General features: G+C 56.3%; 1 long non-coding RNA gene and 1 pseudogene across 1 annotated transcript; one reads left to right on the top strand and one right to left on the bottom strand.

The window, feature by feature from the left end:
- Positions 1-18,230: 18,230 nt before the first annotated feature.
- On the bottom strand, positions 18,231-18,754 carry LOC109460905 (ferritin light chain; annotated as a pseudogene).
- A 12,097-nt stretch (positions 18,755-30,851) lies between these two features.
- Positions 30,852-109,250, top strand: LOC141571211 (uncharacterized). Its single transcript, XR_012496003.1, has 3 exons — positions 30,852-31,048; positions 31,230-31,398; positions 106,470-109,250. It is a non-coding gene; the product is annotated as an uncharacterized LOC141571211 (long non-coding RNA).
- Positions 109,251-141,140: the final 31,890 nt, after the last annotated feature.

Raw genomic sequence — 141,140 nt, 5'->3', positions numbered from 1 at the left:
AGCACACCTCCAGTTATGACAACCAAAGTCCCCAGACATTGCCGAGTGTCCCCATTCTGCTCCCCACTGAGAACCGCTGTCTGCAGCAGTGAACACAGGAGAGTCCCTGCATCCATGGGGCTCACAGTTGGGGGGAGACAGAAGAACAGGGTCTCGTTGGGTCACAGGAGGGTGGGAGGGGCGGGGGGAGGCCCCCTGCAGTCTGGCTGACGATAGGCTGGATTGGGAACAATGGCGTGGACTGGGGTCCAGGACACCTGGGAAGTAACAAAGCCTCGCTGAGCTGGGAGGCCAGGAGAGGGGGCTTGTCAGGCACGGCGTCCTATGTATGGAAGAGACCCTCAATCCAGAGGGGTGGGCCTTGCCGGGTCACCCGGACCCCTGGCTCCTTTTCCTCTCTTCCAGCCTTGCCCTCTTTGACCAGCTCTGCTCTCAGATGTGCCAGGCCTGCCTCTTGCAGGATGAGAACTGAGCGACTTGGGGCTTGGAAGGAGGGCACTTGGAAGGAGGGCACTTGACCTGCCCATGGACAGTTGAAGGTGGTGACGATTGGCTCAGACCCAGAGCCTCATTGCAAAGAGAGGCCTGTCCTGGGGCTGTAAATCGTCACTGGTCTCACCGTCATGCTAGGGGTGGGCAGAGCTAAGCTCAGAGCTGGTCCTCATGTAGGGTGCTGCCACAGTGGGGGGACAGCAGGCGTCTGGCCTCACAGGCACCTTGACACTTCCCTTTTCTCTCTGGGGGAGCGTGGAGGCGTGGAGGGAGGTGGCACCCTCTTCCTTGTGGACAGATGTAGAGGGGAGGCCCCAGCCATCAGAGAAGGAGCCTCCTGGGGCCCTGGGCCAGGCTCCTCTTGTTCCTGGTGGTCCCAATGTCTCCTTTTGGAATCGTCCCCTTCCTCAGGGTGGTGTCGGAGCAGACAGGGCAGAGCCAGAGGACTTTGGGGGACAAACAGGAAATCAGTGATCTCTGATGCGAAGGAGAAAAGCTCTCCTAGTCTCACATCCAGTCTTGCCTCCCAAGAGGGCGAAGGGCTCTGCCCTGGGGAGGGCTGTGTGGGGCTTGGCGGCCTGGATCCTGGGTGGGGGAGAGAAATGGGTGGGAGACTGGGAAGAAGGGCAGCGAGGGCAGGTGCTGGCTTGGGGCACGTCCGCACGCCCTGTGTCCTGAGCATCTGGAGGGCGGGCAGCCTGGCAATCAGACCACAAGGAATGAAGAAGAGGGGTGAGGGGCCTCTGGACACCAGGAGGGGCATTATTGGGGGCTCAGCAGCACAGGGCTCTGGAGCACGTGTGGGTGTGGGAGAAAAATAAGAAAGTCAAGGGCTTGATGACTGGGTCAGTTCAATCTTTTTTAAACATTATAAGAAAAGGCACGATAACTTTTATTAATACATTCTGCCCGTTGGACTGTTGGCCTTCAAACGTGACCCTGGCCGAGACGGGGCTACCATGGGTTCCATGTGTTCAGGGCCCTGGAATGTGTTTGAGTTTCATGAAGAGGACACAGAAGAGAGACAGTTACTGGGAGCTGGCCCAGGGCCTCGTAGGGAGGGATTCCTGTTTCCAGAAGCTACTCTGAGAAGCTGCTGGGGGTGTGTGGGCCAGCACTCCAGTCCGCAGGGATTCTTTGTGGGGCAGGGGCGGCAGCCCCTGTGTGCTCTGCGCCAGGTCCTGACTGGCTGTGGGGAAGGAGAGGCCGCACTGGGAGGGCTGGCTTCCCAGGCCGCCCGCCCTGCAGCCTTAGCTCCCCTCATGCCCATTCTCCGTTCTCCGCATAAGCTCTTCCCTGGGCACAACCTCCCGCCCCTCACCACTCGCTGGTTATTTTTATTCTGTTGCTTTGATCTATAAAATGCCTGTCTGTACCCAGGAAATTCCTTTCTCAGAGGTGCTGGCTATACCTCACCCGTTAATAGTGAAATACGGTGTTTGAATGTTTCATGGACTGGTGGTAAATTTTTATTAGGGAGACCCGTTAGCTGGAGGTCAGCAGCTGGGCTTGTCTCTGCTGGGGCCCACGGAAGCCAGAGGCTGGGCCAGGCAGGGCCAGAGAGGCGTTCCTGGACCTTTGTCCAGAGATAGCCACTGTGGGGCCCCAACATTGCGGCCCAGCGGGGGTGGGGGCTGGGCAGGGAGTCACAGAGAAAGTCAGCTGGGGCCGTCACCTCCTGCAGTAGCGGGCTGTATATGATGATGGTGATAGAAGTAGTGTTTGTGGAAGCCCAGAGTTCTGGAAGCCCCTTATCCTCATTGCTGCCCGGGCAGACGTCCCCGTCCCTTCTGTCTGGGGATTCCAGACCCTCCTCCTGGCCCCTGATCTGGAGGGTCACTGAGCCCGGATGTCCATCTCCCCTGCAGGGCTCTGACCTCCTGATGGGCCCCCCCACTCCTGTGCTGTGGGCCTGCCTGGCCCTCGATCCTTCCTCTGTACTATGTCAGAGGAGAATGAGCAGCCTCCAGTTTACAAACAACCTTTGTAGACTGTGTGTCATTCACTGTCTCAACAACACAAGAGGCACGGACTGTCCTTTCATGGTGACCGGTAGAGACTGAGGCTGAAAGATGAGGCCCAGGGGGCGTGCGACCCTCCCTATTTCCTTGTCATCCTTTAAAAAATAAATGGCAGTGACAGTGAGGCCGCTGCTGCTGGCATAGCTTGTAGGTGGGCCTGGCTGGCTCTGTGTCATCAATGCCCCACATGTGGGTCTCAGCACCAACTTGTGGTCCCAGTAGGACTCTGACCAAAGCTTCAGCAAGTTCCCTCTCCTGCTCCCCAAATCCAGACACAGTCTGGGAAACCAGTGAAGGACAGGGGCGCAAACAAATGAGGTGAGCCCCACAATTTTGCCAGCGCATTGCTTTGAGGGAGTTCCCAGGCTGTGGCAGGGAGTGGGGCCCCGGGAGGAAACTGGTGGGGGCCCTGAGTAGAGGAGATGGACGCGAGGGTCTGGGGACACCAAGGCATCGAGCGTTCACAGGGTGGAATGCCAGAGGACAGAGGAACACACAGAAGAAGGAGTGTGTGGGAGACTTGGTGGGGCCCCTCGAGTATTCACCTGTGTGCCAGTCGCTGTATGTATGTGAACAAAGGTCCTAGGGCCAGGAGGGGACCAATCACCGAAAGGACCAGGAGAAACAGCCCTCGGGCTGACTCAGGGCTGGAAGTCTGTTCATTCCCACCAGGAAGACAGGAACCCTCATGATGTGGGAGTCACTGGGGACAGTACAGGAGGGTTCTGTCTCAGGTGGGAGGAATAATTAACCCAGATTAACTACCGTGGGTCCCAGTCTCATATAAGAAAGTGTAAAAGCAAGACCTGAAAGGTTCAAACTGTTTCAAAATAAACATTTCCCCAAGCAAAGTTCAAGATTATTTATATGAATAAAAAAGATTCAGCTCCAAACGAAGTGAACTTCACGATGTCAGGCATGCAATAAAAAATTACCAGGTGCAGAAAAAGCAGCAAAGTATGACACCCCTGCCCCCACCCCAACGAGGAGAGAAACCAATTAATGAAACCAACCCAGCACTAGCCTGGATGTTAGAACTGGCAGATGAGGACATTAAAACAGTTGCCGTAACTGTGTTCCATGTGCTCAAAAAGTCAGAGGAAACATTGAACATGTAATTAGAGGCTAGGATTGCTATAAAAGAGACCCAAATGAAACTTCTAGAGGATTAAAAACTCCAAACTACCAAGTCTGAGATGAAAGATACACCAGATGGGATTAAGCAAAAAGATTAGTGAGCTTGAAGACATAGCAATAGGAGCTATCCAAAATAAAACAGAGAGAAAACCCCTCACATCTATGAACGGCCACCAGGGAGCTGAGAGGAACTCCACGTAGCCCAGTGCACGTGCAGTGGAGGCCCCTGAAGGAGGGAGAAGAGAGAAGAGCAGAAAACTATTTGAAGACATAATGGCTCCTAAATGTCTGAATTTGAGAAAAACCATAAACCCATAGATTCAGGATGCTTGACGAACCCCAAGCGCGAGAAGCATGAAGAAAACTACAGCAGGCGCCTTGTAACTAAACTGCCCAACCCTGGTGATGAAGAGCAAAATCTTAAGAGCAGCTAATGGAAGCAGACACACTAACTCAGAGGAACCAACACGATGAAAACAGCAGGTTTCTCATTGGAAATAAGCGAGGCAAGAGGGGCAAGGTCTTCAAAATGCTGAAAAGAAAACAGAATTGTCAATCTAGAATTCTACACCCAGTGACCATGTTTCTCAGAAGTGAAGGTGAAAGAAAGACGTTTCAGACACAGAGCTGAACCAATCACCAACAACCTGCACGGCAAGGAGTGTTGAAAGGGTGTCTTCCAGGAAGGACAATGATGCCGATGGAATTATGGATTTGCACAAAGGACTACGACCCCCCAAAATAGAATGATGCGGCTAAATACCTATGTTTTTGTTTCCTTATAATTTGAATGTCTTCACCAATAGCAATAACATTAGATAACACTTACTGAACACTTACATGCACTCAATGCTTTGCATATTCTACTGCATCCCATTTTCACAAACCCCGATGGGGCAGGTACAGTTTTTACCTCCCTTTTACAGATGAGGAAACTGAGGCTTGGGGGGGGTCACATGACCTGGATGATCTAGCAAAGAGCAAGAGTCAGCCAGGGTTGAATTCATCTTCCTTTCACCCCCCCAAGCTATGCTGTTCTCCACTCTTATGGCCTCAGACCCATCCCTTGTGTCTTCTTTGAATCTCGACCATCTGAGCAGCAGCCACCCCGCACTCAGAGCCCGGGGTTCTGGCCAAGGCCACGGCTGGGGGAGGTTAGAACCCGTTTCCTTTCAGCCGGCTTTTTCAGCACTGCTAGAGTGTTCCTGAGTCTCTAGGAGATGAAATATGGGCTGGGGCTGTTGCCGTGGCAACCACTCATCATTTATTGATGGCCTGAGAACCCACTTGCTCAAACGGCCAGGCGTGATTTGCTGGTGTCGGTTCCCTCGGGTCGGCTCCTCTGGATGGCCATTTCTGCTTTGGCTCAGAGTGGGGAACGGGTGGGTGGAGGTCTGAGGGAAGATCCATGACCCCGCTCTTTGCCGCTTACCATCCTCTCTGACACCAGAAATGGCCTTTCCTGCTTCTTCTCCAAGTGCTTAGTCACATACCGGGTCCCTCAAGGCAGACAAACCCCTGCCTGTGGGCCTGGGTGGGTCAGTCCTCAGCCTCCATCTCTGAGACCCTCCAGCCTCCATCCTACCCGCTCCACTGAGCGGACTGGCCCACGTGCCTTTGTTTCCAACTCAAATAATGTGTATTCATGTCAAAAGTTAGGAACAAGCCATTGAGATGAAGCAGTCATAGCGGCCAGTCACGTGGCTCGGCCAGAAGTAGGCGTGTCCTCATTTGGTACCAGTGCTTCCAGAGAAGTTTTTATAAAAATAAATACATGTGTAATGAGTTTATTAAAATTTTTTTTTAATTGTGGTAAAATACACATAACAAAAAGTATACCATTTTAACCACCTTTCGGTGCCAACTCAGTGGCGTTAGGTGCAGTCACCCTGTCGTGTGGCCACCCCCTCCATCACCTCCAGACTTTCTCATCTCCCCAAATTGGAACTCTGACCCCATTAAACACTCACTCCCCCCCTCCCCCAGCCCTGGCCCCCCATCTACTTCCTGTCTTTATTGATCTGACTCCTCTGGGGACCTCCTGTGAGGGGGTCCTGCAGGGCTTGTCCTTCTGGGACTGGCTCGTTTCACTGAGCACAGTGTCCCCAGGGTCCACCCATATTGTACCAGAATTTCCTTCCTTTTTAAGGTGAATGATATTCCACTGTGTGGAGGGACCACATTTTGTTTACCATTCATCCGTCCATGGGTGCCTGCTGATGGGCCTCCTACCATTGTCCCCTCTCCTGGGGTCACCTGGCCATTTCCAGTGGTCCTCGTGGGAGGGGTCTCTTTCAGATGACTTGAGCCCAGCTCTCCTCTTGGAGAAGCCTCCTGAGTCCTTGCCCCAAACACAGAGATGTGGCCCTGACACACACAGCCCAGACTCCTCACTGTATGTCACACAGATGCTCCAGCCACAGCCCCTCACCTGGCATGGTCCAGGTGAAGGTGCCCAGCCTGGGGGCCCCTCATTTGACTTTCAGTGACAGGAGAAGCACCTGCCCCTGCTCATGGGGGCGGGGGCAGGACATAGCTCATTGCAACGTTCTCTCCAGGGAAGTGCCCAGCCTACGTTCCCAACTTCAGCGGGCTCTTCGTGTCTCACAGGGTCGGGAGGTGCAGGAGGGCCAGGTGTGGGTGGGGCCACCTCCCGGCCTTCCGGCCAGCCCCTGCACAGGTCATCGGCACCTGGCTCTACGACCTGCAGGTCCCTTGGAAACCGTTGTAGGCGGGTCTCAGATGGACACTAAAGCGGTGGTTCTCACCTCCAGGCACACGTTGGAGCCACCAACCCCAAAGAAGTCGCATCCACACAGGAAGGGGATGTGAGCTCTTGCTTGCCTCAGGAGCCTCCTCAAAGAGCAGGCAGGACTCCGGGGGCCCAAGGAGGAGGCCCAGAGAGCTGTCACCTGGAGGGGGACAGGCAAACTGTGGGGAGTGTTTCAAGGACAGCAGAAGTCCGGCCAGATGCCTCCAGGGTCAACAGATCAATGGGACACAGGCCATGGGGACATTGCCTGTGACTCTGCCTTTGGCGCCATCGCCTGATTTTTAGTCGTTGGAAAGTGGGGGAGACTCGGTGGCCAGGGGTCTGTGTACGTGGCCATGACGAGGCTCCTGCTGGCAGCCACGGTTATGCAAGCAGGGGCAGCGCCCGCTCCGTGCTGCGCTGACAAGCGGGGTGATGAATGGACCTGCAGAAGGGAAGTTAGGGGTCTTCAGGGAACCCAGCAGACTTTTTGCAAGGAAAGAGCCATAAATCAGGGGGTAGTTTAGCGCTCTTAGTGCCTGACTCAATGCACGAGTGGACATGCGCGTGGAGGCGAGGCCGGGTGGGAGGGCGGCTGGCTTGGTGCGGATGGTCCAGGAGAGCGGAAGCTGTGCGTGGTCTCTGCGGAGTGGGGGTGCAGGCCCTCCTGCCTCTGTGTGGAGCTGAAGGTGACAGCCAGGGGCTGCTGTCTCACTGTCTCAGGTGACTGGGGGATCTGACCCAGACACGTGCACAGAGCTGACCCCCCAGGCCCCCCCCCAGACCCAGGGAGGCATTGCACTCATGTGCAGACAGTAAGGGAAAGCATTGTGTCCTCTGCTGGGAAACCAGGACAGAGAGGGGCTCAGCCTGGAGGCCCAGGGGCCAGGTGGGCCCCCAGGTGGGGGTCCTGACTCATCCGTGACCCTGACCGGTGGGCTGGCCCTGGCCTGGCCAAGCTGCTTGCGGTCAAAGGGTGCGGCCAACCCTTTGGTATCTTCCCTCTGAGAGGTGGCGTCAAGCCCTCCACCCTCTTGAATCTGGGTCTGCCCTCATGACTTTGGCCAACACAGTGCGGTGGATGTGAGGCTGTGTGACTTCAGAGGCTGGGTCTTGGAAGCCTTGCAGCTCCGCCTGGGCCTCTGGGACCTAGCTCTGGTGGCCTGAGCTGGTGGCCATCGGGACGGCATGGAGAGTCCAGTGACTCATGGAGGAGAGCCCAGCAGAGCCCAGCCGTCCTCAAGGTCCAGGCCTGCGGTTCTCTCTGAAATGAAGCAGCAACAGACACTTACATCTTTTCCTGAGCTATGCCACGCTCCTGCCCTCTGTCACAATGTGTTATGGAGACAGCTGGGCCACCTGGACAACCCAGAGAGTCATATTGATCACGAAATGAATGACATGTGCATTGGGTCAGATGAGCGAGAGGTGGCACGCACAGTGGGGGCTTTGCCGAGACACACACTCTCTAAGGGACGCAGAAACCTGTGATATCTTTAGGGGTCCAGAGGGCAGAGGTGTGCTGGGAAGGCAGACTTCTGCGTTCCTGGTGCTGACCCGCCCGAGCCCCCTGGTGCCTCACTGTGAAGAGCACGGTAGGCTCAGGATGTCCGCTCGGCCCTGAGTCCTGTAACCCTCGTGGTCCCGCTGTAGTGATGGTGGGTTTACGGGCTCGTGGCGAGTCAGTTCTCTTTCCTGATGAGGGTGGAGTGAGCAGCAGCTGCTCTACCAGTGACTTGATACGAGTATTCAGATGCCAGGTGTCACCAAGAGCTTGCCTGGTGTCACCCGGGTGGCCGAGGCTTCCACGCTGGCAGGAGGGAGGGCCCCCTGCTGGGACCTGAGAGGACCTTTGCCTCTGTAGTTACTCACCGAGTCATCGCCAACCCTCAATCTGCACCCCCCAAGTCCCCTCTGAGGGAGAGACATCCAACTTTGGGGGCACCCCCACCAGCACGTATTTCAGTAACGACCCAAGCTATGAGCCATTAGAACCTTACAATTTCATAATTAAAAAGGAATCTCTGTAGACGTCTAAAAGGCATCAAACTACTCAATATTCCACATCTGATCATAATTAAAAGTAAAAAATATGGGCCAGGAGGGGGCCAGTTGTGACGGATTTGCTGCATGGGGCTAATGGAAGTATTATTAACGTGAGGAAATTGCCGGAGACAGGCTTGGCAGGGCGCCCGGTTTAAATACGCGTGTGGAGGACTATGCGGCCGGTGGTGATTAATGCCACTGACCCCCCAAATCAAGGCAGGGTAATGGCTCTGACCCCTGAGCTCTGCCCTGGTCCCCACTCTGGGGACCCGTGACCCTCTATGATGACCTGGAGACAGGGACTCCATTGGTGGGTGGCAGGCAGCTGCGGGGAGAGGGGCTGGCAGGGTGGGGGTGAGGGGATTGAGAGGAAGGTGTGGAGTTGGGTGGTGGCGTCCGTGTGGTGGGCCCCGGACTCGCCCTTGGCTGAAGAGAGCAGCCTGGCCTCCGTCTAGGCCTTCTTTGAGGGCAGCCAGCATCTGGACTGGTTGATATGTGGTGTGGAACGTCTGGGCCGGCTCTGAGCACCTGTGGGACAGGCTGAGGCCTCTGCCTGATCCTGCTTCCTCTTCCGCCCCGCCCCCCGCAGGGGCTCATCCTGAGAGGTCCCCCAGTGAGCCTCCTGCACCCCGTCTCCATCCCAGGGACGGCGTCCAGAGCACTGGCCTGCGATGGGGATCAAGCCACCCGGGCCTCGGTGGGGCCAGCATCTGGGCCGGGCCTCGGAGACAGCTGTGGGGGCAGGGACAGGGAGACTGAAGGATCACGTCCCTACTCAGACCACGTGTCCCCATCTCCTCGAACATGCTCAAGGCCGTGATGCCTCCCCTGCCATCCTCGGTGCCCACTACCCTGATTTTACCTATGACAACAGTGCCAAGAAGCACGGTGGTTCATTGACGCGCTGGCTCCGTTTGGTGCGTCTCGGGGCCGATGAATGTGAGTTTCTTCTAACAAATCCCGCCTGGCCGCCTGGTCTTAGCTTTCCCGTCCCACCTCCTATGCTCTGAAAGGAAATCGCCGATACTGACACTGGTGTCCTCACCACCCTCAGAGTTGTGTGGACAAGGGCACGAGTGCATCCATCTGAAAGCCAGAGGCCCAGGTGCAAACGTCAGCTCAGCCCCCTGCTAGTCGTGAGCTCCTGGCCCAGTTGCTTCCCTGTCTGAGTGCTGGGGTGGTATCTCTCCTGGGGTGTCACGGTGAGGAGGGAAAGGGGCAGGCACATCGTAAGTGCAACACCAAGGTGTCAGCTTATTAGTCTGGAGCCCAGACTTGAGCTCAGCAGGAGAGGACCCTTTCTTGTCTCTTCCAGTTGCTGGGCTTCTGGCTGCATCGCCTGTCTCTGCCTCTGTCCTCATGTGGCTTCAGTTTGGTGTCAAATCTCCCTGTGCCTCCCTCTTATAAGGACACCTGTGGTGGCATTTAGGGCCACCTGGGTTATCCAGGATGATCACCCCATTCCCAAATCCTTTTTATTCACACCTGAAAGACATTTCTTCCCCACATAAGGTCACATCACAGGTCCCAGGGGTTAGGACATGGGTATCTTAGGGGCCCCTACGCAGCCGACTCCCTGTGGTCTAGGGTGGAACCTGCCACTCCCCATTTCTAATAGGCTCCTAGGTAAGGCAGATTCTGCTGGTCTGCAGACCAGTGTGGGGTGGCTGTAGAGACCCCCCCACCACGTTCAGGCCCCAGAAGCTTCCTGGGGGGGCTATAGGCAAGGCCCCCACAGGTCTGAAAGGGGCCCACAGGGCCTGGGGGGGGCAGAGCCCACTCAGAGGGCGTTGAGTTTCAGCCTCTGCTCCAAAGGCTGTAAGGAAACAGGACAGCCGCCTGGGTGGGGACAGCTGCGCCCTGGCTGGATGGGGAATATTCTAGAACTTGCATAGCTCCTGTTCTTGTCAACTCCTCCAAAACAAGTGTCCAATGAATCCTTTCTCTCTTTGTCACTGCCTACTGCTCAGAATTGAAAACCAGCCCTGCTGTGGTTGGACCCGAGTCCCCAAGGTTTTCCAGAGCAGTGAGTGACCAGTGACTGCAGGTGGGGCTTTGTTGTCACACACCTGGGCTTCTTAGATGTTTCCCTGTGATATAATTCACATCACTCTTTCAAGTGCGCAATTGCACGGTTTCTAGTATATTCAGAGTTGTGTGACTACCGGTGTCACCCCAAAAGAAAGCTGGTCTATCATCTGTCACTCTACCCCAGCCCCTGCTCATCTGCTGCCTCAGACGGGTTTGTCTACACCTCTGCCTGGTAGCCACTGGGCAGCCGGGCAAGCGGCTGACCTCCCAGGTGCAGAGAGTGCTCACTGCAGGACTGGGTGATGTCCTTTCCTGCAGGGTGCTCAGTGTCCAGTGGCTGGGGTGGTCCTGGGGGGCTCTTTGACTGCCCTCCCACGACTGTCTGTACAAAAAGATTGTCCATCCCCTTTGATAACTAAGGAAACAGGACCTTGGGAGGTCATGTCCCTCCCTGGGGTCACAGGGCTAGGAGGTTGCTGTGCTCCTGATGCCTCCTCTCTGAGCAGCGGCCCACTGGGGCCCATGACTGAAGCGACAAAATCATTCCCTGTGTCAAGGGGACTGGACATGCAAGAGGCCCAAGTTTGGACAAGTGACTCTGGAGCCCGGGGTGGCACAGAGTTTTAATGGGAACGACCGCAGTGGCAAAGGTGTTGAAACGGAGGACAGATGCTGCAGGCAGGGCACCCACCTGGATCCCTGGTGCTCTTCTCTGCGCCCATCTCACCTGGAGCTGGCACACATCCTCCTTGCTCTGCTGGGCTGAATTTCAGCCAGTCAGAAGTCACTGGAGAAATGAGGCTGCAGGGTGGGGACCCGGCAGGGATGCAAATACACCAGTGGGACTGCACCCTCTGAAAATTACAGAAGATGATTTATCACAGCGGCCTTCCCGGAGGCCGGTGTCTTTGCCGAGGATCCTGTAAGTGGATAAACAGGAAGGGGATTTAATTAGGTGCCTGGAGCAGAGGAGCGGTGATTAGCAAACGGATCCTGTACTGCCCTGTGTTACAGGCAGCTAATTACACAGATTGCAGGGCCATTAATGTCGGGCGGCTAATGATCCTTTTTTGGGGGAAGAATAACTTTATTTACAAAACATGGGCTGCAAGAATTATTGAAACAAGAAAAACAGGAACAGAAGAGGACGGATTGTTCCCAGAGAAGGGGGTTCTGCAGGGTGCTGAGGGCCAAAGAGGCCAGGTGTCCTCTCAGCCCTGTCACACCAGGTGGAATGCCGTGACCCGGGCATTCACGCTTGGATGACCTGGTGAGGCCAACAGGTCAGGTCCTACGCCTGCAATGCCCGCCCACTGCCTCCTTTTCTCCAGGGGCTGCCCGCTCCCTTCCACCAGCAGCCCTCCTCCCTCCTTCCTTCTTTCTCCCCTCCCTCCCAACAGCTTATTAGTGTCTGAAGCATCAGGACCCTTGCAGGATGTCGGGGAGACCAGGTGAGAGGGGTACAGTTGCTGCTCTCGGGCTGTGCATACGTTTATAGGCAGACAGCTACACAAATCACTAAGCCACCTGGCACCCTGTGTCATGGAGGGGTGTAGGCAAACCAGGGCTGTGTGGAAGCACAACTCTCGGTGGGCGCAAAGGGCCTGGGTCTACAGTGCCTGGCGTGGGCCCCCCAACCAGTGGGAGCTCCGCCAGCCCTGCCCTTTCCCCAGGGAGTCAGTCGATGAAAAGGCACCTCGGTCCCCAGCTGTCCCCAGCCTTGGCTTGGGCCACAGAGGCACAAGAGGGTCTGTCTACTGTCTCCCCTATTTGGGGTGGGATGGGATCTGCAGCAGCAGGGTTTCCTAGCAACGGGATGAGCCCAGAAGCAGATGCCACCCAGACTTGATTAAACTGACACCAGAGTCAAATAAATCGCCATGATCACCCTTCATGTGGGTGAGGGGCACGCCCAGCTCCCTGTCAAGTGCTGTGGTGGCTGGAACCTGAAATGGGAGTTGCAGTTTAGAGAAGGATGGGCCGGGATTGTGGGGGTGGGGACACACACACACACACACACACACACACACACACACGGGCACACGGGGGAGTAAGGGGGGAGTGAGGCCCATGTCTGCTCACATCCTGAATCCGACACAGCCTTCCCAGTTCCCAGGGTCGCGGAGGGTCAGGCTAAGAAGCGGCCCCCTGTCCTTCTCTGGGCCACTCCTGTTGTGAGGCCTGAGCCTGTGCAGGTCCTCGAGTTGCCTGGCAGGGTCCCCAGGCAGGGTCCTTGGAGCCTGGCCAGGCGCAGGCCTGCACTCACCCTGAGTGTCGTGGGAGTGCTCCCTGGGGCTCCTGCCTGGGGGGCCTCCTCTTCCTTCCAGCCTCCCTGAGTCTGCCGTGTGGTGTCTCTTCCAGCTGCATTCTTCAAGCACCAGACGCAAAATACAAGTTGTGTAACTTCAGTGATTCCACGCACGAGTTAGATGTTGGGATAAAATGATCCGGTCATAAATAAGGATGAGGGGTAAATTCATGCTAATAATTTAAATTTGGAATTTTCCTTTACTTAGAATGACATTAAATAGCAAATAAAAAACATCACGACAAGTGGTGGGAGAGACTGTGGAACAAAGCACAAAGCTCAGGGTTCCAGTACCTTCCACGGCCCACTTCGCCTGCCTTTGGAACCCAGCCCTGCGCTTTCACCTTGTTCTGGGCCTGCATCTGGAGCCCTCCCTGACCTGTGTTTCCCACCAGCACCCCAACTTCCCCTCACTGTCCCCAGTGCCACCCCCTTCTCCATCCTCCCTGTCGTGCAGGCTGTCCTCACCATGCCACCACCCCTTTCCTTCCCTCCCTCCCTCCAGCGCACTGCCTTGGTAAAACCCCAGCCTCGACAAACCCAAGTCTCACCTGGTCCCCGCTGCACCCACACTGCAGGTTGTGGCTGGAGGAAACCTCACTGCAGCGCTGACTGGACATGAAATTCATGTCCATGGGCCTCGGTGGTCCTGGGCCAGACAGGGCCTGGGTCATACCAGATGTCCAGCAAGCAGGTGGAGCAGTGAACCGGTGACCTCTGATGACCTTTATCCTGTAGGCACCAAGCGTGCCTGGCCCCTCTCTCCCCAGCCCCGCCCAGCCTCACCTACAACCTTGTCCTAGCTCCGCCCAGCAGACCCAGCCCCGCCCAGCCTCACCTACAACCTTGTCCTAGCTCCGCCCAGCAGACCCAGCCCCGCCCAACCTCACCTACAACCTTGTCCTAGCTCCGCCCAGCAGACCCAGCCCCGCCCAGCCTCACCTACAACCTCGTCCTAGCCCCGCCCAGCCACACCTACAGCCCCACCTTAGCCTCGCCCACCCCACCCCTCCCCAGCCCCGCCCAGCCTCGCCTCTCCCTCACCGAAGGCAATCAGACAGCAGAAGGCCTCTGGAGTAGGAGGCCATGGGCCTCCAACCAAGCTGACTACCGGCCACTGACCGACCAAGGGGTCAGACGCCTCCTTTGGGCCTCCGTCAGCAGGAGTGGCTTTAAGACTGTGGGACACAGTGTGGAGACCCTGTGTGGCTAGGGGTTTGGTGCAGGCTGAAGGAGGAGAAAGGTCATGTAGGGTCTGGGAGGGTCTGCCTCCTGTGACTGCCACCATGCTGCCTCCACTGACATCTCCTTGGAGCCACAGCTGCCTGCAGGGAGGCGGGAGGGTGGGACAGAGGATTCTGCAACAGGACCACAGCAGTCCCCTCAGAGCAGTCCCCCCTGGGGCGGATGTGACTCTGACCAGGTTCCCTGTTATCCCCATCCCCCAGCATGGCCCCTTAGTCGTGTACTTGGGTGTGGACAGATCTACGCAGCCCCCATGGGTGCCTTGCCCCAGAGCGGGTGTGGGATTGTTCACGTAGGTGTCACATCTCCCAGCCACCTGGAACAGAAGGAGTGGGTGACAACCAGCAGTGTGGGCCCATGGTTTCCATGGTAAAACTTGGGGGAGCTGGAATTTTCAGGAAATGGCCCCAATATCCACCCCCTCCCTCCTGTTTGGCTCCCCTTCCTTCTCTTCCCGAGGGCGGTTCTCCTTTCCCTTCACTTCCCGTGTGTGCGGAGGCTGGGGCTCCTAGATAGATGCCCACAGCGGCTCCTGCTGGAACCTTCCATGGCTCCCCTTGCTGACCCTCACTATGTGCCTCTAGCAACATATCTCCAAGTCTTGCTCACACGGTGCCCCCTTACCTCGCCTCTCTGTGGACCCCAGGCCCTCACGATTTAGAGGAGAAGAGTCTCTTTGCCCTCGTCCTCCCAATTTCCAGATGGTGCAGAATTTGGCAGAGCTAGAGAAGGGGAGTCTGAACCCACTTACTGCCCGGGGTGGGGGGAGCAGGCGGGACCCTGAGGCAGTGGGGCCTGCTGGTCTCTGCAGAGTCCTCAGTGTGGGAGCTGCAGGAGCTCTCCCCTGGTAGGGCCTCAGTCTCCATGTCTGTGAAATGGGACGGGACTAATCCTTGTGCCGCCTTCCCAGGGCTGCTGTGGGGTCTCTCGAGGGGAACATGAATGAGCCTGCCCACGGGGTGGGACAGCAGTGTCCCGGCCACCCTTTTGTCCCAGGCCCTCCTGTACTGACAAAGGAAGAAAGACTTATAATTAGTGCCCTGATGGCTGCCAGCCTCTGGCCAGGAGCTGCTGCTGGCTTTTTAAAGGTCCCCACAATCTTGTCTGGTTGTTAATTTGCACTCTCTGTAGAGAAAGCAAATGTCACCTTGTGCTGGCTCCAGACAGGCTGATCACAAACCCCTAATTAGCGGTGTCTGAAATAATGAGCTTTCCCTGTGTTCTCATTACATGGAAATTACTTCTGAAAAGCAACCCAGAGGGCCATGCAGGCAGGAGGTGGCCCTTTCCAGAGGGACACTGGTCCTTGGGACGAGAGGACGAGAGCACATCCTGTGAGAACAGGCCCTGGCATGGCTTGGTGATGGGTGGGGGGCCTGTGCTCTGGGGAGGGCTTCCAGGGGAACGGAACTGGAGCAGGGCTGCGCTGGGGCTGCCCAGGAAGTCTGAGTCTGGGAGACGCCTGTGGGCGGCCACCTTGGAGGGCCGTGGCCTGGGGGTGCGCAGGCAGCCTTCTGGGGAGATGGAGGCAGCGGTGCGGGGTGTTTCCCGAGCTGGGGAAGCTGGTTAGGGGAGGAATGGGCGGCTCAGCCGGACTGGAGAATCTCCACGCTCTGCTTGACAGGACGCTCTTTGGCAAAACTGAGGATGTCGTTCAAATTTCATGGGCGCCCCTTAAGTGGAGGACCGTTGGCCATACCCCGGGCTGCGTGTGTGCCTTGCCCGGTGGTGCCTGTTGGCGAACCCGTCTTCTTGATGCCACAGAAATGAGAGATGGTCCTGTAGCTGGCGGGACCGGTTGGCTGGGCCCTGACACTTGCTGGCTGGGACGCTGTCAGAATGAATTCACTTCCAAATAAAGCATTGCTCACACAGCTATTAAATGCCTGCTCACTCTTTTTTTCTCCTCCAGACTATATTTCAGGGCTTGGCTTTGCCAGCAGTGATGAATGTTTCATTGTAAAGCCAGCTCTTGCCGCACTGGCCGCAGTGTGCATGTCACTGGGCATTGCGAGGCCAAGCCAGGCCGGTCACCATGGCCCACAGCCTGCACCATTTGGACGCCATGGGCAAGAGGCCGGCTGCGCGCCTGCCAGCTCCCTGGGTGGTGGCATGACCTCAGCCACTGGAAGGCTCACTGCGGTTGGTGCCTGGGGGTTACTACTGTGGCCGCTATCCACGCATCTTAGGGCAACTCCGTGCTGTGCCTGCCCTGCTCAGGAAGCATTTCCTGCTCTCCCAGTGGCCCCTGAACCTCCTGAAAGTCTGGCCCTGCAAGCACCAACAACCTATGGGGTTGAACACCTACATGAATGCCTGACATCTGTGCATGCGTCGATTCATAAATACATGTGCTTGGCACATAGTAGATGTTCATTAAACACTAAAAAAATGAGTGGTGTGCAAATATGAATTAGCTAATTAAAATGCACAGGTGAGCAACTGGATGTCGGTGTGTCTTTTGTAGACAGTAGCCACCAGGAAACAAGTGTGAACGGCCTGGACACATGCCAGCTGACCAGGGCGGTGACCCTTGCTGCTGCCTGGTCACCTCTGCTCCAGCTGGCAGACCTGCTTCCAATGGTGAGTTCCCAGCCCAAGTGCTCGGCTCAGTGGTGGTACCAGGAGCTTCCCAGTCCCCAGGCTCCTTCTGTCAGCTGCGTCTGGTAAGGAGCGCCTTCCTGGCATGAGGTGCCCCTGCACATAGTACTCTGGGGGGCTCTTCTGAAATGATAATCCTGGTAACGAGAGTCAGGAAACCTCCTCCACCCCAGCAGCCTCCTCAGGGCTCACGCTCACTGTGTCTGGGGCAGGCAGAAGTTCATATCTGCTTTCTTCCCAGAAAAAGAAAATGACAAAGTGAGGGCATGAAGGAGTCTATGAATGAACAAGTGGAGGTATGACGTGTCAGACACTCGGTAGGCATGCCATCAACTTTTTGAATGAATGAATAAATGAATGAATGAATGAATCAACATTTTGAATGAATGAATGAATGAATGGGTGCTGACTCAGAGAAAGTGAGCAAAGGTCCTTGGAAACCTGCGTGGTGAGTCTCAGGACCCCTGCCCTCCTGTGGTCTCCACTGGAGGTCTGCTTGATTGAAAACATTCCAGGCCAACCATCGCAGACCCAAGCTTAGTGGCACTGGCCTTGAGCGGAGGGCCAGGTCACTCACCTGCTGGAGGAGGAAGAAGGCCCTCCTGCTGGTTGAAATGGCTCCTTCTGGCTTCTTTCTTTTGGGCTCCTCTTTCAAATGTTAAATTAATAGACTTTCTGTTAAGCGGACTTGGTTTATAGGAAAGTTGAGTGGAGTTGAGTGCAGGGTTAGCTCTTCCTGTTGTGCATTCTATGGGTTTTCAGAATCATGTAATGATACCTATCTGTCATTACAGTATGACACAGAGCAGTTTCACTGCCCTAAATGCCCCCGTGCTCCCCTATTCATCCCCCGCCCCCTAGCCCCTGGCAACCACTGATCCTTTCACTGTCTCCATAGTTTTGCCTTTTCCAGACTGTCATACAGTTACGATCATAGTGTGTAGCCTTCCAGACTGGCTTCTTTCACTAATACGCATTTGAGGTTCCTCCATTTTTTTTTGACTTGATAGCTCCTTTGCGTAAACGTTGACTAATACTCCACTGTCTGTATAGACTACATGTTATGTATACATTCACCGACTGAAAGACATCTTGGTGGCTTCCAAGTGTTGGCAATTATGAATAAAGCTGCTGTAAACATCCACGTGCAGGTTTTTGGGGGACACAAATGTTCAGTTTATTTAGGTAAATACCACAGAGCACAATTGCTGGGTCACATGGTAAGAGTAGGTTTAGTTTTGTAGGAAACCATCAAACCGTCTCCCCCAGTGGCTGCACCGCCTACATCCCTCCAAGCCATGAATGGGGTTCCTGGGTCCCTGTCCTCCCAGCACTGGGTGTGGTCAGAGTTCCAGATTCTGGCCTTTCTGAGAGACTTGGAATGGTGTCTGGCTCCTTAATGACATGTGATGTGGGGCACTTTTCTTTTTTCTTTTTGCTGCAAAACGCTTTATTGTTTCAATTTGGTCCAGGGCATGGCAGAGGGCTCCAGGGTGGTCAGAAGGCTGCCTGGTGGTTGCAGGGAGAGGCTCAGGCAGAAGCCCAGCACCAGGGGGTGCAGGGGGGCCCCTCAAAGGCCTCTGGGCTCCAAAGGCTCCTAGTCGTGCTTGAGGGTGAGCCTTTCGAAGAGATAATCACCCAGCCCGGCCTGGGGATTGGCCGGGCCGCAGAGGGTGGTCATGTGGTCGCCATCTTCTTGATGAGTTTCACCTCCTCATCCAGGAAGTGGTTCTCCCGGAAGTCACGGAGATGGGGGTCCGTGCGGGTAGAGCCCAGGGCCTGCAGATCCAAAAGGACCTGGTTCAGGTTCTTCTCCATGACCATGGCAGCTCCCATGGCACCTGAGTTTTACCCACTCATCGTGGGAAGGCTGCTACAGGTCCTGGAAGAGGGAGCGACCGCCACGCTGGGTTTGCAACTTCAAGAGACGCTCAGCGCCCTCGCGTTTCTCCTCGGCCAACTCGCGGAAGAAGTGGCTCACGCCCTCCAGAGACACATCCTCGCAGTCAAAATAGAAGCCCCGAGAGAGGCAGGTGTAGGAGGCTCGCAGAGGCAGGTTGACAGGCCGTTCACAGCGGCCTCCACCTCGGTGGAGTAATTCTGACGAACTTGGGAACTCATGGTTGCCTGGCAATAAAGAGTTAAGCTCAGAAAACGGTGTTGGCTGGTCTCGGAGGCTGAGGATGGCTGAGTTGGTTCCGAACAAAGGTTGACACTGGAAAAGAAGTTGGAGGGTGGTTGGAGGCTGAAAGAAGGGGTGTCCCAGGGTCTGTTCCATCCAAACACTGCCGAAGCAAGAGACAGATCCGGGGGAGCGCTGAGGGCACTGGGGCATCTTCTCAAATGCGTACTCACCTGAGAAGATCCGTATGTCTTCTTTGGTGAGGGGTCTGTTCAGATGTTTTACCCATTTTTTAACTGTTTTTTTTTCTCTTATTGTTGAATTTTGAGAGTTCTTTGCATAGTTTGCATATCAGTCCTTTATCAGGAAAGTGTTTTGCAAATACTTTCTCCCAGTCTGTGGCTTTTCTCTCATTCTGTGAACAGTGTCTTTCGCAGAGCAGAAGTTGTTGATTTTAATGATTTTTCTTTTTCTTTCAGGAATTGTGCCTTTGGTGTTGTGTCAAAGAGGGCATCGTCATACCCAAGGTCATCTAGATTTATGTCATCTCCTAGGAGTTTTACAGTTCTGTGTTTCCCATTTCGGTCTAGGATCCATTCTGAGGTAATGTGTAGTTTAAAGTCTGTATCTACATTCATTGCTTTGCCTGTGGATGTCCAGGGCTCCTCTTTAAAACACAAACATTCCAGGCAAGAGTCGCTGTTGCCCTTGCTTGGGACCCTTTTCCCAAATAAGGTCACATCTAGACATTCCAGGGGTTAGGACCTGGCCATGTCTTTTGAGGGCCCCCATTCAATCCACTACAGCTGGGCACAGGTGGAACATGAGTGCATCCAGGGATATCCTGCCTGGGACCTCTTGGCCATGCTTAGCGGATCGGGGTCCCTGAACCCCGACGGATGGCCTCCCTCTTGCTGTGAGCACACTGCCCCAACTGGACTATTGTAACCCCTCTGAGAGTTGCTTCCCAAGGATGTGTGGCCTCCCCTCCTCCCTCTGCTCCTGGAGGGCAGGGCGCTCGTGCCTGTCGTCTCTGCAGTCCTGTCCCCAGTGCATCGCCCCAGCCAGTTGGGGGCCAGCTATGTGGGGTCCATGAAGGGGAGGGTAAGGTCAGTGCCAAGGTCTGGCCCCCACCCCCATTGTGTGGAGGCCCCACCAGGCCTGCTCTGGGGACCCGCGGACTCGTGCACGCTGTGGCAGCCCCGCTGTGGCTGGAGCTGAGCCGCCAGCATAGTCCATTAGCCCTTCCTCTGTCTTTTCGCTCTGCACTGGCATTGCCGAGACGGCTGAACAAACAGTGGACCAGAGAACCCTCCCGAGTCTGAAAATTCAACATCATTTCTTTAAAGTGTCATAGCTGATTGGCAGCAGGTGCCTCTGATGGCTTCAGGGGGAAAAGGAAGTAATTTGGAACAGAAATAGCTATTGATCGAGGTAAGAAGTTCCTGCAGCCGGGCTGTCTCTGGCTCCTGGGCTGCAACCTCCCGCCATCCAGCATTCCCGAGAGCTTTCCTGCTTACCCGACAAGGTCACAGCATAAGGTCAACAGACCCCCGCCCCGACCCTGCTTCCCGGAAGGCGGGATGGACCTGGCCTGGTGGGCTGGCTGGCTAGCTCAGGCTCCTGTCTGCTCGGCCGGACGCCACCTGTCCCTGTCCTCCCAACCTGCTGCACGGGCCTCGGCACCCAGGCAGGTCCCTGAGGCTGTGACAATTGTACTCAGAAAGGCGGAGTGTCCCTTGTTTCCACAGATAGCATATTGATAGTGAAACAAGCAGAATGAGGGCAGAGCGGAGAGCAAACTATTCCTGTGGAATCCTCTAGGTCTGCCCACCATAGGCGGCCTGGGGAGGGGGCACTGAGCCTTCAGCAGGTTTTCTCTGGGTGGAGGCCTGGGAGGCTTTTGCTTTCTGTTCAGCTGGATGGTTTGGATTCCCCAGAATGAGCCCTAATATCCTTACAAAGAGGAAAAGTACTGCTTGTATAGACGTGGTGCTCTGGCCCAGCACCAGCTGCCCCGGCTGAGGCGGGCACGGCCCCCAGGTGCCTGACCAGGCTGAGTGGGAGAGGCAAAGGGGTGCTGGGTTTAGGGCAGTGGGCCCCCGCTGGCCTGTATCAGCTTCCTCTAAAAGTTACCACAGCCCAGGAGACCTATCCCAGGGAGCCCTGGGGGCCTGGCCTTGGCCCTATCCCCTCTGGGCAGGATGGGGTGCCCTGGCCCTGGCTGGGTTCTGTGCCCTCACGGTCCCCAGGTTCCCTCTTCCAGCCCCAGCATCCATCATCCAGCAGCTGGCAAAACCTGCTCACAGCAGATACCCACTGCCCTTTGCCACTGGGATGTGTCTGGTCCAAGATGGCAGCCTGTGCCAATGACCAGAGGATGCAGGGGTTGCAAAGGCCTGCCTCTCTTGCCTCAATGTGGGGCAACTCTGTGGGGCCAGCCTAGCTCCAGCGACCACCCCACCCCATCTTGTGTGATCTGCTGAGGCCGCAGCTGCTGCACCCCCACTGCAGACTGGCGTGCCCTCTGCCCACCCTGCCTTCCTTAGCTCCTTACAAGCCAACCTCCAAGGTTCTTCCCAATAAACCTGCATGCTGACCTCTCTCCCAGAGGGAATCTGTTTCCTGGGAAGCCAAGCTGGGACAGGCCCTTCCTCTCCTCCTCCAAGGGCAGGCCGGGCCCAGGCTCCCAGCTGGCCTGCCCCACACCAGCCTCCACTCAGGAGCCGCCAGGTACCCCAGCTGCTGTCTAGGTCGGATTTCAGATGGAGCCTCCCCTGCCTCCCGTGGGGAAGGGGCTGCCCTGTTCCTGGCTGAGTCCGGAAGTCTGTGGGCTCCTGGTGACCTCCCGGAGTCGGGCGTCCAAGACCCTTTGCATGCCTGGGAGCACAGGCTCCCGACTCAGGCCACTTGGAGTCTGGGCCCAGCTGGACAACAACATTTCTGAGCCTCAGGTGCCTCATCTGTAAAGGGGGTGCCGGATGGCGTGAGGATTGAAAGAAACAGCCCATCAAAGCCCTCAGTGAGCGAGCGCTCAATTAACATTACAGCCATCGCTCTAGTTGGCACAGTTGTCACTGTCCCTCTGTACTGGTGCATGCCACCATCTGCAGGGAGTGTCCGGCCTCCCCCCGCCCCCAGGCTGCTGTGTGGGTGGTGGGTCCTGACTGTGTCTCCTGCAACTCAGGGGGAGGCGGGCCTGGGCCTCGGCTAGGAGGCCGCTGCCCAGCTTGGTGGGCCCTGGATGTTGGGTGGGGCTCTGTGCCTGGAGGAAGCAGATGGGGCTGTCAGCTCCGCTTATGCCCAGTCTTCCCAAACCCAGTCAAGCGTGCCCGGAACAGGGGAGCGGCTCCTCGAGCAGCTGGTGGGGCTCCGGGCTGGCATCTCTTGGGGCCCAGTGACGCTGATTAGCAGGAAATAATGTGCAGGGTGAGGCGGGGGGGGGGGGGCAGCGCAGGCCTGTGGCCCCTGGGGCAGAGTGCGTCATCCAGGCTGGGGACCCTGGGACACCGAGGACCCCAGGGAGCTGGCTGCCCACATCCTCAGTTGGCCTCTTGTGTCGGCCGTGGGAGCTGGGATTCCAGGTGGGATCTATCTCTTGCATTTTACACAGGACAGGGACCAGAGGGACAGGGCTCACCCAGGTCCTGGGCTCCAAGAGCAGTCTGTGCTGGGGGGGATCGGCTCAGCACCCCCTACTCTAAGTTTGCTCAAAGCAAAACCATCCTTCTCTGCACTCGAGCTCTTGACTTGTCCTCTGTCCCGCCATCTGCAAATGTAGCTCGTGTAGGTTTATACCGGTAATCCCAGTCACGAGAGCCAACCTAGATAATCCTGAGAACTGACAAGAGGAGGGAGAAAGGCTGCCAGCTCCTCACGTGGTGGTAGCCCCGCTTATAACTTAGGGACTTTCTCCTATAGGCATGGGGCACACGATGCCACAGTGTCCACCCTGGCTGTACCTGGTCCTGTCACTCGGCGATTTACCATGGACACATACTTACGTCAACAGATGCATTTGCACCATGTCGCTGTGAGTTACTTACTGTTTGGGCGGAATCCAGGTGAGCGCACACCCAGAACTCATTTAAAGCCCTCCCATCGGACATTTCAAGTGGAGTCTTTAAATATGACGGCATCTGTATGCACATCCTTCATTATTTCCTCGGGCAAAATTCCTAGAGCAGAACTGCTAGGTCAGAGGGTATATGTGTGTATATATACCGTGTTTCCCTGAAAATAAGACCGAGCCGGACAATCGGCTCTAATGTGTCTTTTGGAGCAAAAATTAATATAAGAGGGCCGGTCCGGTGGCTCAGGCAGTTAGAGCTCCGTGCTCCTAACTCCGAAGGCTGCCGGTTCCATTCCCACATGGGCCAGTGGGCTCTCAACCACAAGACTGCCAGTTCGACTCCTCAAGTCCCGCAAGGGATGGTGCAACTAAGATTGAACACAGCACCTTGAGCTGACTGCCTCCCGGATGGCTCAGTTGGTTGGAGCGTGTCCTCTCAACCACAAGGTTGCCGATTCGACTCCTGCAAGGGATGGTGGGCAGCGCCCCCTGCAACTAGCAACAGCAACTGGACCTGGAGCTGAGCTGCGCCCTCCACAACTAAGACTGAAAGGACAACAACTTGACTTGGAAAAAAGTCCTGGAAGTACACACTGTTCCCCAATAAAGTCCTGTTCCCCTTCCCCAGTAATAAAATCTTTAAAAACAAATTAATATAAGACCTAGTATTGTAGTGCATTATATTATATTTTGTTATAAACACCCAGTCTTATTTTACTATAAGACCGGGTCTTATATTAATTTTTGCTCCAAAAGACGTATGAGAGCTGATTGTCTGGCTAGGTCTTATTTTCAGGGAAACATGGTATATTTCAGAATGAATATATTATTATTGTGTAATGGTTTTAAAAAACGATTTTGTTGACATATAATTTACACACTGTACAATTCAGTGATTTTTAGTGTGGTCACAGAGTTGTGCAACCACCACCACAACCAACTGGACAATAGTTTCGTCACCCCAAAAGGACCCCCACCCCAGCCCTGTAAGCTCTCACCTCCATCCACCTCCTCCACTCCTGGCAACCGTGGAGCTGCCCCCTGTGTCCATAAATATGCCTCTTCTGGGCATTCAGGTAAATGGCGTCCTACGACATATCAGGGGCAGTGCCTGGCTTCCTCCACCTGGTGTACAGTGTTGAGCTCACTGTGCTGTATCCCTTGGCACTGCACGGCAATGTCCCCTGGGGATGGCATGTGTATCAGTCAGGCTTTTAGTAAGTGCTAGGCATGCTGCTCTCCAAAGGTGGCATCCGTGCCACCCCCAGCAGGAGATGGGGTGCCCACATGTCAGGGCGTCCTGTCCTGGGGTCCCGGCAGGAGGGTGAACCACAGCCTGCTTGGGGCAGGGGTCAGATGGTGCTCCAGAAGGGCGGTAATGATCTCCAGGCTGTCACAGCAGTTTTCAAAACATCTTCAAAACAGAGTAATTTTAATTCACCTTAATTAAAAAATGCCACGGTGCAGAGCAGCTTTTTGTTGTTGGCGGTGTTGGAAAATGTAAGGTCAATGTCACAACATCTAACACTCAACAGAGGGTTGGGCACTTTTTGAGAAGTGTGGTTGCTATGACAAATGGGAAGAGGCCAGGAACAGTCACCAAACTGGGAGGGGCATGAGGACCTCCCCCCCCCCCCGAGATTGTCCTGTGCCCAGCAGGACTGCCTCCCCTGGTCCCATAGGAACCCCCTCCTCTGCAGCCTGGATTGATGTTGGGGTCCCACTGTTGGCCTGCATCTTTGGTCAGCCATTCTGCTGGGCCAGCCTTCCTCTGGCAATAGGAGCTGTGTTCTGCCCACCAGCCCTGGCTGTCCCCTACCTTTTCTCAGCATGGGGGTTTGCAGCTACTAGATGCAGCACTCCAGGTGGACGCTGCTGAAGAAATCCGTAGTAACGCAAACCACAGCTCTGATCATCAGAATCGTCCTACCTGGGTTTGTTCTACCTGGAGGCATCCTACCTGGGTTCATTCTACCTGGTTATCATCCTACCTGGAGCCATCCTACCTGGGTTCATCCTACCTGGAGCCATCCTACCTGGGTTCGTTCTACCTGGTTATCATCTTACCTGGAGCTATCCTATGTGGAATCATCTTTTCCCTAGAGAGACAGGCTTGTGGCCTTTTGCAAGCTCGTAGCTTTCCTGAGACATAATCAGCACAGGGGCTGGTATCCCACCCCACATGCCCCTCATGCCTGGAACTGGCTGAAGGACCTGGGGCTGGAGGACGGGCCTCTCAGGTTGCCAGCTGAGGGATGGAGAGAAGGGTTAGGTGGCCGAAGGCTGCTTTTGGGGTCTGGAATGGCTGTGCTCCAGGCTGTGAGACACACAATTCACCTCAAGATTGGTTCAAAGTCCCTGGGGTAGGTACCCCACAGCTGAAATTCAACAGAAGAGGCAGCCCTGAATCCCACCTCCCAGGGACACAGGACCCTCCCCCAGCTGAGACCCCATAAGAATAGGGGCAGAGCTCCCCTACACTCACAAAGATTTCTTTCTTGTCTTGAAGTAGACCAAGAAATGGCCACATCTGTAACCAAACCCATGCCCCTCTGGAGAAGGCCACTGCTCCAGCTGGTGGGTGACCCCCACCAGTGGCCCTGACCTTGTCCCAGGAGAAGAAGACCCACCTGTGTCTCCAGTTGGGGCTTGGGTGCAATTAATATTTCATACCTCAAGAAGGCACTGACATTTTGCTGATGGCTTCAATTAGCTTCCAAGACTCATTCTAATGCTAATGGCCAGCTTGCTTGTCATAATGGTTTATTAATCTATTTCCCAGTGTGAAGTCATACAGCGTGTTTCACAGATACCTCCTGCTGCCTCCTTGATTGGATCGAAATGACTCAGGTCCTGCGTTTGCTCGTTAGGGCGTTCAGTACTTGGAGGACAGGGGTGGGGAGTGGGCTAGGGCAGGAGATTTGCAGTTCTGGGGCGTTTCTGTGTTTCTGGAAGTTGAGCGAGCCCTTCTGGAAGGACCATGGGGACAGAAGTTCACAGGCGGTGGTTTGTTTTTCTCTTTTCTGCCTCTGGCTGTTGATGTGTCCCCTGATTGAACTCCTCTGAGTGGGGGAGGGAATCACTAGGAAATTCTTTAGAAGAAATTTGTAAGTGGAAAATGTGAGATGAGGTTAAATAGAAGGGGAGATGGGAGATGGTGGAATCATTTGGGTGAGAATTTTTTTTGGTAGGCTGCCACAGTCACCTGACTGGCAATCCTGGCCAGGGAGGGGCTCCTGACTGCAAGGCAGCTACCAATAGATTTGCTAGTGGCTATGAGTTGGCCTCGGGCTACAGCACTCTCTGCCAGAGCTGTCCTGCCCACCACAGACGTCATCTTCATAGGGACACGACATACAAAGCCAGGACTTTCCTTGGTTCTTCTGGGGGCAGTGAGTGTGGGGTTTCCCCCAAAGGGCTGATGGCCGGTCACAGGGTTAGGAAGATTTCTTTACAGCTGGTGCCAGAGCTCCTCTTGGGGAAGGAACCATCTGCATTTGGAACCACATCTGAATGAGCCTCTTGAGGAAGGCAAGGTCAGAGAGCTCTGCTCAGGGAGAGGGGGTGGGGGAGGGAGGAGAGAGGCAGAGGGAGGGCCGAGCCACTAGAGCCAACCAGAGTTCAACATGCAGATGTGGCTGAAGAGATGCTTCCTTCACTCAAAATAATTTTAAAATAAAAAGTCGCACAACAGAACAGATTTTCTGTGTGCCCCCACCCAATGTTTCTGTCCTATGTGATCGGAGCACAATTAGAGAGAGTGGGGGATTGACCTGGGTATGATGCTATTAATCAACCACAGACCTCACTGGGTCTCACCTATTTCCCACTGATGTCCTTGCCCCGCCCAAGACCCCGCCCCAGGACCGCCCCCAGGACCGCCCCCAGGACCCCGCCCAGGACCGCCCCCAGGACCCCACCCAGGACCGCCCCCAGGACCGCCCCCAGGACCCCGCCCAGGACCGCCCCCAGGACCGCCCCCAGGACCCCGCCCAGGACCGCCCCCAGGACCCCCGCCCAGGACCGCCCCGAGGACCGCCCCCAGGACCGCCCCCAGGACCGCCCCCAGGACCGCCCCAAGAACCCTGCCCTAGATGCCACCTTGCATTTGTTGTCAAGTCTCCTAGTCGCTCCCGTCTGTACCTGTCTGTACCCGTTTCCTTATTCTGTCCTTGCCTCTGCCTTTGGGATTGTGTTAGCCAGTTATTTCATAGAATGTCCCCCAATTTGGGTTTGTCAAATATATTTTTCATGATTAGACGGAGAAAAGTGAGGTGTCCTTGTCATTGTGTCCTATCGGGAGTGCGTGATGTCGAGAGGCCTGAGGTGACGGTCACCTGGTCACTGCACTGTCTGCTGGGCTTCTCTACAGCAAAGCCACTATTTTTAAAAAGTGACTGTAAAGTTACTATTTTTCTCTTTGGAATTAATAAATATCTCTGGGGAGCTACTTTGAGACTCTGCAAATACATTGTTGCCTCTCCAAAGTTCATTCGTTATTTTGAGCATCTTGCCGGCTGCAACGATTCCTGTGGCATTCTAATGGCGACAGTCTATTCCCCTCATTACTTCTACATGTGTTAATTAGAAATCTTCTTCATTTCATTCTTTATTCACTTATTTGTTTATGCCAGTGTGGACTCGCGGACATTTATTTTGCTGCGGGTTAAAATGCAACACTCTTGTAATTTAGTGTCTTGCTCCAATTGTTCCAGTGTTGGCCATAGGAGCTCCTTGGCTTGGCTCCCGTGTGCTTTCAGCATGGCCCTCGGGTTCCCCGCGCTGCCCCATCACAGGATGTGCCAGGCGATACTCCTAGAGCCAGTCTGTTCTCCAAGAGGCCAAGGGGATTCTAGAAAAGGAAGCTGAGTGTTTAGCTTTGTGTCTCCTGCTGTCCGGCTTCCTGTGCCCCCTCGTCTGCCTAGTGTCACCCCAAGTCACCAGCAACAATGGCTACCCTCTGTCTCAGTCCCAGAGGGTGTTGTGTTGCTGGGTGACGGCAGGGCCCTCATTAGGGTTGGCAGAAGGTGGAGAGAAGGCAGCAGGTCAGGGCAGGTGGAAACGAAGAATGGATGTAGATAGAGGCTCATTTTGGCTCATGGATGGCTGGTGGGAACTAGTGAGGTCTGCTGGGGGCTGGTGGGAGGAAATAGAGAAGTCTGGCCCATGGCTGAGCCCCTCAGAGAGGGCGCTGGAGTGACCTGGGCAGGGAGGGGCCCGAGTGACCTTATCCAGACTGTAGGAAAGGGACCCTGGCTGAGGAAAAGGAGATGCATTCCAGCATGCTGCCTGTGGACCCCCTAGTCTCTGGCCACTTGCCTCAGCCACGTCCAGGCCGTCTACGTGAACACTCTGCGCTGAGTTCTCCAGGCTCCTCAGCGTCTGGCATCCATGGCACTGGCTCCACCTTCGCCTAAGCGCAACCTTGGACCCAAGCTACTAAGAACTTTGTGTGCAGCCTGGGGAACAACCTTGACCCTGAACCCAGACCAATAAGACCCCCTTGCTCACCACTGCTCCTTGATCCCCATGGAGCCCCTGACCCTGGCCCAGACATAGTCTCTGATCCTTGTCTCTGCTTGCAGCTGACTCCCTGGTCCTTCCCTCAATGACCAGCAAGTGCCTGCCACTTGCAAAGCCTTCCACAAATCCCTAAGGCTGTTCCTCATATACCTGTTAACACGCACCTGTAAGTACTGCCGACCCACTGCTCCTTGGGGAGCTCCGAGACATCGTACTCCTCGCTGGCCTATAGGTTCCCCAGTCGTGCCATCTTGATGCCATCCTGACAGAGCCTCTGACTACTTGGCTGCTATCCTCACATCCCCCCACCTCCCACCCTATAAGGGGTCTGGGGACACACAGGCCCCCGGGAGCTCATCACTGTAAGCAATTTCCTTCCTCACTGTTGAATTGCATCTGCCTTTTAGTGCCAGGCTGCGAATCTTGGCAAAGGCCACTCATAAAATCCGCCGGTGCTTCTGATAGCAGCCCAACAGGCTCCTCTGGGGCTGCAGTGTGGAGACAGGGAGGCCTGGCTGTGCAGAAGGGGGAGCTGCGGGGGGAAGGGAAAGGAACGCAGGGACACAGGTCCACGTGTGTCTGGGACTGGATTAAGGGCACTGTGGGTTTGGCACGTATTTCCAGGTACTGGGACTTGGGACCTGGCTGGAAACTGAGTCTGCATTTGAAGGTAGAGAGGTTTGGGAAGGAAGCTCAGGGTTTGGGTTCTGTGAGCTGCTGCCACTCCCTGGCCAAGAGGCCATCGTGGGCCCCCACCTTCCTGAGCTTTGGTTTGTCCACCTGTAAGTGGAGCTGTACATCCAGGCTGCTGCAGTGAGGAAGGTGTGAGTTGCTGTAGACAAACGCTGGCAGGAGCCCAAGGCCAGGCGGTGTTGACATGGGCGCCCCGCCCAGTGCTGTGAGCACAGGACGCCATGACTGAGTGGCTTCTGTTATGGGCAACGCTGAGACGGTCCCCAAGGGTTGGGCAGGGCCGAGGCATGGCAGCTCCTCCCCTCCCCCCTGCTCCACGCCGGCGGACCCCTCCAGCTTGTCTTCCTGCTTCCACCCCCACCACTGCTCCTGACACGTCCCCTCCCCCTGCCCTGCCCTGGGTGGGCTTTGTCCAGCACAGTGGGTCTCAAAGTGTGGTCCCCACAGCAGCACCTGCTCAGTTCCCACCCCAATCCCGCGGCATCAGAAACCCTGGGGACTCAGCGGCACAGGCGCTCGGGTTTGAGAGGCGCGGCTTTGGCACAAGTCAGAGCAGCTAAGGCCCCTGTCAGAGTGCCTGGGGCCGCGGTGGGAGCCACAGGGGAAGCAGGCAGGGCATTTATGAGCATGCACCCCTGTACAAAATAGACCTTGCATAGCTCCCCGTTTTCCCAGGGGTGGAAACCGAGCTGCAGCACTTTCCTAAGGTGACTGAGTGTGCTTCTCGGCCTTCTGGGGACCAGGACCAGCAGGGGGCTCAGAGGGGAAGCCTGTTCCCCGCATCCCTTCCATCTGCCAAGGGCTGGTCGCCCTCCCCCCTGCCCCAGCGCTGACCTTCACCCTGTGGCACAGGAGGATGGATTTAGGGCCGCATTCCGTCTCCCCACGCAGCCGGAGAGACAGCTCCATGCCGCCTCCTCAATGCCGTAGGCATTTAAATTGCCATTTTATTTAAATTTATGTCTGAGGATATAGGCGGAGAAAGGGCCATTGCAAAGTCAGTTTCTGCTTTATGGCTTTATGGGGGGGGGGTCACACTGGGCAGCTGTTGGAAATATCTTGCTGCTCCCAGCACAACAGAGGATCATGTGGATGGCATGGGCTCTGGCTGTTGTGGGGAAGAGATTCCACCTCCCAGCCCTGAGCTCTTGGCTTCTATCCTAGCTCCAGACTAAGCCCCTCCCCCAGGCTGAGCCCAGATCCCAGCCCCAGGCTGAGCCCTTCTCCCAGCCCCAGGCTGAGCCCTGATCCCAGCCCCAGGCTGAGCCCTCACTCTCTCTTGCTGCAGCTGAAGTTTTCCCCAGAAGCAGAGATAACCAGGAAGGCCTGCAAACCAGTGCTTCTCAAACCCAGTGCGCACAGGACTCAGTTGTCACAATGCATATCTGCCATGCTCCGGGGCACCCCACCCTCCCCGGCACCCTACCCTCCCCACCCTCCCCACTGGGCCAGGTCTGATTGAGGCTCTGGCTCATTGCAGCCTAGACCTGTTTGGCCAAAGTCAGGACTCAGAAGGGGGAGGCAGGGGGTGCATGTTTGGGTCAGAGGCTGTGTGCCTTGGGCATACTGCTCCCCCTCTCTGGGCCCCCGTCCTCTTACTGTTAATGAGGGCCCTGCACTATATGTTCACATCCCTGCCAGTCAGAGTATGGTCGGAGGCCAGAGTGTTGGCAGTGGACAATAAGTCTGGGAAGCTGTAAGAACTTGCTAGATTGAGCTCTGCCAGGGAGGTTGTGGGTGGGAGGTGGGAGGGTTTGGAGGTAGAAATCAGCAGAAATGCCACGTGGTGCCCAGGCCCTCCAGGGAGAAGCAAGGGGAGTATCCTGAGCCCTAAAAGACACAATGTCCAGGCACCAGGCCCCTGTGCCATGTCCTGGTGGGGGACCAGGCCTCCGTTTCCCCATTTCCTGTCTGTGGTTTCCAGCTCAGGGCTGGGTGGTAAGTGGCCGAGCGGCCCCGCCAGCCCTGCCTTTGTCCTGCCAGCAGCTCCTGGGTCAGCTTCCAGGTGAGCCTCCCCCTGTGAGCAGTCCGAGGCTCTGGGCGGGGCCTTCGAGGCCTGGCCAGGGTCAGGGAGGACCCCCGCGTCTGTCCTGTGTGTCTTGGTCAGCCGGCGCTGGCCACGCTTGGGGAAGGCACGGAGGTTCGAAGTGTTCCACAGTCTGAAGGCCATTCCATCTTTCCTGTAGTCATTCAGCAAACGCCCACCAAGTGCCTGTTGGGGCCCAGAATGCCTGCCGGCAGGGAGTAGAGAGCTGCAGTGCAGGGGGAAGAGGACAAAAAGTAAACAGATGAATAAAGGAGACCATCACTGGGGAGGTGATGGACAAGCCAGTGAGACCAGGTGATGCTGAGGAGGTGAGTTTGCTGCGGGGGAGGGATGGGGGGGACCTTAGTGCCCAGTGTGGGGTCCCCGGTGCCTTCACCAAGGGGTGATGTTGGAGCTGCGACCTGAATGGTAAGAAGGTGCCACTAGCAGAGGTCTGTGGGAATGTGGGAACGGTCCAGGCAGAGGGAGGCAGGTGGCCGAGGCAGCCCCCGCCCCCATCCCCGCCCCGCCCCACCCCTCCTGCCTTTTCCATAGGAGGAATCAGGTCCACAGGCCCAGGGGCTGGGGAACCGGTGGGAGGTATTGCCTGACAGCGAGGCATGTGGATGGATTATGAGTCAGAATCCCTCGGAGCTGAAATGGAAACGTCGACATGGCAGCGTCCAGCACATTCCTGGCGCTTCGCAGGTGCCCACTGTCCTCTTTCATGTTCCGAGTCACCTGTCCCCAAATTTCCCGTGGGACAGCCAGTTGAGAGCCCTGTGTGTGTCCAAGGGTCAAGCCCAGGTGTGTGCGTGTGTGTGATTCACTAGGTGAAGGGTGTCCGCAGAGCAGCAGGTGCACCAGCTACAGGCCAGGGCCAGGGATGCACCAGTGAGCACCCTGGGCACGGCCCCGCCTGTGGGGCGCTGCAGGCCACAGGGTACCGGTCTTGACCGCACCCCACATCAGGGAGCAGTCGCTGACTCAGAGCCAGGAGCACCTTCCCAGGAGGGACTGCAGGGATGTCTGAAGGATGAGACGCATTGATGGGGAGGGACAAGAATCCCCGGCAGAGGGGACTTTGTAAGCAGAGTCTGATGGTGGCAGTGAGTGTGGCCAACTCGGGGAATAAAGGACCATCAGGGCGCTGAGGCGCCAAGAGCAGGGGGGACGCTGGAGTGGGGTCCAGCAGGGGACGGGCTGTGTCCTAAGGAGAGTGCCAACCATGAGGGTTTCCAGCTGGAGAGTGGCAGGCAAGGTTTGTGCGGTGACAAGATCTCTGTGTGTGGGTACATCAGGGGGCAGAGGAGGGGACAGGAGTGGGACAGAAGGAGGCAGCTGGGACGGAGGGGGACTAGGGAGGAGGGTGATGGATGGTGGTGAGGGGGAGGGTGGCACCTGGACCAACTGGGTCTTAGGGAGGAAGAGCGGCCAGAAAAGTGCAAGGACCACCACCTGGGGACATCACCCAAGCCCAGGGAGGGGCATGCTCCTGGCAGGGAGTGGCCAGCGGTCATCCTGGGCTGTGGTGTGAGACGTGTCCCTGGCCAAAGTGGTCTTGGGGAGCCGGGGGCGCTGCCGGGGGTGGAAACTGGTTGGGTCTGGAAGCCAGATTGGAGTGGGCTGAGAAGAGAGTGGGAGGTGAGAAACGAGACAGTGGGGGCCGCCAAGTCTTCGGATTTTTTTGTCATCCTACCGTTTTATTTACACGGCAGTGAGCATGTTCTAGAATACCAGCTTTCATCCTCTTCAAACCTGTCCTAGAAGCCAAGCTGTGGGAACAAGCTGCTGAGGCCCCTGCCATGGATGCAGGTGGCAAAGTCGCCCTCTGGGGGGGGGGGGTGACACCAGGAAACCATCCAAACCCAGAGCTTCCAGAGCGGTTGGCCCCCATGAAAGCTGGACACAGCCATTGTTCAGGGGTCTCAGTGTCGTGTAATTGGGACCTCCTCATGCAGGTACTCAGCGAGAAACAAGGCTCTCCACGAAGCAGCTCCCAGGTTGTCACTTGCCCACAGATGGCAGTGGCTGAAGGGCACGGGGCACAGGACAGCATTTTCGTTCATGGCAGAAACCTGAAAATGTTTCAAAGCCGGTGGGAAGCGCCCTGTGCAGAGGGCGGGGAGGAGTCACAAGGGGATAGAAGAAAGCGAGTCCTGGAGAAGGCAGGCAAACTGCTTTCCTCCCAAACATTACCAGGTCTCCCCTGCCTCCCCACCTTGCATGGCCAGGGATCGTCTTGCTGCCACCTGAGAGGCAGGCGAGGCTGTGGGTGGCTCCTGGGCAGTGGCCCCTGCAGGCCATCAGTGGCCACATCTGTGGGTGGGAGACTCATCTGGGGCGCGTGACCCAGCTGCCAACCAGGCACAGCTGCTCATGTGAGGGGGGGCCTCCCACGTGTCCCAGGGCACAGGGGCCTCGAGGCATGGAAACACGCACCCAGCACTGGCTCTCAGGGGTGGATGTCCACAGAGATTTTTAAAAAGATCTTTTAAAATAAGGAGAAAACCCCAAACCATCCTTTGAAACACTCGGCTGCTGCCACGTGCGCGGACCTTCTGTGGCTCCACAGGACGGGCGCCTTCTGTTACTCTGTTTTTTTGAGGTTCACGTGCTGGGGAGAAGCAGACGTTCGGCTTTCTCGTGTCCTGGCAGGCAGCCCCTTCAGGGCCTTTCTGCAGAGGCCGGTCCCCTCCTGTTGCCAAGAGAGTGGACATCTGTCCAGTGGTCAGCTTGTCCTGGCTGGACTGTGGGGAGCCCATGCAGAGCCTCCCTTGGGGGGGGAGGTGACTGCTGGAGCCTGGGCTCAGCCAACACCCAGACTTTCCTGCACCCCTTCTCCCCCATGCGTGCCAGGGCTCCCTGAACCACTTCTTGGTGCAAATGCAGAGCCAAACTCAGGGAAGGCCGACAGGTGACTGGAGGGAGGTCAGAGTGGGTGGGAGTGGACAGAGTGCCCACTGTGGGGTCAGGCCTGTGGAGGCCCGATGGCGGGCGAGGGGGGTGGGGAGCAGATTCTCAGATTTCTGCGCAGATGAGCTGGATCCCCTGTCCCCCCACCCCGAGACCCAGTGGCCATGCGTCTGAGTGGCCAGACCCCAGGCTGTTTGGCCTCTGCCATCCTCAGAGTGGCAAGATGTAGATCACACTGCTTGACCTCCCAGTGCCGTGCTGGGCAGCTGTCGCTTTGGGGACGCAGAGTGGACAGATCCATCAGGCACAGGGGACAAGTGCCCAGGGCCTGCGGACGTTATGCTGTGGCCCCAGGGGGTGACACTGAGGGCCCAGCCCTCGATCCAGCCTCTGTCCTTGGCGGCCGGAACACTGGTGGGGGGAAGGGCCCCTTTCCTCATATGCTCAGAGGTGCTGTAGGGCTTGTGAGGGCCCCACCCCAGGGAGTGTGGCAAGGAGCTGGTGCCCCACACAGGGCACAGGGGACCTGGAGTCCCACGCTGTCCTCGGCTCCTCAGGGCACAGAGGCCTAAAGCTCCCTGAGAGACGCTGGGAAAATGCTGGGCCCTCACGCTGGGGCTTGCGGAGCTGTGGGGGGAAAGAGGAGAGTAATAGTAACAGGAAGCAGAGACGCCTGTCACTGCTGAGCTGGCGGACAGTGTGGAGAAGCCACAGGCAGGCCCTGTGGGGACCTGTGATAACCCCATTTTACAAATGATGAATGGCCCCTGGCCCCTCTTGGAGGCACTGGCTGCTGGGGTGAAGGGATCACGCCACCAGTGGGGGAGCAGCGGGTCTCTGTGGCAGCGGCGGCTGGACGCCCTGAGGCCTGCAGCCCTTGGTTATCTGGAACGTGTCTGGACAGAGTGGGGACTTCATGACGGACCCTCCCCAAGCCGGGCCGTCCGCTGGGCCCTGCACTTGTCCGTCCTCCCCACCTGCTGTCCGACTTGGTGCCCTTCTCGCTGGGCCCCCAGGTGTGTGCGCCTGGACCCATTCATGCCCATTGCTGCCTGGGTCTGGGCTTCTCACTGGTTCCCTGCCCCCCCCACACCTGCCAGCAGCCACCTTCTGGAGCCTTCCGCAGTGATGGAGCCCTTTAATCCCAAATTAGGTTTCATAGGAGGCACTCTGCCCGTGGCTTCCTGTGCACACAGGCCTCCATTAGAGACTGGGGAGTGACAACGTCTCCCCACGGAGAGCAGTCAGTGCGTTTCCCCACGGAGCCCATGTCTCCTGGGAACACACTGGCTTCAGAGCCCTTTGTCACGGTTTGCAGGGCGCCCCACGTAGGTCGGCTCTCAACCCTCCTCCCCTGGGTGGCTCCTGCAGTCGCTGCGGGGTCCTGCGTCGTTCCCTCGGTGCTTGCACTCCTGTACTCTTGGCAAAACAGGACTTTTCAGGATTGCGGCAACGCTCTATCCCCCTCAGACACTGTTTGGCCTCAGTGCAAAGTGCGCTGTCGCCTTCTCAGGGTGGCTACGCTGTACGGCTGCATCTCTGGGCACCGAGGCAGGTGGGCACCGTCACTCGCTTCCTGCTGGTGGCCCTCATGTCACAGAGGGAGAAACTGAGGCCCGGGTGTTTAAGGGGCCGCTGGGTGGCTCGACAGCACAGCTGGTGTCCAGAGATGGGTGTGTTTGCAGAGCTCCGTTAGCACAGGGACTCAGGGTCAGAGCTCCCATGGTGGATGCTGGCTGTCACCACTGTCCAGTTCTGAAGGGACTTTGGGGATCCCCTGCTCCAGGATCCCACGACACACACTGGGAAACCATTAAATGGGGTTTTTCGAAAATTCAGGCTGAAATGGCATCTCTTCAGGAAGTTACATGGGTCTTTTCTCTAGTTAAACTGAAATAAATTGCAAGGGAGTTTAATGTTTATGAATTTTTAAAACGACCCATCTGCATTCATCTGGCATTTATTATATTTTAATTTTGTCTTCCGGACTTCCTGTTCGGGCGGGCGCAGTGCAGCTGGGGGCTGGGGCCCTGGAACCTTCAGCTTATGCTATCTAAATATTTTATTTGCCACTTGCAAACAGGAACTGCAATCAGGGGCCCATTGCTAGCCACACCAGGAAGGGTTTTCTCTTTAATCTTTGGAATTTGCGGTGTTTACCTTACAGAGCCACAGGGAGCAGGCTTTTTCTTTTTCACTAGAAGTAAGCAAAGGTTTCTGGGGATATGAAATGCCCCATCACATGACATACATTAAAATTTTAATAGAATGTTGGAATCCCACCCGTGGGGTTTGCTGGAGTCACCAGGTTGGGAACCATAAAGAGACTGACTGGTCCAGGAGAAAACCAGGGCTGCCTGTGGAGTAGGTGGGGAAAGACGGGAGCACAGGGCCCGGGGGGTGGGGGGTGGGGTGGGGGGTGGGGAGCGTGAGGGTAGGGGGTTGGGGGGGAGGATCCATCACCAAAACCCCACAGAGGAACTGGGTTTTGCTGTTAAGAAGCACCAGAGTGAACTGGCCCTCCTGGGTCCTACATTTTCTGGGTGAAAGAGCTACTGTCTTGCTGGGTGTCTGCCTGGCACCCAGTCCCCCGGGGGAAGGCCCTGGGCCCCTGTGAGACCATCAAGGCCTGTGTCCACTTGGCCAGTTCTTGTGTGGGGTCTCACTCCTCCCCGCGACCCCTGCACCCAGCCTGTGGGTGTGAGAGCCCCTGTCAGGGACCCTGGCATCCCACACGGAACAGGGGCATTCAGATGAACCCCCTCCCGCAAGACCAAGGTTCGGCCAGCTTCGTTCTCACAGGCCCTGCACGATGGGATGTGAGGTCACTTAGGCGGGCAGGGTGAGGCGTGTGCCAGGGCCTCTCACCGTCTGTCTTTACTCCTTGTGCCTGGGGCTGGTCCCAGCGGCCAGAGCTTCCTGGGGACCCATGTGGCAGCCGGGGCCTGAGGGCTGAGGCTGGGCCCCCCACCGGCTGAGTCCAGCTCCTGCCTCTTGCTGGCCTATGGTCTTTGCTGGCACCGGCCTCCTGATGCTTCTGTTTTGCCGTCTGAGGGACAGATCTGACCGTCCCTGCCTAGGCGAGGTTCTGTGTAGAAGCACACGGGAAAGGCCCCCCATCTCTGGCCCCTGGCAAGCAAGCAAACCCTGGACCTTGGGCCCTGGTACCCCCACCTGCCTGCGCTCCTCAGGCATTCCCAGGCAGCCCCTTTCAAAATCAGTGATTACTTCTGGAATGTTAAAATGTCGCTCAAGCAACCCACACTGATCGCAGAAATTCTAGAACAGGCAGGTGAGTGTAAAGAAAAGGGAACGGAAGTCATCGGAAGGCCACTGCCCAGAAGTAACCTCAGGACAGGTTGGGCATAGACCTTCTGGCCTTTTTCTGGGTGCTTTACAAACGTAAATGTGTATTTTTACCAAAATTAGGCCACCGCACGTCCACAGCCTGTGCTGTCCCCTCTTAGCACCCAGTGGGACCGTCCGCATACACGTTAGGATGCTCGCCTTGTAAGTGGGGCCGGGTGACGCGTCGGGAGTTCATACCATCACTCACACAATCAATGAGTTCTGCCATCAAACGTTAGGTTGTTTCCAGTTTTTACTTTTGTAAACAACACTGTGTGTTCTTGGAGGTTTGTGAGCTGGCTGGTCACACACTGAGTCTTGGGAGGTTGGGGATGGTGCCCTGAGCTGCTCAGATTTGGGGTAGGGGAGGGGCTGGCGAGGGGCTTCGCAAAGCGGGGTTTGCTGCAGGGACTGGGGCTGGGACAGAGCCCCGCCCACCGTCTGCATGCAGCTGTGCAGGCTGCACACTGCACTTCTCCAGGGGCCAGCGTGACACCAGTGGGGTGGCCCAGAACTGTGACCGGGGTGCGTCGACGTAAGGAACATCCAAACCCGTAGAGAATTTGTAAGAGTTTATTTGAGTCAAATGGATGACAACTGCCAGGGAGCAAAGTCTCAGCAGATTCAGAAAATGCTACAGAGAACGGCAGTTTTGCAGTTTATTTTATTCATTAGAATATAAGGAGGAGATGGAAGGAGGGTTACAGGGAATCCATGGGCGGGAGGTTGAGGGCACAGGAGAAAGCAACGCAGGGAAATCTCTAAGATTTGATAAAAAGTAAAACCGAAAGACACATTTTACACTGGTGGGTGCAGGATAGTTAATAATTAGCATTTAAAGCGCACAGAGATGGTATTCGGGGAACAGACAACAATGAGGGGTTCTGTAGTCTCCTGCTCTGGTGGTGGGTGTGCCCTGAGGGATCCGGAAAAGGAGATTACTCTGACATGTTATCTTAGATGCAAAAAGACAACAGACAGGCTCACTTCAGGTACAGACTGACCTTTGTCAAGGAAGCGACAGGCCAAGGATGGGACTACCCTCCACGAGCCGCTTTTAGTTCGGAATTCTTGCGTTCAGACCATCTATGTGGGTACTTTTGGTCTCTGAGTTTGTGGGGCCGGCCATGCTGGCCTCCCTGAGCTCGTCAGGTTCAGTCTGTGGCCCCCTTTCGTCCACGTGGCCCAGCTGGGAAAGGCAGGCAGGGGAAGGACCTTGGGATTCCCGCGGCCCCTGCTGCCCAAATGCATCGTGAGCTCAGCGAGAGGTAAGACACCGGTGGGCCAACCGTGCTTCCGCCCCCTTGGATGGCTGTGTGTGTGATGTCCCTTTCCTTTCCTTTGCCTGTGCTGCCCTGGTGCTGTGGACATGGGTCTGGAAGTTATTGGCCTTGCAGGCGTAGAAGGTTCTGGATGAGAATTTGAGTCTCTGTTGCTGGTGACACGGTTCTCCAGGTGGCCTTTCCCCTCTTGTGGCTTTTGCTACAGCCTCTGTCCTGGACACTCCCCACTTTGCCTCTCGTCCAGCTCTGGCACATCCTCCAGACCCAGGCCATAGCCCCCCGGAAGCCTCTGTGACCGGGCCTCCCAGCTGGCCTGGGGCACCAGGGGGCTCTGACGGCTGGGACCTCGGGGTCCTGGAGCGTGAGCTCCCCCTGGAGCATGAGCTCCTCGAGGTCCTGGACCTCCTCCCCTCCCCTCAAGCCCTGGCCCCCACAGGGCCGGCCACGCACAAGGGGTCCTGGGACCAGCTGGTTGAGTGAGGCCAAGGTCACAAGCCCACACCCAAGGTCATCGTGTCTTATTCTTGCAAAAGGGAGGTTTGTGAAGCACGGAGCAGACGTGGCAGCCAGAGCACGGCAGCTGCTGCTGTTCGCTGACCACACGTGTGGTCAGACCCTGCTTGTCGGTCCTGGACGGCCACCCCCGGAGCCTCGGACCCTGATCCCTCATTTGGGCAACTGCTGTGGCTCTCCGCTTTCCGTCTGGGGGGGGGTGTCCCCCGAGGCTGGGCTGGGCTTTTCAGGGGCCCCAGACCTCAGTGCCCCCTGCTTCTGCACTGGGCGTGTCATGCAAAACATCAGTGGCAAACTCACAAGGTCAGAATCTAGAACAGGCCAGCCCCTGCTCTGTGTCTGGCAGCCTGGCCATGACCTTGGTCGGCATACTGGTTCATGCTACTGCCCAGGGCGGAGGTGGGGAGCCAGCTGCCCTGGGTCTGCTGTGGCCTCGGCCACTGCCCTTGCTCTGCCTCCCAGCCCGTTCCCAACACTCATGTTTGGCTCTGGCTTCGGCCATCGGCACCTGCTGAGGGTGGGCCCGATTGTGCCAGGAGCCAGTGTCACCATGGCGACAGGCCCTGTGCGGCTCTCCCAGTTGTGGGGTGAGGGGCCAGCAGGGGTGTGGGTGGAGGCCATCACCCTTGGGCCTGGCCTGACCTTTGGCTATGACGGTCCTATCTCTGACCTTGGTTTGGTGGATGAGGGGCTGGAGGACATTGTACCTGCCCCAGTGAGGGTGTGGTGGTGGGGGCGGGACGGCGGGATGCCCTCTGTCGGGCAGAAGTGCTGACCAGGGAAGATTTTCTGCCTTGCCCAGTATTTCTCTTACCCGCTCTCTGCTGAAGATGACCTTGAGGCCTGAGGGAGGGAACTGGTGTTGGGGTGCGATGGGGGCACGGAAGGGAGGACTTGCTGTGGGGGAGAAAGGTCGGGCCTGGGAGCGGAAGCTGCTGTCAGCCGTCCCGGTTGCCGCGGGTGGGGGTGAGGGGCGGCAAAGCTCCTGCACCTGCTCCCCTTGCCTCATGCACACCACCCCTTACACATCTGTCCGTTCTGCATTTGTCTGTGTGCGTGCATGCACCCCTCCCCCGGGCCAGCCCTCCCCTGCTACGGGGGGCACCAGCCAGCACTGTCTGTGTGACCTGGGTGCAAAGCTCAGTTCTGCCCGGGCTTTGGCCACACACATGTGCACACACAACAGCCCTGCACATCCATGCACACGTACTCCCCACGTGCACACACCTGCAGTGTGGAGCCGGAGAGCTCCCACAGGGGTACTGTTATGCAGTGTCCACCCTGCGAGGGCAGCTCTCCACCTACACAAGCTCCTCTCCTGTCACAACTCAGAAAACTGCCCGCTGGCAGCTCCCTCCAGTCTGAGGGTCCGTGGGGAACAGGGTCATTCTGATCATCTCCCAGTTCCGGCCGAGTTAGGGTTCCAGAGAGCCTGTCACTGAGTGTCCCCGTGTCTCGGAGCGAGGGGCCCGGGAGGCGCATCCGTCTGGAGAGGCACTGCTTCCCGTTCTCAATTAACATGAGGACGTGGAGGCAGATATGAATTATGAAAACCTCCCTGCCAGATGTCTCCTCTCAGCTGCATCCCCAAGGGCTCTCCGTTAGGGTAAAAAATGTTTTTTCTTAACTTGTTTTTAGTCATGAATACTATTTCCTCCCTTCCTTTAAGAGGCTGGTCAGTTAAATTTAAATGAAATTCAGAAGCTAAACATTGTTTACAGAGTGTCACATACGATATCAAACTTTGGTGATTTGAAGATGGGAAATACCCAGGTTTTGCCCTTGAGGGCAAAATTCTGGTGATAATTTTTACAAACTCCTCCAAACTTGCACAGTCTATTCATCGAGCAGCGTATGTTTATTAAGTCCAGGTTCTGTGCCAGCTGTTGGGGGAGGAGCATCAGAGAGGAGAGAGCAAAGGCTCTTTTGGCCTTTTCAGTCCAGCAGGGGAGACAAAGTAACTCACCCTCCCCCAAAACCCAGTGTAACTGAAACTCGTGTAAGCCCCACGGAGAAAGATCACAGGACACCACGGATATGACTCGAGTCCACTGATGTTTACCTCGCGCCCAGTCTCTGAGCAGGTTCACCTGGGAGATGGCGTGGGACGCGCTACGGCCGCAGTGAGCGGAGATTCGCACGCTTTCTAGAGAAACACAGCTTTGTGAAGGCTTCCATGCCCACCAGCTCCACGGTGGGCCCAGGCGTGGGTCACCCATCAGGGCTGCCAGCTGCCGCCAACGGGAGAGGCCAAGGGGCCACCCCCATCGGCGCTGAAGCAGTTGAATGAGCCCTAATAGCAATAGAAGTAGTAACAGCAAACGCTTGTGAGACGCACGCCACGCCAACTCTTCTAAGTGCCTTGCCTGGATATCGACTTGTTTTAATCCTCAGTACAACCCACGCACACAATACGACCACTTTGCCCATTTTATAAGTGAGGAAACTGAGGCACGGAGAGGTCAGGAGCCGTTGGTGGTGCTGGGATCACACCCACTGCTCCCGGCTGCTCTCGGGATGTGATGATGGGGTCTGAGGGCCTGGCTCTGTCTTCCTCATGAGTCTCAGGACTGTCCCTGCAAAGGCTGGCCAGGCAGTGCCTTGGGCCAGCGCGGGTCAGAGGCTCGGGCTCGGAGAGGCTGGCCGTGAGCTTCTCTGAGCAATGTCTCGTTTGGCCACCTGGTTTCCTGAATTCTTAGTGTGGGGGACGCCATTTGCTGTAGTTAATCTCCAGAATTCCCTCAAGACAAGAGTCAGCCCAGAACCCTCCTGCTGGCGTGGGCAGGGCACTGTGGCTGGCACTGGACATATAACTCTGGGCAAAGGCACACCTCGTCCCCCACGGGAGCTGTGCTGTGACTGGTTCCCAGCTGTGCTCGCTGGATACATGTTTGCTGAGCAGCTACTGTGTCCCTGCCTCTCTTCTAGGTCTGGGGACACATGACCTGCCTTGCTGTGGGAGGGTTGCCCGCTGGGGGGCATAGATAAACAGGCAGGGGTAGACGATAGTCATAGGGGTAGATGATCATCTGTGATGGACGCAGGGATGGGGAAGCACAGGGGAGGCACCTGCCCTTGCCCTGGGTGTGGTGGGTGAGGTTATCACGGAGAGCAGGAAATGGGGGCAGGAGACACATTACGGGACAGCGAGGGGTCTGCCCAGTGCTGCCTTTCCGGCCTTTGGACAATAACCCACGGTCTCAGTTAGCCTTTGCTGAGAACTCACCAGCCGAGACTCTGTGCCTTGAAGCACCCCGACTTTGCCTGTGATTCTGTGGCTCACTCACGTGGCTGTAGCAATGGCAGTGGCCAGGTCCCTTGTGGTCACTTCCTGTGTTCCAAAGAACGGGGCCAAAGAACCAGGGCCCTGTGGAAGGGCCCTAAGCCAGGAATAAGCTTGATTTTGCCTTTGAGAAAGTTCTCGCCAGAGGCAGCCTGGAGCTGGCACAGCGGCAGGAGACCTGGGGGGCCCCTGCCTGCCCAGGCCGGGGTGGGGAGACCTTGGAGGGCAGTGTGTGTGTGGCCAGCACAGGTCCTGGGGTCCTCACGCTCATGTCCAGCTGGTCTGGATGAAATCTGAGCTCCCCAGAACGCAGCCATGAGGGACAAACACATAGCTGGCTCGCATGCTGTGTGTTTTAGAAACGAATCTGGTTTTTTTTGCATTAAAAACATGAGGAACCTGCTAAAAATAATAATGGACGAGGGGTGCACGCCAACAGTCTTGCATTAGTGGAGATGGCAGGATTTGTGTTGTCTGCAAGCAAACCTACCACCTTCATTACGGGTAATTCATTCCGGATTAGATCAGAGGAAGAGTTTATGAGGTTTAGAGACACACACATGTGCTTGCCATGTCCCCGTGTATGGATATTAATATGCCCTCCCCCCACCCCTTGCTCACGAACAGATGATAAATTATTCACCACCAGTACACAGAAGCCCCACTGGCAGGTTTGCAAGCAGTTGGTGGGGAGGGCTGGGGGTTGGGGGGGCTGGGAGCTGGGGGGCTGGGGGAAGGGAAGCCGAGCCCAGGTGCTGGGTTCTTTTGTGTTGGTGTAGCCGGGATGTTGGCTGGGGGCTCCCCGCTGGGCTGGACCCACAATCACGCCCTTAGTCCTGGTTGCTCTGGGCACCTTCAGGAGATTTGGGCTTTTTCAGGCAGTTAGGTGGGAAGTGATGCCCAGAGGAGGTTTGGAGAAATCCTGCCTCAAGGGCTTCTGGGGCTCAGAGCTCTGGAGGGCTGGTGCCTTCACCTCTGGATGGCAGTGTAGTGCTTGCAAAGCCCATCTGGAATTTCATAGATTGCTGCTGGATCCAGTGGCCTGGGTTTCCACCCCGGCCCAGCACTTAGGCTGTGTGGTCTTGGGAAAGTGTCTACTCTCTGTGCCTCCGTTTTCTCATCTGCAAAATGAGGACAGTAGTAATGTTGGTCTCCCCGCTTAGGGTTGTTGTGAAGATTAAACAATAACATGTGTAAAGTGCTCGGCCAGCCCCAGCCAAGGAGTGGGCACTGGAGAGCCGAGAGCATCATCACGTCATTTTTTCATTTAAATGGTGTGTTCCGGATTTCTTGACAAGGAGGTGGGTCTGGGAGAGGATGAGTGACCTGCTGAAGCGGCCAGTACCTCTGTCCAGCCCGTATCCTGTTGGTTCTGCCCGGCCCACACTTGGGCACCACCAGTGCAGGCCCATCCCTTAGCCGGAGCCCCCAACCATTTCTGGCTCTGTTGTCTCAGGGCTCTGAGCCCGAAGGTCTCCTAAGTGTGGCCCCAAGTCCTGGGCTCACCAGCTAGAGGATGAGATCAGCTGGCATCCAGGAACTCAGCCTGTTGTGTGCGTGTGTGTATGAGTGTGTGTACACATGTGTGCACGTGTCTGCGTCAGTGTGCATGTGTGTCAGTGTGTGCACCTCTATGCACAGTGTGTGTGCACTGCCCCTATCCTGGCTGTCCATGCTTCGCCAGGCCTGATGAGGGCTGTGTGCGGCCATTATTTGCGACTTAGCTCTCACAGCAGACTGGCCGCGTCCCCGTGCTGAGAACAGGGCCTCCCTCCAGGCTGGTGAGAACCTGAGACTGCACTGGGGCACACTGACCACACCTGGTCCTCGCTCATGTATCTCGCTCACGTATCTCGTCCACTTCCGCCCTGTCCAGTCCAGATCCCACCTTATTTGGAGACCAGAAAGCCAGGAAGTGGGCAGATGGCGCTGCCCAGGGAGGGGTCTGGGCTCCCTGAATCAGGGTCACTGGGAAAGACCAGTTTCCTCCCTGGCCCCTGGTTCCCAAATCTTATCTCCTGCCTCTGCAGGCTCCCGGAAGAAAGGGCCTGAGGTGTCACCAGCACGTGTTCTCAGCCTTGCAGCGCTGTAGATATTTATTCAGTAATTATCACACCAGGATTGCACACTCTACAACAAAGCATTAAACCAGTCAAAATACAATCTTTTTATGGTTAGCAGATTGAAAAATCCATCAACATGTATCCGTCTATCACCAGTGCTGACAGAAACCACCAGAAAGAGAAAAACAAACATAAATAAGGTTTGCCCGACTAAGGTTGTTGGAAACTGCTGTGAGGTCCCTGGGGCTGTTGGCTGAGGGCCTCTGGTCCTCAGGCCGGATGGCTGGCTGGCAGAGGTGTCCTGGGCCGGGAGGAGAGCAAGTGCGGGAGTCCTGGTCCCCCCCTGCCTGCCAGTGCCTGGGCTTCACCTCCCCCACCACTCACTGGCAATGAGTGGACCCCTCTGAGGGCCCCCTCCCCCAAGGTGGGGAGTCGAGTTGTCACTGGGGCTGGGCCCGCTTGCCTTGGAAGAAGACCCTCCCCAGATGGACTGCATTTCAATCTGCGTTTTAGCAAGGTTCCAGGATAGTCTGAGAAGCACACTCGCTGCAGAACTCGCCAGTCTTTTTGCAGTGACCACTCGTGCAGTGCTGTGGCTCCCATGCAGCCAGGAGAGAGAAGAAAGCCTGACACTCCTCGGCCCTGGTGGGCTGGGACCCTTCCCCTGCCCTCCCGTCCCACTGCAGCGCCTGGAATTGCACATTCCCTTTGCGCTTGGTGTGCCCTGTCCCTCTGGCTAGATTACCCCTCCTGCCATTCGCCTCCCCGCCCCTCCCTTTCTCTACCCACTTAAGGCCTGTCCTCCTTCCGGGGCTGGGACTTGATGCCCAGAAGCCTCCCTGGTCCATGGGTCTCCCCCTTTGCCACCCGCCATCTGGTCCTTGGACTGTGGGATGCCTGGAGGGGCCCACTGCACTGGGACTTTGGTTAGGACCAGGCTGAGCAGAGCACATGTGTGCGCACACACACATGTACACACATGCACACACCACATGTAAACACACATGCACATATGTGCACACTGCACAAGTGAAGGCACGGGAAAGAGCCAGAGGTGGGCCTATCAAGAGAGGCTCCCCAGCGGGGGCGGACGTGGTGAGGGATACAGAGGACAAGGGGCCCAGAGGTGCTGGCATCAGAGCGGGTCCCATGCCATCCTTGTGGGGGCTGGTGTGGGCCAGGAAGTAGGTGAGTCAGGGACTGGGCGTCCTGCTGGGTGGAGACTGAGGCCAAGCACTTAGCTCCCGGTTGGCGCTCACCTGTTAAAATAGTCTATAATAATAATAATAGCCTATAATAATAATAGTCTCTTACTATTACTATTTTTGTTATTATTATTGCTCCTGCAGGCTGTCCCTAGTGTTGTGGTGTCACAGCCTTACTGCTCCTTTTCACCATTTTAGGCCTCTAAACAAAGACGGGAGAAGGCAGAGGGAACGCTCAGCCATCATCCATTCTCCTAGTACCAAGATTCTCCCAGCATCCTTTGTGTGTCCATCACCTGCTGGCCACATTCCCAAGTCGGGTAGGGGGGCCATGACTCCAGGTCCCTGGGAGATGGTGGAGGTGGGCAGGGGCCCCCAAAGTGCTCAGCCTGTTCAGGGAGGACCCCATTTCACCTCTACAGGTTAGCCTCTCACTAATTCACAGAGATGGGTGATGTAACCCCTTACTCCTGCCCTGCTCCCATTCCATCCATCCAGCTGAGAAGGTCAGGGCCACCAGGAAACCCGGCCAACGCCCAGTGTGGGTCCTGATGGGGCTGAGCTGTGTGTGTGGGGCTTCAGTGGGCATCTTGGTTTGAGGATCACATTGTATTGCCTTTCATTCCTGTGGCAGCTTGGGAAGGGTGGGGACCAGCCCCTGTCTCACAGGCAAGGATGGGGAGGCTTGGAGAGGGGCGGCAGCTTCCACCGAGCCCCTGCAGTCAGTGCCAGGGCTGGGACCAGACCCAGGAGTCTGGACCCCTGTCTACCAGACCCTGGAAAAGATGGAGATGACCTAATTACATTTGAAAATAAATTAGGAATTGATTTGAACATTCATTCACACGCACCTCAATGCATTTTTGTATGTTTAGTTGTTTATGAAATTCTACGACACCAAAATAACAGACAGACACAGGATGCGCTGTGAGGATTTTTTTTTGTAACAGCTTTTTCTTGAGATATAATTTACAATTCATACAATTCATCCATCGAGAGTGTATAATTCAATGGTTTTTAGTATATTCACAGGATTGTGCAACTATCACCATAATCACATTTTTATCACCTCAGAAAGAAACCTCCTACCCTGTCGCCATGCCCCTCATTCCCCTCCCCCCAGGCCACTGCTCTGCTTCCTGTCTCTATAGATCTACCTCGGCTGGATGTTTTGTATAAAGGGAGTCAATACAATACGTGACTTTTGTGTCTGGCTTCCTTCATTCAGCGTAATGCCCTCAAGGTTCATCCATGTCAGCGCGAGTGTCAGTGCTTCGTTCCTTTTTAAGGCTGAATGATATTCCCTTGTGTGGCTGGAGCACCTCTGGTTTATCACCCATCGGAGGACACGGGTTGTTTCCACATTTGGGCTGTTGTGAAAGTGCTGCGGTGCACACTCGTGTACAAGCTTTCGTGTGGATCTGTGTTCATTTTTCTTGGGTAGACACCTAGGAGTGCAATTGCTGGGGCAAATGGTAACTCTGTTTAGCTTTTGGAAGAACTGCCAGACTGTTCTGCAAAGCGGCTGCACCCTTTTACATTCCCGCCAGCTATGTACAGGATTCAAATTTCTCCATGTCCTCGCCACCACTTGCTGCTACCTGCCACTTTCGTTTTTTAAAAGATTTTTATTAAAACATAGCTAACACATAACATTGTATCAGTTTCAGGTGCACACATAGTTATTCAACATTTATATGCCTGAAGAAGTGGTCACCATAAGCCCAGCAGCCACCTGACACTGTCCCACGTTATCACAGTATTATTGACTATATTCCCCACGCTGTACATTACATTCCCGTGGCTTATTTGTTTTATACCTGGACATTTGGCCCTCTTACTCCCCTTCCCTTTCCCCCCTTTTTAACTGTATCAATTACAGTTGACATTCAATATTGTTTTATATTAATTTCAGGTGTACAGCGTATGGTTAGACATTTATATAATTTAAGAAGTGATCCCCCTGACTAGTCTAGTGCCCACCTGGCACTATACATAGTTATTACCATATTATTGGTAATATATATTTGTTGGTAAAAAATATATACATATTTATTGGTAATGACTATATTTCTTGTGCTTTAAACTCCATGACTATTTTGTAACTAACAATTTGTAGTTTTTAATACCTTCACCTTTTCACCTTGCCCACAAACCCCTCCCATCTATCACCCCAATAAATCAAGTACCATCTGACCCCATACATAGTTATTACAGTGTTATTGACTATTTTCCTTATGCTGTACTCTACATCCCCATGACTACTGTGTAACAGCCAATTTGTACTTTTTAATCCCTTCCCTTTTTTCTCCCATTGCCAACCTCCCTCCCATCTGGCAACCATCAAAATGTTCTCTGTATCTATGAGTTTGTTTGTGTTTTCTTTGTTCTTTAGATTCTACATATAAGTGAAATAACATTGTATCTGTCTTTCACTGTCTGACAGTCCACTCAACATAATACCCTCCAGGTCCATCCATGAAGCGGCAGATGGTGAGAATCCATTCCCTTTCATGGCCGGCAACATTCCTTTGTATATATGTACCACCTCCCCTTTACCCATCCTTCAATCGATGGACACCCAGGCTGCCTCCACACTGGCCATTGTAAACAATGCTGCAGTGAATATATGGATGCACAGGTCCCCTCGAAGTATCATTTTGGGTTTCTTCAGATAAACACCCTGAAGGGGGATTACTGGGTCCTTCACTGTCTCTTCTTATCGCCTTTGTTTTAAAGTCAATTTTGTCTGATATGAGTATTGCTACCCCAGCTTAAATTTTTTTTGGTTTCATTTCCATTTTCATGAAATATTAATATCTTTTTCCATCCTTCTCCACTCCGTCTGTGTGTCTTTCAATCTGAAATGAGTTTCTCATAGGCAGCATATGTCAAGGTCTTGTTTTCTTAGCTATTCAGCCCTCCTATGTATTTTGAGTGGAGCATTTAATCCATTTACATTGAAAGTAATTGTTGATAGATATGTAGCTATTGTTATTTTTCATCATTTTGTTTTTTTTATCTTAAAAAAGTGTCACTAACATTCCTTGTAAAACTGGTTTGGTGGTGATGAACTCCTTTAGCTTTTTCTTGTCTGGGAAGCTCTTTATCTGCCCTTCAATTATAAATGATAGCCTTGCTGGGTAGAGCAGTCTTAGTTTTAGGTCCTTGCTTTTCATCATGTTGAATATTTTGTGCCAATCCCTTCTGACCTGCAAAGTTTCTTTTGAGAAATCAGCTGACAATCTTATGGGAGCTCCCTTATAAGTTACTAGTTGCCTTTCTCTTGCTGCTTTTAGGATTCTCTCTTTGTCTTTAATCTTTGCCATTTTAATTACAATGTGTCTTGGTGTGGGCCTGTTTGGGTTCATCTTGTTTGGGACTCACTGTGCTTCCTGGGCTTGTATGTCTATTTCCTTTGCCAGGTTAGGAAAGTTTTCAGTCATTATCTCTTCAAATAGGTTCTCAATCCCTTACTCTCTCTCCTTACCTTCTCGTACCCCTATGATGTAAATGTTGTTATGCATGAAATTCTCCCAGAGGCCCCTTAAACTATCCTCATTTTTAAAATTCTTTTTTCCTTTTGCTGTTCTGGGTGTTTTCTGATACCTTGTCTTCCAAATCATTTATTCAGTCCTCTGCTTCATCTAGTCTGCTGGTGATTTCCTTCTAGTACATTTTCATTTCTGTTATTGTATTCTTCACTTCTGACTCTTCACTTTTTTATGGTTTCTATATCTTTTTTTATGCTTACAATCTCTTTGTTGTTCTCACTAAGTTCCTTGAGCTTCCTTATAACCATTGTTTTGAACACTGTATCTGGTGGGTTGCTTGCCTCCATTTTATTTAGTTCTTTTTCTGCAGTTTCCTCCTGTTCTTTCATTTGGGATGCATTTCTTTGTTTCCTTATTTTGACTGCCTCTCTGTTTGTTTCTATGTATTAGGTAGATCTACTATGTTCCCCAGTCTTGCCAGGTAACCTTATGTAGTAGGTGCCCTGTGGGTCCCAGTGGCACAGTCTCCCTGGTCCCCTATGCTGGGTGCTCCAGGAGTGTCCCTCGTGTGGGTTGTGTGTGCCCTCCTGTTATAATTGAGTCTTGGTTGCTGTTGGCACATCAGTTGGTGGCATTGACCCTCAGGCTGATTGGCTATGGGGTTTGGCCGCATCCACAGCTTACAGGCTGCTGCATGGGGGGTTTACCCCACTGATTGGGATTCACCCCAGCAGCCTCTGGTGCCTGTTGAGACCACGCTTTGTGTGTGCTGCTTGTTGGGCTAATTGGGTGGTGCTCTGCTGTGGTCTGAAGCCAACCTCCAAGTGTGTTGGTTCTGGGGCCTTTTAGGAGGGGCTCCAGTTCAGGCCCGGGTCACCCACTGCTTGTGACCGGCTGGGGGCTACCTGATAAGAGCTACAAAGTGATCTGTGGTTGTTTGCTGCCTGTGCTAAACCTGGAGGTGCATGAGAGAGGCCATGCTGTGAACCGAGGATGTCTGTCACAAATACTGGGCCTGGGGTAACTCTGCAAAAATCCAGGACACCTGGAGACCTGCTGCTACCTGCTGGCTCCCTTAAGGTTCAGCCCCTGATGAAGCCTCATGCAGTAAGTGAATTGGGTGAGGCAGAGTCTCAGGGAGTCACTAAGAGGGGGAAGAGTTGTGGTCACCAGGTTAATGTAGACTCTCGTTTGGTGCCAGTGCTGAGCCTGAAGCTACTCAGCAAGTCTCAGTTGAAGCTACTGGCAACCAAGGACAGTTGCCATCTGTCTGGGGACTTCCAAACTTGGGACTCTGATAGTTTTCCTAGAAAGAGTGCAATGAAGGTGGGGCTAGCTGCTCGAGAAGAAAGTGCCTCCAGCTGTGCACAAGTTGGGTGGGGCGGGGTCTCAGCTGAGTCATCAGAGCAGAGCTGTGGAGCTCACCCAGCCAATCAGATTCAGCTTTGGCTGTAAGCGTAGGGGGCGGGCTCAACACAGGAAAGATGGCGCCTGCCTGCAGGCTGCTCGGGAGGAGGACTCCTCACAGGGAAAATGCTGACTGTCCTCCAGCCTTTATCTCAAAGCCACATACCTCAGTCTACCCACGTATGTCTCTGACACTCTGGGAGTTACTGTCCCACCGCTGGAGCCCAAGGTGAGTGCTGCGCGTGAGAGAGTCCATGTGTGGGCTGTTTAAGAGGACACCTGGGTTTCCTGCCGCCTTCCGTCCCACCCAATGGTTGGAATCCCCACTGTTTTTCATAAACAGGTATTGTGGGAGCTCCTGTTCCCAGCACCAGTGCTCTGGGCTGGGGAGCCTGGTGTGAGTCTGGGGTTTCTCTTTCTTCTGGGGCGAAGCTTTGTGGCCGAGGTATCCCGCCTGGTTCTCAACCGCTACGTGGATGTTTGTGTCTCCGCCCCTCCTACCAGTCTCGATGTGGCTTTTTATGTCCTTAGTTATAAAACTTCTGTTCAGCCAGACTTCAGACGGTTCTCCAGGTTGATTGTTTTATAATTTAGTTGTAATTTTAATGTGTTCACGGGAGGAAGCAGGCCCAGTGTTTATCTGCTTTGCCATCTTGGACCTCCAAGTCCATAGGTCGACCTGCCACTTTGATTATCATCAGCCAGATGGCATCTCATTGGGTTTTGATTTGCATTTCCCTGCTAACTGATGACGTCACGTATCTTTTCATGTGCTTATTGGCTACTTGTAGATTGTCTTTGGAGAAACGTCTATTCAAGTCCTTTGTCCTTTTCAAAATGGGTTATTTCTCTTTTTATTATAGAGTTGTACAAGTTCTTCATATACTGTACACACAAGTCCCTGATCAGACATATGCCGAATTACCTCGTAAAATCACATGTAGGCGAGAAATGGTGTTGAGTGACCAGGCTTTGCCCCAACCCAGCTCCACGTCCTGTGGGAACGTTTTCTGACTTCCAGTGGACTTTCATGTGTGTTCAACCCCCAGAAGCCCTTCTCCATCCCCTGTGCCTTGGCCTCTGCTGTCTCCCGCCTGGACTGTCGCCTCTGCCTTGCACCTTCTAATACCTCCTTGCCCCGAGACACGGCCACCTGCTCGAAGGGCATTCAGACTCCCTCCCAGACAATACCCGCTTGCCTGGTGGTCCAGGCTTCCACAAGCTGCAGCCACACGCTCTGGCCTCACTGCCACCCCTCCCCCACTCCTCCCTCGCTTAATCCCTGGCACCCACCAGTGGGCAGAGTTCTTTCCCCACCCTGAGATGAGAAAGCCACAGCCTGAGCAGCAGCCCAAGGTCACACAGCCAGTGAGCAGGGGAGCGGGATTCAAATTGAGGCCCGACCCCCAGCCCACAGGTTGTCCTCACGGGGGCTGTGGTACGCCTGTTGCCTCAGGCAGGCCCCGGAGAGCACTTAGCTCTGTTGGTGGTAAAATGATGGGCTGCACGTGTACTTTTTTCTCAGCCAGAACAACGCTTGCCTGTCACACAGCCGAGCAAATTTATATTAGCAGCTCCACTGAGTGACCACACACTGCACATGCCTTCCACGGAACTGCCCTTCGCATGTCTTTCGGCTGATTAGTAAATTAAATTAAGCCCGTAAATTCACCAAGAGCATGCCAGCCTCCGTCCCCAGTCCTCACGGGTGCAGGGCCAGCTTGTCAGCACAGGTGTAGGAGGGCAGGCTGGGGGTGGGCACCCAGGGCTCGGGAGCTCTCAGGGCTTTAGGAGATGCCCCTGCCCTGTGCACCCCCAGCAGCTGAGGCCATGAGAGGATGGTGGCCCCCCGAGTGAGGCTGCAGCCTGGCACAGGCCTTCAGGGTCTTCATGCTTGGAGTTCTGCCCTGTTCCCACACAGCGACCCAGGTATTTCTCTTGGGTGGGCAGCAGGCATCTGGTGCAAGAGGAAGGACAGAGTGGGTGTGGGTCAGGGGAGGCCTGAGACTGGGGCGTAGAGCACAAGGTGACTCTCAGGGACCCATCCCTTCCCTGGGCCTGGCAAGACTTTGGGCCCCAGGTCTCCTCACCTGTGAGTGATGTGAGGCCAAAGAAGGACAGGAGAGGGTGGGCGGGACAGGGCAGGATGGGGCGTGGATGTGACAGAGGAGCCTGCATGAATGCCAGCTTGCTCAGCCAGAAGCATGTCTGGAGGTGAGTGGGGGGCAGGGTGAGGGGACGCCCCCGGCACGCCTGCCCTCCCTCCCTCTGCTGTTTCTCTTGGTCAGTCTCGGATTAACTGGCACTGTTTGATTCAGTAGCAGACATGAAAACTTGTCAAGGATCTGGATGAAATTAGGCCTGGTGTTTTCTTTGGGGGAAGATGTTAAATTATGAAACAGTTCCTTTGATGGTTCTAAGACTATTCAGGTTTTCTATTTATTGCGGTGTGTGTTTTAGATCATATTTTTTTAATCTAGGAATTTGTCAGTTTCATCTAAGCTTTTGATTATATTGGCATGAAGCTTGTGTCTACTGATATAATATCCTCTTACCTACTGAATTGTGGCTACCTGTGTGATTATGTTTTCATTCCAAATATTTTTATTTGCTCCGTAGCTCCTTTTAGTCTTGCTCAATATGTACAAAGATTTGTCTGTCTTATCTTTTTTCCCCCCTATGAACTGGTTTTGGCTTTTTCAGTGCTCTCTGGTGTACGTTTTTTTTACTTTATTCATTATATAACTCATGCTACTTTGTTTTAGTCTGTTGTTTTTTTGGCTCATTTTTTAGATGGATGCTTAGCTAACATATTTTCACCTTTTCTAGAATAGTCATTAATTTCCTTGTAACTATTGTTTTGCGGCCTTTCTCGAGTTTTGACATGCAGTCTTATTACCTTTTATTAGTACTAAGTGATACCTTCTTTGAACCATGAGGTATTTAGAAGTTTTTTTCCCTGCAGTTCCCAACAGCTGTCCTGGTCTTTCTTTTTTGGTTACCGATGGCTAACTAATTGCTTTGTGTTCAGAGAATGTGGTGTGGGTGCTCCTAAAGCTTTTGTGTTCATTGAGACTTGTTTTCATCCCAGTATGCCATCAATTTTTTAAAACATACCCGTTTGTGCTGGAAAAGAATGTGTATGCTGAGGTATTGGGGTGCCGGTTTTAACTGTCCATTAGACGGTGCGTGTTAATTGGGTTATTCAGATCTCTCGTGTCCCCACTGATTTTTCGGTGTGTTTGATCTGTCAATTACCCGAGGGGTGCGTTGGCACCTTCTACTTACTAGAGAAGGATTCTTCTCTCCTTGGAGAACTGTCAGCTTTGAATTCCTGGATTGTAGCCTCATACACGTCGAGAGCTGTCACAGCTCCTTGATGAAATTAACTTTTTGCTGTACGTATGGTCCTTCTGTTTCCAGAAATGCCATTGCTGTAAGGTCTGCTTTACATGGTGTTGCCTTCGCAGCTCTCTCTTGGCACGACGTGGCCCCTCCTGTCCCTGTCTGAATCTTTGTGTTTCAGATATTGTGTTTCATAAACGGCACTGGCCATCGTCATCTGGTCCGACAATAATTGTGTTTTTACTAGAACATTTAGTCCATTTACGTCTGCAGTGCTGCTGACATATTGGATTTAACTGTCCTTTAGATGCTTTTTACCTACCCTACCTTTCCTCTAGTTTTTTCCTCTCCTTGTTTCCTCTGGCTTCTTTCCCCTCCGTTGGTTTGGGTGTTGTGATCTGTGTCTTAGTCCCTTGGCACTCGGTTAGCTTAGGGACTTCCGCGTGTCTGACTTCTCAGGGACTGAGGGGACGGGGTGTCCCCTGGCCTGTGGAATGTCTCAGGGGCTTTGGAACAGGGACGCTCGGCCACATGCGCTCAGGCGCTGGGGCTGTGCGGTGGCTCTTGTTTCAGTCTGGTCTTAGGTCAGCCCTGGGTCATTCTTGTTGACGAGCTCCTTCAGCCTTTGCTGGCATCTAGCCCAGACTCCCCACCTGTGGGGCTCACGCTCCGTCTGGTCGTCCTGTGTCCGCCTGGGACCACTTTCCTGCTGTTAGGCTCCCTTTCAAGGAAGGAGAGGACTGGCAGTGGGCAGGCGGGAGGGGCCTCCAAGAATCAGCAAGACTGGGCAAAGGGCTGCGGACGACCTTTGCTGGAGCCCAGGGCTCTCAGAACAGGAAACCCTTTTTCTCCACCCTCACTGTTCTGGAAGCTTCTATGGGAAGGGAATGTCCATACACCAGCACCCCCCCCACCCCCCGCCCAGCCTTCATGTGCATCGAAATCACCCTCAGGAAGGGGTGCATGTCCCAGCAGCCTCCTTTCTGCCCCCTCCACCCCCGCTCACAGCCCACGGCCTGAGTTTCTGTCCAGGGCCCGGGCTGGACTGCCACCCACACTCGGAGCGCGTTCTGGTGTGTCCGGCTCCGTCGGAAGGCTTCACACGCCTCACCTCAGTGACTCCTCTGCCCCCACAGCCAGGCCGGAGGTCAGGTTGCTTTTCCCAGTTCAGAAAAGAGGAAACCAAGTCTCAGGACGTTTAAGCCCAAGGCTACAGCTTGTACGTGAGTCTGTCTCTGACCCCTCTGCTGAAGAGACCAGGGTAGGTGTGGGAGGGCCACTGTCCTGCTGGCCCCTCTCCATGGCCCCCCCCCCCGTGTCCTGGGGGTACTGGTCTGTAGGAAACACTCCTCTTGGCTCCCTGTGCCCTCTGCTTCGGGCTGAATTGTCCAGCGGGACCCTGCAGGCAATCACGTGGGTGACGAGAGCGGCTTGTCCCCTGTCAGGAGGATGCAGGTGGCTGTGCCCCTGTCTCAAGGCCACCCTCCTGCCCAGTTCAGGGGCCCCCCACCCCAAGCCCCCTGTAGTTTTGAGCCGGTGACGACCTGGGCTTCTGCACCCTTTCCTGGTGGCCTCCCAAGCCCTGCCCACCGCTCTGTAAATCGTCCTGAGTTACCCAGTTTGACTGAGTGTCTGCTTCCTGCTGGGACCCGACTGACGCACACAGGGCCAGAAAACGCACAGAGGAGTGACCCACGGGGATGCGTGAGGATGTGGAGCCAGAACCGTGCACACGTGCATCAAAGCACAAGGAGTGTGCAGGTGGCAAAACCGGGCCATCGACGATGACGAGGTGCGGGCACAGGCGCACTGTTGGCACAACCCCTCAGGGCGCGACTGGGGACAACCAGTAAAGCTGGAGCTGCGTCCACTCCCTGGCCCGGCCCTCCCTCGGCCTGGCCAGCTCTTGCTGGATGCACAGTGGGGACACGCCAGGAGGCTCACCGGCGCGCTGCCTGTAACTGAAATGGGAAGTGTTGGGAGCCGCCTGCGTGTCCTGGAAGGAGAAGGACGAAGCAGCGGAGCTCTGTGCAGCGGGGTGGCAGGCAGCAAACGGGGAGCCGCAGCCGCAGCGTCCACTCGGGCAGGCCGCCCTGCGTGGGCAGAGCATATCCAGTGAGATGCCGTTTGTGCACATGTCACGGGCCCGAGGCAGCACTGTGTATTGTTTATGGACACACACCTGTGCGGGGAAAACACGAAGCTGCTGTGGGATGCGGAGCAGCAACCCCAGGGGAGCTCGGGACAGTGAGGAGATGGGGGCAGGGGATGTGCCGAGGGCGGCGGGGACTGTGTCCGGTGCTTCTTTCGAAAGAGACAGACCGTTCTGGAACATGTGACGGGATGTTAGCATGTGTTTAATCTGGGTGGTGGGTACATGGGTGTTTTTCACGTCAGTTCTGAAGGACTTGAAATATTTCCTAATCAAAAGCATTTTCCAGAGGCTTTGTAAGAGAGCAGAGAGTTGGGCCTGTGGGGCAGGTGGCGTCTTTGATCAACTTGGGACAGAACTGTGATGAGGTAAAGCTGGGCTTGGCTCAGCTTTCTGGGCCTCTCAGGCTCGGCCGGAAGCCTTTCAGCCCAGGGTCTCCCACAGCACCCCAGGTCTGGGACAGGCCCGAGGGGAGCCCCGCTGCCTGGCGGGGCCGCCTGGGTACTGCCTTTGGGACGTTCATTCCTCTGCCGCCTTGTGATGTGAGGTTCCCACTGATAGCACTTGCCCGCCAGACACAGACACAAAAGGAGGCAATTAAATGAGAAAGCCTGTGTGGGGCTGGCGGTGCTGGGTATTTCTCTGCTCATGGCCGGTGGATTGACCAGGAGGCTCGTCAAGATTTCAGAGGAACCAGATCTGACAGGGAGGGGGTGGGGTGGGACGGGGTTGACTACTAATCACCAGTGATGAGAAGGGCTGTGCCTGGCTCTGAGCCACCGCAGAGGGGGGACCCGTGATTTTTATCCTGCTGTTGACCCGCTGGGTCTCAGCTGGGTGTTGATTTCTCTGGAGACCCCATCTGAGCCCCCAGGTGGTGGCGGCCGCTCTGTAGAGGTCAGGAACCCAGTTCTCTCCTTCCAGCCTATGACCAGCTCTTGGCCACTGATGAGCCATCTCACACCTAAGTCCCCTTTGTATCCCTTCCTTCACAAATGTAACCGAGCGCCCAGTATGTCTGGATGGTTCCTCACGTCCTCTCTCCGTGGGTGGAGAGAGGCTTGTTCAGGACCCTCCCCTTGAGGGAGAGCCCCCCACTTCTGATGATACAGAGTCTGGGACGCTGGGATTGGCCCTTTTCAATTCCTCTCCCCTCCTCCTTAGAAATGTAAGGCCCGCCCTTGCTCAGAGCCCTGACCTGGCTCCCACGGGAGGAGTGACAGTGCTGACCGCGCCCCCCAGGGGAGAGAGCCCAGGTGGGGGGTCTGCCCACACCCACGGGTGCTACAGACTCAGGGCCTCCAGCTTCCTGCTCACCAGGGAAAGCTCTCTCCATCTCCCTGCACCGCCAGAGGCCCAGCCTGGGGCCCTGCTGGTTCCTCTGGACCCTGCCCACATGTGTGCCATCAGGGGTGCGGGGTGGTCTGCTTGTGGAAGAGGAGGAAGGAGTTTTCCTGTGCCCTCTGGTTCTGTGGCTTGAGAGCTAGCGGACACAGTGGATCAACAGGGGGACATGCCTTATTCCATGTGACATCAGGCGAGCCAGACACGGAAGCCCAAACCAGGGCCTTGTGGAGGAGAGGGCTCAGGGTGGCCTCACTAGTCGGTCAAGGCGAGTGTCTTCCTCAGACCCTTGGGTGTTTCCTGTTTGAAAGCCCACGGTGGGGCTCCAGGTCGTAGTTGGAGGTCCCTGGGTCCCATAGGCCCTATTTGAGCTTCTGTCCCTTGTGGGGATGTGGCTCCCTCCTGCGGCTTCCAGGGAAGCTGCTGGGCAGGGAAGGTCACTCTTCTTGACCATCTGATTGGATATTGAAGGTGGGATGGGCTAAGAGGCCGTCAGGGGTCTCCTTAACCTTCTTGGCTCCCAGTCACTCTTTAGTGATGTCACATGTGCCCTACAGCTGTGTATTCTCCTGTCCGGGGCACTTTTTCTTCCCAGTGTTTGGCCTGAATGAATAAATCCATGGTGAGCTTTCACACACAGGCTGCTGTGTAGACATAAACTCACTTCTCTGGGCAAACACCTGGGAGCGGAATTGCTACGCTGTGTGTAACTGTTTAACTTGCCCAGACCAGCACTGCTCTGGATGTGTGATCAACACGGAAGCAGTTGGGGCTGGGGAGGGGCGTTCTGGGGCCCAGGAGGGGCCCCCAGCAGTGCCTCCAGCTCTGGACAGGGCTTCCACCAGGAGGCCCTCGCATCCATCCAAGCCCCAAGCCTGTGTGCTGCCCAGGCTGTTCTGGCCTGAAAGAGCCCTTTGGTGGGCAGAGACGGGGGCTCTGCACGGTTGCCAGGAAGTCTCATTAACTTGAGACTTGTCATCATTGCACAGGAGGGCGGATCCCTCCACTCTGCAAAATGGTGGCAGAGCGCCAGACAGGAAACCCAGGACCAGCGGGTCAAGGGTCCTGTGGCCTTGATTTGCAATTGTTTAAAATGGGAACACCACGCTCTTACCCACTTGCCTCATGGGATTAGAAATGCAAACAGAGCTGCTGCTCTCCTGTCTGGTTGCCCCAGGGATGGAGTCATTTCAGCTAATCCTACCCAAGGGCAGGTCCCTGAGCTGGCGGATAAGCCGTCACCACAAAAAAGCTACAAAAACAGAGACACTCTTAGAGCGATTTGACAGGATAATTTTTGCTGTTGAATCTAATCAATAAAACTTTGGGGCTCATAATTAGTGTTAATTTTTTTTTTTACTTCATTTCACGAGTATTGGTCTGTGTGGGATTGGGAAAAACTATAAGCACTAGCCTTTGCCACAGAAGGCTTGTCCACTGTGCAGCTGCTGAAATAGTGCCAAACCCAGAGAGCGACGACGGCACCCATGGGGGAGGGTCAAAGCGTGGTGGCTGGTTCGCACGGTGCAGCACAGCGGCCACCAAAACGCCGGCGAGAATGAGATCACGGAAGAGGAAGAGTGCGAGCGAGCAGGAGAAAAGGCGCCCTCCTGTCCACGCTTTCCCCGGTGCTTAATGTTTCCCTGCCAGGGGCCCAGGAGACGGATGGCAGACACCGAGGAGAGCTGTGCCACTAGGTCCCAGGTGGATGAAGAGAAAGCAGAGCTGTGCATTGGGCCACAGGGAAGGGGGTACACGCACTGCCTGTCACTCACGCTGGGGTGGGATCGTGGGCTTTCCAATGTGTCCCACGATGTTCTATGATGGATACAAAATTAGATTTGGAAATAAATGCAATTTAATACATCCCATTTGCATATAAACAAGGGTGTGCAGCCGGAAGCGTAAGTCATTCCGTTCTTTCGGGAAGTCTCCCCCAGGGACCTCCGTCTCAGCCTCCTACCAGCCCGGCCTGAACCTGGGATGGAAGCTCCCGCCTGCACAGCCCCCCAAAAGCTCTGGGATGTTCTCCAGGTTTCCAATTGTGGGTCAGCCCCTCAGTGCACCCCTGATCTTCCTCTGGCTCTCCCGGCTCCCCCACCACCCCAGCCCCTCAGCTCGCTGGCTTTCATTGGCCAGGGACAGTGCAGCCAAGAACCCCGCCTCCCCGGGAGGCCATCTGAGCGCCAGCCCTCCTCCCGTCTCAGCGGCAGCCTCTGCCTGGCATAAGCTCCAGTCCCAGCCCTGGGACACCAGGACCCCATCCTGGCAGCCAGGGATGGTTCTCATTGATGAACACCCCACCCCCATGGGGGGCAGTGCACTCTGGTTGGCATGGGCTTACCCCAAACTCCTTCCTGCTAAGGAGGCTCGAGGACAGGCCTGTCCCCTCAGCAGCGCTGTCCCTGTTGCCCTGCTTCGGCCAGGCTGCACATCACTCAGGTCCCAACTGTGGGGGACCTGTGGGGTCCTTGTGCTGCCTGCATCTCCTCCTGCTCCTTCACAGGGCTGAGCCATTCCGCAGAATTTCACTTGGATGCCACCTCCTCCAGGAAGCATCCCTGGCATCTTCCCGTGGAGAGGTGCTCTTCTGTGGTCGCTCAGCTTGCACCTCCCAGTTTCAGGGCTAGCCAGCTCCGAGGAGCCACCTGAGTGCTTCTCTGTCCCCCTCTGGGCACCTGGCACAGAGCCTGGCGCTAGGGGAGCTGTGAATACTGTTGAGTAAATATTAATGCTTCCTATATGAGTGTAAGCACACAGGTACACACACATGACTTGAATAGATAAATATTTCTACTGTGAATACGTCTTATGCACACATGTGGGGGGCACAAGGAAACTCAGGGTAAGCCCCCCAGCACTCTGCGGGGAGGCTGGGCATCCATCTGAGCCCCTTCTTCTCACCCAGGGCCCCAGTGCCCGGGTGCCAGGGCGTCCGCCTGTCGCTACCTGAGGCCACAGAGGAGCTGGTACCCAGCACGGCAGAGCGTGGGCCCCTCCTTGCTGTCTGCTTGTCCCAGTGCCAAACATCTGAGGTTGCCTCCGGCAACAAAACAGTCAAAGCCCGTCTTGGTGGCTGGATGTGAAAGGGCCACAAACAAATCCTAGGTGGCTTTTTAGAACATTTGCTCTGTCCCCTTCGAGCCCTCGCACATGCATGTGGGGAGAGCAAAGGAGGACTCACGTTGGGGTTTGCTGGCTCTTCCTTATCTGTCCCCTCAACTCGGAAACACAAGTGAATCAGCCAGATGCTGTTTCCATGACAACCTTTCTCCTCCAGCAGCTGATGCTGGAAAAATCTTCCTGGAAGTCTCCTGACTGCTTAGGAGGAGATGGGACCTGCAAGGAGCGGCCCTGCCCGAGCCTGCCCGAGGTACCTGCAATTCCAGGGCTGTGAAAAGTTATTAATGCCGTTGCTCTTTGCTTCCTGGAGGGAGCAGCCACCTTGCCTAGTGACGCCGGGCCTCCCTCCGCACAAGGAATCCATGTCCAGCCTCACAGCACGGTGGGGTGGGAGTGAGGTGCCCCTGTTACCTCCATGTTGCAGGTGGGCAGAGGGGCCTTGCCCCTGGATTCGTAAGGGGCAAGGTAGGCCTTAAGCCAACGTGTGATACTTGGAGCTCTAACTTGACCTTCATGCAGACTGTCCCCGCCTCACATTGTGGCCCTGCTCCCCAAAAGCTGACTCTAGTGGGGTACACCCTGTAGCCTCCTTGAGGCCCAGAGACGGGACAGAGGCCAGGGAGCCCCTCAGTGACACGGCCAGGGCTGGCTGCTGGCATGGCAGCCCTTCCTGGGCCCCACAGAGCTGCCCACGGATGGGAGATGGACCCTCACAGCTGGCCTTGGCACGTGTCCGCCCAGGCACCAGTGGACCCAGCTGCCAGCGAGCAAGCAGGTCCTCAGGGAGCCTCCCCTGCCAGTCTGGGTGGCTCAGTCAGCCGGTGAGGACACTCAGAGCCACACCGTCCAATGCGGCTGCCAGGGGCCACGAGTGTTTCCTGACATCTCAATGAACCCAAATTCTATGCAACTAGAAGCCTGGCTTCTCACAGACACGAGCAGCATTTCCAGGGCTCGACAGCCGCCCGTGGCTGCCATATCAAATGGCAGAGATCGAAACAGTTCCAGTGTGGCAGGACGTGGCTGTTGGGTAGCGCAGCTCTAGATGGTTAAGTCTAGAAAGTTCTGTTAGTGTTTACATCACACTTCCATAGACTCACTGAGGAGACCCAGCTCGGGGGCTGTAATTAGAGAGAGGTGACTCTTGAGCGGATCTGGCTCCGTCCTGCTTTCAAGCTGTGTGACCTTATGCGAGTCTTGCGACCTCTCTGAGTCCTGGCTTCTTCCTCTGTAACGTGGGGAGAATAACAACAGTTTTGATGATTCGTCCAGGTTACTCGTGTCCGACTCAGTTCTCAAGAGTCGTTAGTCACCACCATCAACACTGTCATCTTCCTTGTTGTCTTTCAGGACCGTGGGGATGGGCTGGGGGAGGAAACAGGGCTTCCGGGTCCTGGCGCCAGCCCAGAGACAGCTATTATTCCACCCCTTCTGCAGACGAGGAAACTGAAGCCCAGAGAGGTCAAGGTACTTGCTGAAGGGCGTTCAGCTCATCACTGGCCAGCGTTTGACCTCGAGCCTGTCTGAATTCAAGCTCACGTGGTCCGACCTTGCCGAGTGGAGCCAAGGGTTCGTCAGCTTGTGTCACTGCTGTCCACCCCTTTCCACTTTTCTCCTTGTTTCCTCTTTCTGTGACTAAAGGTGGCTGTTCCGTCCCTTTCATGTCTCTTGGGATGAATGAGGCCAGCACAGATACCTATCCTCATGGGTCAGATTCTCTCCTTTCTCATCTGAGGACACTGTCCACACCCAGAGACCTGCAGCCAGCAGGTTCCCTGCTCCCAGTGGCCTCAGGTGTCACAGGGCGCGGCCCCAGCTCCCCTAGCAACCGCCAGGCGGACCTGCACAGAGACTCCGTGGGGTCTCATCGGGCCCCCCAAACACCTTCTCAGTAGGACGGTGGTATTTGTGACTCTGAGGCAGCTGGGGACTTAGGTCATTGGGGGAGGTGATCCGGTGACAATGCCAAGTTCTTGGCTCTGGAAATATTAGTCCTCTCACATATGACAATGAATCTGCTGGGTGACAGAGCCCCCCAGATGTTCAGCTCAAGTGTGGCCCTGGAAGTGCCATTTCCAAGTTTCAGACAAGGGATGGGAAGTGATACTTGTCTCTCAAGGAGGCCACCACTGGGGACTGGCTGGGAGGCTTGGGCACGGCCCAGGGGCAGCAGCAGGGGAGCGACTCCCCGTCATCAGTTTGGCGCCACCGGGCAGCGTGGGCCCAGGGGAAGCCAGAGGCTCTGGTTTGTCACCTGGTTGTATTTGTCGTCGTCAGGACGCTCCCAGGCGGATACACCAGCTGCCTGGTGCTCGGAGCTGTGCTTTGCTCCCCTCGCCCCCTCCCTGAGCCTCAGTCTCCTCACTGGTGACAGAAATCCTGCAACGACGAAGGCCTGCATCTTCCCAGCTCTGATGGTGACTCCTGGTTTTCAGGAATTCGATGGAATTCGTCTCCCCACAGGATTTGCGTCTGGGGTTTCTCTGGCCCCTGTGCCTGCAGCTGTGATTTTAACAGAAGTGACATCTGTGTTGGCAGGAAGGTGGGGGACAGAGGACATGTGCTCACGGAAGCAGAGGCTCAGAGTCAGGCTTGAAGATGCTTCACTGCCGGCGAGGGGGCTGAGAGGGGCCCCCAAAGACAGGAGAAACAGCCAGCGAGTGGGGACAAGCGTCTTCCAGGCTCATAATACAGTTGTGACAAGTGTCTGTCCCCAGAGATCTGAGAGACTCTGGCAGGGCACCAGGTGTCACCTGCCAGGGCACGTCCTCAACTGCGTAGCACTCTGGGCCACGTAGGCCAGCGGTTGGTGGCTTTCCGAAAAGCTCTGGAAGTATGTGTTCTGGCCACAGGTGCCATGAGTATTTATTGAAAAGGAACATTTCCCCCCAGGCTGGGAGGCTGTGAGGTCCCCTCGTCTCTCGCCCAGAAAAGACTGTGGTTTGTACCCGTCACTGTCCTGGCCCAGGCCCTTCCTAGAGTGTACCTTAGGGTCCCTGCCGACCTGGTTTGCCTTCTGCCCTGGTTCTGAAAGCCTTTATTCTCCGGCCTGTTCGTCACCTTGGGTGCTGATGTGCAGACTGGCCTGCTCCCCAGTGAGGGGATGGTCTGTAAAGGTGAGACCGCGAGGGAGGCAGAGTGGGGTACAGTCCCAGGCAGAGCAAAACAGCAAGGAATGCCCGCATGTACGCATTCCAGGGCTTCAGAAGCCTGTTGCCTGGCCCCTAACAGATGTTCGCAAGTACGGGCTATTTTGCAGGCCTGGGGTATGCTCCCCGCTCCTGGCGTCACTGCTGGTTCTCGTGGTGGTTGTCAGGGGCGACCCTGGGGGTTGGGACAACTCCTTGCCAGATGTTCCTGTCATCGTCAGACAAACCTTCAGACGTCCTTCTCGGCACCCACACTTCCTGAGAGCTCTTTGCTCCCCAGCATCTCTTTAAATATTTATGCCGGCGAGATGCAATGTCGAGCTCTGATGGCCGGGTCTGGTCTGGCACTCAGACCATGGCGGCAGACTTTCAAAGCTTAATTTTAATATTTTGTTGGAAGAAAATGGACCCTGAGAGAAAGCTGAAGCTTTTAAGGCAGCAAAACGCGGAGAGGATCTTGGATAGACCCGGTGTGAATTTCACTTAAGGGGAAAGCTGCTCGCTCTCCGCTCCCCGAGCCTGCCCACTGAGCTGCCCCCCCCCCCTGCACGGCACCCCGTGGAGCGAGGAGGCAGGCGGTGGGCATGGCTCTTGCAGGCAAGTGTACTACAGGCTGTGATTTCAGGGCATGATAAACGAGGGCTGTCTCGGCCAAATGAATCCCTGGACTGGAGGGGGAGAGAATGGGCGGGAGTCTGCAGCAGCTCTTTACCGGACGCCACGGACTGTCCAGGCCCTTTGTGTGCTTTATCCCCGAGGCCTGGCTCGCGAGGTGAGGGGGGACGGTCCAGTTGGGACCCTGCTGCGCTGGCCCGGGGCCCGTCCTTGGGAGCAGGAGGTGCAGGAGAGAGCCTGGCTCTGAGGCAGGTCTCCCGCCCGCCCCGGCTTCCGCATGGTGAGATGAGAGTGGGTGCACCCTGGGCCCGTAGGCAGCTTGCTGGCTCTGGGTCAGGTACCTGCCCCATGCGCTAGTCTGGCCACTTACTAGGGACATGCCAAAGACAAAGGATACCATCCCCCTGCAGCCCAGTTTCCTTATTTACAGGTGGGGAATGTCTGTGCCCACCCTGTAGGGTGATGGCATCCGCAGAAAAGCTCAGACACGAAGGGTTGGGGCAGATGTGGTGGCTACTTGCTGTCACCGGCCCTGCGACCCTCAGCTTACTTGTTTCACCAGTAAAGAGGGGGTAATGACAATGGTTGCTTTGTAACCCCACCGAGATCCAATGAGATGACGCATGTAAAATGGCACAGGGGCTGGCACAAAGCCACCACCCGGAAATTACAACAATGACACGCGCCCAGGAACAGGTGCCCCATAAAATGCGACTCTGCTGCTGGTGACGCCAGTGAGAGAGACGCGACTCTCCCACCCCATTTTCCAGACCTTCCTTGAACCAGAGGAGGAGACCTCTGGCGTTCACCTTCTGTCACCAGCAAGGACGAGCCTGCTGACTGGGATTGTTGGAGGTGGCGCTGGCTCAAGGTGGACCTTGGCTTACAGATAATTTTTGCAGACACGGCAATGTCGTGCCCAGTGTACCAGGATAACAGCAGAAACAGCTTCGAGAGCAGAATGTCCACTGACCCTTCCATCCCTGAAGCGCTAATGTCAATAAAAGTCTTATCTGCTCACTGAGAAAGTTCTAGAGCTGCACAGAAGCCTGCACAACCCATTAAGGAGAATTCGTCAGAGGCCGCAGAAGACCACATGAGCCGGCAGTTCAACAGAGCAGCGTTTCTGTGAACGCCCTGCTCTTCCGAGGGTGGATGCTGCGAAGTCCCCACCGCCCCTTCGTTCCCCGGTCAGTGGGCTGGACTGAGCCTGCCTCACGAGCCGGTGCCCTGGAGGACGACGCTGAGGAGCATCTGGCCAATGACAGGATGGCCCTGAGAGCGGACGCCCGGCGGGAGCGCCATGCTATCTGTGCCCCTGCTTCTCCCCGTTATTAATAAGATGGCTGGTTTGGCCTGTAAGCAGACTGTACAGCTAACTAATGTGTTTGTAGCACAGAATTATTCATTGCCTGTGATCGCTCTGCTCGGGTTTGTCATACATAATTCATATTTTGGAGGTCTTTTTTTGAGCTCAGAGCCAGGAGGAAAACACAAGCCTGGAGTCACGACCAAGTGTGAATGTGAGCGTCCCAAGCAGGGCGGACGATGCATTGGCTGGGGCCGCGAGCTATCCACTGCCCAGGCTGGGCGGTGGTGCTGCTGGGGGAGGTGAGAAGGCCTGGCAGAGCCATCTGGGGCTTAGTGCCCGGGGCTGGGTCTCTCTGGGGGGGTGCGGTGCATCCCCGGGGGGAGCCTGCTCTTTCTCACCATCCTGAAGTGTCTGACCTGCTCTCTGGGCTGGCGCCTCCACGAGCAGGCAGGTGGGCCCGCTAAGGTGTGGTTCTCAGCAGAAAGGAGGAAGGGACAGTCCCAGAGCAGGAGAAACGGGTCAGAGGCAGGAGGCAGTGCCAGCCTTGGGGAGGAGCTCAGCACAGGACTTGTGCACACTGACTATTGGAGATGTCCCTTGCTTTGGCTTGGCTCTGCCTGAGGCCAGCTGTATGTGGAGGGGTGAGCCGTGGGAATCCGGGCAGGCCTGGAATCCCTTGATTATAACGTGATCACGGTGGGCAAACATGCCCCGAAGAGCACACGTAATAAGCAGGGAGGCTTTGAACAAAATTGCTACCAGGAGATCAAGCAGAGTCAGTTTGGGAGCTTTTCTAGAAGTGGGCGGCCTGCGGCTGACCCTGGATGATGAAAGTGGCTGGGCCCAGCTGGCTGCCTCGGGTCTGGGCTGTAAATACTGGCTTCTGTCATTTGCAATTCATTCTTGTAGCACCTCAGGCTCAGAAGGACAGCAATGGCCCAGTGGCTCAGCGAGCGTGTGAGCAATAATATTAGGGATGAAAGGAAGGGATTCAAGGCTGTGAGGCATCGGGCTGAGTGGGGGACAGAGCGCATGGAACACCAAGCATCGGCACCAAGCATCGGGGAAGCACAGGGGCCAGGCAGATGCTTCACGGGAGAGGCCACCTCAGATTCCAACGGGATATCTTCGTCGGAGCTCGTTTCTCTCCTGGAGGCTCGATGAGCCAGGTGGTGGCAGAACAGCAGGACATGGAAGTGGCCCTTTAAGCAAGGGTGTGTGTGTGCATGGCATATGTGCGGGTGGGTGTATTTGCATGTGTGCACATGTGGGCATGCCTGTGCGTGCAGGGGCACGCGTGTGGTGTGTGTGGGGCGGGTGTGGAGGTAAGGTAACGGAAGACATCCATGCATCTCAAGGATGCCATCCCAGGGCTCAGTCCCACGGGAACACCAAGGAGGTGCCCACTCACCAGCCACCTCAATGCTCAGCCCAGGTCGTCCAGTTGCCTTTAGTTACAGGAGGCTTGGTTTCCACACACGAAATGCACCCAGGAAGGGGAAATACCAGAGGATGGTAGAGACCTGTCTACACCCAGGTCCAAGGCCAGGGGCTGCTACTTGCGGGTGTCCAAGTCTTGATGGGGTTTGTTGTTGGATGCCACGAGGCCATTCCCTCCTCTTACTCCAGAGCAGGGCTTCTCAGCCTGTGCACAGCTGGTGCTTTGGGTTGGGTCATTCTCTGCTGTGGGACCGTCCTGTGTGTGCAGGATATTCGGGGCATCCCGGGTCCCCAAGCACGAGACGCTACTGGTGCCTTCTCCCCAGTTGTCACAACCAAAAGTGCCTCCAGACATGGCCAAGTGTCCTTTGGAGTAGAACTGGCACTGGTTCAAACCTGCTGGTCTGCATACCCGCCGGGTCCAGCCTCTGGCCATGGGCCCTAGGCTCTGTTGGAGTCTCTCTTTAATTGGGCAGGGACACACAGACGATTGAGGGCCCAGTTCGGTGCTGGGGGTCAGCTGTGAGGCATTGGGCAATCTGAGGCCCAGTGAGGCCAGGCCTTCCCCTTGGTGCTCAGAACAGTGGGAGGACAAGTTGCCCCCAAGTCATTGTCGGGACATGGTTCTGTCGTCCCCGTTCCCAGACGCTAGTGTTTGTCCCCATCTTCCTATCCTGGGGCCAGCCTTGCCCTCTGATTCAGCTCTGAGGCTGGCGTCCCTCCGTCCTTACTCTGAGCCCCGCCCAGGGCCTCCGTTCCTCTCTACTTGGGTCCTTGGTTCCCCTGGAGAGGCTGCCGCTTTTGGGGTTGGTGACCACAGGGCCACATGAATAGCTGTCATCAGGATTTCTCTGGTCTGGTCACCTACCTGCTCTTACAGAACCCCAAGTCCTCTTGACAGGCACCCCACACTGTTTCCTGGAGTCTTGGGGTCCCTCTCGGGCTCACGGTGAGCCCTCCTTTCACCACCCCTGGCCTGACCTCCTTCCGGCTGTCTTCCCAGGCACCGGAAGTTCCTTGTGCTGTCCACACCTGTGCCTCCTGTCTCGGGGGACGGAGCTGACTGCCTCTGGATAACGTGCAGAAGAAGCATGGATTCTCCCCAGGGTCTTGTCCCCGGTGCAAGGAACATCCTGTGGAACAGCCAGGGCTCCTAGCGGACAGCTAATCCTCGCCTAAGAAAATTGCCAGGGTGATTGGAGGAATGCCGGCTGCTGGCTCAGGGCTGGGCTCCAAGCAAACAGCAAGACGGTGCCTGGAGACAAGTCACCAGAGGCCCACACATGCGGAAGGATTCGGCACCAGAGTCTCCCGCCCTCCATCCGTGCTGGCCGTCACCTGGTGTTCGTGTGTCCCTGTGGTTGTGCGGTTAGCGAGCCCAGAGCCTGCTTCTGCTGGGCTGACGCGAGCCTGGCTCCCCCTGGACACCCTGAGAAATCTCCCTGACCCCGCAGGGCTCCGTGGGGCGGAGGCTCCTCGGGCAGCGGGTGCCGAGCCCCTGCGCTAAGCGCACAGTCCTGTGCCTGCTTCAGGGAAGGCTAGGTCACAGCGCCCGGTGAGACGTTCGCCCAGAGAAACGCAGGCTCCGAGTGCTAACAATTTGCTTTGGCACAAATTCCCCATGGAAAGTGGGGGATTTGAACAAAGATGTTGGTAGTTAATTCAATAATTAAAAACAAACACTGCTTGGTTTGAAAAGACTCGGTCCTTCCGGGCTGCCAAGCCTGGATGGAGGAGGGGCTGCCGTCAGGGCGCAGGGCTGGTGGAGCCCGTTGGTGCCAGCTGGAAAACTGCCTGCCGTGAAATATTTACTTTCGGGGCTCAGCATTTGGTCTCCTCACCTGGTGGGGTGGCGGGGCAGGGTGGAGAGGCAGAGCAAGACCCTTAGATTGTGTTCTTTCTAAGACACCCATGGATGCTGGACTCTCTGAGTCTGTGCTAATAAGATCCCAAAGGGATCTGAAACAAGAAGAGGGTCCCCAAAGCTGCAGCTTGGGGACTTCCCCCCCACAGCAGGTACATTTTACGGCATCGCTTGGGGGGAGCGGCCCACCCACTCATAACTCGGGGCACAAATCCCCTTGTGTGGCCATGCTGCTCTGACCCCTGCTACGAAAACCTCTAAGTGGTAATGGAGGAGTGTGGGCTGCGATCGGCCACATACAGAGAAACCACCAGCGGCACTTAACCCCCCTCAGAATTGGCATGCCATCACCCAGTCAAATCCATTTTTCTTGAATTAGACCTGAGCTGTGATTATGCCACGTCTCCTTGCACGGTTATCATTGCTGGGACTTGGGCGGGCGCCTCGCCAACTGTGTCTAATTAACCGTAGCGGGCGTCCCCGTGGCCCTGGTGGGCTGAGCTGGGAGGACACATCTGTGCCACGGCGTATCAGTGGGAAGGAAGGAGCCGGGTCAGTCCTGATGCCATGGAAATGGAGGCCTCCACCTGCAGGGAGGGCCTGAATAATTGACACGCTGGCTCCACAGGTGTCACCTCTGATGGGAGCCTTTGGGGGGGCGGTGTTGACAGTTTGGGGAGATCTGAAAGGGCCCCAGGCTTGGATCCCCAGCCGGGCTCAGCTGCTGCCTTTTTGTGCTGCCCAGGACAGCTGACCTCTCTATGATAAATGCCGTTTTGTAGAGACCACAACAGGCAGTAGATGGGACCATGCGTGGAGAGCTATAACGGTCAAGCAAAATGTCAGTGCCTGCATTTGCTGACGGCAAAACCCAGTGGGGTGTCGCAGAAAAGGCAGCAGAGCATTCTGGGACCTGGATACAGGGCACCCTCCCCCGTGAGGCTCGGAGCACATGCGCAAACTGTGGGACCTCAGCTGCTGTGCCCACAAAGTGAGCCCTGAGGGTCCTGTGGCTCCTGGGCAGGGTGGGCAGAAATGTGAGCAGCAGCCAGGAGGGGAGGTGGGAATCGAGGCTGCCCAAAGGCTTTGCTGCTTGGGTTGTGACTCTGCATCTGCCAAGGTCATTGTCACCTTGACACAGCGGAACCTCACTCAGACCGTGCCCCGCCCTGGCAGGGTGGAGTCAGGGTTTACAAGAAGGGTCAGTGAGTCCCTTGCCCTTTGGACTGTTACATTCTGGGCAAGAGAAGCCATTTCGATTGTGTGATGAGCAGCCTGGGGGAAAAACTCATAGTACGGTCACTCAGACAACCAGTGTTTATTAAGCTCCAACTGTGTACAGTGCTGTGCCAGGGGCCGGGGTGCAAACAGCACTGGCCAAGAGAAGGAAGCTGTGCTCCCCGTGCTAAAAGGCAGGCGGAGGCCCCGACCATTCTAGGTGCTCAGGGCACTGGGGGGCCCTGGGTGAAGTGCTGAGTGAGTTCTGGGGACAGAGAGGGGCTTCCAACCAGGTGAGGCTTCCAGGAGGAGGCGGCCCAAATGGAGGATGGGATTGGGAGATGCACTAAGGGGAAGCAAATCATCCTGGAAGAAGGGAAGAATTGAGACTCTCCACGTGGTGATGGGAATATGTGGGGTGTAGACAGTTCCTGCTCCTGAAGCCCACCCGCTAGACCTCTGCTCTGGCTGGACGGCTCGAGTCCTGTCTGACCAGTGCGAGGCTCTTCCCCATCTTGTGCTTAATGTGGAGGCCTCACCACGAAACGGCACCATGCTGCATGGCACCGCAGGACCTGCTTCCTTTCCAGGCAGGTCCCTGCTGTGGACCATGGGATTGAAGCATGGAGGCATGTGTGTGCACATGTGTGGATGTATGCATGCATATGTGCATGTGTGTACCTGCTGTGCATGCCTGTGCATGCCTGTGCATGTGTGTGCACGTGCACGCGGAGGGAAAGCCTCTAGCTCCTGTCATGCGTCTGCTTCACCTTCCCGCAGCCCCCTTGCCAGCAGCCTCCTGGACTTGGGGGACGGAAGGAGGTGACAAAGAGAAGCCATCTGATGTTTGATGAGTGTTCTCGAGCTGAGCCTCTTTCCTGCTGGTGAGGAGCTGAGAGGGAGGCGAGCTGGGGCCCCAGGAAAACCACCCGTCAGCCTGCATTAGTCAGGGTCAGGCTTCTCTGTTGGGTCTCACGTCATATCCGGCTTATAACTGATTGGAGAGATGTAGTCATTTAATAATTCAGCAGGTCTGTGAGTGTTTGAAAGCCAGAGAGGGCCCCACCCTCCAGGCCTTCTCCTCTGGTTCTCAGAGGACTTGAGGGGCCGGTTCATTTGTCACACAGCATGGAATTGAATGGGAGTGTCCCCAAGTGTGGAAGGCGGAGGGCAGGCCCAGGGAAGTTAGTGGTGCCTGCCTAAAGTTTCATCTTCTGCCAGTGTCTATGCCACTTACTACTATGACACGCTGGTGGATCTTATGTGTCCACGTCACGGGGCCACAGGGGGCCCAGATGCCTGGTTAAACATTATTCTGGGTGTGTCTGTGAGGGTGTTTCTGGATGGGGTTAACATTTAAATCAGCAGACTGAGTAAAGCACATGGCCCTGCCCCGTGTGGGTGGGCCTTATCCAAACAGCTCGGGGACAAGTTAGGTGGAAAGTTCTACACGGTTCCTTGGAGGCCCCTGCAGGATTCAGGCCTGTTGCCTACAGCCATGACTGGCGCCTCTCACTGTGCACACTGAGCCCCGTCTTCTCTGTGTAAAATATAATCAAATGAAAGATGCCCCTGCAGCTGGGGTGGAGGTGGGTGGCCCGGGTCCCACCTTCCCGATGTTCCTGCGTCAGTCCTGAGTGTAGAAGGGAGCAATCTGAGGCAGTGCGTCTGCACAGAGGGTGGACCTGCCCTCCTACGTGGTGGCAGGTGGAGGCTGCAGGTGCTAGAAGAGGCCTGCTGTTGGGGAGGGGGAGCATCTCCTGTCTGCATCGGATGTTTCTCGCTGTCAGACATCCCAACCTAGTTCTCTGGTCGTCCCAGAAGTGACTTGAGCCACTCAGTGTCCTCTGACAAATCCCGTCCTCTCACATTAGCTGGAATAGATTCAGCTGCTTTCAGTTATCAGTGCTGCCTAGTATAGGAATAGATGCCCAACACTGTGGCAGGCGACTCGCCCCGAGGAAATGGGAACAGGTCGCCTGACCTGGTAGGACTGAGGACAGAGAGAACATAGTTACAGTTGGAGGACTGGTGTTGGTGTTAATCCACCGAGCATGGTGGCTAAATAGAAACACAAGTCACCATCTGGGGCCTGGCATTTGGTGCCTGTTGAAAAGAAGGCAACTGTGAATGGGGCTGAGGTGGGCACCTGCTTTTTGCGGCTGCCCTATATCTTTTAATGAGCTGGTCACAGAGAGCCCTCCTTCCCCGGGTGAAGTCCCAGAACTACTTTTCCAGACTCCCTTGCAGCTCAGGTACAACCATGTGACCTGGCTCAGCCAATCAGAGGATGCACAGCAGCCAAGTGCAGCAGGGAGGTAAGAAGACCATGGTGGGCAAGGAAGCTCTTTCTGTTGGCCATTGTGCTGGTGTCAGGGCCTCAGTGTCTTCCGGGGGCAGCTTTGGTGGAGCTCTGACACCAGTTCCCGGATACATCAGTGAGAAGCTGTGGGAGACTGTGGCAGTGGGGTTTCTGTTAGCCTGTCACAGCACCGGTGGCTGGGGCTCCACTGTATGTTCCTGGTGGTGGCACCCACACCCAGCTCCCTGGGCTTGCAGGGCTGCCTGATCTCCTTGAATCAATCCCTCATGCCTACACCAGCCTTTGAGGACTGTTCCACCACTGAGAACAGGGCCCCATGTGTCTTTTCTCATAATTGTGTCCCAGGAACCCCTGGCCAACTGGCTGGACGCTGGCACACTGCTGGGGACTGTTGGTTCCTTTGGGAAGGTGGGCAGCTCACTTCCATCAGCGGCTCTGCCTCTGAGGCTGGGCAGGTCCGTCCCGTGGTGGCCTGAGTGTCGGAGCTTGTGGTGGGTGAGGTGCTGCTGGATGCACCCCAGGCTGGGTTCCCATGAGGTGGGCAGGTGTTTGTGGTTGGGGATGTGGCAGAGATGGGGCCAGAGGTAGTCCTGGTGAAGTCCCAGCGTGAGTGTAATTTATCTCCATCAGCAAAGCGGACAGGCCGGTCCCCTCCGCCTGGCAGTTAGGAATCAGGAGCCCTGTACTACCTGTGTACGTGGGCAAGGTGAATCCCCAGTGCTGCCTGTGGACCTGTGCTGCTGTTGCCCAGGGAAGAAAGGCCTTGCTGAGTGGCTGCCAGCCTGCAAAGTGCCCTGTCTTTGATCAGAGGGGTTTTGGGCGTGTGGGGCTCCCCTGGCCAGACCTCATTAAGACCCCACTAGGCCTGCCAAACACTGATCAAAGGTTGATCAAACAGCTCTTCCCTCACCCAGGCCAGACGGTTGGGCCCAGGACCAAACAGAGCCGGCTCTGCCAGGCACAAGCCCAGGGGCTGAAAGCACAGCTCCCGGTCCACAGGGGTCCAGTGAGTTTCCTGGACTTTGAGCAGCCCTGGCAGTGCCAGTCTTCTGGCACTTTCTATTTAAACCAGCACCGAGGGTGAAGCAGTCTTTGGTGTCACTAAGGCCAGAGCTGGCCCTGTGGCAGCTGAGGTTTCAGGAAGGAGTGTGTGGACGTGTGGGAGAAGGTGTGTATGTACATGAACGTGCCATGAGCACACAGTCTATATATGCATGTGTGTCACACGTGTGTGACTGCGCGCGTGAGAATATGCACATGCATGTAAGTGTACATGTGTCACACGTATGACTGTGTGTGCGAGAACATGCACGTGCATGTGAGTGTGCATGCATGTCACACACGTGTGACTGTGTGCGTGAGAACATGCACGTACATGTAAGTGTAGCTGTGCACGTGCAAGAAGTGCGCCCTTTGAAGTGCTGTCGCATGCACGTGTGTGCACACATGTCACGAGGACATGTGCATGTGCATAAGCACATGTGAGTTGTGTGTGCACGTCCACACTTCTTGTGTGTAATGTGTGCGTGTGTGTGTGTGTGTACACACTCTGGGGTGTAGCTGCGTGAGCAGCTATGACTACTTCATGAGAAGGTGGCACAAAGGCCACCTGCGTGGAGGTCGGTCCTGTACTTCTGGGAGCACCGTGCTGCTAACACGGCCCAGGGACGTGCCTCACAGGGGCTCGTGCAGCGGCAGGAACAGTGACCTGGATGCTTAGGGAAGTGTTTTGAGTCCACAGCGCCATTTTCTCGGCAGGAGAATTGGCCCATTTCCTGGACAAAAGGCCTATTTGAGGAGGAGTGTGGGACTTCCTTCCTGCGGCCTCAGCTGTGCACAGTGACCCCATAGGGATAAACCTGTCATCTGCGAGGGCCCCTCGCGTGCCGTGACAGCTGGCATGCTCCTGAGGCGACACACTTCATTTGCTCTGTCACAAGTCATCACCCAGAGAAAACTGGTCTCTGCAGAGCTGTGGCGCTGGCTGCGGCCGCATAGAAAAGCACCCCAGGTGAGACAGGTTTGTCCCTGGACCCATCCAGCTCCCAGGGCCTAGAGCCAGGCTCACTCCTCCCCTGCCCAGCAGACACTCGTCGCTGCCATCCGGACCCTGAGAGCTCGCTGTGCACCGAGGGGTCTTCCTGCTTCCGGCTGGCCCAGAGGCAGCAGTTAACTCCCCGCGCCTCCGTCTGCCCTTCTGAAGAGGGGGTGCTGTCAACATCTCCCTTTGACTCACGGGGTCGTGAGGATGAAATGAGAGTTTCTGCAGCACCTACCGTGTGCTAAGCACCCCCCAGCACTCCTGTCCCCTCCCTCCTGCAGGCGAGCTGAGTCCCATGGCACCTGCCAGGTTGCTAGTGGGCAGGGGGGCGAGGATTCGAGCCCAGCCCCTCTGTCTGCTTTCTGCTGCACACCACGGTCTGGTGGGGAGCTTGCCCACTCAGCTCAGGAGTTGGGAGAACCCACACGCTAACTGGGCACCACCAAAACCCGGACCCCTGGCCGAAGGCTTCCTGGTCCAGGCGAGATGGCAGGGTGTGGCCAGGATGCATCACGGCCTTCCCACAGACGGTTTCCCTCTCTCCTCTCCACCCAGCTTCTTGGGACAAGATTGTGGAGCTGAGGCTGGAGGTTGCCGGCCCCCCAGGGCTGCAGGGTGGGCCGTCTTGATGTGCCATGAGACCCCAAATCCTCATTGCTCCTCCCGATGCTAGATTTCATGGGCTTCTGTGTGCAGTTCGCTGGGGGCCGCCCTGCCATGCAGAGCTGTCATGCCCCTGCCCCAGCCCACCACTTCCTCGCCTGTAATCGGCAGAGAGGAGACACACAGCCCACCTGGTGTGCTCCAAATTCATATGCTGAAATCTAATCCCCAAGGTGGGGGTGTTCGGAGGTGGGGCCTTTGGGGGTGACTAGGTGGTGTGGCTGGAGCCCCACGGAAGGATGGACGGACGGGATGAGTGCCCTTATGCTGCGGCTCCAGAGAGCTGCCTGGCGCCCTCCGCCTGTGAGGACATAGTGAGAACCTGCAGCCTGACCTCGGACTTCCAGCCTCCAGAAATGTGGAGAATCAATTTCTGTTTCTTGATAAGCCACCCAGTTTATGGAGCTTTGTCATAGCAGTGCCAAGATGACACCCTCAGTGACCCACTCTGCGGGCTGGTTCGAGGCCTGTGGAGACCACTTGAACGTGACATGCCTCCCTCGGTGCCTGTCGGGCTGGGCTTGCGGCTCGGGTTCCTCAGGGCAGCGAGGGGCCAGAGGTGGAGGGAGCAGGTTTGGGGTCCTTGCAGCACCCCCTCTCCCCTCCCATGGCCTACACACTGCCCTACATGTGCCCTGGGCCTCCCTGGTGTTTCTGAGCTGCTGTCCCTTCTGGGAGCCGAGCCGTCCAGATCTCTGTGAGACTCCTCCAGTGACACCTATGGCTGAGAATGGGCCACTTTGGGGGGATACCGAGGCCAGGGCAAGGACTGGTCAGCGTGGAGGGGGAGGGATGGGCTTTCCTGAGGCTCGGGGAGCAAAGAGTGCCTGAACGTGACACTGACCAGCTTTGGTAAGGACATTGGTTGAAGGCAGCCACCAGGGCAGGTCAGAGGGGATGCCTTCTGCAAGGGCTGCCTTCCTCCTGAGCAGGAGTCCGTGTCTTTGGACTGGGCTCGGGAGCTGCTGTGGGGTCAACACTGGTTCTGGGCTCGTGGCCTTATGGCTTTGGGGAAGGACTTGCCCTTGTGCCTCAGTTTCTGCATCTGCCAAATGGGGGTAGTTACACCCCTCCTCGTGGGGCAGTGGTGGAGATGGGAGCGCAGATGCCTGTAGGACCTTCAGGGTCCCCCACGTGGGGGCATCTGGGAGTCTTGCCAAGGCTTTTTATCCCTTTTGCTCTAACGTTAGTGACTGCACTCCATAATGCCGCAGACTTTGTTCCTGGCAGGGTCCCCGGGTCTCAGGGCAGCGTGGCCTGTGTGCTGGATGCCTGGATGCAGCCTGCGGACTCTGAGGCTGGTCGTCATGTATCTCTCCGAAGCTTTGCTTCCCCAGTGTGGAATGGAGAGAGCAGGGTGTGTCCCTTCAGAAACCGCCAGGCAATGCGTAGGTGGGGTCAGGAGCGTGGGGGTGCTTCCTGGGTACTTTGTCAGGCTCCGCCTCCAAAAGCAAGGTCGTTTCTGTCGCACGTCGCCCCCACCCCCGTTCTCATGGAGCATCTGTGCTGGTGACCTGGGCCTGGGCCTGGCCACTTCGTCATCCCATCCCATAGCTGGAGGGACTAACAGAGGCGCTGGGGAGTGAGATGCACAGCAGAAAGGGACACCATTGTCCCCTGGCACTGGCCCCGCTCCTCTCCCCAAAGCCCCTCTTTCTGGGCTGGGACACGGTGGTGCCCTCCCCACTCCAGTCCCACCTTTCTGTGTCAGTGCTCACGGCACAAACTCCATCCTCAGATGTGCCTGGGGCTTTGCCTCCTGCCCGGCATCCCCACGGGCTCACTGCAGCCTCTGTGAGCGCCACTCATGGCCTGTGGTGCCCACGTGAGTCCTGTAGGACCGAAGGCAAACACGGTGGCTTCTGCAGAGGGACAGCTGGCAGGGCAGGGCCCCACGGGGACGTCTGTAGTGCCAATGAGCGGCTCTGCACACCAGCGCCTCGGGGTTAATTCCCAAACAGTTGGATCTGAAACGTGCCTAAAAGCCTGGTTTGATCAATTTCCAAGACGCCAGCCCCGAATGGAGCAAAGGCGGTTCAAAGGAAGCAGACCAACTGATCTATTTATGTTTATTCTCAGCATGGCCGGTGGTTTGGGGACAGTGTTTGAAGAGCTGTTACTGCTCCCTGCTTCATTCCTCTTTCCCGCTTCCGTCTTCTTCATCTGATTCCCTGGGAAGCTGATTCTTGGAATCCAGGAGGGCGAAGCCAGCAAGCTGTCCTTTGTGTCAGTATCTCCCTGAACCCGAGTCCCGAGGGCCCAGGAAGCTGCCCAGGGCAGCCCGGTTGGCTCTCCCCCAGGAGGCGTGGGGACAAGGCACTGCCCCCCCCACACCAGGAGTAAGGACTGTCCTTGGTGGTGCAGGGCCACCAGCCTGGTTGGCGGTCACTGACGGCACTCAGTGGGCCCTGGGCCAGATGCTGGGACAGCATAACAATGGCTGCCGGGTCCCCACACCCAGGGGCTCTCAGAACTGGCAGGAGGTGCTGATCAAGTCGGGCCGTGGGGTCCAGTGTCCGAGGCCCCCCAGAAACCTGGTCCAGCAGGCAGGACACATTTCAGCACACCTTGAGGTCTATGCCTCAACTTCCGCCCCCCCCACCCCCCGTCCCCTGGGAGTGGGGTGCACGGCACTGCAGTGCCCTGGACCCACTTGGCTCTGCTGTCCCGTCGCTTATAGACCAGGACTCTGTGAAATCAAACAAGGCGACCACTCCCCGGTCCCATCCTTCTTTACATTCCTTCTCTTCTGCTAAGTCTGTTTCGAGCAGGAGACGCGACACAAAGCAACACAAATAGGCCTGCCAGTAAAAGGCTCTTGGGAGGCAGGCAGAGGGGGCGGCGGGAAGCCTGGGCGTCCTCAGAGGACGGGCGGGAAGGGCAGAGGAGCACCTGTGGGCGGTCCCGGGGAGGCTGCGCTGCCATGAGTCTCCAGGCGCCAGCACTCAGGAGCGCTTTCTCCCGCCCCAGGGAGGACCCCGAGAGCTCCTCTCCGCCTCCTCTCCCTCTGTTTCTCTCCTCCTCTTGATTGTGGCTTCTCTCAGCACTCAGCCTCTCAGGTCCAGGCCGGCCCTCACCTGCCTCTCGGCCCCACTGTGGGTGGAGGGAACTGAGTTAGGTCAACTGGCTTCCAGGGATCCGTGGCCCAGCCTTGGCCCCACCAGCTGCTATGCAGGGAGCGGAGAGGGTGAGCAGAGAAGCCCCTCCAAGGTCTAAGCACCCCGTGTCCACACCCAGAACAGATGTGGGCCGCGCACGCGGGGCCTTGCCCTTGGTCACTCCGAGTCGGCCCACACGGAGGAGCCCAGCCCCCGAGTGTCTCCCGGCCCCACCCAGGCCCTGTCCTTCGTGGCTGGAGCTCCCACCTTGCAGCCGTGTTACTCTCTGAGCAGCAGTTGCCTGAGAAGGGGGGGTGGGTGACTCCAAATCAGTCTTGTGGACTCTCGGAGCCTCCCTCCTCCCGTGAGGAGCGCACCATCGGGGAAGTCGGGGACCGGACAGTTGGTTGTGACACTGCGTCCAGACCTAGAGCTTCACCCAGATGCCCAGCTCTCCAGCGCCCCTTGCCGGGGCTTCCCTAGGGTGCCCAGGAGAGGTGGCCACCTCAGGTCCCACAAGGCCCGTGACTCAGGGTGACTGCTCTGCGGAACAAGGGCTGAGCTCAAGACCCGGGGGGAGGTGGAGTCCGAGGTTCCCGCCTGCTGGTGGGTGAGACAGACGTCAGGCGCTGACCTTCAGCGTGAGCACTGGGTTGCACTGCGGGAAGAAGGCCGAGTCCTGTGTGCAGCCGCTTCTCAGGGCCCCACGTGGGCGCTCAGCCATCGCAGCGCCTGGGGACGGAGGGGGCATTCTGCAGACCAGGAGACGGCGGCCAAAGGCGGCCAAGCAACCGGCCTGTGCCAGCGATCGCTGTGCCCTAGAAAAGCTCCATAGGTAGCCCAGGGCAGTTTTCCTGTGCCAGGTCCTGGCCTAGAGGTCATTAATATGAATGTCACTCATTAATATCGGTCATGCCTGGGCTGTACCTCATGTCCTCACGTGCACCCCGAGGAGGGCCACCCCGTTCCTCACACTAGGAGCTGTGGGCAGAGCTGAGATCCAAACTCCAGCTTGGGTGGCCCCAATGCTGCCGCCGTCCCCTGGACACAGCCCTGCCCCAAGTGAGACATGCTTCTCGCTTCAGCTCCGCCAGAGGCCTGAGAGCCTTTGGTGGCAGCCTCCTGGTGGGCAGGGACCGCGGGCGCCTGGCCTGCTTGCTCTGGGTTGGGGCTCTCTGAAGCTCCTGGCGACTAGTTATCACCCGCCCCCCGGCCAGGAGACGTGCAGAGCCCAGCACGATGGCACTTGCCGGCTACGAGGCTCTGAGCCAGAGAGCAAAGCGGGTTCAGATCACCAACCTCAGTGCAAAGGGCCTGGAGTCAGGCACGGGAGACGGCTGCTTTCTAAAGCTGACAGCTCCTTGAAACCAGTACAATAGTTTCCCCTTAGTTCCAGCACTTGAGAAACGACGAGACACAGCGGCTGAATCCTAGTAACTTCCTAAACCACAGAGGGAGCAAAGCCCCACCACCTAAAAGAGCAGCATGTGCTGCTTGGAGCGAGGGCAGCGAGTGGTGGCTGCTGAGACGGCTGCACCCTCCCCACCCCACAGGCAGGGTGACTGCTCTGGCCCTCCTGAGCACAGAGCTGCCTGTGCAGTTCCCCATGTTTTGCCGTCCCAGCTCCCCCCCCGTTTCACGGGGAGAAAAGGAAACTCAGAGAGGCCGGGAGCCCAGGGTCATGCACTGCTGCTCAAGCCCTCAACACTGCCCACCGGGGATGCCTGTGGGAGAAATTCCCAGCAGGGGGTGGGAGGGATGACAGCAGGGGCTGCTGGGTCCTGGTGTGCCCTGACACCCACAGGGACTCGTGAGCAGTACATGCCAGCTGAAGGAAGGCGGGACCAAGGGACCGCATGAGTGTGACCCAGTGTAGGGAGCAGATGGAGGGACAGGGCTGTGGAGATGGAGGACTCCAGGTGTTTTGGGGACAAAGTGCGACATCACCATGGGGGGAGAAGCCACACTCGGCCCGAGTGTCATGGACATTCAGTGGGCTGGCTGGCCCCGGAGCAACAGCGGAAAGAGGCTGGTGAAGAAAGGCCACGAGGAAGCTGATTTGAGTGTCATGAGGACCTGAGCCAAGGTGTGGCAGGGAGACAGCGTGAACAGAGAACTGGGGGCTCCTTGACCTGTGGGATGGGGGGCCAAGGGCGTCCCAAGAAGGGGAACAGATTGGCCAGGATGTCGTCAATAGACCATCAGGGTTTCAGGACGCACACTCAGGAGAGAGGCAAAGGGCTCCCCTTCTTCACGGGGGTTTTATGCCCCCCTCATCCTCACCCCCAGTCTCCAAATCTCCAAACTTCTTCCTAAAGCAGAGCTGGGCTCCTTGCCCCCTCTGGGCCTCTCCCGCTTGCCCCTCCCCCTACCCTCCCACCCCCCCCCATCCTGGGCCACCCTGTCTCCCCAGCCCCCCCAGCCCCACGCGCTGCCCACAGGAGCCATCCAGACACACACCTCAAATGTGTGCAGCTTGGTGGTGGGACATGGGGGAGTTCCGTAGAATTCCTGGGCTGGCTCATCTCAGCACCACAAGACGCAAAGAGAGCAGCAGGCCGGGCCTGAGGACCCCCAGCACGTGTCACTCATCCTGGCGCGGGGACGCGGCTGACAGCAATCACGCTTTCCGCTGAGAGTGACTATTTGCTCTGCGGGAAACAGAAATAAATTAAATTTGTCCTTGAGACTCTTCCCACCCAGAGCTCCAGGGTTGCTCTGCCCTTGGCTGGCTCAGCCGTCAGGGACAGAGCAGCCACTGGCTGTGGCTGGCACCGGCACTGCCCGCTGGCACCCCGGCCAGGCAGACGGGCTTTCCTCACTGTCCAGCACACGGGTGTTGGTTCTGCAGGCCTGTTTGGTCGGGACTAATGTATCTGCCACATCTTCGGCTGCATGGGTCTCCTGACTTCCAAAAGAATTACAACTGTCATTTTTCTGTGCATGAAAAAACTCGCCCAGGACTGCGCTGTCTGCCCTTCTCCCTGCCACCTGCCACCGTCCCCAGCCTGCCACCCTTTCCTCCTGCCCAAGGTGTGGGCTGTGCTACCTGGTGGCAGGCATGGCTCACCCTCAATGGAGCAGCTGAGTATCATGACACAGAAAGTCTGCCCCAGAGACAGGGTGTCCCTTCTGGACGGCACTAAAAGGGAGATTCAAGCACCGATGTATCTGGCTTCAAAATAAACTGGCCTGGAATATCACTGGACATGCCACGAAGCTCGCTCTCTCCTGCGGGGGTTTATCGGGCGCCTCTCGCGGGCCAGGCCGGTTCCCGCAAGTGGCCTCCCCTCCGCTGGGGAATCGCTGCCCTGTGTTCACAGAGGGACACAGGCTGAACAGCTTGTCCGGGTCACACGTAAGGGAGAGAAGGGCTTCTCTGGAACCCAGACCCTTTAGATTCTGACGTCCGCGTCCGAGCTCTCTCCACTATGCTGACGGAGCTTTGGAAGAGGTGACCTTGAACATCCTTGGGGCCGGGAAATAAAGGGGAGGATCCAGTAAACCCCAGAGAAGGAGAAGCAAGCAGAGAACCCCAGGGCTTTAAAATGGATGTCACAGGCCTGGCCACAGGTTGTTTCTTCCACGTACTTTCTCATTTCTCCAAGTGGCCACATCCACACGATGATCAAATCTTGGACACAGTCGGGACAGGGTGGCCAGGGGGAGTGGCTTTCAGTAGAAGGCTGGTTTGGGAGGTTTTCAGGGGGGCGAGCCAGTGCTCCCCTCTGGAGCTCTGAGTTGCTAGGTGGAGGAGGGGTGGCTAGGAGCAGTCTGGCAGACTGAGACGCTTTATATTTAGGGAGGGTAGGTGGCTGCCTACTTGCTGAGATTTCACAGGCTCTGGGGGGCCCCTTCTGAGCCCCAAAATACCTCCTCCACCTGCTTCTTGGTGCTGGCAAGCTCTCTGATAGGAGAAGAGCTTTCTGTTCCTTTGAAAGAAAGCAACTGGCCCATTTGAGTCAGAGCCAACATTGATCTGGTTAAGCTCTCCATTGGGGAGCAGGTGCCAGAGATTTCCAGGCTGGAAGGGGCACGCGAGGCCTTGTCCAGGAAGGGGAACCATCAGGAGCTAAAGACAGTTGATTCTTAATGGATGCCGAGTCCTGCCCTGAGCCAGACTCTCTGCCCAACGTGAGAGATGCCACAGGCACATTCCACACATCCTTGCTGTCCAGAGGGAGAGATGGATGGAACTGACAGTCTCACACACAAACCACTGCACATGGTGACATGCCAAGAGAGAGAGAGAAAGAAATGTGCCACAAGGCACATGACCGGGCACCGCGAGTTTGTTGATCAATCAGAGAAGGGCATTTTATCTGAGGCTTTGTGGGTGAATAGGAGTTCTCTAGGCAAAGAGAGGGGAAGAGGTCTCCATGCAGGGGGAACAGCATGTGGGATGGCTCGAGGAAGGAAGAAGCTGGTGTGGTAAAGGACCCCACAGAATCTAAGGGGCCAGAGGATGAGGGGAAAGTTGGAGAGATGAAACTGCCTGAAGTTGTTCCACACACACCACATTGCATCTGATGTCTGGGCACCTTTGTGGGTGCAACTCTCAGGCCACCCTGGCATCGTGTCTCCAGGTGACCCCAGGTGAGTCCAGTGCATGGCAGAGATTGAAAAGTGTCACTCTAGGTTAGGTGGAGAATGGGGACATGAGCAGGGTGACAGAAGCAGTCGTGTACCTGAGCTTTTGTAAACGGTGTTTTACCCCCTCTGATAATAAAAAGCTTCAGCTCCTTAGGACAAAAATGCTCAAAGTGGAACAAAAATTCATTAATCCAGACCTAATTATTTGGGAATCTAGAATATGAAAGTTCTGAGCACTTGGTTTGATAAACAAATTTGTAATGTGAAAACATGGCAATTTTTAGTTTTCTTGAACACCAAAACCAGCTGGTTAACCCACCTGTTAACCCTTTCGTGTGAAATACCATGGTTACAGCAGCAGGAATGTTCTCATTGCAAAGGACTGGGACCCACTTTCTGGGGTATGTGGTCATCTATGGGGTGATGAGAGGTGGGATGGGACCTGGGACGGGGTCCTCAGACCCGGCAACCCTCCTTCGGTGGCCTCTGCATGACAGCTGGTGAAGAAAACGTGACCCTGACACTTGGTAGAGACAACAAGTGGGGCTTTCTGTAGAGCTGTTGCGACAGGTGTCAGGATGTTGCAGTAGGTCGGGCACTGAACTCGACTTGGGCGCGAGGGCCACGGGAACTTCCCGCCAACGGCAGTGAGGGGTTGGAGGACGGAAATCACTAAGGGGAGCTCCGAGGCCTCAGGGTTGGGGGCCTCTGCTAACCTGGCCTCAGGGCTTGCTGACGGCAGACCAGGATTAGATATCGAGGGGCGCAGTAGGACCGGGTCAGGTAGCACAGGTGGGAGACTCTTGCCAAACGGACTGGCTGTGCAGGACAGAGGGCCAAGGATGAGGCCTGGAGGAAAAGAGGGCTGAGAGGAGCAGGTCTAACGTCTGGTCAGCAGAGCGTTCGTCAGTGTGGCACGGAGAGCTGGGAGAAGGCAAGGTTTGGCGCTGGCGCGGGGAAACAGGCCATCTGTGCTGTGTTGCTATCACACAAGTGGTAAACAAACACGTTTTTATCTGGAAATACTCAGGTAGATACGTCTGTAGATTAAAATTTGGAAGTCTCTGCTCTGCTACTTGCTCCAAGTAAACCACCGTTAACCATTTACCCTTTGGTGTGAGTGTCCCCTTCCAGTCCATTGTTTCTATGCATTTATAAGTGATGTCTGCTGGATACCATCATCATCACCATCATCATCATCATCATCATCAACATCATCACCATCACCACCACCATCATCATCACCATCACCACCACCATCACCACCACCAGCATCACCATCACCACCACCATCACCACCACCAGCATCACCATCACCACCACCAACATCACCATCACCACCACCAGCATCACCATCACCATCATCACCATCACCACCATCACCATCACCATCACCACCATCACCACCACCATCACCACCATCATCATCATCACCATCACCATCACCACCACCAGCATCACCACCACCATTACCACCACCATCACCATCATCACCATCACCATCACCATCATCACCATCATCACCACCACCACCACCACCACCATCACCACCATCACTACCATCATCACCACCATCACCACCATCACCATCACCACCACCATCATCACCATCATCACCACCATTGTGATTATTTACACATGGGACCATGCTGTGCATATCCCATGGCTAATTGATATGTGTCAGGAGTCTTTCACGTCAGTGTGAATAGATAAGTGTAAGTTTTCTTAATGTTTGCATAGTATGTATATTATTGTATGGAGCAAAGCTTTTGTCTTTTTGTGGATTCCATCCCCATAGTGATGGACATTCGGGTCATTCAATTTTCTACTTTTGCAAATAATGCTGCAATTAGCATGTTTGAACAATCAGTGTGATAGACAGAGTAATGGCTCCCTCTCCCAAAGACGTCCACAGCCTAATCCCCAGAACCTATGAATATGTTACCTTATGTGGCAAAAGGCACTTTGCAGATGTGACAAAGTGAAGGATCTTGAGATGGAGAGATTATCCTGGATTATCTGGTGGGCCCAGTGTAATCCCAAGGGTCCTTATAAGAGCCCTGCCAGCACCTTGACTTTAGACTTCTGAACTTCATAGCCTATCAGAGAATAAATTTGTTCCTTCTTAAGCGACTAGGTTTATAGAGATGTGTATTCAAACATAGATAGAATACATCTATCTCGGTGGCCATGTATGACTTTCCACAGTCTAGATTCCTAGAAGTGAATTTGCTCAAAAGGTATGCTCATTTACAGTTTTTATTAACATTGCAAAATTGCCCAATAAATAGACGTTATGAATGTGCACACACCTGTAATCTGACTGTGCTTTCTTCTCCACACTGGAGCAGCACTCGGTATTGTCACTACTTGAATTTTTTGTCAGTTTAGAGACAAAATATCTCACTACTTTAATCTGAATTTCTTTGAATGATGTTAATTGCTTTTCCCCCCTCTGAGTTGCCTGCTTATGATTTTTGCTTGTTTTTCTGTTGGGTTTGTCATAATTTTCTTATTTACTTCTGAAGACTCTTCATGTGTTCTAAATAGTAATCCTTAGTTTATTTTAGGGGTTGCAAATATTTTCTTCCTGTCTGCGACTTATCTTTTGCATTTTTAAAATCGTGTCTTTGGTCAAAGAGAAGACGTAAAAAAGTTTTATGAGTAAAACATGCCTATCATTTTCTTATGACTTCCAGGTTTTGTGCTTTACTTCACAGGTTTTCCTTTTCCAAAAAAATATGAAAACGAACTTCTCTATTTTCTTCTAAAACTTTAACTCTTTAATTCTTCTGATTTTTGTGTGAATGGTATGAGGTAGGGACCTAATTTCTTTCTTCATATTGATAGCAATTGTGTCAATGCCATTCGTTGAAAAGATTTTTCTTTCCCCATTGTATTTACTGCATCTTTTAGTGAAATCTTATGTTTGGTCTATGTCTGGAATTTCTCGTCTATCCTATTAATCTGTCTATCTTTATATCAGTACCTCTCTGTCTTGATTACTATAACTAAAAGAAGTTTTGAAGCTGGGTCATGTAAGTCCACTATATTTGATTTTTCTTTTTTCCCCTGAAATTGTCTTGATTATTCCAGGTTCTTTGTTTTTCTATATACATTTTAGGACATGCTTGCCAATGTCTGTGAAAAAACCTATTGGGATTTTGATTAGGATTGAACTGAATCTGTAGATCAATTTGGGGAAAATTGATATCTGAACAATACTGAGTCTTCCAATTCATAACCGTGGTCTGTCTTTAATCTCTGTCAGCAATATTTTGTCATTTTCCGTATACAGGTCTTGAACGTGTTTTGTTAAATGTGTTCCCAAGTATTTTATTAATGTTCTTTTACATGATATTTAAAAGGAAATGTCAATTTTTGATTGTTTGCTGCTAGCATATAGAAATAAAATTGATTGTGTTCCCTTGTGTCCTGTGAAACTGATAAACTGACTTGTCAGATGTGGTAGGTTTTTGTATATTCCTTAGGATTTTCTACCTAGACAATCCTGTCTGTGAATAGAACCACTTACTGTTTCCTTCCCATTCTGTATGCATTTTATGGCTGGCTCCTGCCTCGTTGCACTGAGGTTGAGTGTGAGGACAGCAGACCACCCTCCCGGTTGCAGGGGAGTTGTCCTCATGAGGGAGGCCTGCAGAGCCGGGCAGGCTGGAGGCACAGCGGCAGCCTGGGGGTGGGGACAGAGTGGGGAGCCCACCCAGCTCCAGCGGCCTTCCTTTAAATGCACAAAAAACACGCGCACGGCCTGGCCGGTTTTTTCAGGGACCCCGTTTCTAAATGCAAAAGGGAACTTGAGGCCCATTATGGCCCTGCTTATGCAGGAATAACGAGGGGAAAGAGGCTGTAATGGGCAAGCCTGTGTCTAATAAAGGGAAATTTATTCAGTGCCTTCCAGAGAAGCTGCAGCGCTGACTGGTCTTAAAACAAAAGTACTGCGTGCCAGCCTGTGCCGTGATGCAGGAGGCTGGAGAGACTGCCCCGGGGCGGCAGCAGCAGCCCAGGTCTGGATGCAGCTTCCGGGATCTTCAATTAAGCAGCTTCCCAAGACTGGGGCAAATGCAGGGCAGCAGCTGGCTGTGGGCTGTGGACAGAGAGCCGGCCCAGGAAAAGGCAGGGAGTCAAGGGCAGTCAAGGTCGCTCTTCCTCATGATGGGGGCTTCACAGGGAGGTGGCAGGACCAGAGTTGGCTCAGAGGGTGACATTCTGTCACAGAGTGTGGGTCCTGGGAATGCACCCTGAGTGCGGACCCTACTAGATTAGTTTGCAGCTGTCTCACCAGCCAACAGGGCAGATAAGTATTACTCCCCTGCCCACCCCGCCCTCCAGGATTGTCAGGTACAGAGCAGGGCCACCTCATTGCCCGTGCCTCCTGGAGCTGTGCCATGCAGCAGCACCAAGCAGGGAGACTGGACCTGCAGCCTCTCCAGAATGCCCCTCTGCTCTTGCCGTGGACTCAGAAGGAGCAATGACATTGAATTCCGCACACGCTGAGCGTGAGCACTGGCTGCAGGGCTGACAAAGCAGGAGCATGTGGGAAGGCGTCTGCGGGAGGGTGGGGGCCTGGTCTACCCGGTGCCTGAGTTTCCAGCCTGGACCCACTCCCTGGGAAAGGGCCAGGGAATCCCAATCTGGACAGGCAGCAACCACAGCTGGCTTTGTCGGATTCTTAGAGCAGAGCTGGGGTAGAAACCTAAGGATGTTGACAGAGGGCAGCAGAAAGTCCCAAAGCCTGGAGCTCTGCCAGGGGCAAATCTCCCAGGAGGCCTCCCATGGGTGTGGGTGTGGCGGGGGGTGGGGGGTGAGGGGTAGGAGAAGGGCTGTCCGGTGCTGAAGACAGACCGGGTCACAGCTCGGGCAGAAACGGCCCTCAGGATGAGCTGGCCCAACTGTCCCCGGTGAAGGGTCCTGTCCAGGCACTGAGTCTGGGAGGGTGGGGCTGGTCCCCCTGGCCTTGGGCAAGTGTCACCATGCCCTGGTGGCTCACTTTCCGTGAGAAGCCTGTTTCACCGTCGCTGAGTTACAAACGGTCTCCTGGGCTCCACCTCGCCCTGGAGAGGCCCAGAGGACCTGCGCTGTTCCTCACAATGGCTTTCCAGAGAAGCGGCCGCCCGCTTGGAGGCCCCCTGTCCAGGGCAAGTTCTCCCACCCCTTCATCCGTTTGTCCTTTGGTGGTTGGGTTGCCGCACTCACCCCATCATCAGTCTCCTGCCCCCAGCCCTGCCTGCCCACAGCGCCACAGGAATAATCTTTCTAAATGCGCATCTGAGCCGGTCACTGCTCTGCTCCAACAGCCTGCGTGGCTCCCCTTTATCCTCCAGGTGAAGTTCTGCAGCACGCCCTTCCCTGGCTCCGTCCTCGGACGTCCTGCTGCTTCTGGGCACCTGCTGCCTGGAGTGCCACGTGCTGGCCTCTGGCCGCTGGGCTCAGGCGCTTCCCCGCGGGGTGTTCCCCGCCGGCTCATGCAGTGGAGGCGTGTGGAGCAGATCTGCTGCATGGATGACAGTGCTCATGGAGACACCCTGCTCCCGGATGATGGGAAAGCGGGGCCTCAGCAGGCAGGATGAAGAGGGACTCTTTCCCTTCCTGAAATTTAGGCTCCGGAGTGGTGCCGCAGGGAGCCCAGCACCCTCTGGAAGCCAGACCCCTGGGTGGAGCTGTTGGCTGCTCCCATTATTGAGGGAACTGGCACAAGCCTAACTCTGGGACCCAGCTCATGGTGGGTGCGGCCTCGGGATCCAGCAGCTGCCCAGCCTCCCCACCCAGGGCAGTGGCAGGGCTCTGGGCTTTGCCACAGAGTGGCTTATACTGTTACCCCAATGTGACTTCATGGAAAGGAACCTGTGTCAGGGAAGGTTCTGGACCTCATGTTCTGCAGCTCCTGGGACAGGGGTGCCCTTCTTGACTCCAATAAAAGGAGGGTCCATGCTGCCTCTGGACAATAGACAGACGCAGCACGGCTGTTGTGGAGGGTGTGTGTGGGCATATGGGTGTGATATGTGCATGCACGGGAATGCATGTGTGCATGCATGCACAGGTGTGCATGCACAAGTATGCATGCATGGGTGTATGTGCGTGCATGCATGGGTGTGCACACGTGTGTGCATGCGCGGGTGTGTTTACATGTATGGGCACATGTGTGTGCCTGTGTGCGTGCATGCATGGGTCTCTGTGTTTGCATGCATGGGTGCACGTGCGTGCATGCATTGGTGTGCGCATGTGTGTACATAGTCTAATTTATTTCTAATACATGACCCCAGTGATCTCACAGAGAGCATAAATGAATATTTACCACCTTGTTTCTTTTCCCCCCCCCAAAATGTGATTTCACTGTCTGGTTTATTAAATCTATCTTTATTGCTACAGAAATGCCTCCCATCCATTAAAATGAGGGCGCCTGGTGCTTCTGAAAATTGTTTTGGCCTCTGGTGTGCCTCCTTGTTCTGGAGGAGGGGAAGTGGGTCACAGGGCTCCTGGAAGTATTTTGGGGGCGCTGACATTCTCTGGCCTTCCCCTGGCATCTGCAGGTAGATGGGGGTGCTCATGTGGGCCACCCTGAAACCCTGAAGGCCCCACTGGGCTGGGCTTCCCAGCAGCACAGAAGTTAAATGGTGTCCTGCTTACCTTGGCAAGCCTTGCCTGGGAAGGCACCTCAGACCAGGTTCCAGGACCCAGTGACCTCAGGGGTGCATTCTGCATCTGGGAAGCCCACCCCAGCACTGTTCCCCTGGGCCAGGAGCCCTTTGCAGGAGGCCTGGCCAGGGGGCTTATGACACTCAGATGGACCCACTGCAGTAGCCTAGATGGCAGCCTTCTCTGCCACCTCTGCTCTTGAGCCAGGTGGTCCCCACATCTTCCTGTGAGCCATTAGCGTGTCATGGCCGTCAGTATCTCCCTGGGTCACCCAGGGACCAGGCTGTCGGGGGCAGGGCTCTGGGTCTGACCCTGGGGCAGCATGTAAGGCCCAGGACCCAGAGCTCCTCAAGGAGAGGGAGAGCCCAGCCCAGGACGCTGGGCGCACAGCCTGACGCCCACACCCTCTTTTGCTCTGGCTCCCGGGCCCTCCTCAGGGGGTGGGACCCCCATCCTAGGAGCTGTGAGTGGCCTTGGTGTCCAGGTCCCGGGCTGGGCAGTGTGTTTGGACAGAACAGTGTTCCTCTTCCGAAGTCCTTCCTGTTTCCATGGGTGGAATAGCTCATCGCACAAGTCGGCCTCACCTAATTCTTGCAAGTAAAGCAGTATTTATGGAGCAGCCGACCCTGTTTGCATGTATCATGTAATCCTCATAGCAGCCATAGAGGGGGAACTATTATTATTTGTATTTGTAGATGACCAAGCGGAGGTTCAGAGAGGTTAGTGTCCTGGTCCAAGGTCACACAGCCAGCGAGAGGCAGGGCTGGGATATGAACCCAGGCCATCTGTCTCCAGTCTCTACACTGTCCCTCTGGATATGAACCAATCTCGTACTGACTGGGCCCCTCCCAGGGGGACCTTCAGACTCAGGGTCATGATCTCCAGTTAGCGATGGGGACACATGGAGGGTCCACACGTGGCCAAGGCTGCCCGAGGCGCTGTCTTTGGGCACCCACCAGATGTCCTTCCTCCAGGGACTTCTGGTCGTCTTAGCAGCATAGAGGCCAGACCCCTCAGCTGGCCTCGAGGCCTCGCGGTCTATGACCCTCTGCCCCTCCTGGTTTGGGCCCCCAGGAGGCGGCTTTCACCATCTGGATCTGAGTTTCCCCAGATCATTTGGGAGGAAGGGCTGGACGTACAGGCCAGACTCTGAGCGGACAGGTCTACTCACAGCCTCCCTGCAGGGCTGGATTTGACAGCAGGGCCCAGTGCCCCAAGTCCAAGTGGTAGCTCCACACACCCCACCCCACCCTGAATGGGGTTTACAAGGCCAAAGAAGGAGGCTAGAGGAAGCTGAGCTAGAGGAGTGAGGACAAACCAGAAAGCCCGATCTCATTTTTGAGTTTGTCTGAAATAGAGTCAGAAAAAAAATCAAAACGTGAAAACCTCCTTCCAGATCCTTTTTTTTTGCCAAAGAGAAGGTATTTTCAGATCTCATCCGGCGTCCGCTTTTCATTACGGCTGTGGGGTAATTAGGGTCCATGGTGGGGTGGGATGGCTGAGGGCTATATATATAAGATGGTGATTGAAACTTCTGGGTTGCCTGCAAGGTTTCTGGATTTGGTTTTTAGACACTGCCAGTTTTACAAGGGCTCCATGTGCCGCGCGCACTGGCATTGCTGGGCTGTACAAGAAAGAAAGTCATTCCTGTGGATTGCTGACAACAGGTGACGGACGCTTCACAAGCCTGGGAACTGAGGGCCCAGCTGCGTTGTGGGAGAGCAGGCAGGAGCCGAGTGAGGTGCTTTTGCAAAAAGCCGAGGTTCTGCCAAGAGCATGCTCAGAACGCACACTTTGCCTTTTGAACCCAGGACATCTGGGGAGCTTTTGAGGTTACTGGAAAGGCGAGCCATGTGTGCCAACATTTTCTTACTTGTCATTTATGTGTAGATTTAAATGTGTCCAATTTTTCAGTGTTTTTTATCTTGGTTGAGAAATGTTACCGGAAAACCAGGCTTGGTGTTTATATAACATTAAAATGCACCTTGTCCCCCACTTCCACACTCTCTTCATACTGCGCCTTCCAGATTTAGCAAAAAACCCCAAAACAACACAAAATGGGGTGCCCAGTTAAATCTGAATTTCAGAGAAACAACCACAAATCATTTTTTAGTACAAGTATGTCCAGTGTAACATGTGGGACATACTTACACTAACAAAATTGTTCATTGCTTGTCTGATATTCAGATTTAACAGGGTGTCATGCAATTTATCTGGCAGCCAACCCACACCCACCCACATACACACTGTGATCATATCACACCAACTGCCTCCTTCTGGGGCAGCTGCCACCGACCAGGGCAGCCATGCCCCTCTACCCCCAAGTCTGTAAATGGGGCTTCCAGAGGGCCCAACCAATAAAGGTCTTGGAATCAGGATAGAACCTTGTGTGTAGCTCATGTTTTGGGGGTCCGGGGACCAGTTTCAACACCTTCTGAAAGGGCTCTCTAGCTCCTGAGAGGGGCAGCCACAGAGAGACATGGGGTGACAGGCGTGCACGCTCCCTGGGATGTCTGGACCTGCCTCCTGGGCTGCTTTGCGGGAGATGCTGGTGGGTGGCACATCCAGCCACCCAAAGTCCTGAAACCCAGCGATGTCCCTGAGGAGGGCCGTGGCATAGGCCAGCAGGTGGGGGGATAGGACGTGTAGATCTGCAGGCCCATGACTACCATTCTAGGTGGGGAAACTGAGGCCAGGGCAGGTGAGGGGCCTGACACATGTGTGGGACCAGGACGCTCGCTGCCCAGGTTGTGCGTCTCTTAAGTGGGAGCTCCAGCAGAAGAGGGGGGCCTGGCCTCGGGGCCTGTGCTGGTCTCTGCCGAGGGCTGCGCCATGCTGATGCCTTGGCTGCCCCTTCTCCTCTCTGACCCTCCTGCATCACAGGGCACTTTGAAAGATGTGGGCTTCGACCACGCTTGACCCTGGGCATGAGTGTCTTGTTGCCACTGTGACCAGTTACCACACAATTAGTAGCTTATTTATTCTCACAATGCAAATTTAGGCTATTACGGCTCTAGAAGTCAGAAATCCAAAATGGGTCTCAGTGAGCCCAAGACAAGGTGCGGCCGGCTGCGTCCTCTGCAGGTGCCCGGGACACTCCGCTTCCTCATCTTTCTGGCGGTGCCGTGGCCTCTGGCTGGTGGTCTCTGCCTCCGGCTTCAGCACCAGCCATGCTGTCAGGTCCCTCCCGCATCGCATCGCTCCGACTTTCTCCTGCCTCCCTTGTTCACATTCAAGGACCCTTGTGATTCCCTGGGGCCCCTCTGGATAATCCCAGGGCATCCTCCACCTTAAGGTCAGCGGACCAGCAGCCTTCATTCCATCTGCCACAGGCTCTGTTAGGACGTGTTGTCGTCGGGCTGTTTTCTGCCGACCACCTGCTACAGCAGGTCGGTGTGTAACCTCCTGGAGCTTGTTTCCACTTTTGTAAAGCGGGGAGAGACACGCACCTGATAGGATGCCAAGGGCGCTGGGAAGCAATAGATGGGAGTCACCGCCGGCTCCTGGCAGGTGAAAGGTGCTCAGTGCGGGGCAGTCACTGTGATACTCTAACAGGATGAGAGGGAGCTGTGGCCTGGCCCTGGTCATTGTCTGATGCCCAGACACAGGACAGCAGGTGCTGTGAGGGCAGAGGACACGAATGGTGACCTCATGGTGCTGTGCACGCAGCCTGGTAAATAGTGAATGAATGAATGAATGAATGAATGAATGCCTTGTCGTTCAAGGGGCGGGTCCAGGGGAGACGAGCATTTGTGTTGGAGGATGAGTGAATGTTTTACGGAGGAAAAGAGGAATTTGAGGCTCCTGGGGCCCCAAAATCTGTCTGTAATCTCACACCAGGGGTGAGGATGGGAGTTGGGGGAACGGCCATGCCCAGAGGCCCAGTTCCTCCCCTCCTGGCCCCTCACGCCAGTCACTGAAAAGCCCGTTTCTTCCCCACAGAAGATACTTAGCTCTCCAGGGTGGCACCGTGCTCAGCAGCACAGGCTCCCCCACCCAGACTGCCAGGACCAGAGTGTACCCCAAGAAGGCAGCGTGCCACAATCAGCCCGCTGACCCCAGCCCCTCTCAGCAAGGCTGCCTCCTCTGTGCGGCTGCTCGTTCCCACCAGAAGGGACAGCTCCCTCCAGAAAGTGGGCCTGGGACCCCAAACCCTCCGTGTCTTCCGTGAGACCCGTGGGCCCGTCCCGTGCCCTTCCACTGCAGAGCCTGTGTCAGAAGGAGATGCCGTCTGTCATTCAACATGCACCGAAAGCTGTGTGATGGGGGCACGGAGCCAGCACCCCCCCCTTAAGGCCCCCCCCAGTCTTATTTGTCAGGATCAAACACCCCGAGCCGTGTTTCCCCAAGGACCCCGCGCCCAGAGGTCCTGGGGCAATATTAATAGATAGCTCACACGCCGGCATTCATGGCCACCCTGAAGAGCCCTAGTGACGGGATCGGGTTTTTCCTGGGCTCGTAGAGCTGGGACCTTGGAAGTGCGGTGTCCTGGTTAACAGCGCAAACGTGGGAACCAGTGAGCTTGGGGCAAATCCTAACAACTCACTCACTACCTGTGTCGCCTTGGTGAGTTTCCAAAGTGCTCTGTGCCTCAGTTTCCCCATCTGTAGAACGGGAACAAGCACATTAGCTGAGGATTTGATGAGGTGATGCTCAGCGCAGGGCTGGGCCCTAGGAATGCTCAGTGTGCAGCCGTGGTTATGATACTGCAGCATCTGAGTGGGGGCTGTCTGGTCTGCCAATCACCTCCAGGCCCTGGAACTTGACCTCTTATGAGATGACCAAGGTAAAACCCTTCTGTGCCCACCTGGTACTTGAGGATTCTGGGATAGGTGTCGGGAAAGCAAGGTGCCAGGCCTGGCTTTGACTCCCTGACATGTTGGGCAGGCCATAGTCCTTCCTTCTTCCTGGGCCTCAGTTTCCCCGTCTGTGAAATGAGAGGGCTGGTTCTAACTTCCCTTTCTGGTCTTGAGATTTCATGATCCTGTGAATTCTGGTCAGAGCTACACTCTTGATCTCACATGGAATTATTTTTTTTTTCTCAGGATTACACATTCTTGAATAAAAATGAAATAGGACCTTCAGAATAACTGATGAAATACTTTTTGGCCGAACATTAATATGCCACATCGAAGGCAGGAAAATGAATCAGTAAGATTAAAGATGGTGGGAGTCCAGGAGTGAAACCACCGGGCCTGCGTGAGCCGCGGGGAGGGGGTGTGGTTTCCGTGTATATTTATTTGCTCTGACATTAGTGTATTAAGCTGGTGCATATGCAATTTCACATAAAAACTAACACCAGGGGACGATTCTTCTGCTCGCGTATGCCACTTTCATCACTGGAGCCCTGTCACTGACGCTGAGGCGCCACGCTCCCCCAAACCCACCCCAACGGCTTAAACAACAGCACCTTGGAAAGCCTTGTTGGGAGGTGAAGGTGGGCTAAGGAGCAGCTGGGAGGGAGATTAATGAGGTGAAAGGAAGGAAACCAGGTGGGGACCGGAAGGGACAAGGCTCAGCTCTGCTCCTCCCCAACTCGACTCCGAAGGCCACCAAGCAGGCCCTGTGCTGCCAGGACGGGGTGGTGACCAGGACTCAGGTCATGGAGGGATGTGAGGGTGGGCGGGGCCTCTGCCTCCAGTGAATTGGCCACTGTCCATCCCATAACGCAGGACCCTCTTCTGACCTTGGCGATGGCATTGGGGAAGGGGTTAAGGGGCTGGTGGCGGCCCCTGCCATGCCCTGAGCTGCTCCAATTCTGTCCCCAAGGGGCTCAGAGAACTCCCCCCATCTGGCTGGTGCCCACGGCCTCAGGCGCCGGTGAACCGATCCTGCCTGCAGATGGACCCTCCTCTGCGGTGGGACCAGGGGCTCCACCATGCCCACTGGGGTTCCAGGACCGGGAGGGACAGTGGAGGGGATCCACCTGCCGTGCTGCCCTGCTGTCTTTAAAACGCAGCGCTGAGGGAGCGCAAGCCTACAAGGCCCTGTGTAAGACCTCACTTCCCTTGGGGAGCTCACAGTCCTGGCAGCAAAGGCAGAGGCAGGGCTTGGGAGCAACCAGGTGAGCTGGAATGTGCCCTGAGAGGCCCTGCAGGAGACCCGGGGTGACTGGCTTTGGAAGTTCATTAGGCTGCGCCTTACACGCCCAGCGGGGCAAGGGGGATAAGCCTGGATGGGCAGTTATAGGAAGTGTTTCCAGGGCCAGAGGAGGTGGAGACACGGGTGGAGGGGGCAGGACACGCTCTGAAGTGGGGGACTCAGAGACCATTGTCCCATGGCCGGGGGACGGCCCTGGCAGGCCCTTCCCTTGGCTGCGTTAGGGGATAGGACTGGACTAGAGTGGGCAGGGCAGTGCCAGGGTGTACACGGCCAGGGGGTGCTCACTCTCAGGGTTGGCCCAGAGGCCTCTCCTGCCTCACCCTGGTCCGGACCAGTTCTCAGCACAGGTTCTGAGTCAGAAGTTGGCTTCCATCCTGACCTCAGTGTGTGACCTTGAGGAAGTATAGAGCCCCATCTGTAAAGCAGGTTGGCAATGCCCACTGCTGGGGGTGGCAGGCTGCTGGCCCCGCCCGGAAGGACCTGGCACGGAGGCCTTAGCAAGCACTCATTACAGGCAGGGCCACGCCTGCTGTTGCTATGGTGACTAATGCCAGTGTCCCTGCAGGACTAGCTCTGTCCTGAGGACTGGCCTGCCTGCGGGGTGCGGGGGCTGTGGGAAGGGGCTCCCCGTGGGACGGCAGCATGCTTGGGAGCTGAGCTGATCACAGCGACACTAATGCTGGATAGCCAGGTGCTGCCGTGGCGACACGTGTGCGTGGTACTCTGCTCCAACGTGACTCCACGTTCTGTAAGAGCACTGCAGACATAAAAACACCACCCGCCTGCTTTTTATGTGGAAGATGCTGGGCTCGAAAGGCCAACGCAGGAGGCACCTTCTCTGATCAAAGCCAGCCTGTCCAGTCCCAGAGGCGTTACTCAGAGTGCGTGTGTGTGTGTGTGTGTGTGTGTGTACGTGCGCACGCAGACACACTCAAGCTTGGAACCCAAGGCCTCCCCTGCCTAGCTCCTGGGCTGGAATAGAAGGGTTTCTCCTCTCCCCACCTGTTTTTTTCATTAAGAATAACAATAGACGGCTAAGGTCCCTGCATTCATACACTGGAATAACACACAGCGGCACAAATGTACTCATCAACATGGAACAACCCCAATGCTATGATTAAGTGACAAAGTGACACTTCAGGAGCAGACACAGAACAGGGCAATTTCTGTAGTTTTTGAACAAATGGAACAAATCTCTACACAGCTTACTGACACACTCATTTACAGTTACATTGCGAAGGGACGTACAGCGGACCTCATGCCAAATTCAGGATCACAGTTACGTCTGTGGACCAGGGTCCCTTCCCACTTTGAAATTAAGCAGAAAACAAAACAAAACAGAGTAGTTAAGGGTCAAGGCTTACTAACTGAATTTGCAGTTTTCACAGGGCGCCTGTCAGTCCTGCCACAAGCGGTTGAGTCTGGCTGGTAGGGAGACAAAAGTCACCCAGGCTCTGAACGGCTCCTGTAATTGCCTTTTTTTCTCTCCTTTTAATTAATAGATCCTTTTTTTTTAAAGAGCAGTTTTAGGTTTATAGAAAAGTTGAGCAGATAATACAGTTCTGACTCACCCCTCTACCCACAGTTTCCCTATTAGCTTATTATTATTTGTTTTTAAAGTTTGCTTTGCTGGAACTTTTTTTCCCACTTTTTAAAAAATTAGGCCTTACTTTTTAGAGCAGTTTTAGTTCACAGCAAAATTGAGCAGACGGTACAGAGATCTCCCATATGTCTCCTGCCCCCACATGCATGGCTTCCCCCGGTATCAGCTCCCCCACCAGAGTGGGCGTCGTTACAGCTGACGGACCTACACTGACCGTGACTATCACCCCGAGTCCACAGCTGACAGGAGGGGGCACTTGGTGTTGCCCAGTCTGTGCGTTTGGACGGATGTCTAATGACCCGTAGCCGCCATTCTAGCGTCACAGAGAGTCTCTCCGCCCTGTTCCGTTATTGACAGCATGCGTTATGCGCTACATTTGTTACAATTGATGAACGATTGTACATTGTAAATACATGTTGCACAGGATGCTGTCTGTATACAAATCCAAGTCCCGTGTAGCTGGCAACTGCAGAGACTTGGTTTTGGAGGGTATACGGTGGAGGGGGCCATAGAGTTAAACTCAGTTTTTATCTTCCCTGTAACCATCTCCGTGGACGGAGTGTTTTAACCGCAAAGCACTCCCCCTGATTATAGGAAGAGGAGCGGGTCGCTGTAAATCACCAGAAATGGCGCAGGGCCAGCGCTGGGCTGCATTCTGCGAAAGTACAGGAGGAAAAGGACACGTTGCTCTTGGTCCCAAAGGTCTGCCGGGCCTCGTGGGGAAGCGTCGTGCCCACGCAGCAGGGCCAAAGCCCCTGACTGAACTGTCCGGACCACACGTACGGGGCTACCTCACGCAGTGTGGCGCCCACTCTACCAGGTGGGGCTTCGTATCACTTTCTCTGATCCCCCTACACCACAAGTGCACGGCTCCTTTCATTTCCGTTGTCAACAGCCTGAGCACTCGCCTAGGCCAGGAGGGCACATGCCGGGGGCCAGGCAGGGGTCACGTGGAGGGGCCAAGGGGGAGGCCGGCTGTCTCCATCTGCTCAGCCCCCACTCTCCTTCTGCTGGTGGCAGTATCCTTGAGCTGCTTCTTCCCTCGGGAATCCATCTTGGTGGGACTGCTGGTCAAGACGCTGCCTTTGGGGTGGGGTGAGCACACGGTCCAGGCTAGGCTGACCACATTCTCCTCCCCGGAGACTGAGGTTGGAGTGGACAGGTGCAAAGGCTGGCAGTGAATGGAGAGGGTGCCTCAGCAGGGCCCCCGCCCTGGAGAGTCATGGTGGCTGGTTCCTGCGCCTGAGGTCCCCAGGGCTGCCCCGGCTCCTGACCTCTCTGAGCCTGGCTCTCCAGCGTTCCTTGGATGCTGTGAGCTGCCTGTGTCCTGCCAGCAAATCCATTGTCAATTGTCATTTGAGATGGTGCAGCTTCTGCTGCTGGCAATTACAGGGCTGTGTGGAGGAGGATTCTGCCGTCCGTCAGCAGGAAGGGGTGGCAGATCACTTAGCGATGTCTGCCCTGCGCACGAGGAGCGCTGGCCTGTGTGTCAGGTATGGCAGTCTCGGCCACCTCCTCCATCTTTACGCAGGATGCTGCCAACTTTCCTGGGAAGCCAGCCAGGAAAGTCTAGCCTTTTAGGGAGGCCGATTACAAAATCTCTTTGTAGTTCAAGACTGGTCTGTTGGAAGCCGTAGATGACTCATGTATGCCCACACCCAAACAGCTCTCAACAATCAGCCTTCTTGGTCTTGCAAACAGAATCTGCTGGAAGATGATGGAGTTAAGAAGCTGAACTCTCCTGCAGGAACTCCCAGACATGCTAATGATCTCTCGGGGTAATTCTACTGACCCCCAGTTCCCTTCAGTACTGGGGGAAAAATCCATGGTTCTGGGCTGGGGTGCGGGAGGCAGCCCCTCCTGACGGCAGCTGTGCCCTCCCTGCAAAGCCAACCACCTGTACTAATTCCTACATCCCATGGCCCAGCTCAGCTTCCCGGAACAGCCGTGTTTGGCTCTGAGGACCATGGTGGCCACTCTGGGCTGCACCGAAAATCCATTCGTTGGGATGATGAATGCCTCTTTCTGTGGGGCGCTCTTGGTTTTCTGCACGGAAGCCAAGACACATGTAAAAGCCCTTTCAGGACACTGATTTACATGGCAAGTACACAGATTACGGAAGGTCGTGTTTTACCGGCTTTGACAGCGGGCTGGCAGTTGGAGACCGCCCCTCGCCGGAACTTCACATCATTAATCTGGGGCCGGACGCCGCCAGGAAGATTGCATCTGCTGTCCCCTGACGTGCCCCCCAGCCAGGCTGCAGAGCATCTTGTCTGGCTGTTTTCATTTTCCTCCTAACAGGTTTAATATTTTTGCAAATCCAAGGCTGGATAAACGTGAGGTGGTTTCCAGGAGACGGGCTGTGCTCTCTATACTTCTGCCGTGGTAATCAATTTAGTGGCCCATGAGTTATGGACCGCAGCGCCTGCCTCTAGCCCTGCTTTGCTCCCGCCTGGCATTGCCAAGCCTCCGAGTTCCTTTCATCAGGATGGAATGACTCCTTCAGTGGCATGTGGACCCGGGCATCTGGGAGTCCAGGGGTTTCTGTGCCAGGGGGTGTACCCTTGGTAGGGGTGTGGCTGCAGGGCCGCCTAGTGACCCAAGCCACACGTATGTGCTTACTGCCTCTGGCATACCAGGGGCGGGGGGTACTCAGAGGGACGCAGACATGAACCAGATGCTGGCTCCATCCTGGGGAGGTGGGGCAGAGCGGGTTACGGCCCTGGGCAGATGCTCTGAAGCAAGTGGATAGGGACCTAGCTCCAGAGGCTGGGGGACGGCTGGGTCTCAGAGGGCAGGTCTGAGCAGGCCTTGAGGTTGGTTCCTGCTTCGCCCCGTTTCTGCATGAAGAAACTGAGGCTCAGAGAGGTGAGGGAGCCTGCCTGGGGCACAGCTGCGAGGGGAGGGGTTGGGGCTCCAACCTATATCACCGTCCTTCCTGTCCACGCATTTGCCCTGGAAGTCACCCAGGTGGGCCGAGAATGTTTGTTGGGGCTCCCATGATGTTTACAAAGGAGGTAATGAAAGGAAGGAAGAGTGAAACCATGGCAGGAGGATGGGCATGGCAGCCTGAGGCCGGCGGACCCCAGGAACCTGCAAGGATTTGCTGAGCGAAGAAGTGAGGCGCAGTGTCTGTCGCTAGGAAGGACCAGAGGTGGGCCTGCCCTGCGCTTCCCCCATCTTACTGCTGCCAGGCGCCGCCACCCTCCACAGGGGGGTCTGTGACCCACACGCCCACCCAGGGAGGGGCGGCCATGCCTCTCAGCACACAGGCCCAGCTGGCCTCCGTGACGAGATGTCTGTAACCTGGCCCTGCCTCTCACGTCCCAGGATGGGACCCTGACCTGAGTCTAAAAGGACAACAAATGCTCCAGGCAGTGAGCACGTCTTCACAGGGTGCAGGCAGAGGATAAGATGGGTCTCAACAAGTGGAGAGAGAGGGAGGGGGCAAGAACAAGCAGCGCCATCCGCACGTCACAGCCGGGAACCCGAGGCAGCACGAGCTCGCCAGGTAGACCAGAGGAACCTCGGGGGTCTCCCTGCTGCACTCACGGGGTCCCAGAGGGACAGGGGCCTGGGAGATGGCCGGTGGCAGCCGCTGTGTGGGCCCAGTGCCCTGTCCTCACCTCCCCAGACTGCGCACTTGACCTGTCCCCCGGGAGACAGGACGCACCTGTGTTCTACTCGGTTCCATTTCATGTTAGTCATTAATTTAAAAATTGCCTCCAGGAAACATATACGCGAGACTTGTTGTCCACAATATTATTTTACTGCTTTCTGTCTTTTCTGGGACATTGGGATGAACTGAAACAATGACAGTACCCAAATGTCACACTTGGCTAGGAACAGTTTCCATATGAGTGAATATGTGAATCCAAAACGTGAAAATGAGTGGAAATCTGTGTGTGAGGAAAACCAGAAAAGCAACGCCGTGTATTTTCATGTTGGGTGATTGTGTTCCTCTGACATGCTGGGTTTACATCTTGGAGGAGGACATTTCTCCCCTTTGGAGTCATTAAGAAACAAATACAGCATTTCCCCAAGTTGCCTTGTGGGGCCATCTCCCTCTCTGGGCACCGGTAAGCCCCGCCCACTGCTTTTGGGTGGGCGTGGCCACACGTCTTGCTCTGGCCAATGAGATACCGGGGGCGGGAAGGTCCCATGAAGAGTGGGTGGCCAGGCCCATTTGCCTTGTTCCTGGCCCTCCTGTGGGACGACTGCGGAGTGAGAGCAGGGAGGGAGCCTTGTCTCTGTGGTCCCTGGGGTCTGTGCCACCCACGCTGCACGAGCACGTCCCACGGACAAGCTTTTGCTTGTAAAGCCACAGGGATTGGGGTCTGTTTGATACTGTGACATACCCTGGCCCAGCCCGACTCATACAAGGTCTTGCCTACAAGTGACTGGTCACGAGGACCTGGGAAACGTCGAGTTCCCCAAAGTCCAGCCGGAGTGCAGAGTTTCCTAGGGTCTGCAAACTAGCTGCGTGTCTGAGAGGAGGCGCTCCCACAGCCCTTCATTATCGAGTGAGCTACGGGAAGTCCCGAGCCCACAGACCCCCAGGGCTGCGTGGGCCCGGGTCAGCTCGCCAGACCTCCCCGCCGCCCTGGGGGATACTGCTTCCCATCAATTTACAGAGAAGCAAGTGAGGTCACAGCGGAGAAGGTACTTGTCTGGTGCCAGCATCCCGGCCTTCATCCCGATGTTCTTTCCTTAGGATATGTCACTGGGCTGCTCCTGATTCTGGGATAAACTTCCCTTCGGTGGCCCCGTCACACCATAGGCAGAGGAACCCGAGCGGGTCTGATTTTAGATTCCAGTCCTGGGCTGTCTGGGTGAAAACACACCAGTGAAGTCATCATCGAAAGCAAAATGAAGATGTCCTGATGTGACAGGCCACACTCAGCTGGGCTGAGCCAGGAGGCGGAGAGATCAGATGGATGGGGCAGGACTCCACCAGCTCAGCGCTTTGCCGTTGGGGAGGTGCTGGAGAAAGCAGTCCAGGACCTGCCCCACCAGGCCGGGCAGTGAGCCTCCCGCTGGAGACACTGATGACAGAGTGTGGTGAGGAGGGCAGGGCAGCAGCAGCTGGCACTGGCCGTGTCCCTCTGCCCTGCTTGCACCCCGCCCCCTCTGGGGAGGGCCCCATGTCCCCAGGTAGACACTCGTCCTTTTCCAGCACAGGACCCATCCTCATGGGGCCCCTGCAGGTCTGGGGGAAGCTCTGTGAGCAGCAGCTCACAGGACCCTGGCCTCCTCCACCTGTGCTGCCCTGAGAGGACCTTCCCACTGGAAGGGGCTGTGTGGCATAGGTCACTGGGTCCTCCAGCGTCCCGCAGGTGAGCAGTCCTGAGCAGAGCAGGAGTGGCTGCTGGGCACCCCTGGGCTGCAGTGTCTGTGTCACGGATCCAGGAAGATGCTGCCTCCACCTGGGGACTGCATTTGCGCAAATCCCAGAGTCCTTGAAGCAGGGGGACGATGCTTATTTGTCCCAGGTGACAGGGGACTGAAGGCCAAGTGTAAGCGGTGTGTCTAAGCGCAGCTCACTGTGGAGGTGCCATTTATGGGGCCAAGGAAGGGTGTTCTCTTCACACCCCATGTTTATGTCCAGCAGGACCAAGAGCTCCTGAGGGGCTGCTGTGAAAACGGTGGGGGTCTGGCCATCCTGACCCCCTTAGAGCTGGCTCTCAGGTCCCATGGGCCCAGCACAGCCTGCCTGCACCTCCTTCTCAGTTGCAAATATTGTCATTTGAATAAGATTGGTGACATGCTGAACTGCCTGGAGGACCAGAGAGCCACGTGACAGCCAGCCTGGTCATTCAGCAGAGTCTCTTGTTTAAGGAGGAAGGCTTGGGGGGTGAAGCCTCCTGCCCCTTGCTTCGGGAATGGGCTGTCAAGACGGAGCTGTTTAGGAGAGTTCCGGCAGCAAGCCAGTCCCCCAAGGACCTCGGCCAGGATTCGAGGACTGGGGCACTAGGTGTTCGTGCCTCTCTCAGGGGCGGGCGAGCCCTGAGAGCCGCTCAGCCTCTGGGCTGTGGAGTGGGTGGCAGAGGGCGAAACCGTTCGGCAGGGTGGGAAGAGTCCAGCCCCTCCACTGTGGTGCGGGGAGCCATCAGCCATGCTCCTGTGGTCAGTCCAGGTGGGATTCCCAGAGGCGGTGATGGGCAGAGTGCACTGTGTATGCATATACATGTTGACACTGTCAACAGGCACGCTGTCTGTGCCAGGTGCTGGGGAGCATGGTCACTAGGGCAGGCAAAGGCCCTCCCGCCGTGGAGTTCAGGCTCAAAGAGAGATGAGGCTAATGAAAAGCAGTAACTAACGTGCTAGTACATACAGAGCATGTGGTACTGGGTGCAAAGGGAGGTGGGAGTGCTGGGAGTGAGGGAGACCTAATGTGAAATAGGGGGTCAGGGCAGACCTCACGGCTGGGGCATTTGAGCTGCGACTTGTGGAAGTGAGGGAGGGGCTGTGCAGCGGATGGAACATTTTCAGAGAGAGCAGCACGTGCAAAGGGCCTGTGGTGAGGATGAGCCTGGTATGCTGGGGAGCAGCAGAGGTCAGGAACGGGGGAGGGTGGTGTAGGGGAGAGTGAGGAGTGGGCGAGAAGGTCAAGGAGCCAGAGGGGGCAGCTCTCGGGGCCTCAAGGGCAGGACTGTGGCCTGACTCTGAGTGAGACTGGAGCTGTTGGTGGGTTTAGAGTTAAGCTGGGAAGTGATCTGACTCGTGGTTTAAAAGCTCACCCTGGCTCCTTGTTGAGACTAGGCTGGAGAGCCTCAGTTTCCTCTTATAAAGTGGGGGGAACAACATCGACCTCCCTGGTGTTGGGTCAGTCGAGCTTTCATGTGTAAACATCTGGGTGGAGAGCTTGGGGGAAAGCCGGCTACCATGGGCCAGGTGGTGTGAGCTGCCTCAGTTTCCCCAACATATTTGTGGTCAGTTCCACGACTGACCACAGTGTCAGTTTGGCATAGGAACCTGAGCCTGTCACTTGGAGAAACTCAACTCTCACCTGATTCGGCAAGTGCCTGCCATCTGTACCACAGTCCGACCTGAAGTCCGTCGAGCCAGTCCCGGCCCTGGCGCCACTGCTCACTGGAATGGGGACCCCGAGAGAGCCAGGGCTCAGTGGGGACTCGGGTAGGGACTCAAACACCTGGTGCTACCGGCTGCCGAGTCCTTCAAACTGTGCTTCATTTTCTTTCCGGACGCACAGCTGGACCACAGTTACTCCTTGCGGTCAGGAGGGGCCACGTGTCCATTTTTTGACCAATGGGATGAGGGCAGAAGTGTCTCAGTTCACAGTTCAGGCCTGCAGCTGGCTGGCCATCAGCTCTCCGTCCCATCGGGGCTGGGCTGAGGGAGCCCCAGGGGTCAGGGCAGGTCAGTCGCGGGAAGGGGACTCGTCTGAGCTGCCTCTCCGACCACCCACACTGGCTGGTGTGTGAGAATGAACTTTGTTTTGAGCCTCTGAGACGTGGGGACGTTTGTCGCAGCAGCTGCCTATCTGACTGATACGTGCTCCTTACGGACATCAGGGAGGTGGCTGCACCCTCTCAGTGGAGGCAGTGGGGGAGCTGCGGCTGAGAGGAGGGGGCGTGGGACAAGGTTCCCTCCAGCTCTCCTGCTTTGGGGACTCACTTGCCTTATTGTCCGCTGAACCCAGTGGGGTAATGACAATGACATCTGCCTTGGGTGGTGGCAGTGAGGGTGGAGGAGACAGAGCCCAGCTGACCCAGAACAGGCCTCACCAATGGCCCTTTTTATTCTTAGCATCAAAGCCCCCATCCATGAGGGTGGGTCCCGCAGTGAAGGCCGTGGGAACACGAGGTCCACATGGTCTGCCCTCCAGCCCCACCCTAACCAGTGGGCTGACTTCCTCCATCTCCCTGCCTGCTGTGCAGGCCTGTGGAGGGGTGGGTGCTGGCTCCCAGGCTGAGTCCTCCATCCCAGCCTGGCCTCTCGGCCTACTCAGATGCAGGGGACTTGTTCAGCTCTGTCCCCAAACTTCCTGTCCATTGACCATGTCACCTTCAGGACAGTGGGGACCTCATGGCACAGGGATTATTGTCTCTTTCAAAGAGATAGAGAAACCGAGGCCCAGGTCACTGAGTGACTCTCTCAAGGTCACACATCTTGACCTTGTGAGAAGCAGTTCCAGGGCTATGACCCACGCGAGTCCAAGGACCCCATACTGCCCTGCCCCACTGGCTGCATGAGCTCAGGCCACCAACCTACATGGCCTGAGCCTCAGTTTGCTCATCTGTAAAATGGGGAGACCATGTAGAAACCAGCCTCCAAGATGGCCCCAGTGACCCTGCCTCCGGTGTCACACCTCGGGTGGGTCCCCGCCCACACTGCACCAGGGCTGGTCTGAGTGACCGACAGCAGTCTGCAGTCACTTCACTCCTGAGTTTAGGTTGCAAAAGGCACTGCAGCTTCTGTCTTGAGTGCCCATCTGTCTCTCTCAGCTGTCACGTGCGGGGGCAGGCCGGCGCCATGTTGTCATAGCAGCCCTATAGAGAGGCCCAGGTGGTGAGGAACGGGGACCCCGCGACAGCCACGTGAGCAGCGTGGGAGCGGCTCCCCCAGCCCCACTCAGGCCTTCAGAGGAGGCAGCCCGGCTCCCAGTTTAACTGCTACCTCCCGAGAGACCCTGAGCCAGGACCCCCCAGCAGGCCACTCCCCTCTTCCTGACCCACAGAAACGGAGAGAGTTTTTAGTTGTCTCCTGTGGCTAAGATCTGGGGGTCATTTGTCTCCCTCATTGCAGCAATAGCTAACTAATAGGGTCAGTGTGCAGGTCAGTCGGAAGGGGTGTGGGGGCTTAGCTCCCAGCGGGCCCCAGGGTGGTGGCCGTGGCTCCAAGGTGTCTCCTTACCCAGCTAATGTTATCAACCCAGGAACCCGGGAGCGAGCGCTGTACTCGCTTGGCCGAGGTTTGCATTTCCCTCTTCTGCAGTGTAGCTCCTGGGTGATTGCTGAGCAGATGCTGAGACGCTGCTAGAAGCCACACTGGGGTGTGTGTTGGGTGCATTTGGGGACTTACCAGCAGCCGGCTGGTGGAGGCGGGCATCCTGCCCCCCGCACTCCAGATCCTGATGCCCTCACCGAGCAGCTCGGCTCTTGAATCTGCTCCCTTCGGAGCCGCCGGAGAAAATTGAATTAGTCTGCACGTTTGGGCCGCTGTTGCTTTTACTCAAAGCCATTTCGATCGCTCATTTTTTAATCTCTTCCTTCCATTTCTAAACAGCTGGCAGCTAAGTGGAGCTCAAATGCACATTGCAGGCATCACGTCCAGGCTCCTTCCAGCCCAATCCCCTCCCTCCAGCTTTCCCCGCGGCCAGTAGGAAGGAAGGCTTGGCCCCACAGAGGGCTGAGTGGAGCCAGCGGCAGAAACCGCAGCCTGAGGAAGACGCGCACACATGGGAAATCACGCGGGCGTCTGGGACCATCGTGCTCGGCTTCCCTTGTGTCCGCCCGTGACCCGCACAGCTTGAGCCCTGCTGCTCAGAGTGCTTGTGGTGCGAGCTCAGTGCTCTTCCAGCAAACGCACACCGGCCTCTCACAGCCGGCCAGGCCCTGTGGCCGCAGCACAAAGGAAGCCCTCGGCCCAGGCCCCTGAGGGTTCAAAAAACACTCACCACGATGATTCATAACGGCTGATACAGGTGAGACCAGCACCCGAAACCTGGGGTCCACCTCTGGCCACAGCGGTCAGAGAACCTGTAGAAAAAGTGGGGCTGGGCTTAGGTTTCTGCACCCCACCCCACCCCTGCCGTGGCCGCTGCTCAGACCTCTGGGCTGTCTGGTATTATCCCACGGCTTCTGCAGTTCGGGCCTGTGTGGGGCAGTCCCCTCCCCTGCTGGCACTGCAGGCCTTGGACTCACTTCAGGACGGCTTGGCTGGCGTTGACCTTGAGAGACGGCAGTTTCTCCACGAAGAGAATGGCCTCCCAGTGCTCAGATCCCAGGGTCAGGCCAAGTGTGTGGCACGTATTTGGAACTGGGGCCACTGGCTTTTGAAAGCCATAGACAGTACCTAACAAAAGCCGATTCATTTGGGAAGTCATATTCCTTGACTGAAAAACTGACACGTGTCAAGAGATTCTGATTAAAGAGCGAACTGGCACTGTGCCGGCCTGCATGGCTTCGAGGCAGGTTAGGGCATGCGGTGGGGCCACCTGAGTGTGGGGAGGGCTGGCTTTCCCAGAAAGCGGTGCTGGTGGGGGACAGAGGCAAGAGATGCATCCCCCCACTCCAGCCCCCCCCTGCATTGCTCACCACGTTTTCACCTTTTAATAGATGGGACTATTTTTAACAAGCCTGTCAACACCTCTGTCGTTTTTTATTCTTCACATTGAAAACTGACAAAGATGTTACATGTGAAGAGAGATAAAGCCTCCTTAGCAGCACGGAAGTCTGCGGTGGGGAGGCTCCTGCCAGAGGAAGAAGACGCATTTCAGAAGGGAACCCCCCAGCGATGGGTTCTGGGAGACACAGTGAGGCCCTGACTGAATCTGCTGTGTGGCTTTGATGTTTGGGGAGGATGTCTCATGATCAGGGTGGGGCCTGATGTCTCATGAGGGAAGCAGTGCCTTCCAGGGGCCATCGCAAGGTTCCTGGGGCTGGGGAGGGCTGATAGATTCCCAGCCCTGGACTCTGCATGGGGAGTGGGGGCGCTGAGCACCTGACACACGTTTCTTCAGGAAGAGAGGTGAGGAGTCATCCTGGCCCTCGGAAGGACGCACAGGGAGTGTCCTCAAGGCCAGGTTGCTTCCCCGCTTCCTGACTGTGGCCTGGACAGCCCCTGGTGGACCCTGCACCCCGTCAGGGCACCCACCGCCTCCTGAAGCCTGGGTTCCGATGCCCTTACAGGACGTACCACGGAGCGCTCCAGGTGGCCCAAAGTGGCCAGGCTGAGGCTGGAGGAGGTGAGCGACCTGTCTCCAGAGGTGCTCGGGAGCTGGCGTAGGCCCTGCTTCTGGAAATACTGTGCCGAGACCCTGAGCATCACAAGGGTGGGGGAGGGTCCGTGCCCTCCAAACCCTGCCAGCCCTGGGTGCACACGGGCCCAGGCTGTCGGAACCCTGAGAAGATGAGAAAACAGGAAGACTGGAGGCCTAAACTCAGACCCCCCCAAACAAACAAACAAACAAACAAAGCAAAAAACGGTCTGTTGCTCGTGTCTTTCAGCCTGGCTTCAGGGTTCAAGGGCACCGAGCCTTGTGCATACAGCAGGCTGTCCATCAAAGCTTGCAGAAAGACTTGTCACCCATGACAAACGCTGGTGAGTTTCCGAGTTAGAGAAACCTCACTGCCCCTCCCCGCCCACCACAGCGTCTACATAAGACGATGGACATGTCTGTAACATGGGCGTTTGTGCTGGTGATAAGGCTGCTCGTAAAAGTCCCGACCTCAGCTGGCGCCTTCCGGGGAGACGGTGCGGAAAATAACCAGATGGCCAGAAAGGGGAAGCCGGGAGGTACTTTTTGCTCCTGACCCCAGCTTGTCCCATGTCCCCAGTGGCTCCATCTGAGTCACCAAACCCGCTAAGAGCTCCCTGAGCCTGCCCTAAATGCTGGGGCTGTTGGGAGCCTGGGCTCCAGGATGAAGCAGGTGATAGTCGGGGTTCTGCTGGTTCCCTGGGGGTGACCTTCCTTCCTTGGAATCCTGTCCCCCATTTCCAAAGTGGAAAAGCTGGAAGGTTTGAGGTTTCTCCCCCACTATAGCCCGAGAAGGCAAGACACACATCTTCTTCTCTGTCCCCAAGCCCCAGCCCAACACACAGTAGGGACCCCTGGGGGAACTCAGCTGAGCTGTGTTACCCTGCGCTGACCTTGGTGTCATGTGCAGGCTCATTTCCCATACTCAGGCGGCTCTGGGGCCAGGCCCCTCTCCAGGGTGACTGTCTTCCCTCTGTAACCCAGCCAGTGGCCTTCTCACAGCCAGTAGGAGCGACCGCCACCTGGAAAGGCTGCTCCATCTCATTGGCCAGAACTGGTCACATGACCCCCTACCACCTGGGGCTGGTCTTCCACCCCAACCCCAGGCCCCAGAAGGGCTGCAAAACCAGATCTGGTGAGCACAGGATCTGTTTCTGCCTCTTACATTTATCAAACAAACAGATAATCGAAAAATTGTCAGAGCCTAGGTGGGTGCCCGTTGGTGGGGTGGGGCAATGCTGAGAAAGCAAGTGATTACTTAAATGGCGCTTCGTTCTAAGAGAGCTCTGTCTTTTAAGCGCATGTTAGATGCCTCTTACACTTCAATTAAATCCTCATTTAGGACAGCGTTTAAGGGCGTTTCTGAGTGAGTGAGTAGGCACGAGGCTTTGGGTATCTGCTTGATTCTGGTTTCCTGGAGAGAGATGCTGTTTTGTGAGGATGCCGCCCACCTGGGCTGATAGATTGCTGTGGGAGAGACGGCTGACCGGGGCAGGGGGCAGGGAACGAGGTTCTAATGATGGACGACCTAAGGAGGCTGGTTTAATTTCCAACCCTCACCTGCCAGTCTGGGGTGGTCGTCGGCGGTGCCCGTGTCATTTTCCATGCCCTGTCCATCCATCAGGTAAACGTGAGGTCAAAAGTGCTTCTCATGTCATTGTTAGGTGAGATGACACACTGAGGGACGGAGGGAGGGTAGGTGGGGGGATGTGTGCCCTTCTCAGAAACAGAGATGGGCATTTGCAAAACGGGAAGAAAGCTCTCATCAGACCCCAGCGTCTGATCTAGGCTGGTTAATTCAGGGTTTTGTTTGCTGGTGTCCAGAGGCTACACCCAGCCCTTGCTGGGCCTCGTCCCTAGGGTGCGTGGATGGCTTATGTAGACCCTCTCCATTGGTGGAACCCCAACGCTCAATGAGGATGCTGTCTGCAACTGCAGGACAGTTGCACAGTTGGGCAGAACCCCCTCCCCCCCGCCCCCAGGCCAGTCTGCATGCCTCCCCCAAATTGCTATTCCAAAAAGGGACACTGTGCTTTTACTCCCCACCCACCCCACCCCTCCCTGGTAGAGGTGTTGCATTTGTGAGTGTGGTTTAAAGAGTGGGCTGCTGATTTCTCTTTGTTGGCAGATAGCAGACAGGGAGAGCAGAAGGCTGTCCCATATGTTGGTGACAAAGCTGTCTCATCACCGTCAGGGACCAGCACCCTCCCCCACACATACCCCTCCATCCTGGGCCCCTCCTCTCAGGCCCCATGGTCCTTGCCCCTGGGAAGGGCTTGATCCGTCCTGGCAGGGGTGGTCCTTGGCCCTTCCGGTTACACTGAGTCCCTTGGGACCAGGAGCTAAGTTTAGTGATGCATGTCAGTCAGCCTGCCACACTCCCCTTCTCCGAGGTGCCAATTGCCAACTTTAAAATAGCTGTATTGTTTTCTTCTGGTTATAAAACTAATCCATAGTTATTGCAAAAAAAAGTTCAGAAAATCCAGAAAGTTTGAGAAAGAACCCCGCCCCCACTCCCCCAAGCTCCCATCCCGTTATGTGCAGAAAGGTGTGTAAATTTGCACAAGTCGGGTGGGTCTGTGCTTCTCCTCTTGTGAACAGCTGTTTTCCACTTGGAGTTCTATGGACACCCGTCCACATCCACAAATGTTGTACCTTGGGGTCACTTCCTTGGTTACAACGAGTCACTGCTGAGAATCTGGCTGGTCGTGACTGGGGTGAGGCAGGGGACCCTCTGAGCCCCGGTTTCCCATCCAGAAAGTACGGGTCCTGGGCTGCAGGGAGACAATCTCCGCCAAGCACAGGGATTGGCGCAGACCTTGTGCCCACAGCATCCTCTGCGTGCCCATGCCTGCTGGCCCCGCACTGAGTCCCCAGCATGGACCGACATTCGAGATCAGTGCCACCTGTGCTGGTGAAGTGTGATGAGCTGCTTTCGGTTTTCCTCTCGTGCTCAGCACAGCAGTGACCGTCCTTGCTGTGCAGTCTTTGCTTGTTTGGCTGGTTTAGTTCTAAGATAATTTCCTGAGAGATCTGCTGGGTGCCTGGGTCCCTCCGTGTGCAATTTTGGATGTTTGGAAAATAGATCACACATGTCTGATTTGGCTCTTAGAAAGCATAACTCAGTGCCCAGGGTTTGTACCCGGGCCATGCAGCCCTGGCTAGGAGGGGCTGGCCAGGAGGCACTGGGCAGACAGAGCCCTGGCTTCTGCCAGACCACGCAGCCCTTCAGAAGCTACAAGGCCAGGAGAGGCAGGCACTGCTCTGGTCGCCTCTGATGGTTTCTGGAAACTGGAGTCCAATGGAGCCCATCTTCCGGATGATGAACTGAGACCCGGGGAGGGGCTGCCCAGTGGAGGATCTGAGAGGGCACACGGCCCATCTGGGCCTGGGATTGGGACACCCGGAGCCCAGGCCTCTCCTCTCCTCTGGGCCCGGCCCACCTGTCCTCTCTGTCCCAGCAAGAACATGACCAATGGGGACCGAGCCTGTGGAAGGAGCGTCTGATTCTGAGAACACAGCAGCTATCACAGGGTCCTTGCTGCTCCCAAGGGTGTCACCTGCCGTGCTTTTCGCACCAGAGAACTAAGTAAAATAAAATAAAACCTGTCAGCTGCAGCCTTGGGAAACAGCATCAGCTCATCAGGGTGTTCCCTGTAATCCAGTCATTAACCTGCTAGGACCCCGCTCGGTGCCTCCCTAAACAGTGGACAGCGCTGACCTGTGCCACCAGGGTCGGCATCTTGAATGGAGTCCCGAAGCCCAGTTGGTGCCACCTGGGGCCCCGGGCCTGCTCACACCTGCCCCTGGCTGTCAGCGGGAGCGCCTGGTGCCGGTCCCGCCAGCCCTATGGGAATAGGCCTTGCCCACCCCGTTCCCTGTCGGGTCTGGTGTGGAGCTGATGGAGTTACGGGAGACCCACTATTGACTGTCAGCGTTCAGTGCCACTCGAACCTCCTGCATCGCGGCCGGTGTCCCCTAGAGCAAGGTCAGTGGGGTCACAGGTAGTCAGTTCTCAGGCGCTGGAGACCAACAGGCAGGTGCGTGTCCAGCCAGGGGGCAGCACTGCCCAGGGCCACCCCCCTGTCACCATCCTGTGTCCACTGCCCATTGCCAGGTCGGGGTGGGGGCATGTGGCTCTCAGACCCCTATTCAGATAGGAATCCTGGAATCGGGCCGACGCTTCTTCCTGACAGGTGGGTCCCTGAAGAGACCTTCCTTCTGATGGGATTCAAACAGGCCTGACCCCAGCTTTATTCTGGAATCTTCTCTCCCAGCAGAACTTAAGAACGATGCTCCGAGTCACCCATCTTCCCCATGTTGTGCTTGTGGGTCACATTGCCTGCAGCTCCTTGGGTTCGCGCCAACTCCAGAGTAATTAGCACCGTGTAGTCCCGGGAAGATGAGCCAGACCCCGAGCTGTCCTCTGTCCTGAGCCTCGGGCCAGCTGCTTCTTACCCCACTCAGCCCCGTCACCGCAGCCAACAAGAGCCAGATGGCCTGGAGCTGGGGCTCCCAAGGACATGGGCCCTTCCCGCCAAGGAATAAGGACATGGAATGGAGGGACAGGTGAGAACGTTTTACTAAGTCACCGTGACCCCAAAGCTCAGGGCTCCTTGCAGGCCAGGCCAGGTGTTGTGATGGGACAGGTGGTGAGAGCAGCAGGGTGGGGACAGTCACCTGCTGAAGGGGCTCATCCTTCCCTGCTCGCGTGTGATGGTGTCACCACTGGTGGCTGAGATCACAGATGTCCTGCCCCTGCCCACACATGACACTGTGGTCCTCGGCTTTGATTCCTACCACCCGTGGTGACTGTCTTTCATGGATGGGGAGAGGGAGGTTGCGACTTGCCCTCGGGCACAGCGGGTCAGCCCGAGGGATTTCAAGGGCCCCGGTGCCCCAGCCCAGGTGAGCTCTGCGGACTCAGGAAGGGCTGGACAGAGCCGAGCCCCCCACCCCCATCCCTGAAGCCCCTCCTGTCATGACTCAGCCGCAGAGCCCTTTCTGTGCTCCTCAGGTCCGGCTCCAAGTTGTCCCCAGGGCGGTGACAAGAGAAGGCACCAAGCCCTGCATACAAGGGACCCCGGCAATACTGCAGGGCACCTGGTGGCCTGCAGCAAAATCTCGGGGTGCTCAGGCCATCCTCCTCTCCAGTCAGGTACAAGCAAAGGGTGGGGTTGTGAGTGAAAACAAGCACCGCCCAGGAAGTCAGGGGCTGCCACTCTGGCTTCTTCCGGCACTGGTCACTCAGCCCCTGGTGGCCTGGAGTGTTTACTGAGCCCTGACACTCTTCTTGGGATGGAGGAGGCTGGGAGGGACATGGGTGGTGGGGTCTCTGCCCCTAGCAGGCTTCCAGCCCCCTGGAGACACCAGGCATGCAGGCCAGTCAGCAGCACGTGGCAATGATTTAACCCTTGGCCAGTACTGGGGACACTCTGGGGGCAGCTTAGACACGTCCCTGGGCAGTGACATCCTGGCTCAGCCCTGAGATCATCTGGTGTCCCGAGGACTAAAGCTGTCCTCACTCAGAGCTTTGGGTCCAGAAATCTGCTGACGGCTCACTTATGCTTTGATTGTCTTCCAAAAAGGTGCATGACAAATGCTGCTTGTTACTTGTCCCCTGCCCAAGAGGGCAGCATGTCTTCCAGAAAGAGAGACAGAGAGACAGGGAGAGACAGAGATGGAGAGACAGCCAGAGGGAGATGGAGACAGAGGAGCGGGGCAGGGGGCACAGTGAGAGCCCCAGGGTCTTTCGAACACTAGGCAGCTGAGCTGGAGCCAGGCCTCCAGGCTCCCAGCATCCACCTCGAATGTCAGGTGACTTCCTCAGCCCCGAGGTCATTCCTGCAACAAAGGCAGGCCCTGTGACAGACAGACAAACCACACTGGGCTGGGTCCCTGCTTCCTAGAGCTGACTCCCCAGTGGAGAATCACATTAAACAAAGACTTCATCATTAGCTTTGATCGAAATGATCACAATAAAAATCTTTTAAGTTTATAGTTAAAGAAATTGCGTGAACAGACAAGGTGCTCCCACACACTGTTGCACTTTCTTTCCCTCTCCCCGCCACCCCCGTGCACGCGCGCACACACACACACACACACACACACACACACACACACACAGATATGCCTATTGTTTGGAACTATATGAGAATAAGTTGGAACCACATGGCCGGCCCTTTGCCCTCAGTACGTCACTATGCATCTCTTAAGAACAAGGACAGGCTCTCGCAGTCACAGTGCAATGACCAAAATCAGGGACCGTCGTTGTCACTGGTGCATCATCCATACGCAAGCTGGTTCGCTGGGGCTGTGCATGCAGGCAGGTGCACCCAGAAGGGTGGTTGTATCTCAGTGCATCACCTCAGGAGGCAGATGGTGTATTTTCAGGAATTTAAGAAGAAAAATAACATATCTTTCATGGTCGCCTACGTATTTACTCTGCCCCGTGCTTCTTCTGCCTCGTTCAGATGGGAACTGGCCCCTAGAATCAATTCCCTCATCTCGGAGAACCTCCTGTCCTGTTTCCTGTGGTGCAGGTGATGGAGCCTCTCAGTCTGTAAATATCTTTCCTCAAGTTCATCTTTGAAGGGTATTGTCACTGGGTATAGAATTCTGGGTTGGCAGTGTCTTTAACTCCACACTTTGTGTCCCCATCGCTTCTGATGAGGAACCAGACCTCGTGTGTATTGCTCCCTGGTGGGCAGTGTGCTTGGAAGGAAGGGTTCCTCTTCATCTGTGGTTCTCAGCGGTTGGATCATATTTGTGCCGACAAGTCGTTTTCTTTGTGTTTCTTCTACTTGGAGTTTGCTGAACTTCTTGAATCTGTCAGTTTTTATGTTTTTCACAAAATCCGGGGAATTTCTGCTTCTGAGTCCTTCACCTCTTGTTTCTGGCCCATTCTCTCTCATAGAGAGACATGTGTTAGATCTCTTGGTATTTTCCCACTGGTCGTGCAGGCTCTGTTCATTTGATTTTCAAGACTTTCTGTCTGTTCTTCAGACAGCTGACTTCCTGTTGCTCCACATTCCTGTTCACTGGCTCTCTCTCCAGCCACATTCAATCTGCTGTTAAACTCTACCCAGTGAATGCTACATTGCAGAATTAAGCTCTTTAATCCTAGAAGTTCCATTTGATTCTCTCTTATAGGTTCCATTAGTTTGTTGACACTTCCAATCTATTCATTTTTCACAGCCATAACTCTCTCTGAGCACTCAAATATATTTATATGAGCTGCTTTAATGCCTTTGCTGCGAGTTCCAACCTCTGGGTCTTTTCAGGGTGAGTCCCTATTAACTGTTCCCCTCCCCCATGCATAGTTACATTTTCCTGATTATTCACATGTTGAGTCATTTTTGTTGTGTGCTGGACATTGTGGATACTCTGGTGCCAACAGTCTGGCTTTTGGTGTCTTTCCGAAGAGAGTGCTGGGTTTTGTTCTGATAAGCCCCTAATTCACTGGATCATTTCTAGGCCTGCTTCTAAGCTTTATCAGGGATGCTTACAGTGGTTCTTCTCTGGGCATAGTTTAGTCTCCTCCAAAGCCATAGCCTCTCTGGGCTGTTGGTGAATGCCTGGGAATTGCAGTGGGGTCCCTCCATCCTTGCTGGTCAGAGCTTCTAGGTGTCTGAGCACAGTGTCACCCAGAATGTTGGTTCTGCTCACATCTCTCCAACAACTCTCCAACCTTGCAGGCCACGTGGATTATCTCCCCATATGGGCAGCAAGGCTTCCCGAGAGCACTGTGTGGGTTTCTGAGGCTCCCTCTCTGTGCAGCTCCCTGTCTCCTGCACTCTGCCCCCAAACTCCAATCCCAGCCACCCCCACTCAGCAAAACCACCCTTCTCTGTGTCAGTAGTCACCCCAAATCATCTAGGAAAAGAACCCCATGAACAGAGTCCCGAGGGGACCACACGAGGCTCCAGAAAGTGCACCAGGTAGAAAGCCAGCGACCATGGGACTCCTGTTGCACACGTTTCCCCCCTCAGGAGTGCAGTTCCGCTGTGCTCAACCTGAAAACCCTCACCCTCACCATTTTGTTCAGTTTCATAGGTGTTCGTAGTGGGAGGCTCCTCTGGCATCCGTGACTTTACACGGCCAGAGGGGGACGTCCTCTCCTTGATGAGATTTAAGGTTCCACTGTGGTAAATCCTTGAAGGACAGGAAGCAGGTGATTTGGGAGAAGTTGGGGGGTCAGGAAAATGCTCTCTAAAGAGGGGGTGCTTGGGCTCAAATCTGAGGGGTGAAGAAGACCCGTCTAGCTGAAGGTGTGTGTGTGTGTGTGTTTCATGCATATGTGTACATATGCACATAAGATGACCAGAATCTCATCTTTAATAGAGGAAACACATCTATGAAATGTCTGGTGTCAGGAAATTTTCTTCATGTGTCCCTGGAACTGAAAGGCCAGTGTGAGTGACCGCCAGTGCTTCCCAAAGTGTAAGAGAGAACCAAGATTGTGATGCCCTCATCCCTCAGGGACAGGGGGAGGCAGGGGACAGAGCCCCAGCCGTCATGCCACTTTCCGCCGCCTCTTCCATTTATGCCAGTGTGACATACACCTTTTATCATTTTCTATGTGTGTGACAGGAAAAAGGTTGGGGACCTGGACAAGTGCATAGTGGGGAGAAGGAGGCTGGCTGTGTAGTAGATTCCAGGTTGCTGTAAGAGGGGGGTGCAAGTGGGAGCCACTGACGGCTGCAGAGCCGGGAGGAGCCCAGGGGGCTGTGTGCTTCTGGAGGCCACAGGTTGAAGTGTTCTTGTGGCCCTGCCCAGGCTCTGAGGGTCCCCTGGCCGACGGAGCGGGCCTCCCACTCATGCCTTCCCCCGGAGCTCTCGTGGCTCATTCCAGCCGTGTACCTGAGTGTCATAGCCCAGGGTGGATTCTTTCGTGGGAAACACCTTTTTTCAGACAAAAGGAACCCGAGTCCCTCGGATGTGAAAGATTTCTGTGCACCATCTCCAGGTGTAACAGCCACTTCATCATCGTGACCAAGGTGCCCCATCTCCACCGGTGCCCACGGCCCAGAGTGACAAGTTCGTCCCACGCCAGGGCTGCTCTGCTGTCAGGTGCGGTCAGGTCAGAAGGCCGACCTCTGCCGGTCTGTCCACACCGGGGCCCTGGCCTGGCCTGCTGGCTCCTGAGACAACTGCTGTGGGCTGGCTGGGGTCTGCTCCCGCTCTGTTGGTGTGGGGAATGAGCATGGCCATGTGTGTGATGGAGGCAAGGTTTGCAGGAGGTCGTGCTTACACCCGCAGCATCAGACCTCAACTGGAGGGTCCGACTCAGGCCCACTGCTGAGTCTCTTGTGTAACAGCCTGAAAACGGGCCGGAGGGGGGATGCTCCAAGCCAGGGAACACCGGAGTAGAGGTCACCCATGTGGCCAAGCTGGGAGGTTTCTGGAGACTTGGAGCTACTGTCGGCACTGGGCTCAGAAACTTCAGACTGACAGCTCCTGGGCACTGGCCTGTTTTTGTCAATAAAGTTTTATTGGCACCGGCCACACCCACTGGTTCACACATTCTGGCTTGCGGAGAGCTGAGGAGTTAGGCAGAGGCCCCAAGTGCTGCAGGCCTCAAACATTTGCTTTCTGGCCTTTCACAGAGTAAGGCTGCCCCCGATATCACAGCTAAGGGAGGGCTCCCCGCAGGCAGTGCCCCGTAAGCGAGAGTTGGTTTGCCTTTGGGTCCTGGTACTCACACTGTCCTCACAGAGGCCCGGGGTTCCCACTTCTAAGGGGGTCTCCCTGAGGCTCCATGTGGATTTCCAGGTCCAACCAGCCCAGTCCCTGGCACCTCCTCTGTGAGCTCCCCTGCCCCCTACTGGCAGGCTGGCACTCCCAGCGGACAAGCTGCCTGGCAGAGGTGTTAACTGCTAAAGAAGGTGTTAGCTGGTAATGAAGGTGATTGCGGATAATGGAAGTGTCAGCTGACAAGAAGAGCGCTAATGAGAGCGGAGGGAATGAGCCATCTCCGTGCACTAACCTTTCAAAGCGGGGGTGGAAAGTCAGGAACCCAGAGATGTGGAGGGACAGGCAGAGGGATATTTGCAGGATGAGGGCAGCTGCTCATGCTCATGGGTGGGACATGTCCTCAGTGCCGCGTGAGGCCGGCTCATACACCTGCTGTTTATTGCAGAAAGCAGCATTTTGCATTTGGAAAAGTCTGCACAGGAAAGCGTGCCTGCACTTCCCAGGAGGGTGGTCTGCCGCGAGCCAAGCCTGCTGGGTTTGACCTTGAGAGGTGGGGGAGAGTCAGGAGCAGACAGATGGAGCCCCCTCCTCTCCACGTTCCTTTCATTGGTAACTGTCCCCTCACTGTCCCTGAAATCCGGAGAAAACCGAGTTCTGAGCATTCCAGAATGTGGCAGGTGGGAGGGCACAGCGTCACCTGCCCAGGGAGCTCCCCCAGACCTTGCCGCCTCCATTGTCAGGTTCCTTTCATCAAAAAGACCCACCTGTCCTCAGTGCCCACTGCGTGCCCAGCTGAAACCACAAACTCTCAGCCAGAGAAGCTTTATGGCTCTCGGGGTGCGGAGAGGAGCTGGGTGTGAGAGGGAGGATGGCGGTCCTGGAAGAGGTGGTTGAGCTGGCTTGGGAAGGACAGGAAAGATTTGGGTAAGCAAAGAAGAGAGGGCAAGGCAGGCCCTGGCAGAGGGAGTTGGGGGACTGGGGTGTGGGTGATAGGGAGGTGGGGGCTCCCAGTGGAGAGGGAGAGGGGGCTCCCGTGCTAGGTGCAAAGGTGGATTTCTCACCGAGTCCAGGGGGCGCTTCAGGGGCTCTTGGTCAGGGAGCGGGGACCATGGCCCTTGAGGAAGAGAACTGGTGACATGGTCTTAGTGAGGCCATTTGCAAAAACTGGGAGTCACTTCAGGTCCTCTCAGGTCACAAGTCCTCAGAGGAGGGGCTGCCCGGTGGCAGACACTCACAGCCCATCTCTGGACTTTTGACCAGCGGGTTCTTATAGGTGGTCAGACCTGAGGTGTGGGTGGTCTTCTCCCAGCCCGCGGAGATGAAGCTCTTCTAGCAGGAATATGCCGAATTGTCATTGAAATGAAGTGATATCAGGACCATTGGAATATTAATAAAAATAATGGAATCCCTTAAGTAGTTTGTTTTCTGATGGCAGCTCTTCTCGCTGTTTTGAAATGCGCTCAGATCCACGTTTCAGGGCCCTTCTCAGGCTGAGAATGTCAGGCACTGATTGATCGAAATGAAAAATGGCACGAGAAGCGGCCCCTGATTGAGAAATTCTCCTGATAAGCATTTCAATGCTTCCCCAAATTGATTTTAGACGCAAGCTCCCTGATAAAGTGGAAATTTACAGTCTTGCTGCTAAAATTCCTTCTCTAGTCTATCATCGACTCCACAGATGGCGCATCTTCAGGCTATCTTTAATAGCCCCAGAAATTAAATTAGTAAAAAATGGAGAAGTCCCATAATATTAAAAGTCATCTGTGGCTTCAGGAATCTGGTGAATTTCCATCCACAGAAGCAATCCTACATGAAAAGAAGCTGGAAATGAGTTTCTGCTGCAAAATGAAAATGCGTCTGTCACCCACTTGGCTCTTTGGGCTGAGTGTGGGGGGTTGGGCTGGGCTGCCACAGGGGCCTGTCTCCCAACACCCATCCGGGGGGGTGGGCATGGCCCCTGCTGTGAAAATGAAGTGCTGGCTCAGAGAGGGATGACCCAACAGCCCCTGGCATGTGTGTGACATCACTCACACCCACTTGGAGGTAGAGGAAAGGGGTGTAACCACTCTTTGTGGCCACACTGTGTGTCAGACACACACAGACACACTATGTGTCAGGCACAGATAGCCCCCATGTGAGAGATGAGGAAATGGGGCTCAGGTCCTGTCTGTGCCGAACTATCCCCAGTTTACAAACTGGGAGGGGTACCCCCAGACCCAGGTTTGTGGCCCTCAGACCCCGTCTAGAGACTCCAGCCACAACACAGGGGCCAGTGGTCTGGGCTCGTGCCAAGCGGGGACCACACGGGTCAGAGCCCCTGAGCGCCAGTGCCTCTTCCAATCAGAGCCCAGTGTCATCCTCCACCAATGGCAGCCAGGGTTGCTGGCCTCTTTCCCCGTCATCACACTGGACATCGAAACTCAGCAGCTCCCTGATGTCACCATCAGTTCTCCGGCCTTCTGGTCACACAATCCCACCTGGAAATCCTTCCCGTGAGACACGTCCCCACTGAAGTCTTCAGTCACCACAGTTATTTGGACCCAAGCAAATCCTCATTATGACAAAACCTAGCCCAACGCTCCCTCTCAAGTGAAGCGTCTCAGAAGTGTCCCAGCAGCACCGAATGAAAGCCAGATTCTGGCACGCCGAGGGGATGGGACATGCTGCTGAAGTGGTTTGGCTGGGGGTCCAGCCCCACGAGCCACTAGAGTTTTGTCAGGGGTTCTGTCTGAAACCCACGAGAAGGAAGCATATGTCCTATGTCCCCTACAGATGGACTTCTGTTTATCACACTCCACTCCCATTTGGGTCATCCAGTAGTGTGCGATTTCACTGCTAAGGATCTAACAAATTCGTCTTTAAAACAGGGCCAACAGTCCCTGAAACCTCCTTGGGGTCCCCTCCCTGCCTGATAAGCCCAGCTCCAGTCACACACACAGTGAGTGAGAAAATACCAGGCAAGGAAGAGCAGTGTGCCCAACGTGGGGTCTCCTCCGACAGGCTCTTGCGATCAATCACGTGTTCTGAGGTTCACCCTGGTGGGACCAGTTCTACATCAAGGGGAAGAGGATGCCTGCTCAGCCTCTGGGCTCACCCCCAATCCTTGGGGTGGGGTCAGCGTGCAGCCTGGTGGGGTGGGAGAGGGACAGGAGCTGCATGGTATTACCGCCCACCCCCACCTCTTTGCAGCCTGCAGCTGAGGAGGAAACATGCGCGTGGCCCAAACCTGAGTGGGGAATCCGGAGCGGCAGACCCCAACCAGGGCTGTAACCTTAGAATAAATGGCTACGGGCGGTTTTTCTCCTTGCCAAATAAAACCGTTCTTTCCCCAAACCTACAGAAACATTCTTGTTCCTTTCTTTGTCATCCATGGTAAAACAGGGAGACCCTCTTGTCACTTGTTGCCCTCTCTTTTGCCCCCAAAGTCATGTTTCCTAGGTAATCGTTACAAGTGTAACAGCAGCTGTTTAAGGAGAGTGACTCCTGCCTTTCTTCTAGGTCTGCTGGACACCCACAGGTAAGATTGTACTTATCAGCATGGCAAAGCTGGGGGAGCACACGGCGTCCAAGTTCTGTCATGGGCTGATGTCAGCGGGTTTATTTGCTTTTGTATTTCTAGCCGGTGACGCCTCTCCCCGCCGACTGGCACCCCTCCCAAGTGTGAGGCCCCAGCAGGCAGCCTGCTTACCCCAGGTCCCGGCATGGAGAGAATGAGGGACTGAAGGAGCTGTCACCTCAGCTGTCCCTCGGCTCCACACAGAGCCTAGCAGAGTCTCATGGGACCAAAGACACTGTCCAGAAAGTACGAGAATATCCAGAAATGGTTTTGCTAAAAAGTGCCCTTCCCTTCCTCAGGCCTTGGTGCCTAAATTCCCCCTTGTGCCATTTCTAAGGCTTTCGGGTCATGAGCCTTTATTTGGATACTGATGTTCCTGGGACCCCAAAGGGCCCCCTAGAAGCTGCTACCCACTGCCCTCCTGGGCAGTGTGGGGTGTCGCTTTCCTTCCGGCCCCGGGTGGAAGCACCTGCTCTGCTTTCCCAGTCACCCCCCAGCCCGTGGAAGATTTCCGGGAGCCATGAGCAAGCCTGTTCCAGGAAGTGCTGAGCCTGTCACCAGGAAGGATGTGTTGTGACATTCCTGAAGGTCTGCTCGCAGCCACATGAAAACACTAATTAGCATGTTAGAGAGCTTTTAACTTGTCAAAGCGAGGAGTCCTGGAATTCCATCACCATCGTGCAGGCGGGAGAAATCCAGCAAAGTGTTAGAAAATTCAGCTCTCACCACTGGGGAGCAGGGGCGTAGGGAACGGGCCACGGGCCTCTCTCTCCCTGACACCATCTTCAGGCGGCCTTTCTGAGGACATCCTTGCTGGGCTGGTCTTGCTGGGGTGGGGTTGGGGGTGGCGAACGTGATCGAGGGGCTCCCAGTCCAGCAGAGGACAGGCTTATTGCCACCAGAAAGTCCCTAGGCTGAAACCTGGTGCCACCAGGCAGAGCGGTACTTTGCAAGCCCTAGCGTGCACACAACCCCTTGGGGTTCTGCTAAATGCAGTTTTCCTGGCCCACGGGCTGAATGCCAAGTAGCAAGGACGTGGGGTGTCCTCTCAGGCCTGTGTGCACATCTGGAAAATGGCAGTAACCAGACCCATTGCAACCATGTGCTGTGAGGCGTCAGTGAGCGTGGTGTCACAGGCACGTCCACTGCCTACGGCAGTAACAGCGTTAGGAGAAGGAATCCATCCTGGCTGGGGGTGGGGCTGGGGGGACAGGCCAGGGCCAGTGGAGGCTGCGGCCAGTGGAAACCCACCCCAGCTGGGTGCTCCCCCGGCCCAGCACTCACTGGCACTTACCATCCATCTTCTGACTGAGCAAACCGAGGCCCAGGGGCCTTCCCGGTGGGGCCTGTGCCGACGGTGCTACCCCACCAGGGAAGGGGCCCGGCCTCTCCGGGAAGGTGGAGGCTTGTCTGGGAATGTCCAGTGTCCAGCACAGTCCATCCAGAGGTCACGTGAGGTTGAGGGCTGGGTAGAATTGCTACGTCTGGAAAAGTAGATTCAAACTGGACTGTGAGAGGCCTGGAGAGCTCCCGGGGGAGGCAGCGTCATACTGTCCTGGGTGGGAGGGTGCTTCTGAGCAGGACCCCATCAAACCAGACCCTGGAGCATGTCAGTGACCATTCATTCATTCGTTCATTCATTCATTCAGCCACTTCTGCCTGCGTCCCCGGGGGCCAGCCCTGTAGTAGGAGTTTGGGGTCAGCTGTGGTGAGACTGACGAGGCCCCTGTTCCCGTTCTCATGGGGACAGAGAGACTGTCACCACGTAACCAATGTCATTTGGAGCAGCTCGGGGACAGCTTAGACTGGGTGGCTAGGAGCAGCCTCTCTGAGGAATGGATCCGCCGCGCAAACTGGCAGAAAGTGCTGCAGGCAGAGAGGCAGCCTGTGCAACGGGCCTGAGGTGGAGTCAGGAGGCGGGAAGAGGACGAGGAGGGGCGAGTGCGAGAGACCCTGAGGCGTCGTGCACCAGGCGGGACTCCGGCCGACTCGGGGTGCGTTTTCTGGAAGACGCGGTGCCGCCCTGGTTGTCTGAGAAGTGGAGGTCCCATCGAGTCGCCCCTGGCTTGTGTGCTTCTCGGGAGCAGGGGTTGTCATGCTGCCTTGCTCACGCTCGGGACTCCCACCCACCCAGCCCAGCACCCGCGACCCAGGTGTGCCAAGTGAATCCTGTGGAAATGAGCAGCTTAGTACATTTCTCCTGGTGGGTGGTGTGGCAGGGCGGCATTGGAAGTGACCGAGCTTCCCATCAGTGCCAGAGCTCACAGGCGAAGTGGAGCCCCAGGCTGCCTCCAGCCTCCGGCCGAGAACCTGGAGGTTTCCTAACCTGGAGAAAGGGCTGGAGAGGGAAGGGCCTCTGACGTCTGCGTGGCTCGACTCCCTTGCGCGACAGAGAGGGGCGCCCAGGTGGGTTCTCAGTCCTCTCCTTTCTCCAGACTCGGCCGCCTGACCCGTACGTGCATCTCGTGACCTCACTGAGTGTCGGCCTCTGGCTCCTGCCTCCGTGGGTCAGCTCTGAGGGCCTCACTCGGGGCCAGGCGGGAGGGCCAGCAGCTAGCTGTGGCCAGAAGGACGGGTGGAACATGCGAGGCCTCTCACGGCTTGTCTGGCCCTGGCTGGCTGTCCCTTTGGCCCACGTCCCGCTGGCCACGCTCACCATGGTGCCAAAGAAGTGGCTCCTCTGAGGGGCTGGGCGGGTGGGGGGTCTTTGCAGAATCGTCATCTCCTCCAGCATCAACTCCATCGCTTCCCACACGTTTCTGATTCTTGAACTGAAATGCCTGTAGGTGGTCAGTGGCTAGAACTGGTGTCCTAAATGCCAGGCCTCTCGGCAGCCACCTCCCCGGGACTCTCCGGCTGGCACCCATTCTTCCTGAGCTTCCTGGAGCCCCGACCGCTTCTGGGGGGGCGGGAAGCTTCTGATGTGCCCTCAGACAGCTGGGAGGTTTGGTCACCTGCCGCTCCCCATTCACCCCGAAATAAATGAGCTGCCTCTGGGCGGTGTTCAGGAGGTCCCGCTCCCTCTGAGCTGTGCAGGGTCCCGCGCCCCCTCATGACACAGGAATCCATCTCCATCCAGGTGTGCTGTCCCATCGCCATCATCTATTTAACTACACACGCTGTGGTACCTCCTCCTGAGAGAAGACGTGAGCAACGACAAATGGGGCTCCAGCCCCAGAACAAAGGCCCCAGGTGTGTCATTTACAGCCATAGTTGCGGAATCACAGGCAGACGCTGGAAGGTACAGAACGCGAATGGAAGGCTGCCCCAAGCTCACCCGGTCCTCCTGGCTCCCACAGCCTGGCTTGCCGGAGCCCCACCTGCTGTCCCTCAGCAATGACACCAGAATGACCGCCCAGAGGACCTGGCAGGGAGCAGGGGAAGGCCAGGAGGAACTGGGGAGAGTCCCGAGTGTCTGTGGAAGGAGAGAGAAGCGAGGTGCTCGGAGCTGGAGGCACGCTCGGTCACCCGCTGGAACTGCGTCCCTGCCGTGGAGAGGCCAGGGCTGTCAGCTCTCTGGCCAGGTGCCTGCGGCTAAGAAAGAAAAATGACCTGTCACATGCCTCACCTGCCAGACCCCACAACAGCAGAGCATCAAGAAGGCACCATGCCGTACTGGCCACGAACCAGGCTGCCTCCACCTCTCCGTGGCCCAGGCCCCATGCTGCAGCCAAACACTGGTGTTTGCAAAGCACTTTCCACCCACCCTTCACCACTGGTTCCCGAGACTGTGCCGGGATGCCGGCCCTGAGGATGTTAACGTCACCCCAGCTGGCTGGCAGCAGCCCAGCTTAGAGCGGTGACCCTGCAAGCGAGGCGGGGCCAGGTTGCGTCCCCCAGGCAGGCCCCTGCTGCCGTCTCTGCCCCGCCCACCGCCCAGGAGTCCGCAGCTCCGGTCCCAGCTGGCAATGGAGGGACGCTTCTCTCTTGGCCCTCCACACCGTGGCAACCACACCAGGCTCCGGGTGCCAGGGGACCCTGCCTAGTGACACAGCAGCACAGGCTGTGGCAGAGCCCGTGCCTTCTGAGAGTTGGCCTTCGCAGCGTTTGCAGGTGGCGAGTGGTTTCCACTCATTGTGATGACGATGCTTATCTCAGCGGGAAGGAGACGGGTCCTTCCTCCCGGGGAGTAGGACGTCCCGGCGTTTGGCGTCCAAGGACGTGTGCAGCTGCGTGAACCCAGTCCTGTACCGGTTCCCCACTCCCCGGGGTGGCAGGCCCAGAAGATGCCTCCTCTGTCCTCTGGGGGCCCCGTCCCAAAGCTCTGGGAGGGGCCGTGTCCGGGGCTCAGCCAGGGGACGGAGCCCTTTCATGACATTGCTCTGGTCTCCTCTGCTGAATGAACAGGGAGAAGTGGTGTTTCCAGAACCCTTCCCTCCACCCCCAAGCCCATGCCTGCCTGCAGGCGGAGCTGGGAAGGGCTAATTAGCCCGTTTCTCTCTGGATGTCCCTCCTTCCGCACAGACCCATCTCAGATCTCCGTCACATCACCCTGTTCAGGTGCCCTCTCCACTCAGAGGGGGGATGGGACATGTTTCCCCAGAGGATAAGCTGCCCTTCACGCTCCAGCCTCGGTTGTGGAGTCGGAGGAAAGGGCTGGCTCCCACTGCTGGAGGGCAGGCACGTGGGTCTCAGATGAATCTGGAGACCAGCAAACAAAGCCACCCGCTCTGGCCCCGGGGAACCCCTCTGCCCCACCTCCCTCACCCCCTGACCTTCAAGCTAAGTTCCAGACACACTAGAACGCTGTGAGACAAATCACGTTTCTAATTAAGTTATGGATTTATTATTATTTTTTAAAGAAACTAACTGGTTTGATTTTTTTTTTCATTTTCCGATCACCACCTTGGGACTAAAAAAATAAACCCCGCAACGTTAAAGGCATATTGCAGCAAGAGGGAGGTGAGTTGTGACTTTCTGTGAGAGTTCTGAGTTTGGACGCTGGCTCTGCCACCCGTCGGCTCTGCAGCCTGGGGCTGGGGCTTCTGCTCCCTGAGCCCCAACCTCCTGGTCTGTGACGTGGGGAAGGGATGTGACTCCCAGGGTGGTGTGAAGCTTCCACGGGGTGATGCGTGTTATGGGAGGGGCCCCGCACAGCCCTGGCACAGACTCATGCGTTAAAAGCAGCGGCTGCTCATGGTATTTTCATGAAGTGTCTTTTTAGAAAGGTAGTGAAAGAAAGGAGGGAGGGAGAAAAGAACAGAAGGAGGGGGGAAGGGAAAGAGAGCTAAAATGTCTCCAGTTTAGCTTGTTTGAGACGAGCCACCCCTCCCCTCCTCTCGCTAGGATGGACTTGATGGGGTTTGAGCTCTAACCCTCTCAGTTATTTCTAGAAGTTTCTGTCCTTGAAGGTCAGAGCCAAGACCAGCTCCAAGGTGCTTCTAGCACTGTGCTCGGACTTCAGGCTGACTCTGCTGTAGCTGCCTTCTCAGGAGGCAGGTACAGAGCGCTGCCCAAGGTCTGGGGAACCGTGGGACCTGTCCGGGGCCCCACACCCTAGTGATCCCAGGCTGTGAGACAGGGCTCAGGGAGGCAACGCAGGGCGGGGGCTGCGACACGCCTGCTCTGCGGTCACAGGACTGCACACCTCACCTTTCAGAGCCTTCTGCCCCTCTCCTTCCAACCCTCCAGGGCAGCTGGTGAAAGTTCCAAACTGGCGATTTTCAAGGAATAAAGAGCTCATCAGCTGTCCAGGACAGGCAGGGAGAGCCCCCCCGAGGCCTGGGGGGAGATGCAGTGCCCTGGAGGGGCCCCTGCAGGGCTGGGCTTGGCCAGCAGACAAAGACGGTGTGAAGGCTACAATGCAGCCGGGTCTGTCAGGTGCCAGGCACTGGCTTCCAGGCGCCCGGGGTCCCTAACTCTCACTCCGCCCCCTTCACTGATGAAGATGCAGCCAGGCCACCAGGACCAGGGCATTTGTCTGCAGCTGACACGGCAAGGAGCTGCCGAGGACTGAGGCTTCCCTAGCTTAACACCTGCTCAGAACCGCTTCACCAGAAGAAAGTGCCCCAACTCAGCCCAACTCAGCCCCTCTTGCCTGTGTCGCACCTGCTCTCATGGGGATGACGGCGTCCTCCAGTGGCCGGCACTGCTGCTGGCCTGCTTGCCGCCTCCCCCGCCCCCCGAAGAGTTTGTTTGTTTGGCAAAGCAACATGCTACGCTATAGATATTCACAACTACACGTCCCAGAGCCTACACTTGCCCTTGAGACCAGTTCTGCGGGAGATGTAAGCACGCGTCCGGAGGCCGGGCCCCTGAAAACGCTGCTTTCTTGATCAGAGGAGCAGACTCAGCTGCTCCTATCTTTCGTTCTTCATCCCTCTTCCTTCCTCCGGCCTGAAATGTGTATTATGCCTGTGGCTGCTGCAGCCCTTTTGTGGCCAAGAGGCTGAGGATGGGTCCCTGATGTCAGACCTCTGCACTTACTGTTATGCTAAGTGAAAAAAAAAGAGAGAATCTAGATACGCACTAGGGTCAGGTTTCTGTGACATAGAGCTGACGGTCACCCCACCTGGTCCCCCCCTCGCTGGACCTTTCACGAGGGAAGGCAGTAAGCAACCTTTCTCAGTTCGTGCGGGACGAAGCCTCAGGAACTGCCGGTTAGGACTGAACTGGTCCTTCTGCTGGCTCCTTGGGCCGGATCTGTTCACAGACGGGAGCATGGGACAGCCAGCTTAGCTCTGGGGGGTGGGACTCAGAACTGCGGGACCTTCAAGGGAACCCCGTCTCCTTCGCAGAACCAGCAGGCGCCATGTTCAACCTGGAGGTTCATAAGGAATCTCCATACATTCAGCTGGGAACGGCCAGCATCAGGACGACCAGGGGAGGTGACAGACCCGGACCCCTGGGCCGGCCAGACTCCTGACAAGAACCCCTGGGCCCAGGAGGCCAGAACACGTGTCCGGAACAAGCCCCACCCCTCCCCGAGGTGAGCCCGACGCCCCGGCGGTGTCAGTGCCCCTGACCTTGTCCAGTCCCATTATACCCTTGGGGAAAGGAGGTCCGGCGTCCTATGTGGGCAGCGCAGCGGGCACACAGCCCAGGCCTCCCCTTCCTGGCCAGGGCGCCTCCAGGGACCTCTCCAGGGAAGGGACGGGGCCGCTCAACGGCTCCTCTTCCCCACCTGGAACGAACTTGACATTAACTGGCTGGAAAGGAAACTGCTGTCCTTGCAGTTCCCGGCAACATGCAGCCCATCCGTCTTCCCTCCCCGGGTCAGACACCGGCCCCTAGCCGCCAGCCACGGCCGCCCCACCTCGCCCACAGCTCATCCTCCGCACCCCTCCAGGTGCTTGCGCGAGCGCCCCCACGCGTGTGCGTGCGCGTGCCTGTGGGAGACTGCACGGTAGCCGGCCCCGCGCCCTCTGCACCAGAGCAGGCTGCGGAAGGTGAAGGTGACCCAGGACTGAGCAGAGTCATCTCCAGAGACAATGGCTGCGTCTCCTCGAGGTGCTCAGCCTGGAGCTGGAAATCGTACACCCCTCGCCTGGGGGCAGCCAGGAAAGAGCCCCGTGAGGCAGGGCCTCGCCGCTCCATCTTACTGAGGCTGAGAGGAAGCTCAGGCTGGTGATAAGACTTGCCCTGCGGTGTCCCCCCCCTGGAGGAGGGGCTGGGATTTGAACCAGCCCGTCGCTTCCCTAAGCAGGGCTGCTGGCCGTGGTGCTGACACGCTTCTGCGCAAGGGGATCAGGCTCCCACTGGCAGTACTGAGGCCTCCAACCCTCACACCACCTCAGGGAGTCACCTTCCCGAGTTTCTTCTACTCAGGAGGAAACAGGCTCAGGGATGCTGAGCTGCCCAGGCCACACAGCGGGAAGCGGAGGTCCTCAGTCCCCCAGGCCTGACTGCTGCCCCAGCAGGCTGGCCCCACCCCATGAGCCAAGTGTCTGGGCCCCACGCTGCACTTGGCCCTGGGGATTTGGAGATGACCTTGATGTGGTGTCATCCTCAGAGGTAGTACCAAGGAGTCACTATGACAAATGTCATGCAAAAGCATGGGGAATGGGTCAGGGGAAAGAGACAGCGATTCCCACACCAGACTTACAATTGCGGGAATGACATACAGCCTTTTGATAGCAGAGACTAGGAGATGAGCAGCCGGGAAGAGGGACAGCACAGGCAGACACAGCTGTGGGGAGGTGCTGAGGGCCTGGGACTGGGGGGCGGGCTGGGGGTGGGGGCTGGGAGAGAAGGCTGGGTGACCCTCAAACTCTGGGGTCTCACCTGGCTGTGACCGTAGTGCTGATTAGGACACAGCCACAGCCTTTGGCCACGGGCGCTCTGCATCTCTGCTCAGATGATCTTCACACACATGATGGCATTAGCTGTATTTTCTGGAATAGTTACCCCTGACCTCAGATGGCACGCCCTGGCCAGAGCCTGGGTTCACACTCCCTCACTCTGTTCCCAAGTCCAGTGCACTGAGCCACCAGCAGGAGCAGGGGCCAATGGGCTCAGGTCTGAGTTGGAGGTAAACTAGTCTGGAACAGGGCTGAGGATGAGGGGAAGGGTGTGGGAGGGCTGGCGTGACAGGAGAGGACTCGGGGAGGCAGACCCAGGCCCCACTGCTGAATCGAATCAGGCGTGCGTGCTGCCTACCTCTACCCCTCAGCAACTGACAAGGAGCCTCCCTGGTGTCCTCAGGAGGAAGGACAGAGGCCAGCAGGAGGGGTGGGAGGGCGGTGGGAATTACCTGGAAGGGGATTCTGCTCTAAGGGGAGCGGTGGCCGGGGAGTGTCCCCAGAGCCACACTGGCGCTGGCACAGTGGGTGTGATAGCAGCTCAGGGAAAGTACCCCGAAACCCAGATGGGGAACAGACTGCAGCCTCCCGGGAGCTCTGCCTTTGAAGAAGCCACAGCCTCCTGTTTTCACATGCAGACTGATTTGTTAACTTAACGAACACTGAGCGCCTGGTCCTGGCACTCGGTGGGTCCCTACCTCAGGGGGGTCCTGGCTCTGGGGGCTGCAGTCCTGAGAAACCTGTGTGGGAGGTGACAGGGAAGCGAGCTGCCCCGCCTCTGCAGGCAGCTGGGGCAGGGGAGACACTTAATGTTCAATCAAGTCGGTCCCTGTCAATTTTACTGGGAACTGAGGCTGTATCTCAGGACAAGGTAGGAGCAAGTGGGTTTGGACCCTGGCCCTGCTGTGGCTGACTCAGGCTCCTTAACCCTTCACTTCCTCCTCTGGGAAAAGGGGGCAGGACGCCCAGTCGTGGGTGTATTCTGAAGAGGTGAGGCCTGAGACCTGGCTTGTCAGCAGGACAGTTACTCTTCCTGCTGTCCCCCCAGGGCTGTCCCACCCCCTGTCACGACCAGGCTCAGTGCCTGATCAGAGGCCAGGTGCGCAGGTGAACACCAGGAGAAGCAAGGCCGGCCAGGCCAAACCAGGTGGCTGTCACACGGCCAGAGGGCCAGCTGGCGCGGCACCCTCGGGGACCAGAGGAGGTGGGGCACAGCCCTGATTCCTGGCCGCGTCCTGCCCAGGCTCCTGGCAGGCACGTGGGTGCACCTGGCGGGGAGGGTGGTGTGGACAGGGGCTCCTCTCGTCAACAAGCTGGGATCTCTTCCTCCTCTCCGACTACAAGAGGTGAAGGTGCTGCTTCCCGATAATCTTTGTGAGAAGGCGCCATGGGCTGATGTCATTAAGTGCGTGTGTCTGGTTGCCATAGTGCTTCTGCCAACGCCGGCGCCCAGTAGCCAGCAGAAGTGGGTCACACGTCCGCCTGCTCCTCGCTTGTGGACGTGGGTAAAACAATGATGAACCGAATCCAAGCTGTTGGTGGTGAGCTCGCACCCCGGCTGCTTCCGGGTCCGCCGCAATGAGCCTGTGGCCTGCCCAGGGGCTCTACCTGCCTGCGAGTCACCTCCGGGTGCCAGTGTGTCTCTGTTCCAAGGCCTGGTGGTGGTTTCCGCAGTGGACACAGAGCATGTGCCACACACCGAGGTGGAAATCCTCCAGCAAGTCTGACTCGGTGCCTCCCATGCTGTCTGTTGGGGTCGCGCTGTGACAGACACATGAGGGAGCCGGTGGGTGCTGCCGGTGGGTGCTGGATCTAGTCAGGAAACGTCTGTACACGGCATTTGTGTTGGCCTGGGGCCAGGGGAGCCCAGCAGGGACTCTGCTCACACTCTGCCTGGAATTGCACAGAGCAAAAGATAAGCCTACAGCCCACCTGCGCCAGGTCCAGAGGACGCAGAGGCGAATGCACGCGGTGCTGCCCTCCCTCCTAAAGAGGAGGGTGGGCTAAAGCTTTTGCAGGCACCGAGGTGCTGGGAAACGGGAAGGAGAAAAGCGCACTATAGTGGGGTGAATGTTGGCCCACCAAACACATGCCCACCCGGAGTCTGTGGCTGTCACTTTAGTCTTTGCAGATGTAGCTAAGGGAAGGATCTTGAGATGAGGTCATCCTGGATTAGGTGGTACCAAAGTCCAGTGACAAGTGTCCTGATAAGAGAAGGTCAAGGAGAGAAGAGAGAAGCGGAGACCAGGTGAGGATAGAGAGGAGGAGGGATGCGGCCACAAGCTGAGGAATCGCTGGGCCCCAGGAGCCGGGGGAGCAGGAGGGACCCTCCCCTAGAGCCCCCAGAGGGAGCACGGCCCTGCCCACACCTCGATTTCGGACTTCTGGCCTCTGGCACTGGGAGGGAACAAATTTCTGTTGCTTTAAACCACCCAGTGTGCAGCAGTTGGTTATGGTGCTCCCAGGACGCTGACACTCACCCATCCCACATTTGTGTCTGTCTCTCAGGAGCTGTGCTAACTCCTGGGGGGCATCTGTGGGGGAGAAAGAGGCTGCCCAGAGCTCAGGAAGGCCTGGGAGGCACACCGCTGAGTTACATCTTTTTGTGCGTTTCTAACGTCTCTGGCCTTGGTGGGTGGAAAGTGCTGGCCTGGGAGTAACAAGGTGGACGCAGCTGAAAGGATGCCAGGAAGTAGAGGAAAGCAGGGCCTGCCCTCCACAGGCTACGGGAGTGTACAGAGTCCGGGGTAGGCAGCCTTAGAGGGCGCCCAGGCTCTGACCTCTCCCGACTGGGGGGTCCCTCCTGGGAGACACTCCGTGAAAGTCATGGGCTTGCTGAGAGCTTGCGGTGAGCTGCAGCAGTGAGCAAGCCCGAGTGCCACACAGACTCTGCTTCTAGAGCTTATGTTCCAGTAGCGGGGGTCGGTGTGGTAAGTGAAGAGATAAATAAACAGGCAAGGTCGCCGCTAGGAGCACGTGCTGGGCAGAGAACTGACTAGGGCGGGACGGCCAGGAGGCTGCGAGCAAGTGGGGTCCAGGAATGGGGTCTCTCAGGAGCTGACATTAGGCTGAGATCCAGGGACAGGGGGGACGGTTGGGAATATCCGTCCTCTCACCAGAAGTCGCTTATCTCACAAAAAGGAGTCTATGATACATGGCTTTTCTCAGAAGCCGAGTGACAGAACCTCCAGGCAGTTACAAGACCGTCCCATCCATCATCCCATGTATCCTCAGCCCCCGCCTCGCCTCTCTGGGAGGGGCAGCTTGTTGCTGTGCTGGGGGGACACCGAGGCACGCGGGTGTGTGTGTGTGTGTGGGGCCATCCCTCCCCTGTGTGCCTCCCCGCCCTCATCATCCTGTCACCTTCCGTCCCTGGCAGTGCTGTGTGTGCGGTGCTGTGTGGGAGCGGGGAGGGCACGGGGGTTCAGGCTGACCTATTTACGGTTCTTGGGCCGCTCTGAACTCACTGCCACCCAACTCTTCCACATGCTTCCCACTGCTAACAAGTCTAGGCTCTCCAGCCGGAATTGCCACCAGGCTTCTGAAGCTCTTCCGGAGATAAAAGGGTAATTTACTGAAAGCTGCAGATGCGCAGGGTGAGGGGGGACACGGGTGTGAGACGTGCCTGTGATGTGCCCCTCCATGACCTGCCCGATTACGGGCTCTGTCTGCCCACTGGCAGGGCCTTGCCCGAGGCTGGCCGTGAGCCCCATCTGAATGCTAGGTGTATACACTTAGAAAGGGCTTTTGCTGCACAGCAAGCCCCTGAGATCTCCCCGGGGGGCACGGTGGGATGAGGAAACCAGGCACTGGGCCTGGGTTCTGGTCCTGACATTGCCTGTGACCAGCTGAGTGACCACAAGGAAGGCACCTCGCTCTCCAGTGCTCCGTTTTCTCACCAGCAAAAGTCTCTTTCCTCTCGGAGGCCATGAGCGTCCAAAGCGCCAATGAGAGTGAAAACGCTGCTCACGGTGCGTTTAAATATAAAGTACACAGCACGGCCATTATTAGGAGACTGTAGAAACACACACGGATGGGTGTGCTTGGGCGTGTACACACACACACACACACACACTGTGCATTTCCTCCTCACTTCTCCCCATCTTTCAATCTTCTCATTGCCTCGAGGCCAGGGGGGCCCTTGGCGGTCCCCACACTGCCCTTGTCAGACTGGGCCCTTCAGCCCCGGGCAGCACGTGCCAGTGGGTAAACACTCGGCCTTGTCCTGCAAAGTCCATTTTACTCAGAGTTTGGCAGGCAAGGAGGTGGCAACATTGTTTTACTAGTAAAACAGATCCCAAGCTATGGTTTTATATTTTATTTATATATGTATGTTGAATAGACTATGGAATATCCTGACATCTTGAGATGATAAGTGAGATCTCAAAGCACAACTGAGCCCAGGTCTGGCCACTTGAGGCCACGTGTCCGACCAGCTGCGTCATCCTAGCCAGCAGGAGCTCTGGTGGAAAAGCCCGTCAGCTAAGCACCCCACTTTTCAGTGGGGGAACATTTCCCAGCCTCTCTTGCCTGACAGGTAGTCATGTGACTTGGTAGCGGCCGGCCGATGGGCTAAGCAGAAGTGTCATATACCAGCAGTGGGAACTGTCCCAAACAGGCAGTTGTTGAGTACCCTGTGACCTTGTTCTTCTTTGTGACATCCTCCATCCTGCTGCCTGGGACCAAGAGATGTGATGGCTTGAGCTCAGGCCACCATCTTGAGCCATAAAGACAAAGGCCACACCCTAGGAAAGGCAGAGTGGAGGCTGGAACCGTCTGGGTCCTGGTAGCTGAGCTGCCAAACCATCCCTGGGCTGCCCAGGTCTAATGGAGAGCCTCCCTGAAGACGTGACATTTCATCTGAGACCTGGAGGGTGACAGAGAATCGGCCACCTGGAGTGGAGAAAGCATTCCCAGAAGAGGGAATGGCTTCAGCAGAGGTCTGATGCTCGGAGCAGGATGTCAGGTCTGAGGAGGGCTGGAGTGTGGGGGGCGTTGGCTGGGAGGTTGTGGGGGGCATAGGGTCAGAGCCGGTGGCCTGTGCACCCAGCATCCTGAGGGTCCCACCTGCCTCCTCCCTGCACACCTGTCCTCAGGGTCCCACACTGGTCCTGTGCACCTGCCTGTGAATTCAACAGGCATCCTGGGAGGAACCCCCAAACTCAATGAGAGGCTCTGTTCCCTGAGGTGGGGGTTCTGACATCACAGAGGGGAAGTCTTTGAGGGTAATGTCTTCCCACTGAACCCCACCACTGGCCAGGACCAGGGGAGCCCCAGGAAGGAGGCCTTCGTGGAGTCCTGGGCTCAGTGCAGCTCCTCAGGGACTTACAGGAAGAGCCCCTGCAGCTGCTGTTGGCAGAGGGGGGACCTTCAGGCATGGGGGGCTCTCAGGGTCAATGTGTTGTGACATTGCCACCGTCCTCCACTCGCTGGTAATGGCAGTGTGTCCTCCCCAAGAAAAGGTGGTGGAGAGGCTGAGAGGACCGGTGGGATCCAGCCAGGAGCCAGGGGTCTGGGCAGACTCCCTCCCTTCCTGAGCCTCTGGGCCTGTGCTGATGAGATGGGAGTGGGAGGCGAGGCCTGGAAGATGGGCAGGTCCAGCGGGCAGAGGGCCTGGCTGCACAGCCTCAGCCTGTCTGTCACACGTCGGAATGGGGTGCATGTGCCCCTGGATGTGAGCGCCTTGGGGGGCCAGATGGGTTTGGTCTATGCTTGAGTCCACCCCCTCTACAGTTTGGCCCAGAATGGGCATTTGTTAAAAGAGCCATTTGATGTCAAATGCCATCTCCTCTGCTCAGATCCGTGCTCTAACCATCCTTGCCTGCCTCCTGCAATCTGGCCTCATCTGTGGATTCACTTCTTTCACTGGGCGCCAGCCCAAGGTGTCACTCAGCCTGCTGTCCTCACGTGTCCTCATGGCCAGAGCTTGTTTACATTTTAACCAGCACTGAGCAAATGCCAGCAGATGTGCCCCTCAGGCAGAGGTGAAGGAAGAGGGGGTGGACACAGGAGGAGGGAAGGTGCTGGACGTCCTGGGTCTGCCCTTCAGGAGCCAACAGGGCTCCCAGTGGGGAGGGCGGGCTTGACTCACCAGCAGACACCAGTGAGGTGGCGTTTTCTCCACTCTGCTCTTCCTGTGGGGGAGGGGTGGGGCCTGGGCTCCTCCCTCCCGGGGGCGTCCTGCACCCATCTCACCATCTGTGACATGCAGCCCCCTTTGGAGCCCTCTGCCAGGCCAGGAGAACGGGCTCACGTGGGGGTGACACTGGCCGAGCTGCTGTCTGCGGGTCAGCAGGTTTTTCCATTGCCTCCTCTTCTACTGTCCCCAACAGTAACTTAATTAGCTCTGTTTTTCCAAGCAGGCAACTGTGTGTGACTCAGTGCTTTCGCTGCGTCTAAATTTGTCACCAACCCCCAGGTGTCTCTTAGTCTAATCCTTGGGGAAATTAGATCACGGGGTTAGAGCAAGTTAGATGGGATTTCCAGCAGCTTCTGGCTTCCAGGTAGGTACCAGGCCGGGTTCTGTCAGACAGACCTGTCTGCTGGGCTGGCGGCTCCAAGCGGCTGGGGCCAGGATCACAGAGCAGGGGTGGCAGGAAGCCAGCCGCGCCCTCCCTCCTTCCCTGCCCATCTCTCCGTCAGTCCCTTCCCTTCCCTCCCCTTCCATTCCTCCCTGTCTCCTCTCCTCACCTTGCCTCCGTCTTTCCCCTTCTCCCACCCTCCCCACCCTTCCTCCTTCTGTGCCAGGCCCTGTGATGGGCGGGGGACGGCGGTGACTGGCGGGTTGGATGTAGCCCCACCCTCGTGGACCTTGGCAGCAGGCCCGGCAGTAGCCAGCCTCCTGGTGATGGGCAGACACACAGCGGCGAGGTGCAGGGGCTGTGGGGGAGGCGCTGGGCCCCCCCGTCCACCACCCCAGCCTTTGGGACGCATCCCCCACCAGGGCCCCTCGTGTCAGTTGTTTAGGGTGACGTGGCACCAGTTTTGTTTGGATGATCAGGGAGACCCCAACAGCCAGACCCGACCTCAGGTGCCCCCTCCCCAACACACCCTTTCTCTGCCCAGTAAAAGCACCTGTAACCCCACCTGCAGGAAGTGGCTGTGGCTCTGACAGAAGGGACAGCCCAGATGTCCCTTCTTTGGGAAGCTGCCTAAGGCAGGTGTCTGAGCTGGGGGCATCGCTGGGCCTCGGGACAGAGCTGACCTCTCCTCTCACTTCCCTCCCCTGACCACACCCCAGCCCATCCCTCTCTGCAACCTCCCCCAGACTGAGGCATCAGGGGGCGGGCCCTGGGGCAGCAGGGAGGGAGATGTAGGTGTGTCCTGCAGCTGTTGGAACAAACGACACAAACGTGATGGCTTAAAACGTGGCCTTGATAGCTTGAACTGTGTGTGTGTTGCTCACAGTTCTGCAGGTCAGAAGCAAGTCCTAACAACAAGGTGTCGGGGCTGCATATCTTGTGGAGGCTGCTTCCTCCTGGGGGAGCACCCCTTCTGGGCCTTCCCAGGGCTGGAGGCCTCCCCGCCCTTTGGCTCGCGGCCCCTTCCTCCAGCTTCGAGGCTGCAGTGTCTTCTCTCCTCCGACCTCTGCTCCGTCCTCACGGCTTCTCTCTGACTCTTACCTCCTGCTCCCTCTAGTAAGGACCTTGTGATGCCACCGGGCCCCACCACACTATCCAGGGTCATCTCCCGTCTCAAGGTCGCTAACTCAGTCATGTCTGCCAAGTCCCTTTGGCTGCGTGAGGTCACATAGTCACAGGTTCTAGGAATTCGGACGTGGGCATCTTCCTCTGCCTGTGTGACCCGGCCCGACCCCCACCACCCCAGCTTCAGCTCGGCCTGAGAATAGCACCCCTGGCTCCCCAGTAACGCCCTGGCTGAGGCTCTGAGGGGGGTGACCCTCATGGAGGCCTGAGGCATGGGACCACCCACTGTTGGATAAGCCGGAGGTGCATTGCTCTTTCATTTCTGGTTGTAAAACATAATTACAGATATAGAATAAATTACATGTTAACACGGGTGATTACTCCCTGCTTCTCCCGCCATCATTAAGCAGCTAAATAATATGCCGGATACTCTGAGACAGGCTATGGCTGTCGGCACGGGCGCCGCCAAAGGTGAGATGCGGTGGGGACGGAACGGGGGCAGACGTGAGTGCTCACTGGTGCCCGTGGCCGGGGGCTTCTGACTCCGTTCTCCTGCTCATCCCACAGGCACCACAGGAGCAGAAGAGGCCCCCCCAGCGTCTTTTGCCAGGGGCCCGGCTTGTCGCTATCCAGTTCTGAGCTCTGCCTCCTCCCCACCCCGCCCCTCCTGGCCCCGGTTTATAGAGCCAGCGGGCCCCACACAGCTCACTGCGGCCGGTATTATGTCTCCTTCATGTGCACAATCCATTTTACAACTTGTTTAAGAAGTGACAGGAAAGTGTACACTCTTCCCCACATAGAAAATCGACAAGCCCAGCATCTCCAATCAATAAAATCATATTCTGCTGACTTGGACATGGAGGCTGGGCTGTTGTTGTGGGGGTGGAGGGACGGCTCTGTGGGCGGGGAGCGGGGCGGGCCGTCTGAGCTGGAGAGGTTTCTGGGGGTGCACCACAACCCAGCTGCAGGGCTCCAGCAGACCAGCAGTTTGTCCTAATAACACTCTGGGCAGAGGCTGCTGGGGGACTCAGATTTATACACCACGGGGCTGGGAGGGACGCAGAGGTCACTCGATCCAGCCCCTCCCTCCGTACAGTGGGCAGGTCTCCTCACACCCCACCACTCACTTCCTCTTCTCTGCTTGTATACCACCAGTGCCGGGAAGCTCGCCACTGGGGGAAGGCTACTGATGCAGCAGCTGAGAACCCCGTCTTGTATCTGGCTCCACCTTTAAGGCTGAAGGAATCTAATCCTTTCTCAGCCAGGGGAGAGGCCAGCGACTGAGGCCAAACCGAGGTGGCCAGTCCAGCACCTCCCTGTGACACCTGACCCGGCAGGCCTCGCTCTCAGCTGCCTCCTTACATTCTGTACCCTCGGGGCCCCACTCGCCTCTCCCCAGTCCTAGCCCTGTGCCTCGGTTCCCTTCGTCATATCCCATGTGGGCCCGTTCCCCTTATCTGGATTCATACCCGTCCTTCCCAATCCTGCCGTGAAGCCCCTGAATCCACAGTCTGCCGTGAAAACAAACTCAGGGCCTCGACCAACGGCCCAAAGTGGCCATGGGAGACCTGGGCCCTCTGGCCACTCCCAGGCCCTCAGCTCTCTGAGCAGATGTCTGTGGTTTAGGGATCTCTGTGCTCCCTGTGGCTCTGGGTGGCGCTTTCCAGGCAGCAGGCGCCCAGGGGATGGAGCCCCAGAATGTCAGACTAGAAAGGCCTTAGATCTTTGGGCAAAACATCCCGGTTGCTCAGAAGGAGCAGTGAGGGTGCGAGGCATGGCCTTGCCCAGGCTCAGCAAGCCTGCCTGAGGCAGGGGGACCCCGACCACTCCCCGCTCCCTGGGTGTGCCCGTTTCCCACTTCTCACGCCTGTGGTCGACTAGAAGTTGTGGAGAGATTCTCCCAGGCACGACGGCCATGAAGCGGCACTGTCCACTTCCCCCGGGCTGTACCCAGTGGCCCTGCCGCCCTCACCGACAAGCGGGAAAGATTCTAGACCAGACCCAGTGTCTGCACCACCCTTACATGGAAAATTCTAGACCCTGGAGGCGTTTGTCTGGTTTGTTTGTCACCTGATGGTTCTAATGTCTGTACGACCCTCTGCTCCCACTTCTGCCACAGGGGTGCCTCAGTGTTGGGGCAAAATGAGCTGCACAGTGAAGCTTAAATGCGGTGTGTTTGGGGATGGCTCACGCTTGCTCCAGACCCCAGGCCAGGAGCACCCCACTGGGGGTAATTGTATAGTGACGGGGGTTGCGTGATTCCAACGGGGCATGCGTCCCAGTAGCTTGAGCGATTCATCTCCAGGTGTGTTGGTGAGACTGTCGGAGCAGGCGGGTGGAGGTCACAGCTCCAGCTTTCCCAGGGTCAGGGACATAGTCTGGGGCCGTTCACGAGGGGCCCACGTGAGACAACTGGAAATATGACGTAATCCGTGCCAGCGTGATCTGCCGGGCACTACAATGTGGCCCCTCGGTGTGAGGCCTGGGGACCCAGTGGCCAGTGAGTCACAAGGGCCTCTGTTCTCTGGGAGCTTGCGTGGGAACGTGGGCAGCTGGGAGGCGGACGTCAGCCAGCTCCCTGCAAAGCCTGTGGAACAGCGAGCGAACCTGTTCATAAGAGAACAATTTACGACTATTGTTCTTGAAACAACTGGTTGCATCTCATGAAATAATGTTTCCATAACTCACCACTAATTTGTTTTTGAGAGCAAGCTGAAGAGTCCGCTCACGTTGGGATCTGCTGTCTGAGTCCATCTCGCTCGGTGCACGCTGACTCAATCCTTCATTTCTATGGCTGCTCTGAATAATTCACACACTCTGAACGGCTTCTCACGCCTACGGCCTGGACGTCGGAGGGAGACGCTGCGCTCGGGGGCTGAGGGGGAGCGGAGACGTGCCTGCTGGCGTCCTCTCGCGTTCCCCAGTGGGGGCTGCAGTGATTTCAAAGGACAGCAGAGCAAAGAGGGTATGTGACAGGCCCCCACGTCCCCCAAGAATTCAGGGCCTCCTGGGGTCCCCTCTTCCTTTGTGTCATGCCCAGCTCTTAGTTTTGAGAAGCAGAAAAGTGGTAAGCAGAGCCTCACCCTGTATGCTCAGAGAATCTGTGGGTACCGCAAAGACCCCGAGGGGCCGGCACACGTCCAGGGAGGGCGAGCACCTCCGAGGAGAGATTGAGAATGGTTTGTTGGGTTGGAGTGGAGAAGTGATTTGTGTTTCAAAGGCCCATTCCCAACGCGAACCAGCATTCCTCCTCTTGGCTCTCGTGCACCATCATTCATTTATGCCACAAATGTTTATTGAGCACATATTATGGGCAGGCACAGAGCTGGGCCCTGGAGACGCACAGAGGTGAGCGTCTCCCGTAGAGCTGTCTTCTACAGGGGCCGACATGGACAGACACTCCCCGATGAGTTGATGGACACCCAGCTGTAGACAAGCTGACCTGCAGCTGGAGAAGGAATAGGCCCCGTGAACACCCGGGACAGACACGCCGGGCAGCGGGATGAGCCAGCACGAGGCCATGAGGCTTCAGCCACGTGACGCGGGAGACAGCACCAGGGGATCCAACATTTGCAGTTTCTTCTGGAATGTGTGGCCTCGTGGCTCTGTGATGAGTTATCACCGCTCTGTGGGATGTTGAAGCTGGTCCGTGAGAGCAGCAAGGTGCTCAGCGTGGCCAGCCTGTCCCCGAGGCCCGTTGGAGGTCACCTGGCCACTGCCAACCTGAGCTTCCCAACCTGTGTAACGGGTCACTATGATGACAAAATGAAGCTGTGAACTCAAGCAGCTCAGCCTGGAGCCCGGCACAGAGTGCTCGGTAAACAGAAGCCCCGAGGAGCA

Source organism: Rhinolophus sinicus, linkage group LG04 (genome assembly GCF_036562045.2).
Source record: "Rhinolophus sinicus isolate RSC01 linkage group LG04, ASM3656204v1, whole genome shotgun sequence".
Taxonomy (NCBI): domain Eukaryota; kingdom Metazoa; phylum Chordata; class Mammalia; order Chiroptera; family Rhinolophidae; genus Rhinolophus; species Rhinolophus sinicus.
The sequence above is the reverse complement of the archived record's forward strand: the minus strand, read 5'-3'. Positions and strand labels throughout refer to the sequence as shown.